General features: G+C 42.7%; 1 protein-coding gene, 1 non-coding gene and 1 pseudogene across 5 annotated transcripts; 1 reads left to right on the forward strand and 2 right to left on the reverse strand.

The window, feature by feature from the left end:
- Positions 1 to 5,279: 5,279 nt before the first annotated feature.
- Positions 5,280 to 91,781, reverse strand: LOC144238423 (uncharacterized). Of its 4 annotated transcripts, none has more exons than XM_077772223.1 (5): positions 91,736 to 91,781; positions 87,618 to 87,778; positions 50,783 to 50,867; positions 6,055 to 6,125; positions 5,280 to 5,406 (listed from the first exon to the last, which is right to left on the reverse strand). In XM_077772223.1, the coding sequence occupies exons 1-5, from the start codon at positions 91,747 to 91,749 to the stop codon at positions 5,348 to 5,350; spliced, it is 390 nt and encodes a 129-aa protein (XP_077628349.1). In that variant the 5' UTR covers positions 91,750 to 91,781; the 3' UTR covers positions 5,280 to 5,347. The 4 variants fall into 4 exon arrangements, 3 of the variants coding, with proteins under 3 accessions (XP_077628349.1, XP_077628351.1, XP_077628350.1); XM_077772225.1 differs by lacking the exon at positions 91,736 to 91,781 and adding an exon at positions 89,198 to 89,291 and having other exon boundaries at positions 87,618 to 87,662; XM_077772224.1 differs by lacking the exon at positions 91,736 to 91,781 and adding an exon at positions 89,198 to 89,291.
- LOC144238487 (U4 spliceosomal RNA) lies at positions 32,906 to 32,971 on the forward strand (annotated as a pseudogene).
- A 12,939-nt stretch (positions 91,782 to 104,720) lies between the features above and the next one.
- TRNAQ-UUG (transfer RNA glutamine (anticodon UUG)) lies at positions 104,721 to 104,804 on the reverse strand. The gene has a single exon. It is a non-coding gene; the product is annotated as a tRNA-Gln (tRNA).
- Positions 104,805 to 128,174: the final 23,370 nt, after the last annotated feature.

The raw sequence follows: 128,174 nt of genomic DNA on the forward strand, positions 1-128,174 counted from the left end.
GTGTGTGTGTGTGTGTGTGTGTGTGTGTGTGTGTGTGTGTGTGTGTGTGTGTGTGTGTGTGTGTGTGTGTGTGTGTGTGTGTATTGCTTGAAATGAAGGCTAAGGGGGCAGTATCTTTCCTGCATTTGATTTCTCAGATTAAAATGTTCCCACATCAAATGGCTCTGGGTTTACCCTGAGTATTAGCTCTGAGGTTGGGCATAAATAACTGTATTTCTGCCTTCTGATTCATGCCTGGAGCTCTCCGATCCCCTGGCCTGAAGGTCTCAAAACAGATAAAACTGAAATGTATGTCTGAAATTCCTAGGGGCTCTCACCAGCTATTTTGGAAATAAATATAGCATCATGCAGGCGAGCTTCCATTTGTCCAGAATTACCTAGCTGAATGGAAGCTGCCCACACAATTACACTCTAGTTAAAGTATTTTGAGCTCCACCCACCCTCTGCCCGTTTTTAGCATGGTGTGATGGAGGCAAGCAGGCCATGAGAACCCATGCAGAAATGTCACCGACTGATTGAATCCTTGGCCCGTTTGCAGGTGGGGCCTGACCGCTGGCCACCAGGTCCCCATTACCGCAAATACACAGATTACTTGTCAAAATTCTTCCGTACAAACTCTCGCGCTGAAAACTAATCAAAGTAGGGCAGACCTCATCTCTCTCCTTTTACAGAACAGGAAACAGGCCTGGGGAGGCTCGCGCGTGGGAAACGTGAGTGTCCTGATTCCTGGTCCAGTGTTCTAGGAGTCTCAGCCCTCAGTGTTGGGATCATCTGGGGGAACTTTGAGACACTGCAGCTTCCAGGCCCTCCCCCCACCCCCCGTTTCTCAAGGGATTAAACCCGGAATTATTATTTTTTAAAAAGTACCACAAATTCAGATACATAGCCGAGGTTGTGAATCCTTCGCCTAACATGTGCTTAAGTGAAACACCCAAGAAAAATAATGTGAAAATGAATTTAACTGAAGCAGAAGGAAAGAAACCTAGTTTGCTCGTTCAGGAATAAAGTCATCCATTAGAGCAACACCACTGTGCTGCATCGCGTATGGTAAAGGAAGGCACCCTGTGGAGTTGTGCAAAGGGCAGAGAACCTGCTAGGAAGTGATTTGCTAATAAGATCCCTGAGAAAACAGTAAGAATGCAAGAGGGATCAAGATGGCTCCCTGGAGGCCCCGGAGGGCGGATGCCCACTTAAATTCTGACTCATGTGGGCTTCTCTTCCACTACAGAACGAAACAGTATACAATATATCCAGTCTGACTCTCTGCAGGTCTAAAAGGACAAAGACCCATTGAAGACGCTGTCCATCCGTTGGGGCGATATGCTTTTCTCTCTTCTTCCACGTGTGTTCCTTCTCTAATTGGGACTGATTCAAATATCCCAGGGGTGAGAAGTGAGGGGTCAAAACACCTGGTTCTGGTCCCCGCTCTATCATTCCCTGCTGTGTGTTCCCATCAGCGGAACTGGCCTTCAGTTTTCTCCTCCTTGAAACGGGGAGTCTAATTCTTGCTCTACTTGCCTCACATGCAGGATGCACTGTGATGATGTATTTATATTCACACGTATATACATTTACTATAAATAGCACCACTAGATTCATTAGTGCCAAATAGTATATATCTTTAAATATCCTATTTCCTGGAGGCCTAATCTCTTATCTGTCTCTGCAGCGAGAGTGTTTGAAAAGCACTGGGTTCTTTCTTTCCTTTTCACAGCCCAACCCAGAACACTCCAGAGAGCTGAAGTAAGGAGAGAGAGCCAGGTCACTCAGCTCATGATAAGAGATTGGGAGAAAGAGGCTGGCAGTAAGATCAGACTGGTTCAGGCTGGACACAAGCTACTGAGGGCTGGGGAGAGAGCTCCAGGCTATGCTTTCCAATAAGGTAGCCACTGGCCACATGTGGCTATTTAATGAATCACAATGAAACAAAATTTGAAATTCAGTTCTTCAGCCACACTAGTCACATTTCTAATGCTTAACGGCTGTGTGTGGAGAGTGGCTGCCATATTGGATAGTGCTGATAGAGAACATGCTCATCGATGTGGAAAGTTCTATTGGACAGTACTGCTCTAGAACTTCTGAGAGGTCGACAGATGTTAACCTTTTCTGTGATGTGGCCAGATTTCAGTCAGAGAACAGCATTCTAATGGTAGTGCACCAGGCCTGGGAAAGCTAGAATATATCTGTATTCTTTCTGGCCTGCCTCGACTCCTCCCTCTGACTCAGCCTGGAGGTAGATTGGGAGACACTGATGGGAGTCACTCTCTAGGTAAAACTAGAGTACGGAAGTCCTGGATGGGACTTCGTAGTGGTAGCAAGGAGAGTGAGGATCTTTCTTGAACCCTTGGGAACAGCCAGGAGGAAATGGAAAGCTTTCTAAAACCAGATGAAAACCAGAGAGAGAGCTTTCCTTCAATGCCAGTCTCCTGGAGACACCAGCCAACTGCTGGCACACCCGTGAGCCTTTCAGGACCCACCTATTGGGGTTGGGTGGGAAGAGAAGCACCAGAAGATCTGAGAGGTCATCTGGGCAGGGCCCTGGAGCCCATGGAGCCCCAGCCCTTCTTGGGAACAGACCTAGACCAGTGTGGTCAGGCTCAGCACTTAGGTCTTCTCTGGATGTTAACAGCGGCCATGAGAGAGCCTCAGGTGGTGATGCTGGGTCTTCCCCCAAATCTCATGTGCTGGCTGAACTGAGGCAAGTTTCAAGCCAAATTCTGCCATGTTTCCACTTTTAGACAGAATTTCTTTAGCCACAATGGCATGAAACCTTGATGAAACAATCCTGATAAAGTACCAGCTCTCCGTCCTTTTTAGTTTCTGAGGCAGGACACTGTTCCCAGCAGGCTTCGTGCCATCAGAAATCCCCTAAGCCAGCGGCCAGAGACTGACTAGGGGTCAAGCCTCAGGCGCAGCCCCAGGACTTAGGGCCTGGCTGGATTCTTATTCCCTAATCATTCCAGGTGTGTGTGTGGAGGGGGCGGAATGGGGGGGTTGGGGGTGGAGCTGTCTCGGAACCATTTTAGCCCAATCACACGCCTTGACTGTCTTTGATGAAAGTTGTTTCTAACATGCCTTATGCAAATTAACAAGTCACCAATTTCAGCAACAACAAAAATTCTGATATTCAATATGTTAATTAACAAATCACTGGTTGTTGATTGAGATATCAATTGCAGAAGGACTTGCAGCTGCCTCTGGAGTTGGCCAGCTCTGCCCCACCCCAGACTGTGCATTCTTTACGGGGCGACCACCTAGCAGATGCATGTCACCCTGAGTCTCATAAAGGACTTCAATACAAATGAGAAAAGATGTAACACGCTTCCATTATAATGGGGATACTGAGGTAGAGGGAGTTCAGTTAATTTTAAATCACACAAAGAAACAGAACTAGATGGATCTGCTCTGAATCTGGATCTAGTCCCCTCACAGTCCCAAGCCCAGCCCTTGTGTGTGTGTGTGTGTGTGTGTGTGTGTGTGTGTGTCCCACACACTATTAGTCATCTTCCTGTGATTGCCTCTACTAATCTCTTCTGGTCATAAGTTCAGGTAGTAGGAGTATCTTCAAGATGCCAATTTGTCTCTTAAGTCTTCGGGAGACCGCATCTAGAATAATTCAATTCTTTGTTCTCCGTGAGCCTCCTGCTTATTTAAATAATTACCATATGATATTTGCTTAATTGAACCTTATAATTATTTAAACAATTGTCCTATGATATTTATTTAGTCTAACCTTAGATTCCAAATCAACTAAGGATAGAAAGCTTTTTCAAAGGTGAAGACGCTTTCTTATTTTTTTGTGTTTCTAATGCTCAGTGTAGTGCCTGGCACTTCTGTGACAGCAATCAGGCAGTGCTGGATAAAGAAATATGGCTAATAGTATCATGTCTAGGGTACAGAGAGCTCATCCCAATGGCAGTTCACAGAATGGAAGACTATTACTCATAAAATACGTCCACATGTTTACCACCCTTATTGTGTTCCGGGCTCTATTTTAAGCACTTTATTCCATCATTTAATCTTTTTTAATAAGTGTTTATTTTTGAGAGAGAGTGCAGGTGCACTCATGTGGGGGAGGGGAAGAGGCAGAGAGAAGGAGAGAGAATCCCAAGCTGACAGCACAGAGCCCAACCCGTGGCTTGATTTCACAAACTGAGATCATGACCTGAGCCAAAACCAAGAGTCAGACACTTAACAGACTGAGCCACTCACAGGCCCCCATTCATTTAATCTTTGTACCAATCCTGTGCAATAGATGCTACTATCCCCATTTTACAGTCGAGGTACGGAGAAGATAAATGACTTTCCTAAGATCACATAGCCAGCAAATGACAGAATCAGGATTTGAACTAGACAACCTGTCTCCAAATCGTGTGTCCTTTTCCTTATGCCATAGAAGTGGAAGAAAATGGGATTTTTACCCCCACCACATGTCCGACACAAAAATAACATATAAGGCAGTTTCAAGTGATCTTGTGCCAATCATATGGCTAAAAGGCAATGAGTCATCAAGCTGGGAATTATCAGTGAATCTGGGCCATCATTCAGGCAAGGATGGCCAGGGGAATCAGTGGGAGAAGACAGAAGTTTTATCCTTACAGCCATTTCCTGGAGGTGTATTTATGAGTGTGTGTATGGGTGGATTGGATTGCTAGGGAGGAGAAGAGAGAGAAGAAAGAGAAGGCTGAGAAGCAACAGAAAAGAAACCTTGCAGAAGGGGACCCTCTTCTTCCCCTTTGTCCTGGGGCAGCCCCAGTAACAGAAGTGCACCAAAAGGACCTTGTGTCTTAGAACAGTGATGCCTGAGGCCTGTGGTCACCTGATTACCGCCATGCAGGGACATAGACCCAGTGTGCCAGAACGTATAATTCTTAAAGAGGACAATACACTTGCATTTTTGCTTGAGATGTCCTGATTTTTAAAACAAAATACCTTTCCCTGATGGGGACAAAGTCTACCGGCTTGAGAACTCAGATCTTAGACCTCAGGAGGTTCTGGGATTCAGAACTGTAAATGTTTATCCAGGATCCAGAATTAGTGCAAATGTCTGCATCTGACTTACTGTATGTAACAAACCAGGAGATGCCTTGGATTTGCTGCAGAATTCCCCTCGTGTTTTCCAACGGTCACACATGCTTGCACTACTTCACCGATTTTACCACATTTGCATGCCCCACGCATCACAATTTATTTAACATTTTTTTCTCTTTATTGGCTCTATATGAACTTACTTTTTAAAACAGGCTGCTATAGTCTGGAATAAAATCCTAGCTTTGATGCGCCAGACACGGTTTTCCCTACGTGTGTTACAATAGATGACCAGTGGAATTAATGTTGCTCGTTTTGTCTACCACTGAAACCCATTCACAGGTGATACACTTCTCATCATTAGGGAGCCCCGCCGTTCTGAAACAGACAATTTCAGGCAAGGCTAAGATGGAATGTTATAGAAGCAGGAAGAAAAAAGACTACTGGGCTGGAAGAGAAACAAGAGAACCAGAGGAGAGAGAAATTCTATCCCACCTGACAAGAAATATGGGAACTTGAGAGCGTAACTGTTCGAAGATGTGTTACGGTCTCAGTAAAGAACTCGCCACCCCTACCACTGGTTTAGGAAAATCTCTGCCTAATGCCCATCTTGCATTTGGCTCCTATCTCCCTACTGCTAAAAACAATCTGCATGAAAACAATCAGACTCTTAGCTCGCTGGAGTCTGTGGGCTCCTACTGTCTTCTTGCTCGCTCCGGCTCATGCTTCTGCTGCCGTCTGATCACAAGCCCCTGCTTTGGGTATGGTTAGGAAGTGGCAGGTAGTGGAACCAGGCTTCAGAAGCGTGGGGAGGAGGCATTTTCATCTAGAATCTTTGAGGAAAATCCCTGGAAATGTATCCACAGGACGGCTGGAATAAAGTGACTGCAAGCACCCAGGGAAGGGGGAATAAATTTTATAAGGTATGGGCGCAGGTGTTTCCACTGCGGAGTAACAGGTGCCGACAGGAAGAAGTCCTCAGTCCCAGAGTACTGCCTCAGGCACTAATGACAAATGGACACTCACCAAGGTTCAGTCCTCGGCACCCTTGGCTGGGAGTATAAACACGCTGCTGGATGGAGGCTCCCCACTGGCACCTACAGGAGAAAGCATTTTTGAGTAGTTTTCTCAGGGTGATGTCTTTAAGCCATCTTATTTTCAAAATATTTTTAATGTATAAAAGCAATTCTTTCTTTTTTAAGTTTTTAAATGTTGTATTTATTTTCGAGAGAGAGACAGAGACAGAGAACAAGCAGGGGAGGGGCCGAGAGAGAGGGAGACACCGAATCTGAAATAGGCTCCAGGCTGACAGCTCAGAGCCCGATGCTGGTCTCAAACTCATGAACTGTGAGATCATGACCTGAGCTGAAGTCGGACGTTTAACTGACTGAGCCGCCCAGGCACCCCTATAAAAGCAATTCTTTAGGACAGAGACCATGTTTGTGTTCTTCCCATCATTGAATTGGTAATGCCACCTAGCATCAGCCAAGTAATAAGTACTTGACTATTAGTTCAATTAAGTTCAATTATTTAAATTATTTATGAATCCAATTAATTAACCCATTTGAGGGAAAGATGGAGCAGTATGAAAATGGAAATGAAAACCACCAATAATTCTAGCTGCAGAGATACCCTATCAATATGTTGATGAATTGGTTTCCAATATTTTTCTTTGCCTATGTATTCTTTTCCACAGAAATTGAGATCATGTTTTAGGATTAATTTTATATTCTGCTCTAAAGTCATGTTATAGCATGAGAAATTTCCAAGGTCATTAGTGTTCCAAAACATCACTTCTAATGACTGCGTGACCCTCTAGTGCGGGGGTCTAACAGTTTAACCACTCCTGTGTCGGGTATGCAAGATGCTTTCAAAGTCTCAGCTGGGACTCAGAACAAGAAGTGGTCATCACAGTCACTGGGCTCCTTCTAGATAAGAGGAACTGCATCTGACACCAGGGCACAGAGGGGTGGGAAAGTTCTAAGTTAGCGCCCACAGGGAAGAGGCAATAGTGGATAAGGGGTGCCTGGGTGGCTCAGTCTGTTAAGTATCCGACTCTTGGTTTCAGCTCAGGCTGTGGTCTCACGGGTTTGACATTGAGCCCCGCATCACGCTCTGCGCTGACAGCCCACTAGGATTCTCTCTCTCCCTCTTTCTCTGCCCCTCACCTGCTCGTGCTCTCTGTGTCACTCAAAATAAGTAAATGAGCATTAAAAAGAAAAAAAAAAAGAGGCAATAGTGGATGAACATGGGAGGGTAGGAACAGTCAGGAAGGGGAGAAAAGCCAGACTGAGCAATTCTTGGACTTCAAAGGAGAGGGAGACTGTTGGGAAGGAGAAAGTGGATAAGATGTCAAAGGCAGCAGAGAATTGCTGGCTCTTATTTGCAAACTGTGTTGTGGCCCCCAGGTCACCCTCTCCTTTAATGGGGGCCCCTCCCCCTCTTGCTTCAGGGACTTTGCACATGCTGTCTCTGCTGCCTGGACTATATCCACTGACTTAAGGTCCCTGTCTTTCAGCACTTAGCTCAGTCTTACATCCGTCACTGCCTTCCCTGACTCGGCTACTTCCCTCTATTATACACCCACAATGGATGCTCTCCTTTATACATATTTTCTATTTATTTCTATAATCCTTGATTACTGTATGCCTCCTCCTCTAGAGACACGCAGATAATAAAAATATGTTGAATGAGTGAATGAGTGAAGGGGCAGGGTTGAAAGATGTGTCTTTTCTTTGTGACGATATGATAGATGCGAGCACAGAGAAATATAGACAAAAACTAGCAGGCAGAGGCTGTCCTCAGCTCTCACCCGTGCCCCAGGAGAAGCGTTTCCCCAGCAGGCGTCTGGGCACAGACAGAGCAAGGGCGGCTGGGAATCAAACCCATGAACTTGGCATCAGTGGTACCTCTGCTGTTCCTCTGACACGGAGCAAAAATGAGAAGGAAGGAAGGTGGTGGGCACCCCTTCTTGTCTCCCCCTGCCTCAGTTTCCTTACTCTTGAGGTTAGAGGGAAAGACAGGGTGTCTTTAGAAGGTTCTCCAGGCATGGCAGGCAGCCTGGAAGGAGATTTGTGGGTGTTGCACATGAAGTGACTGAGGATTCAGGGACCTGTCTGGTGGCGATACTGTCAGCCATGGAAGAATCCATTTCTAACAGCTCCTTCTTATACATTATTCATGAAAACAGGAAGACACAGCCGATAACATCAGAATGATGCCGCTGTCCAGCAAATCTAATGACTGTAGCTTAAGGGCATTTTAACTAGCATGGGCAAAAATTACTGTTGCCAATTTGGGGTCCTGGAGGCTCGGAAAGCTAACTCAGGCCGGAAGAGCTGGTGTGAGCTTCATATTTGGAAAAAGGTGTGGCCTTCCACTGGCAACATCTGTTTCTTTGTGGTGTCTGGGGCTCCCCACCCTCTCATTTCTTAGTTTCTAGTGGAGAAATTAATGCTGCTCTAGCTAAATAGCCTTAGGTTTTCAAATCAGTCTCTATTTTCATATCTGTCAGTCAAAAGGCAAGGACCAGCAATAGGACTTTATGGAGGGCTTTGCAAGATTTCAACATAAATTATTAGCCTCTAATCTGTTCCAGCCCAAGGGACGAGTGCTTTTCAAACAGTGAGAGCATTCTGCTGCGGCTAAGATCTGATTTCTGTGCCCTGCTTCTGATTCATTACAACTGCAAGATTCATCCCATCCTAAACCCCATCCAACTTGCTGTCAAATAAGCCAGGAGGCTTGCTTATTGACAGGGGAGAGAGAAAATTGGGAGGGCAGGTCAGTTCAGTTATTCCAGAGGCAGAGGCGAGGAGAAGCAGAAGGCACTTCACTGCAATTCTTAATTTGCCTATTATTTTCTGTTCTTTGCATGGAATGTTCTGGCTTCCTGAACATCAGATGATACATTGTTACATTCATTCATTCATTCATTCATTCATTCATTCTTCCCAAAACAATTATTGAGGGTGTACTACTTGTCAAGGGTACTTGCAAACTATCTACAAACTAAAAAATAAACCAGGTTTTGATGCCTGGCTGCATGCAGTTTAAAACCTGCAGGCAGATGGAATGTGATCGAAGCCCCGCATAAAGCAATGTTTCTCCATGTGTGCTGGGAGAGGAGATGACTGTGTCAGGTCTTCAGACGATCAGGTTTTATTTGAATAATTACATATTTTATTTTCATGTGTATCATATAAGCATAGCTAGCCCTTCCAGCCTGTAACTTCACAGACACTTGCTCAGGAGCCTGGTGAAGCTGATTTAAAGAAATAATTATTAATAGACCATGTGGTATTGTGATAGGCAAAAATCACAAAGTTGGTTCCTAATAGTTGTAGTAGTAGCAGCCACCAAGACCTAGAGTGCTTAGTATGGGCCAGGTACTTTTGGTAAATGTTTTCCAAATATGTTTATTATATAATCTCCACTCCTGATTCCCAGTGAAAAACTGTAGTGGTTTGAGTGCATGTTCATCTGTATGCAAGATTATAAGCTGCATGAAGGCAGGCACCAAAGCCTGGTTCATTATTTAGTTTGCAAATGGTTTGCAAGTACCCTTAACAACTCAGAACACTCTCAATAATTACTTATGGGATAAACAAACAAATGAATGTGATTGAATGCATCGACCCATGTTTAAGAAGCCAGAACATTCTACATGAAGGATAGAAAAAAACAGGCATCTCATTGGCTGCTGTCTTTCCTGCTCCCCAAATGGTATGTGTGAGGCAGCACACCCTCCCTGGGACATTTTTGGGTATTTCTGCAGATCCTCCCTCCCCACAGCCAGGTCCCAGGGTGAGGAGGGCAGATGAAGGGAGCCCAATTTCAGCCCAAGTGCCACCTTATTAACTAATCCAGCTGTACTGATAACAAGCCAGTTGCTGCATTTCAATCTCCATCTGGTTCCTGGTCTGGTTTGGTTAAGATTCTGGAGGGGATTAATTCACAGCAATAACATTCATCTTCACCATAACCTCATGCGTCCTTATCACCTCCACTTGGACAGGGGGATCAGGCCCAAAGAGCTCAAAGAACTTGCTGGAAGTCACAGCCAGTCAATGGCAAAGCCAGGATTCAAACAATGTTTTCTCTCACATCTTAAAAAAAATTCCTATTTCAGGTAGCCGAGCTGGTCTTCTGCAAAAATCTCTAACGTGCTAGTATAATATAACTGCCAGAAATCACAAAGTTTAAGGAAATATTCTCTCTGCAAAGTTTCTGATGTGTAACTAAAGTCTTACAAAATGAAATAGTCCTGTGAATGATTACATTATAATTATGACAGAGGAGTGGCTGCCCATTTGGAAAGACTTAAACATTTTATAGAAACTCACTGTTAACTCTGGCCAGTTTTCCCCCTTGATTCTTCTCTGAATTCCAATGAATTTTCATCAGCTTATTAATTAGTACAAATCATGAATTGTGCTATGTAATTAAGGTCTTATGTGTTCCTCCAGATCTTATATTTGAGTTAAATGTTAATTTTTCACAGAGAAAAATTAGGAATTTGACAATTGCCTTCCTTCCTGGCAAAAGAATATACATGCTGCCTATCAAAAAAGATTGAGTGCCTGAGTTTCCAAGATATGGAGTGATAGATTATTCAGCATGAAATTGCAAACTCATTTGCCCAATATCACAATCAATTGCTGACAGCAGTTTTTTTCTCCCCAGAAACCCATTTGTGAAGTGCATTTGGTAGTCTAGTCACTCAACATTAACTCATATGCCAAGACTTGCCATCAGTCTTTGCAACTTTTCTTTAGTCCCTGTCTTGGTTTGCTTTGTTATAGTTTCTGTCTCTCTCAGAGTCACAAAAAAACAAAAAACAAAACAAACAAAAAAAAAACCCCCAAAAACAAAAAATGAAGTTCTATTGTATCGGTACACTCTCCATAGTATAATTACTGTTAATAATAATAGTTCTCAGCATGTGCTCTTGGGAGATAATTCTCACGGGTCTCTTCTATTTCTGTACATCCCATAAGCAGGGGTGTGGACTCTCTTTGTTCCAGATTATCTTTTCAAAGATGTTTATTAGCAAAGGGCTTTGGAAGAGATAGTCTCCCACTGAAGCAAAGAACAATGCTTACTGCCCATTATGAAATATTTGGTTCCCCCTGGGTGGCTCAGTCGGTTGGACGTCCACCTTCAGCTCAGGTCATGATCCCGCGGCTCTTGAGTTCGAGCCCCGCGTTGGGCTCTGTGCTGACAGTTCAGAGCCTGGAACCTGCTTTGGATTCTGTATCTCCCTCTCTCTCTCTCTGCCTCTCCCCACTCATACTCTGTCTCTCTCTCCTTCAAGTATAAATAAACATTGAAAACAATTAAAATATTTGGCTCCTTAAACTCAGGCTTCCACTCGTATAATGCAACGCCTTGCAAGTGCAGGTAACGTTTTTGCACGACGCCCCGCGGATCAGGCATGGGGTGCTGGCACATGTGCTGACACTCTGGCTATGGCTATGAGCTTACAAGTTGGGTAAATTTGCAAAGCTTTTATAGTTCTTGGCATAATCCCAGGAACTGTTGAAAAAAAAAAAGTGTGTGTGTGTATTTAGTAAATATATATGCATATGTATATTATACATCTGCTCACAGAACAACACTAAGAGGTAGTTATTACTATTATCCTTATCTGTAAGATAAGGAAACTGAGGTACAAGAGGTTATCCAAGTGGGTAGTGGATCTAGGGTTTGGACCAGGCAATATGGTTCTGGTATCTTTTTTTTTTTTTTTGAGAGAGAGAGAGAGAGAGAGAGAGAGAGAGAGAGAATGAGCAGGGGAGAGGGGCAGAAGGGCAGAAGGAGAGGGTGGGGGCGGAGAAAGAAAGGAAGGATCTTAAGCAGGCTCCATGCTGAGCATGGACCCCCAACGCAGGCTTGATCCCACAATCCTGGGATCACACGACCTGGGCCGATTTCAAGAGTCAGATGCTCGACCGACTGAGCCACCCAGGCGCCCCTGCTCTCTGTTTCTTTGCTGTCCTCTTTTGAGTGGAAGACCCCAGAGTTTGCCTTAGCAACTGACTTTCACTCTGAAAGTGGAGTGCTGCTTGGTACATGTCCAGGAACAGACTGACCAAATGTTGGTGTTAGTGCTGTGCCTTCTAAAGTTCCAGGAAGTTCCTGTGCACTCACTTCACAAGTATTTATAGAGCACCAGGGTGTCCTGTTCCAGATACTTCCGGAGAAGAGAAAAGAAAACTCTCCGGGAACTGCTTGTGGTGTAGTCCATGCTTTTGGTGCCCAGGGTGCCGGGGCTAGGGATCAGTCCAGGCTGGGGGTGGGGGGGAGGATCCTTGTTCCCTCCTGCAGTTTCCACTGGTCAGTGCATTTCGGATGTCCCACCTGAAGACCTTCCTCCTGCCCTAGTCTACTCTCCACGGGGCAATTACTCCTTACCTTCTGCCTTTCAATACCACCATTAGTGATGATAGTAAAAACTAATGATAACACAGTCACTCACTAAATGTGTATCACATGCTTACTTTGTACGCGGTACTGTTTTTGTTATAGGCATTTGGGATGTATCGTGAACTAAACAACATCCTTGCCCTCCAGGGCATCTAGCTGCGGAGATGAACAGTAAGCAAATAAACAAATACATAATACCAGCTGCGGATAAGCTTGTTGAAGAAAAGGAGAGTCAGGACAGACAGGGATAGCAGGAGAGCCGGCAGTGGGCTCCCTGAAGAGGTGGCATTTGATCCAAGACCTTAGTGAAGGCATCACTCATGCCTGCAGGACAAATGGTGGCTGAGTGCCAGCTAGATGCCAGGCACTGCTGTAGGCTCCGAGGGGCACGGCGTGAGCACAAAGATAGGCGTTCTACTGAGGAGAGATGGGCGATAGACAGAAAAGTAAAACCTGGAGCCTGGCCACGGCGGAAAGCGCTATGCGGCCAAATAGAGCAGAGAAGCTGGTGGGGAGGTCGGGGGCTCGCACAGGGGCCTTGCAAGCTGCAGCTGGGCTGCTCAAGGCAGGTCGTGCGGAGGTGACGTTTGAGCAAAGTTCTGAAGGAGGGAGGGAAGGAGCCGCGCGGATGACTGGAACAGGAGAGCCCCCCGGAGAAGGGAGTGAGGCGTGGAGGTGGGAGCGAGCCTGCCACTCGGTCAGCAGCACCAAGACCCATGTGGCTGGGGCAGGGAGGACCGGGGGAGACAGAGGAAGGCTCCGCTCCTGCTTTAGGACTTGGGCTCTCACTCTGCGTGAGGTGGGAAGCAGTCAGAGGGTTCTGGACAGAGACGGGCCATTACGTGGCTTATAAAACAAGGATAATGGTAGCCCTGGGACAGCGGCCGCTCATGAGGGCTTTCTGTGCCGCTCACTACAGGCGCCGCCCCAGGTACGCGTCACGAGCACAGACTCCGGTCCTTCCATCCCAGCTGGGCTCTCAACAGAGCCCAGAGACCTTCAGCCTGTGGGCCGTCAGCTTTCCACGTCTTGTTCTCCAGAGAGTGAAGCCCGTGTCCACCCCGCTCCTCCTCCCTGCCTCACGGGCCAGCCCCACACTCAGGCCTCAACCGCTGGCATCTAGCCACCCTTCTGTGAGGACCTCTCAGCCCGGGTTCAGCGAGTACAGGGCTGCCCAGCTTACTGCCACGTTGTGGGCTCTGCGTCTGGGTTCACAGCAGTGGACGTGGGGGAAGGCAGTGTCCTCCTCAAGGTGGCATCCGCTGTCTCTCCTGTTCCTTACAGTCACGATTCTGAAGAACAGTCCCCACTTCCTGCCTGAGGAGGGCTGGCCTCCTCTTTCCTCACCAATCCTGCCAGTGAGCTGCTAGTGGCTAGGTCTTGCGGTACGTTCACACTTTATCTGGACTGCTCCAGGACCAGGGACACTGGTCACGGCCACCCTTCTGGACCCTTCCAGACACTGCGTGCATGTGACTTTGTTGAGGGCAGGGACCAAGGTTTAGCTATCTTTGTAGCCCCGGCACCTAGAACAGCAGCCAGCTTATTACCTACTTGTGCCTGAGAGTGAGTGATGTGCCCAAGTCAGCTTGACAAAGAAGAGCATTTGAATTAGAGTTGCATAAGCACTCTCAACAGTAGCCAAAACACGGAAAGAGCCTAAGTGTCCATCAACGGACGAATGGATCAAGAAGATGTGGTTTATCTATACCATGGAATACTACATGGCAATGAGAAACAATGAAATCTGGCCATGTGTAGCAACATGGATGGACCTTGAGGGTGTTATGCTGAGCGAAATAAGTCAGGCAGAGAAGGAAAATACCATATGTTTGCACATATAGGAGGATTAGAAAGAACTTAACGGAGGCCCATGGGAGAGAAGAAGGGGGGAAATAGTGGGGGAGAGGGAGGGAGGCAAACCATGAGAGACTCTTGAATGCTGAGAACACACTGAGGACTGATGGGTGTGGGGGGGAGGGGGGAGATGGGCACGGAGGAGGGAAAAAATAAATAAATTAGAGTCGCATACGCTGCAAGAAAAGGCTGTTTGTTGATAGGAGCCGGGAAGTCCCAGGAAGCGTCAGCAGTAGCTAGCGGTGCTTCCAAAGCTTTCAGCCTTGATTACCCCTGGCAAGGGCTCCGGAGAGAACCGGCACCGCAGAGACGGTGAGGCGGATAAGCCACTAGGTGTCACTCCCGATTCAATAAAGAGACACCGGTTCCTTAGAGGACCCTCTATGCCTTCCTTGTGAAAGAAGCTGATTAGTGGGTCCCGCCCATTGTTTTCTTCTAGTTCACACTCCAACCACCCCCACCCCCTGACGGTCTGGGTCTAAAAGAGCACAACAGATCAGGAGTTACCAGGGCTGGGACCACCATCCAGTTCAGCCTGCGGACTGTGCAGGCGAGCAACCAGAGTGGGGGGCTTGCGAGGCAAGGAACAGAGCCGGGCTTCAGCCCCGACAAGGGCCCTGCGCGCCCCTCCCTACATTCGGGAGGCGCAGGGGTCCCGACTCTCAGCCTCAGGGTGTCCTGGACGACCCAGGGGGCTGCCCCACCGTGGGCCCCCAGGACCAGAGCCAGGCGTTCAGGCCGCACTCAGTCCCTCTGCCTACCCGGAGATCCAGCCCAAGGGATCCTGCTCCAGCACTTCAGAGCTCAGGAAGGGCAAGGTGTCCAAAGAGGGTCCTGCCATTTCGGATCGTCTCCAGAGACCTCTTCTTTCTTTGGACTCGAGGGATGGGAAGTGGGGAGCGCCCCAGCTTTCTGGGACCCGGATGATCAGTATCGGCAATTAACCGCAGTCCTTCCCCTTGAGCCGGGGGAAGTTTGGGGCTGTGAGGTCCAGGGTCGGAAAAGACTTGTGAAGAACACCCCTTCCGCAGGAGATGGAGTCGGTTTTTCGTCCCCTCTGCCTTTCCTCGCTGGAAGAGGTTGGCGTTTACTCCAGAGGTTCTGGACGGAGGGGGCATTGGGGCATTGCCGCGTCGCGGGTGCGGATGCCTTTTCCTTCACCGCTGGCAGGGGGCGCTCTCCCCGTACCCGCTCCCCTGGGGCAGACCCGCTCTTCTCCCCCACCCACCTCAGCCTGGGCCCTGCCTCCTCCAGGCAGGCCCCCAACCACAGGCCGGGCGAAAATTTCCAAGTCATTTCTGTCTGACTTTGGGCACAGCCTTTGATTGTCCTCTTCCCTTGCTCCCAGCGGACTTACTGTTCATTTTTATTTTAAGCAAATATTGAAAATCATTTGTATTTCCTAGAGCACTTAGGTAAGAGAAGTTACTCGGGTGGATGGGGCTTGAGCTAAAGAAGCTGGCTCAGGATTCAGACTCCTATCAGGGCTCATCCACAGAGTGAATAATCTTATCTATCAATCCAGTAATTTCCTTTAAAAGTTGCAAAGGGGTTTTCCCATGTACAGCTTGACTGATTCTATTTGTTAAGCTCCTTCCTCTTTGCCTGAAAAGGTTGATTCATTTATTTATTTAACAGTATTAAAAAAATTTTTTTTTGTTTATTTATTTTTGGAACACAGAGTGCAAGGGACAGAGAGAGAGGGAGACACAAAATCCGAAGCAGACTCCAGGCTCTGAGCTGTCAGCACAGAACGTGTCATGGGGCCTGAACCCATGGACTGGGAAATCATGACATGAGCCGAAGTTGGACACTCAACTGACAGAGCCACCCAAGTGCCCCTCTTCAACCAGTATCTTACTGAGCACCTCTGTGCTTCAGGTATGGGGATGAAGAAAGCAGGCTTGGTTTCTGATTTTGGTGGAGCTAGTGCATGCAGGAAACATTAATTTGTCATAACTGAGATGTTTACTACAAAGAAGCAGCAGAGGCTGTAGGGAGAAGCCAGCATGGAGTTAGCTGAAGTTCTCTCCTGAATCTCAGCCACAAGTGTTTTCCATGTTTACCCTGATACTGTCTTCCCTCCTCTTCCTGCTGCAAACTGATAGAAATCAGGAACCCCCAGGAGCAGATGAGTCAGTGTTTTCAAGGATGCATGTCCCCAGGTGAGGTAACCAGAGTCAGAGTCTTCCTGGGGTCTCCTCCTGACTCATTTACACTCCTGGGGAGAGTGCAGCTTGGCAAGGCATTAACTATTTTGCATGATGAAATTTACATTGCAAATTTCTTCTGATCCGATGATTAACAAGATCTGAAAACAAGAAGACAGTTCTGGACATTGCATCCTCCTCCTCCTTTTCAGTGTTTATTGAGCACCTACTAGGTATGGGGCTGTGTGTTCAGTGCCAAGGATCAAGAAAGACACCAGAGGGGCTCCTGGGTGGCTCAGTCAGTTGAGTGACTGACTCTTGGTTTTAGCTCGGGTCATGATCTCACGATTTGTGGGACTGAGCCCCACATCAGGCTCTGTGCTAGCAGAGGGAAGCCTGCCTAGGATTCTCTCTCTCTCTCTCTCTGCCCTTTCTCCCACTCAATTAATAAAACTTAGAAAAAAGACACTAAAGGACAAAAGGAGGGATATGCTAAAAGCTGAGGGGTGGTACCTAATAATGGCTCCCAGAGTTTGGGATTTTATGAACAGCTAAAAATGAGAGATTTGTTCGTTAAAAGAAGGCTAACATAATAGTGTCTTAAATAGGATTTTCAAAAGTTTTTCTCTACCATGAAGGGTAGGTGCTGCAGGTGGGTGCTCCCAGGCCAATAGGGGTGCTCTGCTCCAAGAAGCCCTCAGGGACCCAGAGACTCCTTCTGTCTTGTTTCTCTGCTATGTTTGACCTCTAGTCTTAAGGTCATGGTCTTCTCAAGGTCCAAGATGGTTGCCCCGGTTCCAGTCATCACTTTCGGTAGGAAGGAGGGAAGGATAATGAAGAGGGGCCGAGGGTGGGTAGTAGGTAATACACAGAGAAGGCTCCCAGATTAAGACTCATGCACTTCAGGGTGTGTAAGTAAGCCTGGGTGGCTTACTCGGTTAAGCATCCGACTTTCGCTTAGGTCATGATCTCGCAGCTTGTGGGTTCGAGCCCCGCGTCGGGCTCTGTGCTGACTGCCAGCTCAGAGCCTGGAGCCTGTTTCAGAGTCTGTATCTCCCTCTCTCTCTGACCCTCCCCTGCTCACGCTGTCTCTTTCTCTCTCCTAGAAATAAATAAAAAAATATATTAAAAACAAAAAAAAAGACTCATGCACTTCTAAGTTATTGGACAGAACTTAGTCACATGACCCTTAAAGTTACAGGGAAAGTAGGATATGCAGGTTTTATTTTGGTGAGCCGCGTGCCCAGCCAATAACTGGAAATTTTGTTATTAGCAGTCTTTGTCATTGACCCTGACTTAGGGTGTCAATGTCTAATTTTGCCAGTAAATATAAAATGCCCTGACAATTCTTCCTCCCCAATATATCACAAATGCACCCTAACTGCCGCAGGCTTTTGTAATTTCTCACCTTGCATTAATGCAACAGCCTCTGTCTGTTGCCAGGGTGATCAGTCCAAGATGTAAATTTAATCATAACAGCCCTTTGCTTAAAATGTCTTGGTGGATCCCTGTTGCCTTGAAAGAAAATGTAAACTCTTTAATAAGACTGAAAATCCTGTTGTCATCTCACACTGCTGTCTTCTGCAGCCTTATCTCTCATGACTTGCCCACATGCACCCAGCAGTCCAGGCATGCTAGCTGATAGACAGTTGCAAGGATGTTCCCCTTCTATCTCCTCTGTCTGGAATATTTTCTCCTCCAATATCTTGGCAACTGGCCCATGTCTACAGAACTTTGCTGAGGTTAATCTTCATTGGAAAACCTTTGCCAATTCTGTGTCCTATACCTCTGACACCTCTCTCTCCCTCCTCCTCACCCCCTTACCTCCACACACACAAAGCCAGATCTATTCAAAGAACAGGATGCTGTTGCCTGGGTAACGGTGAGTACCAGCCAATGGTTGAACCACCAGTCACATTTGCAGTGGGGCTTCTGGAGGTGGATTTCTGGTTGGCACTGTTGGCCACACCCTTTCTTGAAAGACTTTCCCTCTCCTTGGTCGTGCCTATTCCCCTGACCCTCTCTGCCCTTTTTCTGTGTTTCTTCTTACTCTGCTCCTTCTGAAATGTTGATGTCTCTGAGATCAGGTTTTGGTCTTCTCTTGTTATTCCACATAAATGCCCCAAGATTCTTCCTTCCCTTTTATGACTTCAGGTGCCACACATAGAGCTCTAATTCTCTATTTCCAAATTAGATTTCTCTTCTGAGCTTTGGATATGAGTGTCATCTACTGAATACATGGAATAGGGAGGAGCAAGTTTCAAAAAGGAAATAATGAAGTTTCACCCTCCCCTCCCACCCCTGACTCTACACTCACCTCAAAGCATCATTGCCTACTGCAGGCCAGGAGTCTGGAAAATGACTCTCTGCCTTTGCTTGCTAACTTGGTGCAAGGTGTGCAGTCATCTAGAAAGGGCCACCAGCCAAGATTTTCCCTCTCAGCGTATCTAGTCTCAGGCCTTCATGTAATTTCCCTCAGGAGCTCTCTCAGAGACAAAATCCTTCCTACCTATTTTTACCCAGAGGAAGTGTGAAACAACAGAATACTCAAGACAGAAGACCCAATAGCCAGTCAGGGCAGCTCCTGATAAAGGCATCCCGATATCTCCCCAGGCTACCACCTCCAGAGGGACTCAGGCCACAATAGCTAGAGCATATGGCTTGAGGCTTTGAACAAAGAAAGTTCCTGTGGGGTGAAAGAGAGGTGAGGCTGAACTCTCTGCAACCTGTGATCTTTTCAGAAGAAAGAAGGGAGAAAACGGTGACTCACATGCTGCCTTCTCCACTCGGCATCTTCAATATGAACACTCCTTTAAATAAGTCATCCGGGTCATTTTCCTGCTCATCATCTACCTCCAGCTTCCCTTAGTTCGTCAGAATCCTTCCCTACGCCTGCACGGTCTTCCTTCCTCCACCATCATGTCCTGCCATACTTGTCTGCCCTCTTTCCACTCCTTGGGCACACCAAACTCTTTGTAGATGTGGACCTTCCCATTTGCAATTTCCTTTGCCTGGAAAGCCTTCCCTGCAGCTCCTTCTGTGGCTTGCTCCTGTTAGCCTTGGGTCTCGGCTCCAGGCTTGCCTCCTAAAGGCAGCCTTCCCTGATGCCCTGGTCAACAGTGACTCTCCTTCCCCATAGCCACTCCTTGTCACATGTCCCGAAGTATGTCCCTAGTAGGAATTACACACTCTGAAGTCATCATATTTATTTGCTTGCTTATTGTTTAAAAGTATACAAACTCCTTCCCTTCTTGTTCACGTCTTCAGTGACTGGAAGTATTCCTGGCACACGTATAGTAGGTGCTCTACAAATATGTGATAAATGAAAGGAAACAGAAAAGAAGGAGAGCTATCACCAAACTCCAGCAGACATTATTATTCAATGTTTGGCTTGTTTCTTGGTTTGTTGAGGCCTTTTATTGATTTGGGTAAATCTAATAGGGTAACAAGGTTGCACATTCCATAATAGATAGGCCATAGATGAGAGGATTTTCATTAACTCTTGCAATCTATACCCCATCCCGCATATATCACAAGCTCCAGGTATGAAAAATCAACTTGCCTAGATGAGAGAGAGGCTCCATATCTCACTTGCCTGAGTCAGCTTCAAGGCAAACCTGATTCTATGATTTGGGACTCATTTTGGGTTATGTGGAAATGACGTCCAGGGATGTAAGACTTGATGAATGCATCTGTGCCCTTCTTATAAGGCTCATGTTCCTTCTGGGTGTATGGGTCTTTGATGGACATTCTGGTTTTTTATTAATATAATTTATTGTCAAATTGCCTAACATATAGTGTGTACAGTGTGCTCTTGGTTTTTGGGGGTAGATTCCTATTGTTTATCACTTATGTACAACATAGATGGACATTCTGAGATAATGCTGATAAGCCCAGGTTTGACCTAAAGTTTATCTCCAGAGAGGTTACCTTTTCTTCTTTCTTTCTAGTAGCTTTTTTTTTTTTTTTAATCATAGAAGATCTCCCAGGCTGTGTGGGAAAGAAGGGCCACTAGCTCATTGGTGTTGAGAGAAATTGGCTACCACCATCATCAAAGCTTTATGTTGCATGTTGTAAAATTTAAAAACTCTCAGGGAATATTATGACTTTTTCTTTTAAAATTATATCTGAAACAGCCCAAACTTCCCTTGAGAGATGAATGCATAAAAAAAATGTGGTATGTAATGCTAGTGGAATATTACACAGCCTTTAAAAAGAGTGAAATTTGGGCGCACCTGGGTGGCTCAGTTGGTTAAGCCTCCGACTTCGGCTTAGGTTATGATCCCACAGTTCATGAGTTTGGGCTCTGTGCTGACAGCTCAAAGCCTGGAGCCTGCTTTGGATTCTGTTTCCCTCTCTCTCTGCCCCTCCCCACCTCTCACTCACTCACTCTCTCTCTCTCTCTCTCTCAAAGATAAATAAAGTGTGAAAAAATTTTTAAAAAGAATGAAATTTTGACATGTGCTACTACGTGGGTAAACTTTGAGGACATTATACAATACAAATATTGCACAATTCTACTTATGTGAGGTACTCAGAATGGTCAGATTCATAGAGATGGATAATAGATTGTGGTTGCCAGGGGCTGGGGGGCAGTGGGGAGTGGGAGGTTATTGTTGGATGTTGAGTTGAGGGTGATGGAAAGGCCTGGAGTTGGATGGCGGTGCTGGTAGCATAACAGTGTGGATGTACTTAATGCTACTAAGCTGTAGCTTTAAAATGGTTAACATGATCAATTTATGTTACGTATATTTTGCCGCAACAAAAAAATGTATGTCAGAATGTATTTTCAAATGTATCTTTTACTTGTCTGTTTTTCCAACAGATTTCAGAAATTGTATTTGAATTGCTTTTTAAATATGTGCTATAAATTCATTTACTTCAGAGTGCCAGTTGTTCCCAAAGCAATCTCAGGAAAAGACGTGTGCGTGCACATGAGTGTGTGTGTGTGTGTGTGTGTGTGTGTGTGTGTTGGAGTGTGAGGGATCTAGGTCATAACCACGTGTATAAAAAGCTGAGGTGTTGACAGCTGAGGTGGAGAAGTCACCCGGCTGCTGGCTTTTCTCTTTGCTTCTTTGGCATGGCGATTTTGTAGAAAATTATAAATGTCCTATTGACAAAATTCAAAGTCCAAGGCACAGACGTACCTAACTTTGTAAGTTCCAAGTGTAAAACTTTAGGTAAAAGCAGATGTACGAACATTTGTCACCCATATGACTGTGGAACTGAAATTCATTCATTTCAGAAATATTTATGAGCACATGATGTGTCAGGCTCTGGGGACAGAAAATGAATTCAGCATAATCCCTCAAATTCCTATAAGCAGGGCTGGCTACATAATTTGTGGGGCCCAGCACAAAATGCAGATGCGGAGCCTGCTAGAATCGTATGAAGAGTTCCAAGGTGATGAGGGCAGAGCACTAAGCCAAGCACAGGGTACTGCAAAGTGCAGGAGTTGGGGCGTGAAGGCTTAGGCCCCTGCAGAGGCAGGGACCATCCAGCCACAGGCGACAGAAATGGTGCAGTCTGTGGACAGCGTCAGGATAGCGGGCCCTGAGCAACAGGGGCTTCTCATTGTCACATTATGTTGTGTCTCACTTCGGTTTAAGGAAATCCTTTACCTGTCAACATGTATTTGAACACCCGTCCATACCACAGCTCAATAAACCTTCTTATGCTGACACTGTCCATTCAAACAGATCACAGTCTTGTCATGTGTGGTTTTTGGATCTCCATCTCTACTCGTTCCCACAGTCAGTAGCATGCTGGGGAAATGTATAGTACTCAAGATATACTCGTTGAAAGATTCAGTGATTGATTCTGGAGTAAAATATGGGTAGTGTAGGATGATTATGGAAATTTATTTTCTACTAGGATAAGGATGATTACAAGAATTATGATTTACACCTGTTATTTACTAGGCACTGAATTAGTGCTTGATAGCAACTTTCTAATTTAATATTCTCACAAATAAACATAAAATAGGTAGTTTTGTCTCCATTTAGAGGTGAGAAGCTGAGATTCAGAGAGATGAGGAACTTCCTCAAGGTTACATGAACGCTCAGCGATGGAACCAGGATTCAAACCTAACTCCAAAGCCCTTGAAATTCCCACTAAGTTGCTAGGCTCTGTTCCCCACACCCCACCTCCATCCCACACATGTCCCTATGCCTCCCTAAAATCTGATTTAAAAAAAAAAACCAAGAAGCTATTCTAAAAATTTAAGAGCACGGGGTGCCTGGGTGGCTCAGTCAGCTGAGTGTCCGACTTTGGCTCAGGTCATGATCTCATAGTCTGTGGATTTGAGCCCCATGTCAGACTCTGTGCTGACAGCTCAGAGCCTAGAGCCTGCTTCAGATTCTGTGTCTCCTTCTTTCTCTCTGCTCCTCCCCCATTGACTTTGTCTCGATCTCTCTCTAAAAAATAAGCATTAAAAAATAAAAATAAAAAATAAAAATTGAAGAGCAGAACCTTCCTACCTTGATGCCATTTTGAATGGATATTATCATTTCCGAACATAGGATACAAAATATTTGGGAAGATAGTGTGTCAGTGCACATAATTACTCAAGTGACGATTCCAACTAATAAATTACTATTTATTGAGCCATTACTAAGTGTAAGACACTGTGCTAGAGGATGAAGGGAATACAGGACAAACAGAGAAACTGCCCTCAAAGAGAAGGCTGAGACAAGGACACAAATGGACAGAGAACAGAACGGAAAATGGTATTTCCCCGTCAATGCCCAAAGAAAGTGTGCCTGCCTAGGACACTGTCGGTTTTTGGAAGAAGGTAGCATTTAGGGTTGGCTTAGAATGGAGAGAAGGGTTCTGAGAGAAGAAGGTGCTGGAGCTGCCCAGGCACAGGAGAGGTGTGTTTGGAGAAGAGATGCAGCGTGAGCTCTGTGCTGAGGGTGAGTCAGCACTACTTCATGGCAGGTCTTGGGCCAGCCCTGGGGCACTTGCACTCCACTCAGTAAGGTGAGCCTCTGACAAGTTATAACCAGGAGACAAACGTGATTAAAACCAGGCACTAGGAGGCTGAAGCTGGCAGCTGCGGGAGGGAGGGCTGGAGGTCAAGAACCAAGAGGGAAGGCCTGAGGCCAGTCTAGGTGAGAGAGGGCGATGGTCAAACTTGGGTGGGCTAAGGGGGTGTCATAGAGACTCTTTACAGGATATTTCCTCATTAAAATGAAGAAAAAAGAAAAATAATCTGTGAAGCAGAGATTACATATATGTAAAATCCCCCTTTGTTTTATGGAGTTTCTGGAAGCGAGACAAATTCAAGATAACCATCACAGTTATTCAGCCTGAGGATATTTGCCTACAATTCTTGTTGGCTCCTGTACCATCTGGCCCTCCCTGACTCCCCGGCAGCAGCTGTTGCACAACAAGGCAGAACCCACTGCATTAAACCTCTGCACTTATGTGGCTTCTTCTGGCACCTTCCACTCTGCCTGGGCAACTGTTCAGTTTGAAATGCACAAGTATTTTAAGTAAAAGATCATTTATGGTGGGTAGAAAATCAAGTCAACTAAACTGGTGAGTCAAGCCTGTTTTAGAAGTCTTTGACACTTCAGGCACCCAAACAAGCTCACCAGGGCAACGCTAGGCCAGCACCAGTTTCTTAAGGTCCCGAGGTCCGGGGAGTGGCACCAGAAAGGCCCTATCCTTGGCCTTCTATGGAGCTCCCTGTAACTGGAAGTGTGTCATTACAGGAGATAGTGCAGTGACCAGGCACAGAGGTTTGGGGGCCATGGAAGAGAAATGGCAGAGAAAAATATGACCCATGAGTATAGCCAAAAGTAATTAAAATAATGTTTTGTTTGTGAAATGCTAGCAGATTGGAAAACACCATGCCAATCAGAAAAGCATGTGGAGCCCAGGATGCTGTAATTTTCACCCTGCCTAATCTGCTAATGCATTCTGGAGCTCTGGCGACCACAGAGCTGTGTCTACAGCAAAGGAAAGCAAAGCAGCCCATCTATTACCCCAAGAGGGGAAAAGGCAGCAAATTCAGGAAAAGCAATACTTCAGAATGTCAGCCTCTACTTAAAGGTTGCATAATGCTTTCAGGAGAGGGGGACATGGAAAAACAGCCTTGGGGAACAGGCTGGAAGACTCTGACAGAGACAATTTGGATCAGTAGATGCTGATGTGTCCCAGCTATTCAGCCAAGAGTTACAAAGCTAGTCAGCTTCTTGGTGTAAAAAAAGGAGACCAGGGGCAGCTGACAGATGGAGATGGTGTGGGTGATTCAGAGGTCCAGATTGGCTTTCATTCTCAGGGGCTTCCAGCCTTTCTAAACCGCCTCCCAAATTAGAAGATCCTTTCTCTTTGTCTTCAGCAATCTGTTGGGAGGGAAGCTTGTGTGCCCCATTCCTTCCAATCCCTACAGAATAGAGGACCCCTCCCTAAAAGGCTGGAACCCTTCTTTCTTGTCCTCCTTGGGGAAAATGGGGAGAGTGCATGAAGCGGATCATGCTGAGTACCACCCATTCTCCTCCCCACCCCCTCCACCCTCTGTCCAGCTCTGCCATGAGTCCTGCGTGCGATGGCCCCACTGTGGCCTGCCCTGGGACCAGTGCATAATTTCAATCCTGGGGGAAGAAAAACTCTTCTGTTGGCATTGGATCCCAGCCGAGTCTTCAAACCAGCTTTCTCGGCAAGAACACCATTCATGCTGTCTTTGAGTCTCGTGTATTGTTTCTTCATTGGTTTAGAATCCAGAGGCAAGAAGAAATGTGATTCAATAACACCCTCAAATATCCCAGTGCCATGGAGAAATCCATGAGGTGAAATGCCAAGTGTGAGTGTCAATAACATTTTCCTTGTTTCCCTTGCCTTGACTTACTACTAAGGAGCAAGATCAGATTCTAGCATTGAGAGCACCTGTTCTTGACACAAAGTTGTGCATAAAGCAGGGCCAGGGAGGCATAAAGGCATGAACATAGGAATAGGAAAGCCTGGAGGACTTAAGGCATGTCCCGTCGGCTCTGGGGAGAACAGTGACCCTGGTTCTTTAGGAAGAGACAGTGCTTCAGGCTGCTACCTCCACCTCCAAATCCCCTATCACATACTGTTAGCAGTGGCCGAATCGCATCTTCCCCTGTCTATTACACTGGGCCACCTTGTGGCAGGTAAACTCATGGTCTGAGACAGCCTTTACCTTTGCCAGGGTGACATGGAGCACTGTCTTCATCTGGGGTTTATGGGGCTGGCCCACGGGCCTGTCTGGGTCACCCTCCTGTGTAGAGATGTCTGGCATCAGAACCCTCAGCTCTGAAGGGTGATGCTGAAAATCATAGAAAGCCAAGAGCTCAGAGGGGAAGTTAGAGGGGGCCTCTGAGGGCAGTGTCTTTAATCTTGGGGCAAAAATCACTCATCCCTCCTAGCTCTCCCCTTATAAGATTTCTGGTTCTTTTCTTCCATGATATGCCAATTTATGGGCAGGGGTTGAAATTAAGCAGGGTTGAAAACTGTCACAGTAAGGTGACCTATAAAATTATGGCTTAAAAAAAACTTTCCATCTTGGATGGCCTATTGACTTTAGAGGGATTTTTAAAATCTACAAGGAATAGGGATCTGGCTATGGTTTTGTAGGGACTAGATTATCTTCAGTGACTGGAATGCTTGGCCTCGCAACAAGTTATGTAGCATAGAGGAAGGGACACAGGCCTTGGGGCTGAACAGACCTGGATTCAAATCCAGTTTTGCCACTTACTAACTCAGCAAATTACACTTTTTGAGTTTAATCAGTTTTCTTGCCCATAAAATGGAGATAATAATATCCATACCTCAACCATTTTACAGTTAGAATCAAATGAATACCATACCCAAGTTCTTAGTACATTATTTAGTACACAATGATCATTCAATTAACTGTTTCTTTTTTCTATTGTTTCCATAAAAATTATATCCTTTCTCCATTGATTCTCATAACGGATGATTGTAAGTGCTGATTATCTGCCAGGTTGCTAAGCAACAGTGACCCAGAGTTTCTGTATATCAGACTTTAAGAGGGGCTAGAGGGTTTGTCTTTCAGCCCCATTTGCATATTCTGTAACCAAATATTGAGAAACATCAGCACCTTGCCCTTACCCAGACTCTATGTTCATTTTGGGGTACTTTGTGAGAGAAGAGGATGGTGATTATTGAGGGGCCTAAAATTCTTTTTAAAAAAAATGTTTTATTTATTTTTGAGAGAGAGATAGAGACAGCATGAGCAGGGGAGGGTCAGAGAGACAGAGGGAGACACAGAATCTGAAACAGGCTCCAGGCTCTGAGCTAGCTGTCATCACAGAGCCCGATGCGGGCCTCGAACCCACGAACTGAGAGATCATGACCTGAGTCAAAGTCAGATGCTTAACCGACTGAGCCACCCAGGTGCCCCGTGGGAGACCTGAAATTCTTAACAGGTATCTCAATTACTGTGCTTTAATGTAACAAAATTGATTTCTCTCTCACTTCAGTCTATTCTGAGTAATCCTGAGTAGACAGCCTTCTGTTAGTATAGGAACTGAGGTTCCTCCCACCTAAGCCTCAGCCCTCCTCTAAGGGCTTCAGAATTCTCTCCTTTCAGCTGTTGGTTGGAAAAAGAGGTGGTGAGGGAGCCATCTATTCCTTAACCACTCTGACCAGAGACAGTCACTCCAACTCACATTCCACCAGTGAGCATAAGACACATGTGGCCGCACAGAGGACTGAATATGTAGTCGGCCATGGGCTACCATTGTGGATGGGTGTCCGTCAGCCGCCTCTGCCACAAGAATTGTCCCTATTTATAGCTGGAGAAACTGAGGCTTAGGAAACTTAATTTACTAGTTCAAGAGCAGAACCAACAAGGGGTTGACTATGGAGGTTGCCATGTTAATGGTCATTCCAAACTGCCTCTGATAGCAGGCACTGGTTATAGGGGAAAGAAGAAGGAATTAGGAGAAAATGTTTCCCTGGCTCATCTCTCTCCTCTATTTGTGGTCGTTCACCCGAAGGAGCTCTTGAGTCCACCCATTCTCATTGCTGCCAGATTTGCAGGTGAATTCCCAGGATGCAGAAAACAGATGTGCAGCTCTCCATGATCTGCTGTGAAGGTGTCTTGTCCACCCATCTCTTCATGGCAAGCCCATTTATTGTGACTCTGCCAGACAGGTGAGTTGGTTCTATTTTTTTTTTTAATTTTTAAAATCTTTATTTGAGAGAGAGAGAGAGAACTAGAGAGAGAGAGGAACACAGAGAGAGGGAGTCACAGAAACTGAAACAGGCTCCAGGCCCTGAGCTGTCAGCACAGAGCCTGATGCAGGGCTTGAACCCACAAATGTGAGTTCGTGACTTGAGCTGAAGTTGGATGCCTAACCGACTGAGCCACCCAGGTGCCCTGAGTTGGTTCTATTTTTAAGTGTCTCTAGAGAAAGAGTCAGATGCTTCTTCCATAACCCACTCTAGTGTTTCAGTGTTCTGTTCCTATAGTAGATCCTGGGGTGCACTACCGGCTCTCCTTCTTTGGGCCAGTACATCCATCCCTCAGCTGCTGTTAAGTGTTGGCCACTATCCAATGTCAGCTGCTCTGTTTCTCAAGAATTGTTCCTGGCCAGTGGGGGCCCTCTTCATTGAGAGATTATACTTCCTTCTCCCTCTTGGGGGTGGTCTGCACCAGCGACCAACTGATACTAGGGTATACAAGCCTGGGCCCCTTGCCTTGAAGCAGCACAGGTCTTTGGTGATATTCAGGCTCCAGAGCTTTCTCTTCAGGCTGAGGCTAGACTTGCTCTGGGCCAAATCTTTGTCTTCTTCCCTGGCGCTTACCTGCTTCCCTAACTCCCTTACATCCTTCTCCTGAAATCTCTCACATAAGAATATCAACCTCTGCTTCTAGGGAACCAGCTCCAAAACAGTACCCAACTAGGAAATTCTTATTCTCGTAATCACAGGCTACACTTGGGGTTATATAAAACAGCCAATCATTCTTCGCAACTTCCTCTCTATTTGAAGACTTTTTCAATGCCTGATTCTCCCTCAACTTCTATTCTCCAGTTCAACAATTCTAGTTCTGTTAACCGCCCTGGTTTCATTTTAATGTCAACACCACTGCCTAGGATACGGGAGTCTCGAATTGAACCCATTTGGCAGGAAATGAGATAATGGAAGGATTGTTCCATAAAGCATCCCTACTACAACTAACTATAAATAAAGATAAATGGTTTCACCAGCTCAAAGGACTTTCCCATGTGTATGTCATTCAGCCATCATAGCTCTGTGGGAGGAAGTTCTATTTTTTTTTAAATGAGGAAATGAGCAAATGGAGGTTAAGTGGGTTACTTAAATTCATGAAGCAAGCTAAAGGCACAACTATTATAGCAAAGAGCAGAAAGAGTCTTTCTGACCTTCAGGCCTGGAATTGTTTGATGACCTTCATCCCTGCCTTGATCTATGACCTTGTATGGATCATTTTATGATGCTATTTCAGTGAAGAGCTATGTTTGGTTAGACAGTACGAGAGACACCAACATGGCGGTTTGAACACCCAAGCGTTTATTCTTCCACAAAAAGAGAGGACTGGGAGGAAAGCAGCCTAGGGATGTAGGGCAGCTTCTTAAAGTCACCAGAGGTTTGGATCCTTCCAACTTTGTTTCCCACTCTCTGAACTAGGACTTTCATTTTCTTGTTCCAAGATGGTTGATGGAGCCTTAACCACCTTAGGTGAGTTCTAGGCAGCAGGATGAAGGAAGGAAAGAAGAGAGGCCTACCTTTCCCATTTAAAGAGATTTCTGGGAAGTGTCACACAGCACTTCTGTTCACTTCTTATTGGCTAGAATAAGAAGCAAACATGACCCCACCTAGAGGCAAAAGCTTAAACCTCAGAACCATTCATTTCTAGGGTCTCTTCCAAATGTTAATGTCTAAGTTTGTATTCCTAACTTTATATTATTTTCAATCATCTCCAAGTATAATTTTTTAAGCCATGACTCTATGTAAGTCACTATCCCAGGCTTAGTTTGATGACCAAAAGCAGGCATGGAGGTGGGTTAGAAGCATGAGGAGCCCTTGACACTGCCCTCAGGACTCTGATGTGCTCCTCTAGGCAAATATGTTGTGCTCCCTCTTCCCTTGGCCCTCATGCTGGTTCATGGTAGGTGGCATTAATGAGGTGGCATTGTCAAGAGGCTATTGCACATGTGCAGATGCAAAAAGAAAAATTGAGAATCACATATCTAAGAGGGCAGTTCAGCCATAACTTGTGTATTCTAGAAAACATCCATATTCTGTCTGTTTAGTTATGCCCCACTTCTGGAAAGAAGAAAGCAGCACCATGTTCACTATGATCAAACAAGGGTAAAGGTGGTGAATGGAAGTTCAGAAGAGAGAGCCTAGGTTGAAGAAGACTATTATAACTTAGCACAAACTTAGTTCTGAGCCACTTGGCTAGTTTCCCCAAAAAGTAAGGTTACAAGATTCCATGGCCATGGCTATCCAGCAAGAGAGGCATGGCGGTTCCATAGGAGATACAAGTGTTTTCTGTAGCATTGAACTCTGAGATTTGTTGTGGCAGATTTGTGTTACAGGCATCAAATCCTAAAACATATGATGCATAATAATAATTCTGCAGAAGGTACGGAGGTGGTATTCAAATACTTCTTATATGGGACCTGGAAAATACAGATCCAACAAAGAATATATTATATATGTTATAAATATATTTATATTATATATTTATATATAAATTATATATTAAATATTTATTATTTATATATAAATAAAATAATNATAGCTATACCACTTTTTTATGTATCACTATGAAAGGGAAAATGACAAATAATGACTTCCCATGGACTCTAAGATGTATTCTAATTTAAAAGATGTTAAACTGTGAAGAAAAGTACATCTTAATAGCAGTGATATACATCGGTACCCATTTAATGAATAGATTTCTGTGAGGAGATGAAGTAATATAATAAAGAATATAAGCTGTCTTGTGATGCAAGTTAGCAAAGAGGTAGAATTTAAAGAATGTTCATTTGAGACGTGCAGCCATCTGGAAGAGATATTTAGAATCATAGAGAAAAAAACCTAGGAATACCATACCTAGTTTGGGATCAAACTGTCTGAAGAAGCTTTCTGGAGGTCTGAGTTAACATGATTTCACCAGCTCTGATTCTTGGGTGCAGAGGATTAGAGGGAAGGTACCTATTAGACACAGGTTAGCCACAGGACTAGGTGTGGGGCTCAGAGTCATTGTCCTGGGGGATAATGGAGACATTCCCCTTAATTTGTGTCAGATGTTAGGTTACTTAACGTATTTTTCTGGAAAAAAAAAATCTATTGCATCTCATAGTGTACTGAGAAGATCAAGTAAATCAGTCACATAAAAAAAAAAACTTGCCAAAAGGAAGGAATAGGAAGGAAAATCAAACTGCTCGTATACAAAATTATACTTCTTATCACAACATCATCCAACATCAATGAATGTTTTTCTCTGTGTCAAGCAGGCTTTAAGGGTACACACACACACACACATTGTGTGTGTGTGTGTGTATATATGATATGTGTGTATATATGTATGTGTATGCTATGTGTACATGTGTGTGTATATATATATGATATGTATGTATATATGTATGTGTATGCTATATATACATGTATTATGTGTGGAGATATATAGATATATAGATATATAGATATATGTATATTTGGGAATAAGATCTTTGCAGAGGTAGTTAATTACATAAAATGAAGTCACATTGAATTAGGGTGGGCCTTAACTCCAATGACTGGTGTCCTAAAGATAAGGGAGAGGAAAAGGAGGCAGAGACCATAGCAGTACAGTGACAAGCTGAGATACACAAGGATTTCCAGGGGACACCAGAAGCTAGGAGGAGACATGGATAGGTTCTCCCTGAGAGATTTCAAAGGGAGCACCACCCTGTTGGCATCTTGAGGTCACAATTGTAGCTCTCAGAACTGTGACAGAATGGATTTCTGTTGTACTAAACCACCTGGTTTATGGCATTCGATTATGGTAGCCCTAGGAAATGAGTCCAGAATCTGAAACAGAATCTTCATGGTCATCAAGATTAGGATAATAGGCTGTCAGAGAATCTGAAGCCTAGAACCAGAGGAGGGAAAAAACCCACCAACACACTTCTGGTCTTTGAGTCCAAGCTTAACGTGCTTTTCATAATGGAAAGGATGGACCTGCTTTCTGTACCTCCCCTGGAAAGGTGAGAAGCCTGGAAAGCTCTTCCTTGGGAGATTGGGAGGCTGGTTCTGCTTTTAGTTATGCTTCTTGGTTCCATTTCTGTTGGGTCACTGAGCTTTTTCTCTTCTTTCTTTCTTTCTTTTTTTTTTTTCTTTTAAAAGAGAAAATAAGAGTATGTAGGGGGAAGGCAGAGGGAGAGAGAGAGAATCTCAAGCAGGCCCCATGCCCAGTATGCAGCCCAACACGGGCCTCAGTACCATGACCCTGGAATCATGACCCCACCAGGACTGAAATCAAGAGTCTGACGCTCAGCTGACTGAGCCACGCAGGTGCCCTAGGCCCTTGGGCTTTAAGCAAACATCTTCACCATCTATTACTTTAGTTTTCTCATCTGCTACATAGGAGGGTTGGACCAGTTGAACTGTAAGGTGTCATCTAGCTCTAGAACTATATTATTTTCACTGGCTTATTTACAGTGAGGAAAATGTTCTGGATAGGAGAGAGAGAGGTTCTAATGTTCTAGTGGATTGTCAAGTAATATGGATTTTCTTCTTTGGAATTACGTGACTAGCGTCAATCAAGCTGCAGTTCATGGAGTCAAGTGCGGGCTGTGTAATATCCCTTTAAACATGATTTGCCAGGCCCCTGGGTGGCTCAGTCAGTTGAGTTCAAGCCCCACATTGGGCTCTGTGCTGACATCTCAGAGCCTGAAGCCTGCTTCAGATTCTGTGTCTTCCTCTCTCTCTGTCCCTCCCCTGCCTACGCTCTGTCTCTCTCTCTCTCTCAAAAATAAAAATAAACATCAAACAATTTTTAAAAATAAAATAAAATATGACTTGCCAAATTCAAATGTCTTCAGGTCTTCAGGAACCAGGGAGTAACATAAGTAAGTCAAACAGACCAGGTATAATAAAATGGGAGTGGTAGGGACTGTGGCAAAGATTGGGTGTGATAAAATGGGGGGGGGGGCTATGGGAAGCTGAGGGCTCTGGTACCCTTACCTGGAGACTGTCATCTCTTGGCTCTGGCATAGTTGCCAAACAGCAAAGTGGACCTGGGGGTGCCAAGTCTCTAGATTTTTCAAAGGAAGCTAGAATTTTAATGTGAAGTCTCTCAAAGTTTAAACATTTTAGTTACTGAATTCCAATTTAAAAAGTAACACTGCTGGGCAAAGAAAACACTGCTTTGACTCGATACAGTCCTCCAAGTTACCAGTTTGTAATCTTTGCTTTAGGACCTTGGAGTCAATAGCTTTGCGCAGTGGCAGTATCGTAGCCAATGAGGTTTATCCAAGGCGCGATTATTGCTAATAGGACCTTGGAGTTAATGTTTACTAAAACTGATGGACAGCTTCATGAAATACCTAAGCATTTTAACATCCCTTGTTTGCTCACTTATATGGGGAAAAGATCACTTTAGGGTGTGTCCTAAGAATACATGATATTACTTCCCGCTTGTTGTTAATGAACCAAAAGGAAGCAGATTTCCATTCCTTGAAAGAGCTGCACACACAACTTAGATTTAGAGCTTGGATTTCCTCACTGTTTGGCTGGTGCTTCCTCCTTCATCTCCTTCTGCCATTTGCACTGATGAGAACATCCCAGGCCAAAGCTATTCACATCGACATGTCCATGCGCCCATGGATTTCAGTGCTGGAAGCAGCCCAAGGGTGTAAATATTATCTTAATAGAAATAGTAGGTTGTGTCTGAACCCTGTTATGTAGCAGGAAAAGAAAGTGGTTGGGAAATTTGGTGTTAGTTCACGTTATCCTGTAATTACAGGATGTGGTTGAAATTGTAAGGACCAGCACATCATAAGAGGTAGAAGAGATCGTATGAAATAGTAATTGGAAAACCACCAGAAAAGTAAAAGGGAAAATATCAAAAGGGACTCCAGAGACAATTATTTATGGTTCTTATTACTCACGGATGACGGCATCCAATTGGGATGGTTAATCTTATGTGTCAACTTAGCTGAACTAAGGGATGCCCAGATAGCTGATAAAACATTTCTTGGCGAGTCTGTGAGGGTGTTTGTGGAAGAGACTGGCATGTGAATCAGTAAACTGGGTAAAGAAGATTACCCATACCAATGCAGGTAGGCACCTTCCAGTCTGTTGGAGGCCTGAATAGAGGAGAAAGGTGGAGAAAGGGCAAATTTGCTCTCTCCCTGAGCTGAGAAGTCCATCTTCTCCTGCTCTACCCCAGCTTTCAGGCCTTTGGACTGGCTTGGGACTTACATCACTGTTTCCCCTGGTTCTCTGGCTTTCAGGTTTGAGCTGGAACTACATCACCAGCTTTCCTGGGCTCCAGTCTCTCTCTAGATGGCAGGTCATGGGACTTCCCAGCCTCCATAATCACATGAATCAATCCTCTTAATATAATCTCTCTCTCCTCTTTCTCTCTCTCTCTCTCTTCCCGTGTGTGTGTGTGTGTGTGTATTTGCTTAATAACTGCTGTTTGGGCACTATTATGTTCCAGGTAAATATAGGAGCAAGACAGGCATGGTTCCAGGGGAGCCTGGGTGGCTCAGCTGGTTAAACATCTGACTCTTGGGGCGCCTGGGTGGCTTAGTCGGTTAAGCGTCCGACTTTCGCTTAGGTCATGATCTCGCGGTTCGTGGGTTCGAGCCCCGCATCGGGCTCTGTGCTGACTGCCAGCTCAGAGCCTGGAGCCTGTTTCCGTCTGTGACTCCCTCTCTCTCTGACCCTCCCCTGCTCACGCTGTCTCTCTCTCTTTCTCTCTCTCCTAGAAATAAATAAAACATTAAAAAAAAAAAACAAAAAAACATCTGACTCTTGATTTCTGCTCAGGTAATGATCTCAGTTTGTGAGATCAAGCCCATAGCAGGTTCCGAGCCTGCTTGGGATTCTCTGTCCCTCTCTCTCTGCCCCTCCATCTCTCCTGTATTTCTATTTCTCTCTTAAAATAACTAAATAAACATTTAAAAGAAAATGTAGTTTCTTTTCTCACAAAGCTTCCTATAAAGTGGAGGAAACAGACACATAAATTATCAGGAAGCACAGACCCTAAATACATAAGCCCAAAAGATGAATTAGCACTTGTGTGTGCTCACCTGCCAAGCATTTGACTAAGCTTCATATTGTTCACTTTGTCACAGTTTGCTTCTCAGTGGAAATCCTAGCACTGTGCATTGTAATCCTCTGCTTAGAAATGTAAACTTGGATTTGAGAAAGACACGAGGCTAAGAATGGCATCTTAAACATTAGCATTAGCATAACTGAAAAAGAAGTAAGAAGACCTGGGTTCTTATCTTGTCTCCCCTACTTAATAACTGTGTGAACTTCAGCAGGTCACTCATCTCTCTAAACCTCAGCTCCTTTTTTTTTAGGTTTTAAAAAAGTTTTGCTTATTTATTTTGAGACAGAGAGGGAGAAGGAGAGAGAGACACAGAGAGAGAGAGAGAGAGAGAGAGAGAACACATGGAAGGGGCAGAGAGAGAAAGAGAGAGAGAGAGAGAGAGAGAGAATCCCACACAGGCTCCACACTGCCAGCGCAGAGCCAGATGTGGGGCTCAAACCCATGGAACATGAAATCATGACCTGAGCCTAAATCAAGAGTGAGACATTTAACCTTCTGAGCCACCCAGGCGCCCCTCAGCTCCTTTTCTTTAAGAGTCTTAGGCTACCTTTCAGGACTGTTAGGATGAATTAATGATGCATGCAATAGTGCATTGTGACTCTGAAATGCCTCTATAAATGGTTAGCTTTATTATTATGACTTCCATGCTTCTAAAAACATATTAAAAGGATATTTTGCATACAAAGAGTGAGTCCATGTAAACTATAGACCAGAGTTAATAATAATGTGTCAATATTAGTTTATCAATTGTAACAACTGTAACGTATTTGGATATTCAAGATGCTAATAATGGGAGAAATTGTGTGTGAGGAGAGGGAGAAGGGAAATATAGGAACTCTCGGTACAACTGCTCAAGTTTTCTATAAACCTAAAAGTGCTTTAAAAATAAAAGCTATTCATTAAAAAAAATCAAAAAGCTCTTTAGTATTAACCAATCTGTTAAATTTATAATCTGCTAAGAAAAGGCATATTTTGTTAGATACTAAACTGAACGAATTTACCCTGTGGGTCTGTTAAGAGAAGCTTTTTTCCCCCCAGATAGAACAAAAATGAGCTTTGGTCCAGCCTCCCTGATCAATCATAAATCACACGTCACTAGGGTCAGGTAAGTGTGGTTCCCTATACTTGCCAACAGAAGGCACCCAATTTTTGTGACCTGACATGGAAATATATCAGGTGTCAGTTTCCCCCACTATCAGAACTTCGCTGGTAACTTCACCTAGACCAGCAAGGTTTGGTCAATATATGAGAACTTGGCTTTGTCCCATGTGAAGTCCCCCTTCCATCCTCACAATGTGCACAGCACCACGAAAACAAAGTAGCTTTCCCCCTATGTTTGAACTCACTTTGGGAGTGGAGAAGATTTGCTTGCTAATACAGGATAAGGGTAGGAAAATGTTCTTAAGTGTTTCCTGCAGAATACATGTTTGGTTGCAAAGGGTTTGTTTGTTTGTTTGTTTTTGTTTGCGATGTTTTTATAATGTTTTTCAACAATCTCAGCTTTTTAACTGCTGAGATGAGTTAACAAAAAAAAAAAAAAAGGAGATTACTGTGTAAAGTCAAGTCTCAGTTATCTGGAATTAACTTGTGCTTTGATCCAGGTATGGACAAAGTAAAGATTAAACTGCACTGTTTTGTTTTATTTAAAATTTTTGTTTATATTTTATTTATTTTTGAGAGAGAGTGAAATCATGAGTGGGAGAAGAGCAGAGAGGCAGGGGTGGGGGGAGACACAGAATGGAAAGGAGGCTCCAGGCTCTGAGCTGTCAGCACAGAGCCTGATGCGGGGCTCGAACCCATGAACTATGAGATCATGACCTGAGCCGAAGTCAGACGCTTAACCGACTGAGCCACCAGGTGCCCCTAAACTGCACTGTCTTAGAATAGGGGTCAAAACAAAGTTTGACCTAGAAGAGGCAGGAAAGTAAAAACTGAGACTCCCTGGTAAATCCTCAAAAATGCCTCCCCCCAACTTGATAGATTGCACCATGTAGAAAGACCGCAACAAAATGAGACCTTCTCTCTTTCCCCACATATTAGTTTCAATGTCTTCTGATTGATCTCACTTCCTTCTCACTACCCATCTTGAGTTGAGTCCACTCCCATTATTCATAATAGTTATGTTCTATGAAGTCACTGTGGACACTGAATTAGTGAATCCTGAACCAGTCCTTCTAAGGGAAATATAGGGTTAGGTTCCTGGGAGCGTCTGTCTACAATATCAATATATAATCATTATATAATCTATTTTCACACGAGTTTCTGTTCAAAGACACCTTATTTAATATATACTGTTGATTCATTAACATTGAACTCACTACCAACAGCATCATAACTCAAGCCTGAACAAAGTTTATCTAACACGCATTTTCTCCAGAGGGCACATCACAGCTGTCTCCCATGCAGGAACCCTAGACGCCACTTTAGCATCACATGTGGAGCAATTTTAAACAGTGCCATCAAAAAGCACAAAAATTGTGAAAAACATGGCAGTCTGCACATACAGTATGGGAGTGGGGGCAGGAAGGCTGAGCACTGTCTTGCTCAACCTCAGCTGAGAACATGTACATTGGGAGAGTCAAACTTTTCACTGCTCTGAGCATGAGCATGTCCAGGAATGACCATAACAGCACTGCAAGTATTGCTTCTGGAATTATGAATAAATTTGGTTGAGCAGGAGAATTTGCAAATATGGAATCTGATAATAATGGAGCTCCACATGCTTCCTTTATCCCCTTCTTCCACATCAGCAGCAGTTCAATATTCTCACTTTTCATATGTTAAAAACCTTGTTTCCTGCTTCCCTCCTGTTACTGCCTTATCTCTCTGCTCTTCTTCTCAGATAACGTTTTTGCAAGAGAATGTCAAGTCTCAGCTTGAAAGAGAGGCCCCCATTTGCTCTCTCCACCTGTCGTCTGCTGCTTCTTACCCATGTCCTTTGGGCTTTTTCATTCCCAACACTTTAGAGAAACTGCTCTTGCCAAAGTTGGTAATGGCTTTCATTTTGTCAAGGGCCTGTCCTTGTCTCCTGGGACCTCAGTGAAGCATTCAGCACCAGGGTGAACAGTCCTGCTCATGAAGCACTCACTTCCTGGACTTCCAAGCACCACCTTCCCTTGGTCCTTCTCCTCATGGGGTGTTCAGCTTTGGTCTCCCTTTTTGACTATCCTGTCTTCCTCTCTCTGACCTTAGGTCATTGACCACCTTCTCCCCCTGCTCTTTACTTTCCCTAGGTGGTCCCATCACTTGCATGGTTTCAAGTAGACCACTCACGGGCTGAGGATTCTCAAATCTGCGTCTCCACCCCAAATCTCTCTCCTGGTCTAACTGCCAACTGCATGTTACAGCTGAAGGCTCCTGCAAGACTGCAATGTGTTCAGGTCAATGTGTCTAAAGTTGAGCACATCACTTGCCACTCAAAACTGCTGGTTCCTAAATTTCATGGAAGTCAGACACCTGAAAGGCAACTTTTCTCTCCCCTTCTCTTATTTCACCACACAACCTGCAGCTCTATCGTCCCGATATCTCTAAACCTAGCCACCCCTGATCACTCCACTGCCAATACCTTGGCTCCGTCAGCCGTGATCTTCCATGATAATTATTGCAATAACCTCCCTGTTTGTCTTTTGATTCTCATCTTGCCTCTCTTCAACTACTCCCCTGGCAGTGATCTTTCTAAAGTTTAAATGTTATCACAAAATTGTCCTGCTTAAAGACTTTCAAGAGGTCCTCGCTGACCCAGTCTAACATTCTAACTCCTTATCATGGCTCTTAAGTTGCTCTCTGATCCAAATGGCACTTAGTTCTCCAGCCAAATATCTCACCATCCTTCCCTTCCAGGTCTGGCCCTACATATCATGCTTATATTGACTTTCCATAGTTCCCTAAAAACACTACTTGCTCTTGACTTCAAGCCTTTAGAAGAGCTGGTGCCCCCTAAAAATCTCCATATCCCTATTCCTTCATCTGGGAAACAACCACTTAGCCACTTATAGGTCACTTTTTCCAGGAAGCCCTCCCTGTTGCCCCCTCCCCTAGATCTACAGTAGGGTCTCTCCTCTGTATATCTTCATCACACCCTACCTACCCCGATTGTAGTATCTTTTTGTCTTTAATAGAAATCTACCATATCTTTTTTACCCCTCTAGACTTAGACTGGACATTCCCTGAGGCTAGGGAACAGATCCTGTTTATCATTAGGTTCCTGGTTCCTAGAAAAGTGCCTGATATGTAATAGACAATAAATGTTGGCTAAGTGAATAAGTGACTATATCTGGCTCTTGTTTTAGGCTATTTTCTCTTGTAGCATCTTAAGAGAAACTGCATAAAACAATGAAAGCATATTAAAAATTACTGTCTTTCATGTCCAGTCTTCTAAGTGGGGAGTTTCCTCCACCTATCCTCACTTTTTTCCCATCAAATAAAAATAACCATGATGAGAATGTTTATGGTTGACTTGCTAAGCACTTGACAGCATACCAGGTACTTTACTATGCTCTTTGCATGTATGAAGCATTTATTGCTTACAATAACCCTACAGGGAGGTGTTATCTCTGTCCCCATTTAAAGATGAGGAAGAAGAATGAGTCCTTTGCCCAAGATCACAAGCCTAATGAGTGGTAGAGTGCATATTATTTATTATAACTCAACAGGAACAAAATAGATAGGAACCATGTTTTATTCTTGGGAAGATTTAAGAACTTGAAATTGTCTTTAAGCTCAGAAATTGACCTGGTAGCTATATTGGGACTGTAAATGAAATGCTGGGGAACCTGTATTTCCTCGCCTTTTAGGTGACTTGATGCTTCTTATCCCTTTTCTGTTTCCCTGGGGGAATTCTTACAATGAGGGAGCTGATTTTGGGGGTGGGTGGTAGACCCAATTGTGCTGGGAATGTGACCAGATGTTCAGAACAGACAGGTGCGAGCACCCTCCAAAGGTCAGCTGGTTGGGGAGGCCTGCTGCCTTTGCTACTTTACTTTCCCTTCACCTCAGTCCCCCTGTCCTGTATAAATGTATCTGAGTGCAGTTAGATGTGTCTCTCTTTTCCTTTTGTGATTTAACTCTGCCCCATGAGACCACCAGCCATGATCATAATAGCCCTATTTATTGAGCACTTACTGTGTGCCAGCCATGTACCAAGCATTTGGCCATTAATTAATGCATTTCATTCTCACAACTACTCTATACAAGTAAGATAATCCCATTTTAGAGATGGGGAAACCAAGCCTCAGAGAAGCAAAGCTGTATTAGTTCCTATCGGTATTGTAACAAATGACCATAAACCAATGACTTAAAATATGTGTATTTATTCTTATAGGGCTGGAAGTCAGAAGTCCAAACTTAGTCTCACTGGGGCTAAAGTCAAGGTATTTGCAGAGATGTTTCTTCTGGAGGGTCTAGGGGGAGAATCTATGTCCTTTGCCTTCTTCAGCTTCTAGAGGCTGCCACATCCTTGGATCCCTTTCTCACACCATTCCAGCCTCTGCTTCTGTCATTACATCCTCTGAGTTTCCTGCCTTGCTTTTAGGACACTAGTGATTACCTCAGGCCCACCTCGATAATTCAGGTTAATCTCCCCATCACAAGATCTTTAACTTAATCACAACTGCAATGTCCCTTTTTCCATGTCAGGTAAGCTATTTATAGGATCCAGAGATTCGAATGTGGAGCTGTTTTGTTTTTTTTTTTGAATATTTTTATTTATTTCTAGGAGGGGGGGGGGNGGGGGCTATTATTCACCCTACCACAATGTCACAAAGCGTAACTGTAACTTTCCACTACTAAGCCTACATCCTTCAAGAGTGATTTTTCTTTAGTAAGGCCAAACTTATTCTCTGTTCAATAGTGCATCCTAGTTTCGAGGGACCAACTGTTTCTGCCCCCAACTCTTCAGCTCGAGTGGGAATTTTCAGTGCTGGCTATGTATTAGAATCACCTGGAGAACTTTTAAAACCCACCTAAGCCAGGATCCACCCCATATCAATTAAAATCAGAATTTCTAAAGGTGAGGCTTGAGCACTTGGCAGGCTAGAGCTTGTCTCCAGATGATTCTAATATGTAGCTAGCTCTGAGAACCACCACACTAGAGAGAAGCACTGGCCAACTCTCTGAGCAGGAAGCGGAGTCCAAGGTGAAAAGATTATCTATAGTGATAAATGGCAAGAAAATGAACTTTGAAGTCGTTTATCCCTGGGTTAGCATCCTTGCTTGTGCTGTGTCTTAGCTGTTTGGCCTTGGGCAGATTACTTGATGTATCTGATCTCAGTTGTTTGTTTCAGATAATAACGGTTCCCATGGGTTGTGCAATAACAACTGAGATCATAAATTAAAGTCCTTAGCTGAATGCTGACAGGCCCCCAGTAGAGGGTAGTGTAGCCTTCTTTGCAACCCACCTCCATCCTGCCTTGAAGAAGAGGTTACCATGCCTCTCCCAATAATAGAATTCCCTTGGCTCCAATTTTCCAGCTCAGGGAAGGCTGAATTTGCCTACGTTGGTTATGTCTGACTTCCATTTCCTTCTTGGCGTTGTCTTCCATCTTCAGTCCTGGGGTCTTTTTGCATCTCTTGATCATGCTCAGTCCCAGGGACAGCAAGGGAAGCCTTCTCTGATCTTCCAGTCTTTCAAAAGGTCAGGATGTTACTGGGTCTCTTGGTTGATGTCAAGCAATCAAGCTGTACACTGAAAAGAATGCCTTCCACCCTTAGACGGGAATCGCTCACAGTAAGTGGTTGGGAGTGGACAGCTGAGAATTTCCTTTTGGGTTGAGGGTACAATGAGAAGTTGAAAACATGACTTCATTGGATAATTTTTTTTTTTTTTTGAGAAATGTTTTTAATGGAAAGAGTTCACAGGGGTGGAAGGAATGGGCCAGACTGCTTGCTACTGAGGGTTTGCTAAAGTGGATTCTGCCTGGTGCTCCTCTCCCCTTTTCTGCTACTTCTCCTTCTTGAAGATATTAGAAAGGGCAGATTAGATGGAGATGATTCAGCAGTTGGGGCCAAGCATGTTTGGCAGGCCTGCAATGCTCCTCACTGCTGTGTTGGGTTAACAGCGTTAATGGAAAACGTTCCGGGACTGAATGAGGGAGCATGGCCCTGGCAGGGTCACTTTCCACTAGGGACTGCCAAAACTGATGTCACCAGGGACTTTCATTTGCTCTTAACCTCTCATTCTTTTGGGTGCAGAATAATACAATAATCCGACCGTGCTCCTTTTGCCAAAGTTTGTTTCTCATCATTCATTCAGGTAGTATCTTATTTTCCTAAAGCCTATTATATTACCCAACTCAGGTTTTAAAGATTATTTCCACGTCGCAGCCCTTGTTAATGAGACAGCAGGCATTGAGCAAGCACCTGCTGTGACTGAACATCGTGCTAGCTGGTGAGGGAGATGGCCAAGGACACCCAGACATGATGCCGGCCATGGAATCTAATTGGGAACTTAAGAGTTGCATGCACAGAATAACATGAGGAAGATGACTGTTGGTAGCTTGTGGAGCTGGGGGACAGGGTCACTGAGATATCCGGTGGCCCTGGGAAGACAGCATAGAGGAGGTGAGCCCTGAGGAGCATGGGTACAACTTAGGGAGAAGAAGGCATTCCGGATTAGGTCCAGGGCAATTATGAAGATAATAATACCCAAAACGATAATGTAAGCCAGCTATCTGTTGGAGTCTCCTGGCCCCCAGATATTGAGACACCCTGAATATAGGCACACATTTGGCACCTTTCTCAAGGTTTCTGTGTCTCCTAAGTGAAGAGGCGTTAGCTTCTAAGGTCACCCCAGGCTCTGGGCTCTGCTTTGGTGTGCAGTGTGTCTGCTCCACCTCACTTCTAACGGCTGGTCCTCAGGGCAGCAGGGTGTTGCCCCTGCGCCTCTCTGTGTGCATGTGCGCATGCATGCGTGGCGCCCTTGGAGAGAAGTCCCCGGTCACTCCTCTAGACCACAGGATCGGAGCAGCAAAGGAGCCTGGTTACCATGTGAGGAAGAACCCCCTGCCCCCAGTGCAGCTGGCCATTCCCGCAGCCCCTCTGCCCTCTCTACTGCATGCTCAATTTACTCCAAATAGATTCTGCAGCATCTGTGCATCCGCAAAGCGTATTGTCTCCTGAGGAGATGGAGTGGTGCCCAGCTGCAAACTTTGGGACTGGCGGCTGAATTGATGGGCCTATTATCTGGTTAAAAGATTGCAGGCTGAGGGTTTAGAAACTCCCAGTGCCCATCTGGCTTGAGGAAGCATCTGGGTCCTGCCACATCCGTGTGCCCCAGACCTTCTGGGCCTGCTCCCCACCAGCACAGGCCATCCTCTGGGCTCTCGCCCAGGTCCGTAGTGCAGGTGTGATTGCTAATTTGGCCACAGTGATGGACTGGCTGCGGGCTAAGGGCCCAGTTCTGAGGTGCTGGCAAAAAAGCAGCGAGTCCTTGATCTTGTGCTACTTAGCAAAGTACCAAGAAAAGCCAAGGCTGAGGGTTGTGGGGGCATAAGAAACACATGGAAAGAAATTGGAAATTTATCCTTAAAAAAAAAAACAAGATTCTACATGAAAAATTTCCCTTCAGAAGGGAAGTTCAGAATTCACAACGCCTATTTAAAATTCTGACAAGTGGCCCTATCCAGCTGTTTTTAATGAAACTCTATGTACCACCCATTGGGAAGATTCAAATATGATGAATAAGGCCCATCATTTATATTATAGGTTAGCACCTATCTGAATGGCAAGGATCTGTGAGCACTTAATTATCCTTTATCCCTTTTTCTATTCCATCAAAGTTATTTCCTGGACTGGTAGATCTAAGCTTTATTGTATTTAAGAATTGCTTGCTGGAGGGGTTAGGGGGAGGCTTGGGTTGGACCAGCCTCCAGAATTCAGCATTTTATTAAGCAACCCCAGACAATTCTAATGAAGGAAGTCCACATACCATGATTTGGGATATAGCAGAAGACAGTTGGAATTCTGGCTAACACACTTGAATTTAATAAATATTGTATATCACAACCTATGACATCTTACATTCACCTGCTTTCTCTAATCTGATTCTCTGCGAGGTGCAGGGGCAGATGTTACTCTTATTTTATGGCCAAAGACTCTAACGCTCAGAGACATTATGATTTGGGATTCACAGCTGAGAAGCACCCAACGGTTGAGACTCCTTGTATGGTGCTCTTTCTTCTTGCCTCCGCCACCCCACCTTTTGCCCACATGGCCCACTGTGCGATGGCGTCAGCACTTCTTCCCATCTCTTTGTCTAGGTTCTAAGTTATGAAAAGAGAGAGAGGAAAAGTTTCTCCACACAGCCTTGTTAGAACTAAATCTTTGGTTGGGGGAGGCTGTGCTTGATAAATGTTCAATTGTCTGGTCATTTGAACTCAGTACCTTAAGCCAAGGGAGAAGGGTCTAAGTATGCTGTTCCTACCTGGATGGCAGCAATACCCAAAAAAAAGTCACTCAAAGAGCTGAGTCACCAAGCACACATAACCATGTCCCCACTCCAGAACTCCCTGTGACCCTTAGGAAAGAGCCTGATAGTTGAAAAAAGCTTTTCTTCAGTGAGATCGAGTATATTTAAAATGTTTGAAAATGGAATGCTATTCCCAAGAGTGATCAATGGACAAAAGCTGTCCAGAAAGAGGAAAGGAACTCAGGGGAAGAACAAAGGATTGGGGGCCACTTTCCAACTCCAGTTGTGTTGAAAAAAATATAACAGCTACCATTACTGACCAATTCCGGTGTACTGGGTGCTGCAGTCCTCACAATAAGCGATGCATTGAGCATCAGCATCCCCATTTTATAGACAGAGACACTGAGGCTCAAAGACGTCAAGGGCTTTGGCCTAGGCCACACTGCTAATGAGTATCAGAGGTGGGACTCCAGGCCTAAGCCCTGGAATTGTGACCCCTAAAAGACCTTGACTGTGAGATGGGAATGAGATTGTTAACATGAACGTGTCACGTAAGCCAGGTTAACTGGCTTTGGCTCAGGCCCCAAACCTGGGAGCAGGCCTCCATTCTTCTCTTCCTCTCACACCCCACGTCCAATCCTTCAGCAAATTCTGTTGACTCTAACCTTAATCCCACCAATTCTCTCCTTGCCATCACTCTCAGCCTCTCCTCCATCGTCTCTGGCCTGAATGATTCTAGTACCACCTGTCTGGGTTTCCAGCCTCCACACTTGGTCTCTGTGGTCTTCCCTCAACAAAGTGGCCACAGGGATTCTGTTCAAATATAGCTCAGCTCTTGTATCTCCTCTGCTCAAAACTCTACAGTGAATCACCATTTCCTCTGGTGGCGCTTGAGTCCTGTGCACCTGTCCCCCCACCACGGCAACCCCCCCAACTCTCCTCCTCTTGAATTTCATCTTCCCCTAATTGCTCTGCTCCAGTGTATGCTTGGGGGAAAGGGAGGTGCAGATGCCCCTGGCACACTCCCACCTCAGAGCCTTTGCACTTAGCTATGCCTGCTCCCTAGAGCACCCTCTCACCCTCCAAACCCATGCAGTCTCCTCTCTCCCTCCTTCTCAGGGAGGGCTTGTTTAAAACTGCACCCCCCAAAACTCTCTGCTCCCCTCATTTTAATTTTCCGTATCTGAGATATGTGTCTGTGTTTTTAAAACTGTGATAAAATACACATGCCACCTTTTTTAAAAAAAAATAGTGCTCAGTGGGGGCGCCTGGGTGGCTCAGTCAGTTGAGCGTCCGACTTCGGCTCAGNAAAAACTGTGATAAAATACACATGCCACCTTTTTTAAAAAAAATACTGCTCAGTGGGGGCGCTTGGGTGGCTCAGTCAGTTGAGCGTCCGACTTCGGCTTAGGTCATGATCTCACGGTTTGTGGGTTCGAGCCCCGTGGCGGGCTCTGTGCTGACAGCTAGCTCAGAGCCTGGAGCCTGCTTCAGATTCTGTGTCTCCCTCTCTCTCTGACCCTCCCCTCCTCACACTGTCTCTCTCCCTCAGAAATAAATAAAAACATTAAAAAATTTTTTAAATAGTGCTCAGTGGCATTAAGTACCTTTACACTGTTGCACAACCATTGTCACAACTCTTTTCATCTTTCACAAGTAAAACTCTGTCTTCATTAAACAAACGTTCTTTCTCCTGCCCCAGCCTCTGGAAATCACCATAGTATTTTTTTTTTTTTTTTTNATATAGTAGTTGCCTTTCAGTGACAGGTGTATTTCACTTAGCGTAATGTCCTATGTCCTTCAAAGTTCATCTGTGTGGTAGCATGGGTCTGAGTGTCCTTCCTTTTAAATGCTGAATAATATTCCATTGTGTTGTATGTATCGATTAAAACAGACTTGGGATGATTCAGGAAATAGCAGGACCGGCCACCACGTATGGACTGAACCCCACTATGTGCCAGGCTGCGTAATAAAGCACCACAATCAACAAGACAGTGTATTTTCATTTGATAGATGATGAAAGTGAGGCTTTAAAAGTTTAGTTTGCCCATCCCTTATCATATAGGGAGTAGTGGCAAACCCAGGACTCATGTCTCAGTGCTCTGAGATGGGTCAGCAAACTATAGCCTGTGAGCCGAATATTGTCTGTTTCTGTATATCCCTTGAACTAATAATAGTTTCTAAGGGGTTTGAACAGCCTCTGGAAAAGGAAGAACAATTTGCAACAAAGACCATATGCACAGTGCAGTGCCTAAAATTCTTCCTGTCTGGCCCTTTACATAACACAATTCGTCTGTCAGCGACCCGTCCTTTATCAGGGAGGGAGAACATTTACTATCTCACATTCCTTGACTCATTCTAACCCTCAGATCTCTGTTTCTACATATCCCACAAGAGACTTGATGCTTGTTTTGATCTAGCTGACAACACACAAGTGTGGGAGTTCTCCAGAAAACCCCGGGGTGGGGAAAACTCCTCGCCTGAGGATGAAGAATATGGAGTCTTTAGCTTTTGGTCACCTCTCTTTTCACTGGCTTCCAGGGCGTGTGGAAAATGTTCAGGTGCTGAAGATTTCTGGAAGCCTAATCGCTTAAGGGGAGTGTGGTTTATAACATTATTCTTCTGACTTGAGTATCATAGTTTTTCTAAATAGGTAAACAGATAGGCATTTGAATAATTCCCTGCTTTCCCAGGACCATATTTCTAGGAATGCCAAACACCCAGCACCTAGAACTTGACTTTGAAGTCAGGGGAAAGGGTCTCTAGGGGCATCGTTGTAGTTTACTCGAAGCATGGACAGACAAGGACACATTCTTGGACCTTGATCTAAGCAATGAGTATTCATTAGGGAGCAAATTAGCAGCAAGGAGAAATGACAGCAGACAGCAGCGGGGAATGAGCAGTGCTGCCAGAGAGACAGACTGACAGACTTCACGGCACAGCGGGCTGAGGCCACACAGTGTGGAGCCTGTGTCCCCACACATCCCCAGGGCACCCAAGGGAGTGGATCACACAGAATGACTGATGCCTTCCATGAACTGGGTACGTGAAGGAAAAAAGAATAATTCATGTTTTAACTTTGCAAAATTAAAATTAAAATACTTTTGTAGTTCTCAGTTTGAGTTCCAACTTAAAAATGGAAGCATGATGACATGATGAATTTAATTCCATGCACATGGTCATTGGATACCATTGAATAGAATAAAAAGGCTGATGAAGGTATTAAAATAAATAAGGAAACTGGTGTCAACAGACCTCAGATATCAGGTAATTTGTTCAAGGCCATCAATTTTGTTACTGAGAAAACCACAGTTCTCTGAACTTTGAGGTTAGCATTGCTCACTGTTCCCGGCCCCACGCCCCTCCGCCCCACCGCCCCCAAAGTCAGTAAACTCCCACCTGCAGGCCAGATTCAGCCTACCACCTGATTTGTAAATAAAGTTTTATTAGAACCTGGCCCCGCCCATTGGTTTACTCTCGTCCCTGCTGCTTTTGTGCTACAGTGATACAGGGGAGTAGTTGCCACAAAGACTCGTCCTTGCTCTTCTATGTACGTCACATTTCTGAGTATTATTTTCTCATCTGTAAGGTAGACCTGGTGATATCCTTGATCATTTTAGGGGTCCATTTGGAAATGTATCTAAAACGTCCATTGTAGCTTCTGGTGTATAGCTGAGGCTCAAAGGATGATGCAAGTGACGGAACCCAAACTTAACTCTAATGAAGAGGAGAATTCACTGGCTCATGCAGGTGGGAAGGAGAGTTAGGGTGGCCCAGAAGACTGAAGGGGAAGAATGGGCACCTGGGCTTCTGGGACCAGAGCTGGAAGGTGAGATCACCAGGACTCACTCACTTTCTCTCTTTCTCTGTGTGTGTGTCTCTTGATCTCTGTCTCTCTCCCTCTCTGTCTGGCTTCATTTGCAAATACCTTCACCTCATGGCAGAGAATATGGCTGCAGATATTCTCCCTGACCCCTCAAGACAAAAGAAATCTGTCTTCTCTCCTAGCTTTCAAATATCAATCCCACAGGAGTTCTTTGGTTGGTTCAGTTTGGGTCATGTCATGGGTCTAACCCTTTAACCAAACTCTGATGGCTGAATGGTCCATCAAGATTTGTGCTTGGGTACGTGAAGGAAAAAAGAATGATTCATGTTTTAACTTTGCAAAGTTAAAATACTTTTGTAGTTCTCAGTTTGACTTCCAGCTTAAAAATGGAACCATGATAATCTGATGGAGCTCTGTCTGGGAAGCAGCCACCCACACAGGGACTTCATCTCCCAGCCCCAGTTGCATCCAGATGAGGCCATTACTTACATGGCCTCATCTAAACTAATTCTTATCAGAATTAGTATTAATTAATATGTGTAACTCTCAGGCCATGGAGGTTATGAAACAATGTATCTTTTCCATCCCCTTGGTCTTCTTCTACCAGTGGATCTTAATGCCCAGGGATATCTTGGGAATATTTGTTGAAGGACAGTTGATCTCTGAATGACTGTGTGGAGCAAAACCACCTCCTTTCCCAATCAGATCTTGATGGCCTAACACTGTTTATGTGAGCAGGAAACAAACTTGTACTGTAATTGAGCCATGATACCTTTGGAGGCCTGTTGTTATAGCAATTGACCTACTCTAACTAAAACACACACTGTGATGCGACTGTCTTGGTCTCATGCTCATCCTTGTGACAGGGGAATGGAAGACTGGCAGAATCTATTACCAGAAGAAAGGGGAGAGAAGAAACATGTAGGAAACACCAGAAAGGAGCAAGGAAATAACTAGTATCACCTACAAAAATTAATAACTATTTTGTGATTTATTACCATTAATAAAATGTTCACAATGTTCCATCATCATAAACATGGGCTTACTTTGAGCCCATGATCTGAAAGAAACTGGTTCATTAGTCTTTTAAGCTTTCTCAAGTTCCCTCTTAATGGAAGGATTTTGTCTTACAATAAACAGAGCTCCAAGGGGTCAGAGGTGATGCTGTAGGGGGTGCTTCACTGCCATGCCCTATTGACCCCTTTGCTGGCGGAGCAGTGAGGGGTTGCTGATGGCCCTTATTAGGACCCCAAATATCCTTTCATGGTCTTTATTCCACAGACAGGATCAGGAGCTCTGAAGGCCTAGGGGCCTTTAGATGGTATTCTGACATCAACTGGTGTCATGAAATTTAATTCTGCCACTACCCCCTGGAGTTAGCATTAGACTCCATTAAGGTTCAAGGGCACAGTCCCCAACAAGACTGCCCCCACTTCAGTTCCCAGGCCACCAGCACATCTTTTTCTTCTTTAAAAAATTTTTTTAAAATGTATTTATTTTTGAGAGAGAGAGACAGGGTGCAAGAAGAGACGGACAGAGAGTGAGACACAGAATCCAAAGCAGACTCCAGAGTACAGAGCCTGACATGGGGCTCAAACCCACAAACCATGAGATCACGACCCGAGCCAAAGTCGGACGCTTAACCAACTGAGCCAGCCAGACACCCCAGGCCACCAACACTTCTGATCAATAAACTACAAATATGGGAGGAGCGGTTCTCAGAACCCCTCACATTTGATAATTTGCTGGAATGAGTCACAGAACTCAGGAAAGTGCTTTTCTTATTATTTTAGTTTTATTATAAAGGATGCAAGTCAGGACCCATCAAAGGAACAGATATATAAGGCGAGATCTAAGAGGGTCCTGAATTCAGATCTTTTGTGCCCTTTTCCTGACATCAGGGCACGTCACCCATCTGGCACATCAATGCATTTGTCAAGCATACTGGAAGTTCCACCAAACATCTGTGTCCAGAGTTTTTATTGGGGTTTCCTTATATAAGCATAATCGATTGAATCATTGGCTATGTAATTAAACTCAACCTCTAACCTTCTTCCTCCCTCCAGAGGTGAGGCTCGTTCACAGCCCCAACCTTCTAATCACATGGTGGATCTTTCTCGTGATCAGCTCCCATTCTTAGTCGTCTCAACTTTCAGTTCAAACTCAGGTGTGATCCAGTAGGCTCATGAGTAACAAAGCTATTCTTATTACATGGGGAATTCCAAGGACTTTGAGTCTTCCTCCCAGGAACCAGGGACAAACGCAAGTCAAACTCTCTATTGTACAACAGATGGGTTATCTATACAAAGGTTTATTTTGTTTGTTTTTTATAACTAGACGTAGGTAAATTAAAGCCTATTGTCTATTTAATCAGGTGAATTAATGCCAAGAAATAAAACTAGGGATTATAGTGAGGGTATTGCTGTTGGAAAGTTGTCAGTGGAGTTAACACACTATTTTCTATCAAAGATCAAGCTATTCCAGTGAAACAAGAACAGATTCTCCTGTACTCTTCCTGTATATAAACACAAAGCCTTCCACTAAGCAGTCTTCCATCTAATTAGGAGAACCATATGAGCATTTTGATTTTTATAAGGAAATGTGAACTCTACCACTCACCCGTATATATACATACCTATGAACCAAGAATATGCTACTACTAACTGCCAACATTACTGAATGCTTACCATCTGCCAAGGACTGTACTAAGAGCTTCATGAACATTATTTAATCCTTACCACAAACATGTAAAATCAACATTATAATCATCCTCATTTTATACATAAGTAATTTACCTTACGTCACACAGTTCAGAAGTGGTAGAGTCCGAATTCAACCTCAGATGTCTGGCTCCTTTCACCGCTACACTTGAGCCCATTCCTGCAAAGACCCCGGTGGAACAGAAATGGGATTTAGGGAAGAGGATTTAAGGGATGTGGTATTTATTTATTCATCTATATATTCTAAGTGCTCTTGGGTGGAAGTTTTCATATCTACACCACACACCTCAAAAACTACCTTCACTAAATCATGTTTTTTAAATTATTTATTTATTTATTTATTTACATACAAGCTAGTTAGAATATAGTGCGATAATGATTTCAGGAGTAGATTCTAGTGATCCATCCCCCATGTGTAACACCCAGTGCGCACCCCAACAAGTGTCCTGCCTGATGCCCCTTGCCCATTTAGCCCATCCCCCCTCCCACAACCCCTCCAGCAACTTCAGTGTTTTCTCTGTATTTAAGAGTCTCTTACACTTTGTCTCCCTCCTTGTTTTTATATTATTTTTGCTTCCCTTCCCCTATGTTCATCTGCTTTGTATCATGTTTTAATGTTGTTGCTTGACTATGTAATGCTGGGTGCAAGTAACAGCCTAAATTCCTTGTCTGAATTCTTGGTGAAACTTCTGTGGAAGACACTGAAGGATCCAAGGACAGCTGTGCCCTACTGATTAAGCCCTATAGAAATTTCTCTGAGTTTTCTACAAGGTAAAAATCTTTTGCCTCCTGAAAAAACTGCTATAAATCTGCCTCTTGGATTCCATTGTTTCACACAAACTCATTGTTTATATCTGCAGCTATGTTGCCCAAAATTTTTAATATAATTTTATATACTGGTAGAGCAATTATGGTGGCTCCAATGGTCAGAACATTAGCTTTTTAATTTTTTTTATTTTTGCTTAATCCAGCTTTATCTGTTTTTATTCTCATTTTATTAAAATCCTATTTTGGCCACATTATTTAAACCCTCCAGTAATTTTAGACCAGAGTAAAAACAAACATTCTTGATATTTGGTGATTATTATAAATCCCATCTATGAATGACCAAATTTTATATTAATAAAATAAAATCAACATTAAAATTATACTGAGCTGAGTGTAATCTTTGCCAATTATTTGAATTGCATTTTGGGATCTTTCCATAATTCTACATTATTATTAATATGAATTATTAACTATCAGGTAAATGTCAATATCAACTGTATAGAAGTACAGAATTGCCAGTTAAATATTTCTACTTGATAATGATAATGATGTCAATATAATAATAATCATGAATATTTGCATATTGTTTGATTCAGTAAAGATTGAATACTTCTGTGTATCAGATAAAGGAAGTTTATATTCTAAGGAGTGGAGTTATTAACAGTCCAAATTATGTTCCCCACCCCCCAAACTCACAGATTGAAGTCTTAAGCCCTAGTACTTATTTGGAGAGAGACAGTCTTTCCAGAGTTATTTAAGTAAAAATGAGGTCGTTAGAGTAGGCCCTAAAACAATATGATCGGTGTCCTTCTGAACAGGAAATCTGAGCAGAGGCACACATAGAGGGAGGCCAATATGAAGAGGCTCAGGGAGAAGATGGCCGTCTACAAGGCGAGGAGAGGGCCTAGAACAGATTTGCGCTCACAGCCCCAGAAGAAATAACTCTGTCAACGCCTTCATTGTGGACGTCCAGCCTCCAGAACTGTGAGACAATATATTTCTGTTGTTTAAGCCACCCAGCCTCTGGTCCTTTGTTACAGCAGCCCCAGCAGATGAATACAGGGGTACAGAGCTCTGAGATGAGGAAGAAATTAATGAGTTCAAGCAACAGAAAAGCATCCAGTTCATCTGGAGCCCAGTGGGTTAAGGAGGAGAACGTGATTAAGGAGATGTGTGTAAACATTTGCTGGAGTCCAAAGCTGGGCCTGTGAACGTGGCCTTGGATAAGCTACTAGAAGAAAAGGACCTCAAGATATCATGGCTCAAGTAGGATAAAAGTTTGTTTTCCTTCCATCCAATGGAGCAAAGGAAGATGAGAGGTCTAGAGCTGGTAGAATGGAATGCCGCCGGACAGATCTGCCATTTAAAAAAAAGTGTTTATTTTTGAGAGAGAGAGAACAAGACTGAGAGATAGACAGAGAGAGCCAGACACAGGGCTTGAACTCATGAACCACAATATCATGACCTGAGCTGAAATTGGACGCTTAACTGTCTGAGACACCCAAGTGCCCCAGATCTGCCATTTTTAAGTATGCGTCTTCCTTCTCTGAGTCCCAGGCAATTGCTCCAATTGGTGCCGTGCTACAGCCAGTGACAGGAGGAGGAAGAAAAAATGGAGGCAGGGAGCTTCCGTACAGAAGGAAAGAGAGAGAGAGAGAGAGAGAGAGAGAGAGAAAGCCTGAAGTTGCACACAGGGTGTTTGCTCTCAACCCACTGGCCAGACCTCAGCCAGGCCTCTACACCTGTTGCCATGAAGTCTAGGATGGGCGGTCGCTACCTACCGCTGGAGGAGATCTATTTCCAAGAATTCCTTGCTAATTTGGAAAGTTGTGCTTCTAAAAGTAAGAAAGAAGGAGTAGCCTCTGGGGAACCATTAGCAATGTCTGCTCCAGCCCCATCTCATTTAGCTGGAAGGCTGGACACATCTTAACCTCTTCCTTCGAGGAGAGGTGGTCGAGGTGACAATGTGGACTATCTCTTGTCTTCTACCATCTCTCCAGTGATTTTCCAAGAATGGCTCTTCAAATGAGATGAGTGGCCAGAGAGTGGGGGCCCAGCCTTGTCTCTTGCATTTTCAGCACAGCCCTGGAAGATCTCTCTGCTTCACCTGTAATAATCCTCTCCAGTCACCATGTTTTCTGCCATTCGAGCCTTGTCTTGAATCCTTCGTGCTTGTGAGCCGCCAGAGGCAGGCAGTTTATGTGCTTGGCGTGCTCTGCAACTCTCCAGCACTCTGAACCTTTGCTGCATGTCAGAAACATTTATTAATATCAATGCTAAGAATAGTACCTTGCAGGGGTGAGCTGGCTCAAACGTGCAAGATGGCAGCATTTCCCATTACTGTGCTTTCATTGTTCACCAGCACATGACAGGCAGGGATAAATTCAGACTTGCCTTTTCAGTACTCTTACTTAGGTTACTGATCCCATTACTAGAAGTCCTTCTTTGCTGGCATCTGTAGAAACATGCAGCAAATACAGGCTGTAGGGTATTCTCATGGTCCATTTATATAGAATGAAATGGAAAGGTCTGATTTCTGTGAAAGATAAAGTTTCCGACTCTGTAGCCCGAGGTTGTCTTGAAATGGAGTGGGCATAAAGGCTGAGTACAGGTTGGATCTTGCCTGCCTTCTTGGTTGCACGATGGAAAAGGATGAGCAGAGAAAGCAAAATTACCTGCCTATAAGATCTGTACCCCCATCTCTCATTCTTTGACTTTAAAAACTCCCTCTGTGTGGAACTGTATATACATTGATGTAAATTGCTGACCTGATCGAACCCAGGTTTATGTCAAGAACTATGCAGAAAGCGTTCCAAGCCTTATCCCTTATGAACCTCACAGCAAGTGGTTGCTGTAGGTGCTATTGTTATCCCCATTTCATAGATGAGGAAACTGAGGCTCAGAGAAGTCAACGCTGTGTATTCAAGGCAGCACAGCTGGTAAGGGGCAGAGCCAGCATTCGAACCCAGACCCCAGCCTGTGACCCCAAACCCTACTGCCTGTTAAGATGGACACTGGAGAGTTTGCATGCAGCCTGCAGCTGCTTCTCCTCACCAGGTCTGGCAGCTTATGGCCATCCGTGCTGTGGAAACCAAAGGGGACCCTGCTGGGGAAAACCCCGCTGCTCCCCTGAAATAAGCTGATCTAGACTTGTTCCCTCACTCTCCTCCCCTTCACGGGTCTCTGTTACCCCACTGGATTCCTGACACACTGGGTTGCTAGTTTTGTGTCTGGGGAGTTCCTGGGTTCTGCAAGGTGCTGTCTCCACATCTTCTCCACCACGGCTTCAGCTGCAGTGCCAGGTCAGCCCCTCCTCCATCGGCTGGCCCCAGGCCCCAGATAAAGCAGACGGTGCTCTGAGCTCAGAAACAGGGATTCATAATGAACAATCAGCACCCCACTGTCGGGGTTTCCCGTAATCCTCTCATGAGAAACCGAGTCTGCAGAAACACCGTCTTGCAAAGCCTGTCTGTTGCGAATGATGTACCTGTCACATGTGAAGGGACTCATGGCCACAGGAACGTAGTGGAAATGAAGGGCACCAGCCTGCGATTCCAGAAAAGCTGTTTCCAAACACCTCCTGTCAGGTACCGTGTTAGACCCCAGCGCCTGCCTGATCTTGTGCAAACCTCAAACTGACTCTGGGAGGTGAGCTGTTTTCACAAATGAGAACACCGAGGCAAGGTAGCCCGAAGAGCTTCTCAAAGGCTATTTGGCTTGTACATGGACTATTCAGTCACTAATTCCCATGTTCTTTCCTTATCTCTGTTACTAATTTACTTTGCAGTTTAGAGGGGAAAATTCTTGTCCTTATTTTCATGTTTAAAATGCAAGGGTTAGATCAGACCAATGTTTTCTTTTTTCTTTTTCTTTTCTCTTATTTTTTATTTTCAGACCAGTGTTTTCTAATTGTGCTTTAAGGGGGTTTATAGCCACAGGCTATTGAGTTACTCAAACTTGGATTTTGGCCTCAATTTATTTTTTTTTTATTTTTTAATGTTTATTTATTTTTGAGAGAAAGAGGGAGAGAGAGGGAGGGAGGGAGGGAGGGCAAGCATGAGTGGGGGAGGGGCAGAGAGGGAGACAAAGAATCTGAAGCAAGCTCCAGACTCTGAGCTGTCAGCACAGAGCCCAACATGGGACTCAAACTCATGAACTGTGAGATCATGACCTGAGATGAAGTCAGACACTTAAACGACTGAGCCACCCAGCAGCCCCTGACTTCAACTTTTAAAACTTCTTGAGCATTTTTCAAATTTATTGAGCAACTACTATGTCTTGGGCATTGTTCTAGCCAAAAGGGAGTAAATCAAAAATAAAGTCTCTGATCTAGGGAGGCTTAGACAGGGTTTTAAGGAGAGACACAAACAAGTAAGATAATGCCAGTGTTAAACCCAATGAGGGAAATAATTAAGGTGCTCTTACAGAAAATAAGACAGGCACTTTACTTAGACTGGCTAGAGAAAGCTTCTTTGGGTTAAAACTTGACAAGAGAGCAGCTGGGCTAAGAGCATTCCAGGCAAAAGAAACAGCAAGTGCAAAGGTCCTGAGGCAGGAAAAGCAAGGCAGGACAGTCAAGAAATGAAAATAATGTCTTTATTGCAGATGCATAGTTGGCTGAGGGGGAAAGTGGACAAAAGGAAAGAGAAAAGAAATCACACAGGCTCTGTAAGGACTTGGGCGTAAGGAAGCAAGTGATAACTTTAATAACAATACAAATAACAAATTTACTAATAAAATTACCAATAAGTCACAAAACCTATATTATTCCCTTCACTTGCATTAACTAAGGAGTTCAGAGATTTAGTGACCTTGAGCAAGTTACCAAAATTTGCTAAAATTCGGTTTCTTCATCTGTTAAATGGTGTTAACTACGGTGCTCACTGCATAGAGATGCTGGGCAGATTAAATGAGCTAACTCAGAGTCCCCCACCTGGAGATCACTGACTTCTTGTCAGATTCAGGAGGACAAGTTCCAGCTAAATAAAGCCTTAGGAGCCAAGGGCATCAGGAAATCCATCAGGAATGAAAACAAAGCATTCCTGAAAGGACTATGGCATTCAATAGGGTATTTCTCAGGATCTCGTCAAGTGTATTAGTTCATTGTCTGCTTTGGAACTTTCTCTGTGTCCTGGAGAGCCCTGATTAAGATTATATTCTAGGCAGGCCCCGTGAGGCTTGGTGCAGGGACTAGGGGAAGGGTGGTGGCCCACCAAGCAGCCATTTTCTCACCCTTTCTCCAGGCCAGCAGAATTCATGGCTCACCACAGAGGCAGAAAATACAAGTTCTTACTTTTACGGCCTCCCTTGCAGTGCTAGTCATTGTTATGTGACCCAATATCAGTAAATTAAACCAGAGGGAAACTCTGCTATAAACTCTGTGACAAAAGAAAGAGCTAAGAGGAAAAGCTGCATCTATTTCTTCCTACGTTTGAATGTGCTTTTGTCAAGACATCATGTACGGAGCCTTGGCAGCCATCTTGCAATAATGAGGGAGAGGATCAAGAGATTCTCAGAGAAACCCTGACATAGTTGAGTCACTGATTCTGCTTGGAATCACCTCCCTCTGGACCCCTTGTTATGTGATTTATGTGAGAAAAGTAAATCTCTTTAATTTAAGCCAACATAGCTGGATACTTTGTTCTGTGCCATTAGGAGCATTCTAACACATCTCTACTCCCTTCTGCTTCTTTCCATTACCCTCGCCTTTGGGAAAAAAATCAGAGACCTGTCTCCAGCTGCTCAGTGATGTCCACAATTCCTCAAAAAGAAGACAAGGCTTGGCATTTCTAGGATGAGCTTAGGTCTAGTTAGCCCAGGATTCTTCTGGGACAATTCTAGTTTATCCCTATTATTCTGAGGGTAATTTTAAAGAGTGCTAAAAATATTCCTGGATGGATGATAAATTATACGGCCACTCTATTCCTTTTTCAAAGAGAAAAGGCTTAACTCTAAACACAGCTGCAAGTGCACACACGTGCCAGAGAGAGAACCTAGCTTTCAGATCACAACAAGGCATAAATGGTTAAGAACAGGGTTTCCGAGTGGGGAGAAGAGAAGGTACGCGGTGTGAGAGGGCTTCCCCGGAGGAGGGAGAAGGCCCAGAAACAAAAAACTGGGAGCTCTAAAGGCGAACTTCACCCACTTTCTAGATGTTCCAGTGATCCACTCTGCCCCTAAGAACACACAAAGCCTTTGCTGCTGTGTTACTGTTCTTTCCTTATTTTCTCTCCATACACCTAGTTCACCTTCCATCGGTGCCCAGGGGCTTATTGGAGCCAAAGGAGTCTCAAACTCTCGCCTGTGTGTTTTTGTCCAAACCCAGTTACTCCCTGTATTTCTGAAAAATTTTCAAGGTCTCTGCAAGATTGACACAGGTGTTATGTAAAGTGATATCGTCACTCTCACTCATGCTATTTCAAGTCCGTTTCTTCCAGACCTCTTTGGACCCCTCAAACCTTGAAGGTGTTCAGTGTGCACGCCACCCCTGCTCCCTCCTTTTCATGTGCATTTCCTGACCCCAACTAACTGAAAGTGAGGCCTGCCTCCTCCCCTCCCCCATTGGGTTGGCGATGTTTACCTGCTTCCTGTGCTAATACAAACAAGCCACAAACAGGGCAGTTTATCCCTGCTGGCAACAAGTATTTAAGTGCATAAATTAGCCTTGATTTAGATGATGCAGGCTCATTATCTGTGAGAAAGCTGGGCTGCCCCCATCCACCTTTTAGAAGAATGCACTTTGTGCCTGCAGCCCTGCTAGCTGTCCCTGGGAAGTGGACTCCAAGAATAGAATCAGCCTGTGTGCTCTCAAGAGCAGCACAAAGAAAGGAGGCAGCCAGCTAGAGAGGCTGTGGTGTCCAGCCAACCTGCTGGGACAGGGGACAGGCAGGGGGGCCGGGTGGGGAACCACCTGATTCGCCTTGATTCTGAAATGGAGACAGAAGAGGCTTCCCTTCATCTAGCGTTCTGCGTCTGGCCATCCAACTGACAGTTAGGGCTCATGCAGTGGTAGGAAGTGGGAGAAATGCGTCAGGGGCTCGGGCCGCTGGGGGGCAGGGACGTTGGCTGGGGTTAGAGGGGTACCTGGGCTGGGATCTGTGATCACTGTAACCTGATCTACGTGGGGAACGATAAGCTCCTTGGAGGAGGCACTTTAATCTTCAAAGAGAAAATCTTTTAATTCACTCAACAATAATTATCTGCGCCTACTACATATACTAGGCACTGAACTAGGATCAGAGACTACAAGAGTGAACAAAAAACATTCCTGGCCTCTGAGAAGCTTTCCATTTGCTGAGAATTTTAGACAAGATAACAAGTAGTTATAGTGGAGAGTATTAATGCTACTGTTTAAAAAAAAAGAAAGAAAGAAAAAGAATGATCCAGAAAGATGACTATGTGCCCTTTCAATGTCAAACTAAAGCACTGTCTAATAGGCCAGCCCAAAGGCCACCTGACACCATTAATTTGGCTAACGATTACTACTAGTTAGGGTCTAGACTTTGAAAAATTAGATCTTAATTTGCAGGAAATCGATAGGTTGTAAATGATTTTTGTCTGGTAGAAATGTAGATGATTTTCTGTCCATGGGAAAAGACATCTCCTAAGGACTATGATTTTATTGCCTACAGGACATTATATTATATGTAGTTTAGTATCAAATTACCAATCTGACGCCAGCATTCTTTCTTCTACTGGCTACATATTAATCAATTTCTTAATGTCCCTTTGATCCAGCCTTATCACCCTGCTGGCTCCCTCGTTAATGAGTTAAATAAATCTTTGGCATAGGCTCATGATGTGTTTTATGAGAGTTGTGCCTTTAACTTTCTGGAGATCATAATTTGCCCCTACCTTAGAGGTAAGACGCTAAGGGGTCACAGCTGAGGGACACCAAACTCAGTCTTGCTGGCTTGGAGATTTCTCAGAGAGGTCATCTAAAGTCAGATATGAAGGGTCGAAGGAGTTGGTTAAGCAAAGATGGAAGGGGGAGTGGTATACTAGAAAGAAGGAAATAGATTAGGCAAAGGCTGGAGAGGAGACGCCTATATTAACACATCATGAAGCCCAAGAATGTGAGTGGTGAGAGGCAAGGCTGGAGAAATAAATAACAGCCAGATCATAGAGGACCTCAGTGCTGCACCAAAGAGCTTGGTCCTTTATACAGAGGGCATTGAGGAGTCACTAAGGAGTTTTTAAACAGGGACACAGCATAGCTGGATTTGACTCCTGGTTAACCCAGGTGGAAATCACGTGTAGACTAATCACAGCGTGCTGAGGCTGCTAATAAAATTGTACACAATTCTGTCTCACTCTAGTTTGCTCTACGACCAGAATTAAAAGACATATCAGTGAATAGATTCATTTAGAGATTTCTATACTTAAGCTGGAATGCCCAACAATGGATATTTACCACTTGTAAGGTTTTCTTTCTGTATTCTAGTCAAAAGTAAAAATAGGAAAAACAGATGTGCCAAAAAAGCAAGGCCCACATATTTCAAAATAAAACTCAAAGCAATGGGCAAATCAGAGCTGATCCAGAGCTAATCCAGAGACCAGCGATTAGACGAAATTGCTCTGGTCAGAAAGGTTGCTGCTGCCTTCAAGTTTCCTTAGCCAGATGTTTCCATTTCAGCAATAAATTATAAAACAATTTTGCATTTTAGCACAAGGTAGCATTTATCTAGCTGTGATGTAACTTGCGAAGGACTTTTCAGCAAGCATAGCACTTCTGTTTCTTGTCTCGCTTCATCTTCACAAAAGCCTGTGAGGCAGGGAGGATGAGTGCCATCAGACCCATTTTGCAGATGGAGAAGCCAAGGTCCAGAAGATTCAGTGATTTGCCTGGTTATCACTTCAAGTCAAAGCCAGAGGCTGAAAAAGGAAGACTGTGTTGCCAGTGTCCTATCTCACACTACCGTGGGGATTTTACTGTAGGTGTTTAATAAATACAGTAAAGGAACAATTCTGATCTTTCCATCTTAATACATATTATATATGTAATTATACCTCCATGTGTGTGTTTACTTACTAAGGTTGCTCATTTATAAATTCTGTTGGGTCAGTTTCCTGTTCCTGTATAATAAACAGTCCTTAAATTCAGGGGCTTGAAACCAAGAATTGTTATTTCTCATGATTCTGTGAATTAGGAATTTGAGCAGGACTCAGCTGGTTGATTCTTATGTTCCACGTGGCATCAGCAAGGTTCACTCAACTGCATTATGCTGGTGGTTGGGTTGGACTCTGTGATAGTTAACTTTTATTTGTCGACTTGGCTGAACTACGGTACCCAGATATTTGGTGAAACTTTATTCTGCTGTTTCTATGAAGGTGTTTTTGGATGAGATCAACGTTTCAGATGAAACTGGGCATGTTCAGAGTGGTAGGGCTGTAGATGAGAGCAACATTTCAATCAGCGGACTTTGAGTAAAGCAGATTGCCCTCTATAGTGTGAGTGGGCCTCATCGAATCAGTTGAAAGTCTGAATGGACCCAAACCCTGACCTCCCTCAAGCAAGAAGGAATTGCAGGCACACCATATAACATTTGAACTTTATAACATCTGCACTTCCTTTGGTCTCTAGTCTGATGGCAACCTGCAGATTTGGACTTTCCAGGCTCCATAATCATGTGAACCAATTCCTTAAATCAATGTCTTTTTAGTATATCTTTCTGTATATATACATCTGTCTACACACACACACACACACACACACACACACACACAGAGCTTTGGTTCTGTTTCTCTGGAGAACCCTCATACAGGTTGAAAGACCCGCAAAACTTTCCCCATGTGTCTGGTGCCTTGGCACTCCTGCATGCGGCCACTCTCCCCCACATGGCTATCTCTGGCTTCCTTGCAGCATGGCCGCCTCAGAGTGGTCAGACTAATTAAATGGCCTCTGAGATATAAGAAACATGAAAGCTGTCAGTCCTCTTAAACCTTGCCTGGGCTTTGAAGTCTCAGAGTATCCCCACTACTGTATTGTGCTGAGCAGAGCAAGCATCACTGACAGCCCGGATTCAAGGTGAGGGTAAATAGATTCCACCTGTATATGAAAGGGTTGCTAGAATCCCATTGCAAAAGATGTGAGGGATGAAAGATATTCTTTCAGCCATTTTTGGAAACAATCTGCCATAGATAGGAACCATGTTTTGTTCCTAATAACCTTGAGTTGTTAGCAATATTAAATACAACAATGTATACAAAGAGCAGAGCACAATAAATATTCCTTGAAAAAATGTATATGTTTATATACAAATGGATGGGTGGATGAATGGATGGGCGGATGGATAGAAGGACAACATGCCCAGTATGTATGATAGTTGCTCCAAAGGCCCATTGTGGCTTCATATCCTTAATATCTATTTGGTCATTTTAGAAGCAAAATGGGACTACAGTCAAGAGCTTGGGTTTCAGAGTCAGACTGTAGGTCTCCATATCCAGGCTCCACTACTTATAAGCTGTGTGAACTTGGGGACATTATCTACCTTCTCTGTGCTTCAATGTCCTCACCTCTAAGAAGTTTAAATTAGTAACACTCACCTCCTAGAACTGTTGTTTGGGCCTTCATAATGTGAGTGAGACAAAATGAGTCAAGAGCAAGTTTAGCAACTTTTAATAATAAATTATTAAATGTATTATAATTATTAGCATTATTAGATTTGTGCCTGTGTTTGTGTGCCGCCTCCTGCAGAATATAGCTCGTCCTCACTGTCCATGCACAATCTTTCTCTTTCCCTCTCTCTGAATACTGCTATTCCATCTGTGGCTACAGCCCCTCAGCAAGCCACCACCATGCCACGCTCTTTGGAGTTGTGTATCAGAGGGCTTGGGCACTGGAGAGACACAAATGGCAGTTGCTGGTGCTCCCTGTCATCGTTTCCTCCGACAGATGCTTGGGTGCCTCACACAACATCTCACCCACCCCCACCCCTTGCCCCCCTGTGGCCTGCTTTCAGACAGACGTTGTTTGGTGGTGGTGGCTGGTTGTCGGCCAGGACCACAGTGGGGTCACCTCACAAAGCCTGTGTCCTAGATGGCCCCATCAACTACCCAAGAAGCAGATGTGCTGCTGGAAGCTGGTGGGGCTCCATGGTAAGCAGCTTGCCCACCGTCCTGAGCTGCAAACCTTCAGTTCTTTGTTGGTGCCATGTTCTTTCAGGACTCCAAGGGCACTCTGGCTTGCTGGAATCTAGATGAATGAGCTCAGCTTTGAACTATGGCTTTGGTTTGGCTTTCATATGCCTGGGTTTGGTTGGCTTCTTTGTCCCATTATGTCAGACAAAGCCTCCCATCAGTCATTTGTTGCTGGCTCCCATGGTTGTTTCTTTCATCTGGAGTATAAAGAGCTATGAGCTTTTGACAATCCATGATTTGATTTCTGGTAAGCAGCTCCCTCATCACCAAGATTCCCATATTCACCAGGGTTAGACTCTAATATATAGAGAGTTACCAACTCCTCTGGAATGCAAGGTGCTTGGTAGTTGGGCTACCATATATGACTGTTCAGGTTGGGCACTGCATAATGGTGCCCAGCCAAGGGCACTATTCAGCCGATGTGGGAGGTAATCAAGCCCATGCTGAGGCCCAGACTGAAGGATCAACTTTTTCTAATTTGCCTAAGTTGTGATCCTGGTGTTCAGTAGCCCTGCGTGGTAAGGTGTGCTGAGGGGTTGACTGCACAGGAGGTGGAAAATGGTGGCAGTTAGAAACTGATCTTCCGCACATTTACTCTCAAAAGGAGACATCTGATATAAAATAGCTCAATTCAGAGCTATTAAGACGTCTTCCTTTTGACTTCACTGCCGGTACATTCTCGCATACTTGGACAGCATGCATTTTCCCAAGTCTGTACCAGAGTAAGTCTCTCTTTCCTTTCTCCACCATACATACTTCCTGATGGGCTTGGAACCTCAGGACTGGTGTCCATCTGATTTTCAAAATCCAAGCCTATGAAGCTGTCTATGTCCTTCGCTAGGAAGTGAGGTTTTGTGATGAGTCGTGACGTTGCTCAGGTAGCAAGGCAGCTCCGTTCCCGGTTCTTCGTGCAACGGCTGTTCAGTTGCACGGATGGTGGAGCGAGCCCTGTCTCAGCAGCCTTTTTCCCACCCATCCTTCCTCCTTATCTCCTCCTTTTCAGAGTTGTGAGTCCATTCGTTTATGCAGCAGCTATTCATTGCAAGAGGCAGGAAGTCTAGTTTGGCATCCTGCAACCTGAGTTTGAATACAAATTATTGAACTCTTCTGAGCCTTAGTTTTCTCTTCTGTAAAATGGCAGCAATGAGAGACCCTACCACATGGGGTTGTTATGATGATTGAGTGGATTAATTTGTGTCACCAGCACCTGACACTGCGCAAGCCTTCCATAGTTGTTAGCTCTTATTTACAAAGAGCTACAATGTCACTGAAGGGGAAGCAGACAGGCATGTGACGTGGTACAGACCTGCTATGAGCTTACTGTCCAGTAGGGGGCATCTATCACTATGCTGCAGGGCAGTATATCAAAGGTTTACAAACTTTAGTGAATGTAAGCAGCACCAGCCATCAGGGAAATGCAAATCAAAATGAAAATGAATGAGGTACTGCTTCACACTCACTAGGACGGCTAGAATAAAAAAAAAAAAAAAGGCAGGTAATTACAAGCGTGGGTGAGGATGTGGAGAGATCTGAGCCCCACACGCCCACACCCTACGGGTGGGAATGTAAAATGGTGCCGCTGCTGTGTAAAAAGGTCTGACATTTTCTCAGGAAGTTAGACATAGAGTTACCTGTGACCCAGCAATTACATTTCTAGGCCTATAGCCAGGAGAAATGAAGACATGTGTCTACCCAAAACCTTATACCTAATGTTCACAACAGTATTGTTTATAATAGGCAATATTATAAATTGTGGGATAACCCAAATATCCATTATTTGTTGAATACGGAAAATAAAATGTGCTATGTTCCTGTCATGGGATATTACTTGGGCATAAAGAGAAATGCAGTGCTACTAAGTGAAAGAAGCCAGTCTCAAAGGACCACATATTGCATGATTCCATTTATATGCAATGTCCAGAGAGGGCAAGTCTACAAAAACAGAGATAGATGAGTGACTGCACAGGGCTGGGCTGGGGTGGTGGGAATAGATGGCTGTTAACTAAGGGACAGGGTTTCTTTTTGGAATGACAAAGATGTTCTGAAATTGATGGTGGTGATGGTCACACAAACCTGTGAATATGCTAAAAACCATCAAATCATACACTTGAAATGGGTGAATTTGGCATGTGACTTCTATATTGATAGAACTTTTTTTCTTTATGTACCCAAAATGTCTGTTAAAGATGCATTTCTCTGGCACCCTCCTTTCTAGTCTGGAGTAAGGTTATATAATAAACCTTCCTTCTTCCAATCTGTCATACTGGCAGTTGAGACAAATGATGTGGTCAGTGTGAATCGTGAACAGCTTCCTGGATGAGGCTGTGCTTGCATTGGACCTCACAGGTTAAGGCTAATGGAGGAGGAGAGGTTTTCCAGGAGCAGAGGACAGCACAAATCACATTAATGGGTCAGAGTCTCAGACAGAACTTACACGGGTGTCTCCACGGTCTGCATTTCACTGAGGGAAGGAATCAGGCAAAAGAATAACATTTGTCTTCTTACTGAATGGCTCCTTTTTCTTCTGTAACCCTCTGGGCCGCTGCTGTCAAGGTATTTTTAGACAGTTCACATAAACTAATAAGCCAGGGCAGGAATATGTCAGGGAGAGGATGGAAGGGGCATGGTAGTCAGCAGGCGAGTGGCAGTCCCTTCTCCACAACTGAGCTCCACAATAGCTTCCGTGTTTGAAACTGTCACTATTGAGTTAGAAACGGGCCAAGAGGTAGCTATTAACAATCCACTGAAGGTCTTAGTTTAATGTCTAAGGGAGTTTTTTGGAGCTGGCCCTCGTAGTTTGCCCTGCAGAAGTCTTTTATGTGGCTCACTCTTTGTATGACCTCAGGATCAATACTTTTACCTTGAAAAGGGGGTGAAATACCAGAAACTCAAACAGTTCCCCTAGTTGGGTGGGAAAGGGGAAAGGTGATCTGAAGATGTACATCTCATAAATACTAGGTAGAGCCAATGAACTTTGCAGAATTCATAGGATGAGGGAGAGAAAGGGACAGGAGTGTGGGGACCAAGAAAGCTTCTAGAAAGAGAGGAGGAAATATAATACCTGAATCTAACTTTGGTGGTAAAAGTGAAATCCTCATCAGGATTAATATTAGCTCCAGAATTAAAGTAAATTTTGAGATACAAAGACTGGTGTTTTTTTTTTTTTCCCACAGCCCTTGGTAGCCTGTGGCTCTTTGTAACCAAGGTGATCACAGTTGTCCTGGCTTGTCTGAGACTTTCCTCATTTTCAAGCTGAAAGTTTGATATTCTAGGGATCCTCCTAGTCCTGGCAAACTTAAGCAGTTGGTGACTCTATTGGTAACAAAGTCATCTCAACCTCTGTGACTCAGAGAAGAGATGACCCCAAAGAAGACAGAGACCAAGAGTGAGTTCTTGGCTTTGGGTTTCAAAGCCTAGGCCTAGACACAAGGCAGGATGGTTCTAAGACTGAAAGATCATGTCAGAGCAAAGCCCCTCCACTGGGCCAGTAGAGACTCTGAGATGAGGTTGGGAAGGTTGATAGAACTTTCTGGGATGGTGGAAGTGTTCTATAATAAAAACTGCACTCTCCAATTAGGCACCCATTCGGTACATATGGCTCCTGGGCACTTGAGATGTGGCTGGTATAATTAATTTAGCATACCTTACCAATTTAAATTTGATTGGCCAAATGTGGCTAGTGGATACTATATTGGACAGCTTAGTCATAGAGACTACTGGGAACTTTCTTCTGAATAGAGTCATGGGGAGAAGGGACTTGGTCGATGTTGAATGATGGAATTTCCAGACAGGATTGGAGAACCAAGCACAGAAAGGACCTGAGGTTTATTGCCAGGGGGTGGGAAGACCCCAGAAGTCCCTAAGCCAATAAGGCATGAGGAAAGAAGGTGCAGCGAGTCAAGACAGACTGGTCCAAGGCAACCTCATAGAGGTTTCTGGGGTCCTAGGGTGACCTGAGCAATGGTGTTTCTTGTGCACAGTGGAGTAACCCAGACATGACACATGGAGTTGGCAGATCTGCAGATGCTTGGTGGTTGGGAACAGGAGAGAACACAGCTGTGACCCAAATAGAACAAAGACTAAATTATATGCAGAGTCAACTCAGTGGATGCCACCCTAGACAAGGAACAATGTGGAAGGGCAGATGCCTACCCTCCCACCTCTGCCATTTTGGAGCCACATTAGCTCCCTGGAACTTACAAAGATCCTGGGAAAACCTATAAATTGATGGAGGTTAACTTTCTGTTATCAGAAGGAAAGGGGGATTTAACAAGATGTTAAGTTCAGATAAAGGAAATAAAGTTAAATTTCACACACTGAGTGCCCTGACAGAGACACTTGTACCTTACACTGCTGTTTCCTTTTGCAAGATACTGTGCTAAGTATGTGACAAAAATCTAAGTTTACAACAATCTTGAAGGAAGTGCTGTTGTTATCTCCATTTTGCAGATGAGGCAACTGAGGGCCAGAGAGCCTTTTTAACTTTCTGATAGACACCCAAGGCTGGTAAATGTTGAAGCCAAGATTTAATTGTAGGTTGACCTGCCCTCCATAAATACTTAATCTCTATCCAGGTTGGAATCCAGTTTTTTTTGTCTAGTTTGAATCATGTTTTCTTCTAGAAATAATACCCCTCTTCTTTGGAGATGCTTTACTTTACTCCAAATATATGCTTTGAGGGGTGGCTGCCAACCAGGATGACTATCTCCCAGGCAAGATGAGGAAGAAATATTGATAAGGATTTAAATCCCATTTCTGTTTCTTTTTGGACACACAGTGAGATCCTATTTTTCAGCCTCCATTGCAGTTAAGTGGACTGTGTGAATGAGTTCTGGCCAGTGGAATGTGGGAAGATGTGATTGGTGTCCTTCTCTAAGGGGATCAGGAGCAAGAGAGTGAGAGACAGACAGACCGATTGGGAGGGGTGAGGTAGCAAAGACAAATCAGTTCTGGGAGTTATGTCTAGGAATGGATGTGGAGGTAGTCTCCGACTCACAGTACTTACTAAATGCAAACAGAACAGAGATCTACTACATTTAAGCCAAAGAAGTTACAAATTCTGAATTTAAAAGAAAAAAAGTTGTTGACTGTTGAATTTGTAAAGCAGTCTCAGCCTCTAAACTTGCTCCAGAAGGACTCAGGGTCCCAAGGCCGAGGAGCCTCCAAGAAGAGCGTACTTGTCAGCTTGTGGTTCAGACATGCCAGCGAGAGGGACAGACAAGGCAGTGTTCCCACAGACCAGAATTAGATCAAATCAAGAAACCTCACAATGGCTGTGAGCGAGGACCACTTTGTCCATTCTTCCCTTTATTGAATGGGAGACTGAATTTTGGATATCCTGTCTTCACTCTACTGATGTGTAGGGAGTAGTGCAAGAAGACAACTTGTCCTCTAGTTCACAGGTCCCCTGATTACAGGGATGAAGAGGATTGCACGACATCCCCAAGATCCTAGCCCTGGAGCTGGCTGCAGTCATTGGATGGGCTTCAGGTTGTCTCACTTGGGACGAGGTCTGTGTTTTCTATGTGAGGGACATAATGTGACATGGATGAACAGAGGGGGAACAGACAGGTGGACTGAGGCAGAGATGGTGGTATGTGCTCAAGAAACACACTTTACTTTTCTTTCTGGTCACCCAGCAAGACTACATTTCCCAGCTTTCTTTGTAATTTGGTGGAGCTACATGACTGGGTTCTTGCCACTGGAATGTGTGTTGGCAGTGAAGAAGAGTACAATAGAGAGACCCTAAAGGTGGAGTTGAGACACCATTTGCATAAACCAAAGGGACAAGTTGGTAGATAGAATGAGGCAGGTCCTCTGTTCCTAGTCTTTGGCCAGCTCTTGGTGAGAGTCACCCTATGGAGTTTTCTAGACAACGCTGCCACTGGGGTTGTACAGATTATTACGAAGGGGCCTGAGTGACAGGGTAAGTGAAGGCCAAATTCTAGCCCAAGCTCCACTTACCTAGCCGTGTGTCCTGACACTAGGCTTCCTCTACCCATGGCAAGGTTCCTCGTGTCTGCGCAAAGCACTTTCTCCTCACTCAGCCATGTACCTGTAGTGCTTTGCCTGCTAGAGAGACACATAACTTTCCTCTTCTCCTGGGAGATGCCTTTTTCTAATTTGCACAGAGGAGCCATACGGGCTAGAGTGGTGGCTCTGTCTCTGTAGTTTATGAATCAGCTGGTGACTGCCATGTCAGACTTTCTGACCACATACCCACAGTGACTTTGCTTTTGCAGGTGTTGGAAACATAATACTTTGGCTCTTCGAATAGCTGTTATTTGAAACCAAAAAAAGCACAGTCTTCTTTTCAAAGTATTGAGTGACATTATCTACTCCCTTCCCAAGCTTCTTCCTACCATTTATGGTAGGCCAACAGGAAGTCTGTGGTGCTCTTTGAATGTTCCGACAGCTTTCAGGACTACCAGGAACTGCTGAACACTTGGGCTCGTCTGTTAGGATCATTTTTCTTCTTGCCTCCTTGATTTGGTATTTCTAGTAAATCTCCTCATTAAAGCAATATTAAGCAAACTCATAAATATGTATCTAGTCTTCTTAATTATCTGTTGATAGATACGGACTCTGATGCATTTACATAATGAGCTTTTTAAAACATGCAGATGCATTTTACAATTAGACCCAGGCAGGGGCTGGGTGAGGGGGAGCTTGGAAGGAAAATCAAGCTTACTCCTGGCAATATCAAAGGCGCCTGTTTAGAGAAAGCTTGAAGTTTAAAAAAGCAAATTGGTACTGTTGAGGAACTTAGTTCCTCCCCAGAGGTTTCAGATAATATCATGAATGTTATTAAGTTAAAAGCAAAGCCAAGTGAAACAGAATTACATCCTGTTCCAAATGCTGATGGAGAAGCTAGAAAATTAGAACAAAGGTGGTAAAGCAGTGTGGGCTTGGAAGCCATAACTGGTGTGGTAAAGCATTACTGTGTTCGCTTCCTCTGTTCTGGACACATGAGAGGGGAACATTCCCCACCGTGAAATTAGGTTTGTCCATGAAAGGTGAGCAGAGGTGATGTCAGTCACTTTGGGTCAAAAATATTTAATAGCCGCTTTGTGAGTTTCCATCTTCTCCTCACTGTGCTTTGAGTCTGGAGGCGCTCCAAGTGGTGGTGCTTCTGTCAGCCTGCATCCTCGAGTGCGGATGCCCTGGAGCAGAGACCACTGTCAATATGTGTGGGACATGCAGCGTGGACTAGAAATAAATCTTTATGGTTTAAGGCGCTGCAGTGTGGGAGGGCTGTTTGTTACAGCAACAGAAAACCCAATCTGACTGATACGACTGGGACCAGGGTCTTGGAAGACTATGCTAGGAACAACCTTCGTTGGAAACTTGAATCTCACAGCTGAAATCTGAAAAAGGAGTTTTGTGGTTCAGAAGCAGATTAAGGAAGCTAAAACAAGCTCCTTTTCCCTTCCCCCAAAGGGATCAGTCATACGGGATCCCTCACCTTACACGTACAAAATAGCATGGTCTTTCCACTTCGACTGTGCTAACTGATGTTTTTCCTCAGCTTGAGTGGAGGCTCCTGGGGGCTGCTACAATTTGCTGTTGCAAATAAGTAAACTCAGTAAATGCATCTGATCCATCTGAAGGGCAATCATCAAGGTGAGTGCTGACTTGATAAATTCATTCTTAAAAAAAAATTGAGTTCCCTCAGACAAAAATTGTGATATAAATCCTTCCTTGATAATAATATTCTGACAGAGGAGAAAATGAGAAAGCAGTGATACCAAGAGTCCTAAATTAGAATTTGGTTTTCATTAACAGAAGCAACAGAGAAGTTGGCTATGGTTTTAGGATCTGTAAGATATCCCAGAGTGAGAGACATTATCTCTGTCCTTGTGATGTAAAGGTGATAAAAGTAACAGACATTTGTTTTCATATGTTCCACACATTTTTCTAAATGCTTCGTTTTAATGTTTGTTTTTATTTTTGAGAGAGAGACAGAGTGTGAGGAGTAGCAGAGAGAGAGAGAGAGAGAGAGAGAGAGAGAGAATCTGAGCCCGATGAGGGGCCCGACAAGGGGCTCAAAACCACGAACCATGAGATCATGACCTGAGCTGAAGTCAGACACTTAACCGACTGAGCCACCCAGACACTCCCCTAAATGCTTTGTTTATGCAACTCATTTGCATCCTCAGTTTACGAGGAAACTGAGGCACAGGAAGGTCAAGTAGCTTGACTAAGGTTCTGGGTTTTGAGTGTAGGGAGCTCAGCTCCTGAGTTCACACTGATAAAAGCATTGGAATCACAAGAGAGAGCTTCCGTATCTACAAAGTGTGGGCAGAATGAAAGGAATGCAGGTTAAAAAGCCAAAATATTGGTAGAGAGATGGGTAAGTTAAAAGAAAAATTAGTGTTAAAGGGTCATTTTCAAAATAAGATACAATTATGACTCCATTGAAATAAAAAATAAACGTGTCAAAGATTTTATTTAACTCATGAATTAATGAGGGAACCATCAAGGTGTCACAACCTTTCTTTCAAAGTTCCACATATATATGGACCAGTGAGGCATTTGGGAAATGCATTTATAAATGTATGTAAGTCTAGCAGAAGGGCTGATATAGAGAGTGATACCAACTGCGTCCCCCCAGACACAACTTGCATCTCTGACAAGGACTGCCTACGTTACTATCAGTACTCTACAGTGTGTCTGCAGGGCTCTAAAGCACCTAGTCAAAGACAAACAATGATGCACATACTTATAGAATCTGATGATCCCACTATACTCCATGGGAAGGACATCCAGTAATTTCTTTTTTCCACTTCAAAATCTCCCACAATTTTTCTAAAAATTGTTTTGGGGAGGGCACTTTGTAGGTGTGTTAGATTTTTTCACCTCTTTGAGCAAGGATCTGGGGAAAAAAAAGAGATGGGATCTTTATCTCTCCTGTCATTTGAGAAGGTCATTTCTAATGTATGGTCCTTTTTGATAAACATTTTTAAAAAACCCAAACCTTCATGTTCTCCTTTAATATTATTTAAGGTTTGAAATCAAATGTCTTCACCAACAGCAAACTGAACAATGCCTCCATTCAATCTGTTTATACTCCCTTGTGTCATACCTTCTTCTCTTACATTAAAAAGCCCAGTTTTTCAAAGGTAGACATTGGAGGAAAAAATTGAGGACATGATAGCTAATTTTTAATACCTTCAAGGGATGCTTGATTTCTTTTGGAGTTCCAAAAAGTAACGTTAACTAAGAGGTAGAATCTACAGAGATGCAATTTTTGCTCAACAAAGGAAATGCAGTTTTGCTTCCAGGGATCTTTCCATCAAAGAGTTGGGCTACCTTTTTAGATAAGGACATCCCTCCCCATCACTTGAGTGGCTAGCAGAGGCTGTACATCTTCTGTTGGGATGCAGTTGGGGTTAGCACTGCCTTGGATGCTTAGAAAGGAAAGATGGACTCTGCCCTGGGACCCAAACTTTAAGACAATGGCTTTCAGGCTTTAGCATGCATAAGAATCTTGGGAAAGCTTGGAAAACACCCAGACATTTGCCACCCTACCCTCTTCTTCCAAAGATTCAAATTCAGTTGGTCTGGGTAGGACCTGGCATTCCACATTTCTAAGAAGCTCCCAGTGATGCTGATATAGCCCTTCCAGGCCTATACCTTGGGTGGTCCTTCTCAGGACTTCCCCTCTTCTGTATTCATCCTTACAAGGTACAGTGTCTATAGGCTAAGAGGATGTGCCTATTGAGAGCCTCGACTCCTCCCCCTCTAAAGCACTCTTTGGGAACTTCCCAGAATTCCCTGACTAAAGACCTTTAGCTTCCTTCCTAGGCCTGCATTGGCTTCTTCTCTTGATTCAGTCACCTGAGGAGACTCTGTTTTTAACTCAGTGTTGGGGATATGGAGACTATGAGGGTTGAACTGCATCCCCCAAAACATATGTTGAACTTCTAAACCTTGCTACTTGTGAATGTGACCTTATTTGAAAATAGGGTCTTTGCAGATGTAATCTTGTAAGACATAAAGTTAAGATGAGGTCTTTAGGGTGTGCCCTAATCCAATATGACTGATGTCCTTACAAGAAGAGGGACATTTGGACACAGACACACGCAGAGAGGAGAACGTCACATGAAGACACAGACACACAGAGAGAACACCAGATGATGACAGAGGCAGAGAATGGAATAATGCAGCTGCAAACCAAGGGACATCAGGACTGATGGCCATCACCAAAAGCTGGAAGAGGCAAGAAAGGATTCTCCCTTATAGGTTTCAGGGAGCACAGTCTTGCCAACACCTCAGTTTGGGAGTTCTAGCCTCCAGACTATGAGACAGTATGTGTGATTTTAAGCCACCCAGTTGTGTACTTAGGTACAGCAGGCACAGGAGGTAAATATAGGACTCTGGGTCCACAGAGTAGGTTTTCTAGAAGGCAGAGCTGGTTGACTGAAGAATATATTCCCTTTGGAGAGGACCAGGAAGTGGGTGGGTAAGGGTTTTTCATGCCCCGAAATGTGATGAAAAGGAACAGAGACTAGAAGTGAGTGAAAACCATGGTCGAAAGGAAAGTTTGGATCTGCCTTGAAGTAGAGGAGACATGCAGGTTAAAAGCATATGAGAAGATAGAGGAAAAATGGGAAACCAATCCCATGACAGCAGGAAACAGAAACAGCAGCTAGTTAGCTAGGTGACTAGGAGCTAGTTACCCTGTCCCTGAGGCTGCGTTAGGTTTCCTTAGTTCATGGGGATCTCTCTCTCTCTCTCTCTCACACACACACGCACACACCAAACCTGTTTTGTTTTTGTTCTCTACTGTTTACTTTATGGTCTCAGGTTTATAGTCACACAAGCATCTGGATACTTGTTGGGACCAGACCAGAAGACCAAGCATCCAATGTCTAACTTAGATTGTGCTTCTTGATTATATTGTAAAAGATTGGTTCTCTCCTTCTACCACAAGGGGCCTAGTCTATGTTGGATGGAGTGGTTAGGGGCATTAGGAATTAACTTCTAAATGAATAGTTACCCGGATTGTTTTGGTTTTTCTCATCTATTTTAGAAGAGCTCATGAGCCCTTCTGTCCCTCACCTCTGGACATGTCATCACAGCAATAGATACAAGTCCCCAACAGCTGCACGTCCAACTTCCTCCCAAATCCAGAAAATTCTACTCTCATTCCCCAAACCTCTACACTCTTACAAAAGTCCAGAGGGAGCCCAGGAATCAATGCTGCTTACAAGGGAAGGTCTGACTTGACAGTCACAGTTTGGGCAATAAAGGGATTTGTGGTTAAGGAGTTAAAAGAGAAGTTGGAGGAACCAAAATGTTTTCTCTCTCCGTCCCTTGCATCAAGTAGAAGAGACAAGCAGAGGGTGAACTTAAATGATTTTTCATGGATTTGATTCTTTCTGGCACTCTACAGATGGAGTGGAACAGAATGCACAGAAGACAAATGAGGAGTACTCAGGGAAGGGGTGTGGTGGAGACAACTCTGTGGGGAACCAGAGCCAGAACAACAGTGGAAAGAACCAGAGGAGACAGGGTGTTTGGGGCTGAGCCTGGGGAGATTCTGTTTCTTGAGTCATCTTGTATCACCCACAATTCTCAAGAATAGAATTCCTACCCAGAACACCAACCTTTCTCAAATGCTCTCTCTCCAAGGAAGAGGAGAGATGGAATTTTTTGAAGGAACCAAGTTGAAAGAATGAAATCTATATTTCAAATCTCTCTCCTGCCCAGAAGCAGATGTTAAATCTCCATTAACTGAGGACTTTTCCCCAATCCCTAGGTGTGTCTAAGTGTAGGGGGTTCCAAAGTGCTGAAATACTGATGGAGGGTCAAGGGAGGAGAAGTGGAGTTCTTCCATCTGTCTGTACTGGCATCTACTAACATACCCTCCTTCCCATGTGGCCCCCTATTAATAGTCTACTCAGATGGCCACCTGTCTGTCTGCCTTATGCACCTCTCTCAACTGAGTCTCTGCTGTTCATAGGCAAGGCTCAGGGCCAGGGAACTCTGCCAGGCTTGCCCTGTGTCTGCGTCCTCCCCCAGCCCTGGAATAGGTGCACATTTCTGTGCATTCTGATCCTCCAAACCCACCTGGAGTTTTCATTGTTCTTCTCCCCAGGACTGGGGTAGGGACAGCAAATCAGGAAGCAGAGCCCCTTCTCAAGGACACAAGTATTTTAGGTCTATGCTTTCCTTCTTTGTCAGCCTCAAACTCAGGGTGATGATTCTGACAGTGAGTTGACTTGCCCCCACCCCACTGAGAGCACAAGTGAGAAATGAATCTTTATGGATAATTCATTAGGATTTGGGGATGGATGTTACTGCAGCAAAATCTAGCCTATCCTGACCAATTTTCCAAGATGGGTCCACACTCTTTGAATTTATTGTCAATTCCTTTACCTTGGATGGTGTACTGCATTTTAAGGTCTCCACCAACTGGTTTTCATACTGGCTTTGTTTCTTAACACTGTCACTTGGTGCCACAGAAACAAAACAGATCTTTTCCTGCATTATTGTTTGCCCAAAGGTCCAATTTGGGTTGTGGTAAGAGAGGGTGTCTCAGATGAAGGCTGTCATTTCCCGGCCTTTGAGGGATACTGCTCCAGTGGGCTGAGTAATTTGTTAGAGACTAAAGTGGTAAGGAGGGGATGAAATGTCACCAGCAAGCAGGAAACATGCTCACATGGTTTCTTCTTAGTATCTGGCAAGACTTTTAATTGTTTCTAAAGAAATCATCCGACTGATGCTAACCATATGGAACTGTTAATACACGGGGTAACAGAATAGTACAGTTAGATCGTGGATCATGTTTCTTTAGTTGTCTGTAAAATGGCATGTAATTTGTAAACCAAAAATGGTGCTTAAAGCAGCAATCACAGTAGACTTCTTCATTTGGCATGTCTCAAATTTTCCCCCAAATGATTCCAAATGCATTGCACTTTTAAAAATATGTCCTTTTAATGGCATTCCTTTAAAACCATTGTAATTGTAATTATTTTTTTATAAATATAATCCTCTGCTTAATCCTATTGATTATAGGTCCCTATTCCCCTCCCACACTCCATAGTATGTAACTTTTTTTTTCCCTGTTAGTGCTGCAGGGGTTCCTACTTGGGCACCATTTCAGTAGATGTGACATGTACCTGCTATGGACAATAGGACAGATTCTCATGTCTCTGTATAAACGTTCTAGGAGGTATTCTTTTAGCTTGGGTTTTATGAAGACTTAATTTAAGGATAAGGATTAAATCCACATAATGGGAGGAAATATATAGTTAAGTAACGGTTAAACCAAATACACTGTATACAATAGACAGCAAATAACACAAGGCTTTATATACACTGTGATTGTAGCACTAGTGACCAGCCCCTTCCTGACTGATTACACTGGGGACAGATTCTCTCCAGGACAGCCTGGAGTGAGGTTTCAGTCTTGCTTTTGCTCTAGCAGTTCATCTTTTATAGTCCTGAGTCTGTTTCTCTGACTCTTGTTAAGCGCTTTTAATTCTATAGTGGTCCAAGTGTGTCATCACGAGAGTCTGGATGGACGTGTATTTGGATCAAGTCTGCTGAATAAGTACAGAGGGCTTTCTGTCTGTTTGTCTGTGTCTGTAATGTCTCTCTGTAATGGTTCAAATTTTTGGTTTTAATGCAACAGAGATTTAGAGACTTTCAACCTCAAGGACCCAAACAGATTTTCTACTGCTTGGCTCTTTCTATTCCCACAGTATGAATCAGTGGGGTCTCTCAAATTACAGCCACATGCTCTTTTAAAGGCAAGCACACTACATGTCAGGACCTCTCCCACTGCAGTGTACTTAAGAGTCACCAGGGACGCTTGTTAAAAATACAGTTTTCCAGATTCTACCTCAGACCCCTGAATCAGCATACCCGAGAGTGGAGCTCAGAACTCTACATTTTCAAACACATTTTTGAGATAATTCCGAGGCTATTGGTCATATGACTCCCTGTGTGAAAAACACTACTTATAAGATACCTTCCCGGCGATGTAAAGATTATAGAAGATTTCTCAACTTCGGTTGGGGAATGAGCATGTCCTGGTTTGAGTAATACCCAAAAGTCTCTCTTCTATTATTCAAAAAGATTTTTTGTTCCTTAGATGGTTTTCTTGCTCCAACTTTTAAATGTACCTCACTAAGCTCTTGCTGCTCAGCTGGGTATTGTATCCACTTAACCCAAACAGCAGTGACAACGTCTATGCCTGCAGGGATGGGGTTTGGAAGAGCAGTGAAACATGACTTGTTGGCCCCACCTGAATAGAGTCTGGGAGAGTCAAGCTTTTAAAGATTTTTCTTCATGTCTTTCTAAAGATATTTCCAAATAAACTCCCAACAAGACTGTAAACTCATTAAACAGAATTTTAAAATGCCTATATTTCTCTGGTAGCATTATTAACCACCATTATCTGCAGTATGGTGGTAATCTGAAACCTCTCCCACTACAACACACTTGGAAAAGTTGGATAAAGTATAATAAATGTATTCTCAAATGCAAAGGTGAGAATGAAAAAAAAGTAAGAGAAATCCTTGGGGTTCCAACACAAGAAGTTGAAATCCCAAGCTTATGAAGTATTTGCCAACTTTACAACTGAGAAACAGTTTCAGTGGCTCTGGGGGGACAAAACAAGAGCTTAGCTCTGTAAAAGTCAGGAATGGGACTGAAAACGTGATATAAATCTGAAACCCTTAGAGGTACACATTCGGTAAAAGAGTAGGCTAGGAAACATTTCCCCCATAATGTGTCTGCCTTGGCAAAAGTTCTGAGTGAATAAAAACATCCCCTCAGAATCAGTGACCATAGACGTCTTAGCACATGGGTTTGGATTTACATTTATACTACCTAGTCCTCGGAATTCCAAAGATGAAAATTGATATAAAGTGACCCCAGGCATATAATATTCTTAGGCATTTAGTAAAGGAGAAAAAAAGTCCTTCCTAGAGAGATAAGCTTTCAATCCAAGATTCAGAGGATTTCCACAGATAAAGCTCAATTAAGTTTGCGTTTGGAATCCAAAATTGCTAGCATTTTATATCTGCCACGATCATCAGAAACAAGGAGGAGGAGGAGGACCACGCCCCCTTCCTAAGAACTTCAGGGAATGGAATTACTGGATATAGGATATAGAAATTAACCTAAAATATTTAAAGAAAATAGGGGTGCCTGGATGGCTCAGTAGGTTAAGTGTCTGAGCCTTGGTTTCAGCTCAGGTCATGATCTCACAATTGGTGAGGTAGAGCCCCACATTGGGATCTATGCTGATAGCATGGAGTCTGCTTGGGATTTTCTCCCTCTCTTCCTGTCTCTTTGCCCCTCCTCTGCTCATGCATGCTCGCTCTCACTCGCTGTCTCTCTCTCAAAATAAATAAACCTTAAAATACAATATTTAAAGAAAATAAGAAGTGGAATTGAAAGCACAAGAAAGTAACATAACACTACCAAAAAGACTGGAAGCATTTAGAAAAGAGCCATATAGAATTTCTGGAATAGAAAGACAAAATTACTGAAATAAACCCACAGTGGATGAGATACTGGCAGAGAAGACACAGCTGGCATGAGAATTAGTAATCTAGAAGATGGGGCTGAAGAAATTACTCAATATGAAACAGAAAAACAGAGGGAAAGCACAGATGAGAGCCAGTTCTTCCCTGATGGTTCTAGACTTCCATTTTCCCCACCTTGAGTGGACGTTGAGGGAATGCTGTGGCTTCAGTAGACAAGAAAACAACTAGGTCTTTGTATGAAAAGGGCTATATTTGTAAGATATGTAAAAGGACCAAGTAAGGAATGTGAGTGGAGTATTATTTTTTGCTGTTGTTCTCAGCTGAATCCCAGTACCTAGAACAATGATTCAGAACTCAATTTCCTCCCACAAAATTCCTGATGAAGCTATACTAACAAAGAGCAATGTGCTAATAAAAAAATGATAATTAAGGTGCTTTTGGTGGGATAGTGCTGATACTCTGGCTTGACAGCCCTGGTCAAAGCACAGTAGGGGCAACCTGATTAGGGTGAAAGCTAAGTGTGTATCTCTATTTCTCTAAACCTGAACCCTAATTTTGAGTGATGAGAAAGGAAAAGACACATACGCAATGAAATAGAAGCTCACACCATACATGAATAATGTAATATACAATTTTATGAGGTAGAAATTTTGTTTTGCCTATTTTATGATGAGAAAACTGAAGTTTAATAGAACAAATAACTCACCCAAGGTCACCTGACATGTAAATGGCATAAGCGAGCTAGAGACCCAAGTTATATGACTCCATTATGCTATTTATTCCCAGGCATATGACCTTTTCTGGCAAACACTCACTGGTGCTTACTGGTGAATCTGACCCAATCAAGGTCCTGAAATCTAACCAGTCAGATTACTGTCCTCTCACCTTGAGGAAAGAATGGGGAGAAACACAGGCAGAAAGAAGATGTTCCCTTCCACCTGGGAAGCAGAGGGATTTCTGCATTTGGGAGCACAGGGTAAGAGTGAGTGGGAAACATTCATAGAGGAGGTGGCATTTAGGTGGATTGGCTTCTCTAAGGATGAGCAGGACTTTGTTGGGAAAGAGTCCTAGAAAGAGCCCTAGAGATAGAAACAGCAGCATATGCACTGGCACAGGTCTGGATTGGGCTTTAGTGGTGACTCTGATGTGGCCAGGATACGAGGTATGTGAGCAGGAAAATGGGAGGTTAGATTAGAAGGGCCAGCTGGCACTGGACTGTGGCAGACCCTACAAGCCACAGGAGTTTGAGTTGCTTGGGGCTAGTTGCATTGGAGTTGACGCTTTGGATGCCTAGTGGCGCAGGCAGAGTGGAAACCACTAGAACTGCTGGTCCTTCTCATAAACATGTTCTCTGTCATGAAGTCATAGCCCCAGAAGCCCTGCTGGAAACACTAGAAAGTGGCATCTCAGACTGTGGTTGCTTTGGGCATCAAATCACCCCGATTCTGGATGGATTGTATCTGAAACCAGATTTCTGTGAAGGGCAACAAATAGTAGTGCCCTATATTCTCATAGTCTCCAGCCAGAATTATATGCTCAAGCGGCCAGTGTCCTAGCCTGGAATTCTATCATTTGTATGCCTTTTGTTCTTAGGAACTTATCCTGGTTAAAATGCAAATACATCCTGAATGGTGGTTCTCGACTTCTGCTTGCACTTCTGGCATCACCTGGAGAACATTACAAAACACTGATGCCTGGGTATCACTGCCAGAGTCTGATTTAACTGGTCAGAGCTATACCCTTGGCATTAGAACTTTTTAAAGTTCCCCAGTCAATTCTAATGTAAAGCCACGGTTGAGAAGCAGAGCCCTTGAAAGGAGAGCACATTCTGCCATGAGGGTAGTTAGGGACACAGAGGGATGAGGAACAGCAAAACAGCTTTACTTTTTGCGGGGAACTTCCCCTGGCTATGGGGACTTGGGAGAAGTCCTGTCAGTACAGTTTTTTCTGAGATTGGATAAAGCACATTCATCTTCATCGTTGCTAGCCAAAAGCTGTAAGAACCTGAAGGGAGTGATGCTTGTAGAGAAAAACACAACGTTCTGGGAACAATTGTTCTCACCTTTAGTTTAATCCCTAAAACACAACCACAAGATTCCATTTTTAATTTTCACTGGGTCACTGCTTTGGAAGTGAGCAGAGAAGGTTAGAGCTGGGCAGTGAATTAGGATGCCATATTAACAATCATTTATAAATCATAAAATGTCATCAAGCATATTGGCACTCTGATGCCCACGATAACCATTAAGACAAACATCACGTTTGCCATTTTACCAATGAGGGTACTGAAGTGTGGAGAGCATAAGTGATATGTCTAAAGTCACACAGCTCACAAGTGAGTAACCTCAAGTTAAGCCAGTCTAGATCTCAGCACTATTGTAATGCCCAGAGTTCAAGGACAGAAGATGGACATCTATTACATCTGACTGGGAATTCCAACTTACACTTTCATGAATCCCCATCAATGATCCAAACTCATTCAATGAATACTCATTCTTTGCCTGGACAGGGAGTGGAGAATGTAAAGAATACATTGAGTTTTGATGTGTTATCCCTTGGCTAATCACCCTAATCTTCCCTGGTTTTTCCCCTAGGGTCCTTATCTCAGTCACCAGCAACATCGTCTTTCCCAGTCGTCCTGGATGGACACCTCCTTTTATGCCTTAGCCCCTCACATCCAATCACTTCATCACCAGTATATTGTCTTTTTGCCTTCTTTTTCTCAGCTGTATCTACTCCTCATTTCTGGTCCCAACACTATGCATGTTGAAGTGACCATCATGTCATAGCTAAACTTCAACAGTCATCTGCTATCTGGTCTACCCTAGGAGAGGGGAGATTCTGCCCTCTCTGCTGCAGATCTATTATAACCATAGCCTAACAGACCTCCAATTCAACCTAATGAGAGACAGAAAATCTTGGGTCCTCGGATTTCTACCTCTCCAAAAACATTTGCTTACAGATTTCCCCTCCATTCTTCCTCACTACTTGGAAGAGTAATGGATTTGACACCAAAATAATTGGGCCATGTCTTTGATCATGTCACTTAAAGAATTTTCTTTGATACTTATCAAATACCTACCACATTCCAGTTCTTGTACAGGCAAATAAAATACTTAACTTTATATATTTTTTGTTTTGTTCTGCTTCACTATTAAGAATCACTATAAGGACACCTGGGTAGCTCAGTTGGTTGAACATCTGATGACTCTTGATTTCAGCTCACGTCATGATCCCATGGACATGAGATTGAGCCCCACATTGGGGCTTAGCATGGAGCCCAGTTCCCCCCACTCTCTCTATATATATTAAATTAAAAAGAAATCGCTATAGTAAAGGTTTCTAAAAGCACATGTACATAGGGTTGTGAGAGCTCAGAGAGAGAATCTCCCTTTGTCCCAGAGAAATTGGGGAGACTTGAAAGAAGATGTGACATTCACAGCTGATTGTAAACATTGCTAGAGAGGAGGAAGGATGGTCGTTCTAAACAGAATGAGGCCAGCCTAGGAAGAGGGCTCTGCAGGCTTCAGGGAGCTGTCATCAGAACTGGGTTGTAGAACATGAATCCTGGAAGCCATTTGGAATAAGGCTTGGAAGAAGGAACAAGTGGTGGCAGAGTGAAGGATTAGGAGAAGAGGGGAGTTGACTGCGAGAGAGAAGGAAATTAGGTGCCTTGGTGCTTACAGAGTAAAGCAGGACGGAGGTGGAGACAGGAGTGAGGAGATGGGTGAGAAGGGAGAGGCAAGGGTGATGTGAAACATAACATGGGAGAGGGAATACATCCATAAAAGGGACCTAATCGTGAGAATTAGTTGCACAGTTAAAGAAACTGGGGTACGGAGATAGGGATTACAGACCTCAGGCCACCTAGCTATTTTAGGGTTGACTCCTTCTTTATTGTGTATTTACCAGTACCAGTGAGAAGAAAAAAATTCTGGAGTGCCCAGGTGGCTCAGTTGGCTAAGCATCTAACTCTTGATTTCAGCTCAGGTCATGATCCGAAGGTTGTGGGATCAAGCCTCATGTGGGGCTCCTGCTAAACATGGAGCCTGCTTAAGATAATCTCTCTCTCTCCCTCTACCCCTCTCACCTGCCTGTGCCCTCTTTCTCTAAACTAAAAAAAATTTTAAAATAAAAAATTTCTCAGTATATCAATAATACCAGCTAACATTTATTGGGCACTTAATATGCGCCCAGCACCATGTGGTAGGTGCTACATATATATTACCCTGCTCAACCTTCTGAGCAATCCTAGGAGGTAGACTGAGTGCTATCTTCAGATGACAGGTCAGGGAACTGAGTTGAGAGAGTGAACTTTAAGTAACTTGCCTAAAGCTCCAGTGAGTGAGTGAGTAATTAACTCACCAATCTGTGTGACACCAAAGCCCCATGTAGTTAATCATTAGGTCATCAGTGATTCATTTTGGATTACACATGTAATCCTGAGCAACCCTGATGGAGTAGAGCCCATTGCTATGGGCATTTTTAGCTCTTAATACTTCTGTATAGCTATTTGTTTTAACTTTAGGAGCCCTGAGTTTTGAATTAGAAGATGGCCATAGCTGGATTTTCTGTAGGATCTTAGGGCTTTTCAGCCATCCACCTTCTCCTTGAATGTGTCAAAAACACCTGATGCAAAAAAAATAGGTATTGTCTAGGAAAATTGTTAGGCACAGTCTAATTGCTAACTGTTCTTTCCCCCTATCTTTAAAATGTTCTCCATTCTTCAGCTAGAACTTCTGTTCATTTCCTGAGCATGTTTGTGATCATATATATACCTTTCCTGTTTGGATTCTATGTGAATGAAGTAAATTTACATCATACCTGGACTCAAGGTATTTGTGATAGTACTAGAGCTTTTCAACAAGTATTTCAGATGTATAAAAAAAAAAAAAGGAAGTCATATAGTAAACATGTGTAGTTCATAACTGGCTCAATGATTCATATTGTCTTAGATCTGATAAAATATGGTGGCAAGAGTGTAATTGCATATTTGTTGAATAAATGAATGGATTTACCATCTATTTGCATCTTTAGGATGATGCCTGTCCACTTTTGTCTTTTGCAACTCAAGGACAACATTTAGCCAATACTTTGGTCTCATACAACAGGATCCATATCTATCCTTATAAAAGTTCACTGCATGTTTAGACCACCCAACAATGGACAAACGTGTCTCCAGAGACTTCTGCCCTTCCCCTAATCTTATCTGAGAGAACTTTATTTCTTTCAGCCAAGCCAGGTGGCATCTACACGCTCACACACACAGATGCATGTGCACACACATGTGCATGCACACACATGTATGGCCCTTGTCTCCCAATGCTTCTGATTGATGTGTTCCATATATATAACTTTTATTGTAGTAAAATATACATAACACAAAATATACCATTTTAACCACTTTAAGTGTAGAGTTCAATGACATTAAGTATAATCACCTAAAAATGCCATCATCACCACCTTCCACTTAAAGAATTTGGGCTGGTCTATATTTTACAATTAATTTGGCTACAGTCAACAGCAGTGGCCTTTATGACACAGAGGACAACACTTTACTAACAGCCTTAGTTGAGGCTTAGAATTGAGTGAGTACTTGGATGTCTTGGTGGCTGCTACACCTTGGTGACCATGGGAGGAGAAAATTTTGCAACAAATCTTAAACTTCTTGACAGAAAGCAAATAATAGAAATTAATAGTTGACCCTTAGCTTAAAAGATTTTAGAAGTGAAACTCCTTAATTTTCAGTGAGTTTGTTAACCTGGCAAATGATAAAGAGATGGATAGAGCCAAATGATTTAGGTGGAAGAGAACTATAAAGAACCATAGAAGAGATCTATGTTGCTAGGTGATGGGGCAGCAGTATCACTTTTAGTACACTCAGTGTCAGACAAGGTATATTAGCTCTGAAAAGAAATTTGGGATGTATGTCAAGTATGAGAACTGCAAAAAAAATTTAAATGACAATTGGAGTTTGATCTAAAGCATTTCCTGCCCTTGGCTCTGTTCCAGCAGGCTAGCTACTGATGCCTGATGCTCAGTGTAGCATCACATGTGACCATGCTGACCAGCCTTATAGAGGATCATGCCATCTGTCACTTCTCAAGGGCAATGATCTAGTGTTTGGAGCTCAGGTGATGATTACAAAGTATATTTCTTTTTTAATAAATGTGATTTTTGTAGTAGTTACACTCTCTGATTGCAAAAGAAATGTAGCTGAAATTTATCAAAGTTGCAAAACCATTACTCCCATAGAATGAGTGAATCATCATACCCCTTAAAAATCATGATTTCTTTCACACTTTTTTTCAGTTGAATTCACTCTACCAAAGCTCTAGGAACAAGAGGCCCAGCTGTCACAGACATATTAGAACAGCAGCTGGCACTGTCTCTAGAGTTTTTAGCTTGGGAGTGGTAGATTGTTTCTGTGTTATAGGGTGGCTGTACAAGTTATTCAAATGGCACTTTTGAGAGTGAAAGAGGGCATTGTTAATAATTATGTGGGGGTAACAGTCATAAGCTGGGACTGTCCTGGGTAAATCATGGTGTCTAAACATGCAGGAAAAGCATCTGGTGATGTGTTCAATTAGAGCTCAGATCCATTTAAAGACTGTGCAACCAGTACTGTGGAAACTGTTGATTAGGCATCGAGGTAAGAATCCATTACACATTTGTCATTAGTATCACTCCTTCACCTCCTGGGGAGGAGGATTCCTTCATCGGTACGCTGACCTGCTGAAGGCTGCAGCCAAGGAAGTCGGATCTGAGGATCTAGGTCTTACAGGGCTTAGATTTGAGAATTCTCAAAATAAATGACTGCTATTAAACAGAATCCCACAATCCGACCTCACAGCAGGGTGATTCTGCTCCATGTCTCAGCAGTATTAGAAATTGCCGTACATCATGGACTTTTAGGGATCCCTTCCCACAGCCAAACCCAAGAACTAGAAATCAGATGCTGAAGATCAACTGGGTCTACCAAACATAGTCTGGGGATTACAAATGCTCAAAATGAATGATTTATCCCCAAAGTGTGATGTGACAACAGAAAATCATGTCATATTGTCAGCCTTTATTGTGTCTACTGTTGGTGGTACACAGTATGGTACTTTGAAGCCAACCTGCCTGAGTTCAGATGCTGGCTCACCATTTACTAGCTGTGTCCTTCGGTAAGCTACTTAACTTTTCTGGGCTTCAGTTTCTCTCATCTGTACAATAAGGTTGATACCTGTCAGTTAATGAACCTAAAGAACTTAGTGCAGTGCCGGCTCCATAGTGGATGCTTCATGAACACCAATGCTTATGTTAAAGGTGCTGAGCTGGGCATGGAGTTACAGAGATGAAGAACACACAGTTCTCATTCTCATCTGAGGCCAGTCCACTTCAGTAAGTCCAGGCCCCCAGTGGAGTTTGGTGCCTCACATCCCTCCCAAATTTCCACTTTGGTGCCAAATTCAATGATGGCAAACACTGGGCTTTGTATACCTCATTAGCCATTCCCATCTCTCCCTTGTTTTTATTAATAGAGTTTATTTATAGAAGTTTTACATTAACAAAAAAAGTGAGCAGATAGTACAGAGATTTACCAGCTGGCATGCATTTTCCCTATTATTAATGTCTCACAATAGTGTGGTACATTCCTTACAATGAATGAATACCAATGCATCATTATGGACTGAAGTCCATTGTTTCCTCAGGTTTCCTTAGTTTTTTACCTAATGGACTTTTTCTGCCCCATGATACCACATTACATTTAGTCATCATGTTATCTCAGGCTCCTCTGGCTATGACAGTTTTTGAGACTCCCTGTTTTAGATGACCTTGATGGTGCTGAAGAGTACTGGTTAGGCTTATCATGGGATGCTCCAGTATTGGGATTTATCTGATGTTTTTCTCATGACTGCATAGGATTACAGGCTTTGGGGAGGAAGACCACAGAGGTGCCATTTTTCATCACATTACATCAAAAGTATGTACTCCTGGGGTGCCTGGGTGGTTCAGTCCATTGAGTATCAGACTTTAGCTTGGGTCATGATTCATGTGTAAGTTTAAGCTCCATATCAGTCTCTGAGCTGGTAGTGTGGAGGGGCCTGCTTGGGATTCATTCTCTCTCTCTCTCTCTCTCCCCCCCTTCCCCACTCACTCTTGCTCTCTCTCTCTCAAAATAAATAAACTTTAAAAAAAAAAGTATGTACTATTAATGTGATTTATGATTATTGATGTTGACCTTGATTACCTGGCTTGAAGTAGAATTCATCAGCTCTCTCCACCATAAAGTTACTCTCTTGTCCCCACATTCAATACTATGCTTTTGGAAAGAAAGCCACTATATACAATCCACTCTTCAGGAGTGGGCTCCTCCTTCCTTTTTAAGGGCACAAGAGACATTACCTTTTACTGTATTTATATACATTTATTAAGAGTTGGATATCTGTGATTGTAAGTAAGGGCTGTCAAGGAAGGAAGTGATTATTTCAGTGGAAGGCTGAGCTCACAGCCTGAGGACAAATGCCCAAGTGGAGATGAGCTGGCTTCCTCCCACAGAAGTCAATGCTATCAGATGAGGCAAAACAACAGGACAAGAGGAAGGCAGAGAAATGAGTGGTGGCTATGGTAGGGACATCTATCAGCAGTACCATGAATAGAGTACTCCTCTTCTATATGATTTAAAATCCTCTCTTTAACTAAGGCGAGTGATGATTCTTTGAGTTCCAATGTAGTTGTTATGCATTCACTATTTAAGGGGATTAAAAAAAAAAAGCTGTCAGTTTGATTGAGGAGGATTAGAAAAGAAGAACATTTTTAGACATTTTTAAAGAACTCATTTAAGCTGCTTCCTAATTAATCAGTCCATTTTGTGAGAGCAAACTGCTGTATAATTACTAGGGGAAAATTACTCTTAAGGAGAGACCCCGAACTGTCGACAGGAAAATGTGATTTCCTCAGTGTTGCTCAGAAAGATTTAACCTGTTTAACATGGATGAACAATTTTATTAACAGAGTGATTTCCCATCATCTGGTCATTAAGGGTCAATCTTATTTTAGAGCTACTTCTTTACACAAGTGTTGATGAGGAAAGAGAAAAAACAGTCCAGCCAATAGGCATGGAGTCCAAAATTCTGAGATGTCTACCAGACAATATTAATTCTTTTCTCCCCATTGTGAGCACTGTACTTGAAATCTTAGGTAGTTTTTATAGTATGTCTTGAGATAAAATCTCCCATGTGATAAATGCTAAGTTTTATTTAACAAGCAAGCAAGTCAGCATCTGGAAGTGTCTACAGGCAGATCTTTAACTTCCAGGAATTCTGTTGGGGATTTAGTGTTTCTATAGCAACATTTTATTGTGGCATAAACTAAGTTTGAAGAATGCTGAGGGATTTACTTCTATAATGTTGTATTTCTTTCATCCTCATACCATACATTACAGACAGTCTCATGATCTTACATATTATATGTACCTCTATTTTAATTGTATTTTCTAACATTTTTCTCACCTGAAAAAATCATGTAACAACAGAAACTCCCATCAGTTGAATGATCTGGAAAGAAAACACGGTAACAAAATGGCTGCCCCCTGTTCAAAGCTGAAAATTTTATGCAAGGCGTTTTACTTCTCCAACAGTAATGTGCTTCCATTATAGGAAAATTGTCTAAGCTTGAAAGAAAAATGAGGACATCATTAAAACTATTAGTAAGGCTGGAAACAATGCAGTAATTTTAAACCTGATGGTGCTCCAAGAATGGCATGAATATTCTTGATTATCCAGATTTTGTTGATGGATGCAGGTCTTTTTGGTCCATTTTAATAACTAAGATTAGTTTGCTTCAAGAAAAGGTTTGAGATATGGGGAAAAAATTTCCCATCTACAGGTTCCTGAGAACTTATTTTGTAACCTTGAATGTTAAGTTGCCTGCAGCTTCATTTTTATAGAAAATTAGTTTTCACCAGGTAGAACTGGAAATTACTATCAGGCAAGAATAAGTAGAGTTAGAATTAGTACTCATTTTATGTTTTTACTGTTTACACATACTTCTTCCACTTCTTATGACTTGAAGTCATAATCTTTCCATGGTGATATCACAGACATTGCACAATAACTAATAGAAGATTTGAATCCTAGTCATATAAAAGGGAAAAACTGGACTATTGCCTGTTGCTTCTCATTTATTAAAGCAAAGATGGAAGCAGCATAAGATACAAAATTTCATGTGCAGGAGGACCATGGGGGAGGAGAAGGGGAAAAATAGTTGGGGAGATGGAGGGAGGCAAACCATTAGGGATTCTTGAATGCTGAGAACAAATTGAGGGCCAATGGGAATAGGGGAGAGGGGAAGGGGGGTGATGGGCATGGAGGAGGGCACTTGTTGGGATGAGCACTGGGTGTTATATGGAAACTAACTTGACAATAAAAAAATTTAAGAAAAATAAATAAATAAAAATACTTTGGATGGAAAGCCTCCCCCCCCCAATTCATGTGCAGATTTTCCTTCCTTAGGAATTCTTTGTTGAAATGGACCTGTTCCTAAGGTATTTAAATTTTTTTCTTTGATATATTAGAGAAGGCTTAACCTTCATTACTAATTAAGTTACAAGCTTTTCATTAGACCAAGTGAAATGTCCAAAAGTTGGGATGACTGTGTCCAAATCCTTATTCACAACTAACTGATGAAATTTGACAAATATTCTCAGCTGAAGAGCAAGAAGGCTACAGAAAGCATGCTATACAGGTTTAAATACTTTGAATGTGATTTTTTTTTAAAGTACAATACTGCAGAGGCTAATCTAAGACATTAATAGTTCCTTTTACAAAGGGAACAGTTTACATGTGGCTTCTTCAAAGAGTCAGGAGGGTGGTTTCATCTTTGGAACATTCTAGGGTGGTTCTATCCAATGCCTGAGAACATGCTGTGGTGTGATTTTGGGAAAGCAGCAGGTACCAAGCAATGTCCCTTAATCATGTCTAAATATGTGAAATTTTACTGTTAGAGTATACGGAGAGATGGCACTAGTGTAGAGAAGACAGTACCGACTTTGGAAACAAAACTCAATTCGCAATCGAGAAGCCACACTTACCATCAGTAGGACTTGAGCAACCTTCACCTCTATAAATCGGAGACCAATGGGATGTGTGGAGCCACTATCCTGGGCCCATCTTCCCTAAATTACATACTCTCTCATCTCCCTTGTAGATAGGGGTAACCGGGTGACCAGTTGTGAGCAATAGAATGTTAATAGAAACCCTCTGGGGGCCTCTGGGAGGAGTTTTGCTTCCTTTTAAAGGGGCTATGCTCAAAAAAATTGCTCACTGGTGTCCCCTTTTTCCTGTTTTCTGTGAAACCTTGGGCTTCCTTATCCATCTTGCATTTAAGAGGAAAAAAGAGAAGGAAGAAAAGCCAGCATGCTAGATATGGCAGGATGGAAAAATGGGAAGAGTCTAGGAATCTTTGATGGCATCATCTAGCTGGAAACACCAACTTCTAGATTTAATATAATATGAGAAAATTAACTGCTTTTGTAGCTCAATCTTCCATCAGTGAGATATTCTAATTCCTGAAGCTGGAAGCATTTCTAACTGTCCCTCTCACCAAGTATGTTATAGTGGTTAAAAGAGATGATAAAACCTTGGCATAAGATTTGGTTCACAGTAGGAAGAGAATAAGTGTTAGCCCTTTTCTCTACCCAGTGCCCTCCATATCTCTTTAAATACAAAGGCACATTAATACAATAACTCATTACATGGTTCATACTAAGTTATTAGAGTTGTTAGTTGCAATTCTCTTTAGGCAGGGATATGAAGGGACTTATACTCTATGTTGAGTTTGTGTTAGAAGTGAGGAGCACTGAAGGATATTTAAGTGAGGACACCATATGGTGAGATTCACAGCTTAGATAAATCAATCTAGGGTTTTTGTAGGGTATGCTTGGGGTGGGAACGGGCTGACAGCAGAGAGAAGGAAGGAAAGTCATGCACCTTAGTGATAATCTGCTGGAGATGACAAGGATTAAAACTGGGGCAGCAACATCAGGGATGGAGAAGGTGGGATTAAAGTAAACTACTTAGGAGGTAAAATAATCAGGATTTGGTGTTGGACTGGATATGGGTATGAGGAGTAGGGAGGAGTCAAGGATGAATCCTAACTTGTGAATAACTACATGGATGGTGGTAAAAATATAACTATTGTTGAGCATAACACCCTCAAGGTCCATCCATGTTGCTACACATGGCCAGATTTCATTGTTTCTCATTGCCATGTAGTATTCCATGGTATAGATAAACCACATCTTCTTGATCCATTCATCCGTTAATGGACACTTAGGCTCTTTCCATGTTTTAGCTATTGTTGAGAAAAATATAGTTATTATTGATTTAAAGAAATGTCGACAAGGTCAAGCAGACTGAACTGGTCATATCCCTGAGGCATGTTAGATATCTGATCCTGTAGCTTCTGGGAGATTTGGAAGCCATTAGTTTAAAAGTAGTAGCTTATATCATGGGAGTAGACAAGATGAACTATAAAGAGAATATTTAAGTTTAATTAATGAGTCTGGAGATAAAAAGTGTGGATAAAATTAATGTAACAAACTACCAAGAGAGTAATGAAAATGAGTCTATTTATAACCTAAGAAATAAGAGATTGCTAAATAAGAATTTATAGTTGCCATCGTCTGTTATTTAAGAAGATAAAACATTTGCAAAAAGGAGGTGTTTTCTTAAGAAATTAGGAAATAAACCAAAAATGAATAAGGAAAAAAGCTGAAGTTACTTAATCAGAAAGTAAAATAATAGTAAAAGGAAAACTATATTAAAGAGCTACTTTTATCAATAAAATAGATACATAACTCATAAGTATGATTATTAAAAAAAGTGTGAAAATGTACAAGTTTGGAATGAATAGAGATATAATCACAGATACAAAATAAATAAGATTATAATAAAACATACATGTAACTCTTTGACAAAAGATCTGAGAACCTACAGTAAATAATAGATTTTCTTGTAAATTCTGAGTTCCCAAAACTTACCAAAGAAGAAATTGAAAACTTTGATAAATTATCACAGAAATGTCTAGATAGATGGTTAATAAATAATGATTTTATAAGTCACCAGAATCAGATAATTTCAAGCCTGAGTTCCAGACAGATTTAAAGTATAGATAATTCCAATAAGTTATTGTAATCCATAAAAATAAGGGTTAAAAACTTCCCAACTCGCATTATGAAGCTAGCATAATTTAACAACCAAGCCTGAAATTGAACAAGAAAAGATGATCAACTAATCACATTAATGACTACAGATGCAAACACTGTACATTTTATTAAATAGGATTCATTGGATTATCAAGAGAATAGTCCACAATTACCAAGTCCGGTCTATTCTAGAAATTTAAAGATAGTTAAATATGGGAAAATTTGTAAATATTACATCAACAAATTAAAAGAGGAAGAGCATTTCATCATATCAATAGATGCTTGAAAGGCTTTGGATAAATTCAGAAACTACTTCTTAAAATACACACACACATACACACACATATAGTAAAATAGGAATAGAAGGAAAGTACTCATATTATGACAAAGATTATGCATAGAAAATTAGCAGCAAATATATACCTAAATGGTGACATGCTGTGGTAGATTGCACTCTTGTTCTTAATTATCTGTTGCCTTCCCTTAAAGAGGATTATTCTACCCTGACCTCACTGACATTATGACATCATGAGGCCATAATTTGGCCTTTTTATTTGCTCTGACCAATGAATATGAGAGGAAGTGATGTATGTCGTTGTGGAGCTGATGCATTAGGACCACTGTATGAATTGCCCATTACTATTTTCCCTGTGACAAGAATGATGAATGTCAGTGGAAAGCTGGATCCTTAGCCTGGACTCTAGCATCAGAAGACAAAAGAACAGAGCCACAGTACATCCACAGCCTGTACGTTAGGAAGTAAAAGATGAAACTCTGCTGTTTGTTGTAAGCCCCTGAGATTTTGGGGTTTATTATCATAATAAACATAGCAAAAGCTAAATAACATGAAAGTCACAACCAGAGTAGAATGATGCCAAAAACAGACAAACAAAACAAAAAGGAACCAACAATGAAAACTTAAAATATAGGGTGTTGGCTCTCAGGGCCAGGCAGTTATGGCAAGGGAATTATCCTCAGAGGCTGGAAAAATGATGGTCTGAATAATGTAGTGGCTAAACATCAGAATTATTGCCAGTGGTGTCTCCACAGGCAGAGAATGGACCAAATGAACTTATGAATTTATATTAAAAGTTTGGGAATAAATGCTACTGCTACTAGTATGTACTCCTTGCTATTGTCTAGACTTGACAACTTATTACAAGGAGGAGATCAACTCAAGAAAGAATTGGCTGGTTTGCAGGCATGATTGGAAAATTGAACTGTTCATTATCTCCAACAAGTATAAAATCAAATTGGGAAGCGCCCTGAGCAACAGGGCCAATTGAGATAACTGTGTGACAAGAACCAAATCAAGACTAGGGCCATCAAGCCTTCCATGAAAGCTTTTGAACTGGTGAAGGTAGCACATAGTTGGAAAGGATGGCTCAGTGGAGAATGACTATTTCATGACTTTCCTATAGAAGTTCATAAGCTCAAATTACTCCAAATTAAATTAAGAGAAAATTGAGCAACATTTTTGGGAGAGCTGTATTGTTAAAAGAGCCACCAACCTACGGTGGCCATTGGCTATTCAAGACTTGAAACAATTTTTGGATCTCTAAGCTTCTATAGGCAGAGAGCAAGATGAGGAAAGTAAGGTGCTGAGCCCCAAGGGAGGACATAATCTCTAATATCCTTTAAAAATGACCAAGAGAAATCATGGAAATAGAGCTCTGAGAGGACAGCACCTCTCTAATGGCGAGCACTGGGACCCTACTTGTCAGGAGCAGAGATTAGGACTAATCAAGAAATTCCCCTTTATACACGATTTGAGGTCCTTGCAGCATTTCCTCTGTGGAATTTTAGACATGCTATAGATTGGTGACTGCTGTGTACCTTACATTCTTCCCGCTTTCCAAGGCGAGTGTGATTAGAGGTTGTCCTATCTCTGTTTTCTACCACCGTACATTGGGACTACTAGAGGGTTCATTCATTCTTGTCATTTTTTCATCTCAAGATCAAGAGGAGCCACATCCAAATATGATATGGGGGCTATTACAAAATCTTGAATGGTCTCGCCCCTCACAATTGGCTAGGACTTCTTAAAGCATTTTCTNGAAGTGATGTATGTCGTTGTGGAGCTGATGCATTAGGACCACTGTATGAATTGCCCATTACTATTTTCCCTGTGACAAGAATGATGAATGTCAGTGGAAAGCTGGATCCTTAGCCTGGACTCTAGCATCAGAAGACAAAAGAACAGAGCCACAGTACATCCACAGCCTGTACGTTAGGAAGTAAAAGATGAAACTCTGCTGTTTGTTGTAAGCCCCTGAGATTTTGGGGTTTATTATCACAACATAGCAAAAGCTAAATAACATGAAAGTCACAACCAGAGTAGAATGATGCCAAAAACAGACAAACAAAACAAAAAGGAACCAACAATGAAAACTTAAAATATAGGGTGTTGGCTCTCAGGGCCAGGCAGTTATGGCAAGGGAATTATCCTCAGAGGCTGGAAAAATGATGGTCTGAACAATGTAGTGGCTAAACATTATCAGAATTATTGCCAGTGGTGTCTCCACAGGCAGAGAATGGACCAAATGAACTTATGAATTTATATTAAAAGTTTGGGAATAAATGCTACTGCTACTAGTATGTACTCCTTGCTATTGTCTAGACTTGACAACTTATTACAAGGAGGAGATCAACTCAAGAAAGAATTGGCTGGTTTGCAGGCATGATTGGAAAATTGAACTGTTCATTATCTCCAACAAGTATAAAATCAAATTGGGAAGCGCCCTGAGCAACAGGGCCAATTGAGATAACTGTGTGACAAGAACCAAATCAAGACTAGGGCCATCAAGCCTTCCATGAAAGCTTTTGAACTGGTGAAGGTAGCACATAGTTGGAAAGGATGGCTCAGTGGAGAATGACTATTTCATGACTTTCCTATAGAAGTTCATAAGCTCAAATTACTCCAAATTAAATTAAGAGAAAATTGAGCAACATTTTTGGGAGAGCTGTATTGTTAAAAGAGCCACCAACCTACGGTGGCCATTGGCTATTCAAGACTTGAAACAATTTTTGGATCTCTAAGCTTCTATAGGCAGAGAGCAAGATGAGGAAAGTAAGGTGCTGAGCCCCAAGGGAGGACATAATCTCTAATATCCTTTAAAAATGACCAAGAGAAATCATGGAAATAGAGCTCTGAGAGGACAGCACCTCTCTAATGGCGAGCACTGGGACCCTACTTGTCAGGAGCAGAGATTAGGACTAATCAAGAAATTCCCCTTTATACACGATTTGAGGTCCTTGCAGCATTTCCTCTGTGGAATTTTAGACATGCTATAGATTGGTGACTGCTGTGTACCTTACATTCTTCCCGCTTTCCAAGGCGAGTGTGATTAGAGGTTGTCCTATCTCTGTTTTCTACCACCGTACATTGGGACTACTAGAGGGTTCATTCATTCTTGTCATTTTTTCATCTCAAGATCAAGAGGAGCCACATCCAAATATGATATGGGGGCTATTACAAAATCTTGAATGGTCTCGCCCCTCACAATTGGCTAGGACTTCTTAAAGCATTTTCTTGGGGAAAAACCGATGTGTTTTATTTTGTGAACAAAAGAAGGAAAGACTCCCGGGGGCAGTCTGTGGTAGATTGTATTATTATTTCCAGTTATTTGCTGTGCTCCCTGTTTGGTTCTTCTTCTCCACAACACTGACATTAGGCTTGGCCTTGTGACTTGGTGTGGCCCGTGAATGTGAGTGGAAACGGTGTGTATCACTTCTTGGCAGAAGCATTAAGGATCTCATGATGGGGCCATCGCTCTGTTTTTTCTATCTCAGCATGGCAGATCCCAGACAGATATTCTGCCTTTAGTTTAGATCCAGAAAGGAAGACTTGTGGAGGAGAACCACAACCTATTAGCAGCCAGTACGTAACATGGGCTAAAAATAAACTTGTGTTGCTCAAGGCCCCGATAATTTTGAGTTGCTTTGCTGCAGCATAAGCTAACTAGGAAGATGTGACTAATATATTTGTATTCATGTGGCTAAGGCTGTTTCCATTAAAATCAAGAGCAAGACAGGAATGCTTACTATCGCCATTATTATTTAATACTGTCTGGAGAGTCTGCTAAATGCAATAAGCATAAAATGCATTATATAAATATTGAAAGAAAGAGGTAAAGTTTTTTGCTGGTAATATCATTTCCTGTCTGTTATCACCAAGAAACTCCAGTAAAACACAAATAGAATAAAAGAATTTGATAAACTCAGATGAAAGAATTTGATAAAGATATAAAATTATTAGCTTTTTCTATATGAGCAGCACAACATATGAAAATGAGGAAAATATTCCACTCATAATACTGATAAAAACTGAGTTTGGAATGAATTATACAAGAAAGGAATAGGATTTATATTTAAAATATCCTACTAGAGGGCAAAAATATGATCTGAACAAATAGAAATCTATACTATGTTCTTGAAAAGAAACTTTTTTTTTNCTTTCGCTCAGCATAACACCCTCAGGTTCCATCCACATTGCTACAAATGGCCAGATTTCATTCTTTCTCATTGTCATGTAGGAATACTCTTTATTATAAAAAAATTCTTCTCTCCTAAAGATAGTATATAAACTTAGTGCAATGCCAGTAGAATCCCAATGGTACTGTTAATGGGATAAAATACTCTTAAACTGATGAATAAAGAAGGGCAGTATTAAAATACTCTATTAAAACTACTTAAAAGCCACTATAATAAAAAAGTACAGTAGTGGTATAGTACTGTACCAAAAAATCAGAAAAAATAATAGATAACTCAGAATGAGGTATCAGTGTGTGTGTGTGTGTGTGTGTGTGTGTGTGTGTGTACTGGTGTGTGTTTTATGTTTGTGGATTTATGTGTGTGGATAAATTTAATTAACAGTCTCATCACAGCTGGATATACTCCTAGAAGAAAATAAATTTGAGGCCCCTAGTTTACATTAATTCCAAAAATAAATTCCCAATAAAGAGTAGAAAGTAAAAATGAATATTAATCGTTTTAGAAAAACATTAGTATACTTTCAGTATATGTACTTTGAATTGGAGAAGTATTTAAAGACTGTGTATGTGTGTGTGTATATATATATATGTATATATATACACACACACATATACATATACAGATATATATATTACATATACACATAAAATGTTAAGATAATAAAGCTTTATGGTGTTATTTATAGTGCAAGAGATACAAAATCAAAGTCACTAGACAAACAAGTTAGGGAAAATATTTTAAATTCAACTGATAGATAAAAATTACTATCTATACTATATGAAAAGCTCCCTTACAATTTATAAGATACAGACAATCAACCCAATAGCAAAATGGGTTGGGGATATGAATAAGCAATTGACAGAAGAACAAGTATGATAAAATGTTCAACCTTCCCCCAGTAGGCAGGGAAATGGAAATTAAAATTGCCATAATAATACCCATCAGGGTAGCAAAAATAAAAGTGTAATAGCACCTATTCTTAGCAGATGGGAGCAGGGCAAGGGCACTCTCAGACATCACTGGTGGAAATGGGAAAAGGCAATTCATGATCTCTATTAAAAATTTTACATGCATATACAATTCTACCATGCAATCCCACTCCTGAGATTCTGTAGTATAAAAATAAATGGTCTAGTACATAAGCATATATATATTCAAGGATGATTATTGCAGTACTATTTCTAATAATAAAAAGCTGATAGCTAATCAAAAGTCCATTAATAAAAGAATAGCTGAATGAATTACAATAATTCTTACAGTAGAATATTATACAAGAATTAAAACTTAATGATCTCTATATACTGCTTGCCTTAGAGGAATTTCCATCCATTATATGTATTGCTAAGATACAGAGAATTATATATCACTAATCCTTTTAAAATGCCTTCTTACACCTTGTGTGTACGTGTGTGCATGTATATGCATATTTACTTAAGTTATATCTACGCGAACATAATGCATAAAGAATTATAGGAAAGGATGGTCACTGAAATGTTAATAATGCTCTTTCAGAAAGGTGGATTTCAGGTGACTTCTAGTCTTTTCCTCNAGGAGGAGTAAAAAGCAATTGACTTTTCTTCATTGTGGGGAGGAAGAAATTGGACAAATGCTTAGCAGTGTATAAAAAGGGATACCTCGTATTTTATTCATAAACAGTAAATACCTATAAAAAATGTAAACATCCAAGATTAGGATTTGGTTAAATAAATTATCATCTGTCTCTGAAAATACTGGGGAGTAACCATCTACAATTATACTGACATGTAAAATATTCATGTTTTATTGTTAATAGAAAGCAAAACTATTCCATCTGGGAGTATGTGTGTATTTTTTATGTATGTGTATGTATGTGTGTATATGTGTATATATATAAGTATGTATTTATATATACTATGATGTGTAAACATTTTGTATATGTGTGCATATGTATATATACATAAGTATATTTTATATATATTATGATATATAAACATCTTGAAAGAAATACATCAAGATATGTTAACGGGATTTATTTCTTAGCGCCAGTTTTAATTTTTTTTAATCTCTGCTTTCTAATTCTTTCCTTTTACATCGTGTGTGACTGTTGGCAACCAAGAAAGTTCTAAATTTTCCTTTTCTTTTTCCATTGTCCTTCCTCCAGTTTGGGTTGGTTATTCTTCAATATTGAGGAGGAAGAGGAATTAACAAGAGAAGGAAACACAGTTGGGAGACCTTTCTGGTTCTCAGTTTGAGAATTTGGAGTTGTGCTAGAATTTAGCTTTCATTAGAGGAAGTAGAATTGCATTCCTTTAGGGTACCTGGGTGGCTCAGTCGGTTGAGAGTCTTAATTTTGGCTTAAGATCATGGTCCCAAGGTCATGGGATCAAGCCCAGTGTTGGGGTCTGAACTCAGTATAGAGCCTGCTTGGGATTCTCTCTCTCTCCCTCTGCCTCTCTCCCCTGTTCACTCTCTCACATGCGTGCATGCTCTCTCTCTTGCTCTCTAAAATAACAGTTAACAAAATGTGTTCCTTACTTTCATTTTTCCCTTGTTGATAAACCTTAAAGTCAAACACAGAAAGGTGATGTTAACCTTATTAGTTCTAATCATGGCTGTGTGCCATAAAGATTAATGCTTTCCTTGGTTATTCCCTCCCCCTCTCCCTAGACCATTTTCCTTGTACCTTAATGAACCAGTGTGTTCATTCCTATAAGGTCTGTTTATGAGCTAGACAGGAAAGACAGACTGTCACTTCAAAGTCATAGCTTGTTTTAACACACTTGACCTGATTCACTCTATCTGACTCCAACTGACGTCTGACCATTTCAAAACACTAAACCCACCCTCAAAGAATAAAGGTTACCACCTCCAAAGAAATCTCAGAGACTGTGGTGTAGGCACCAGATGAATGTACAAATGAGGAGTTCCGGAAGTGGGTTGTGAAGGAACCCGGGTCACCTCCCAGCCCAATTCCTGGGGGCACAGCCTAAGCCTGAAACAGCTTGGTGTTTATCCCTTTAGAACGCAGTGATTTAGCCAACTTTTCCCCTGCCCACCTCCAACCTGTGCCCAGATTTCTCCCAGAACTTAAGTAACATTTCTCAATGTATTCAATAATTAGATTCCTATACATGCAGGGAAATTTTTAAATGTTATATAAAAATCAATTTTTTTCTAAAAAATAAATAAAAAACAAGGAATAGATTCTGGAAGTTAATTTTTTTGTTCCTGTTTGGGGTACCTGGGTGGCTCATTCAGTTAAGCATCCGACTCTGGGTTTTAGCTCAGGTCATGATCTCACTGTGGGTTTGAGCTCTGCATGGGGTTCTGTGCTGACAGCATGGAACCTGCTTGGGATTCTCTGTCTCCCTCTCTCTCTGCCCCTTCCCCTTTCTTTCTCTCTCTCAAAAATAAAAAAAATAGGGGCACCTGGGTGGCTCAGTCGGTTAAGCGTCTGACTTTGGCTCAGGTCATGATATCACGGTTCATGGGTTCAAGCCCCGCATTGGACTATGTACTGACAACTAGCTCAGAGCCTGGAGCCTGTTTCAGATTCTGTGTCTCCCTCTCTCTCTGACCCTCCCCTGCTCANGTCATATTAATAAAGGAATAAATAGTTAAGGGGAGAAAGTTAATTATATATTAATGACCAACAGGAAATCACTAGATAATGGTTAACTGAATTACAGACAACACGGGCTTACAAAAAGTAGCTATGTTTCAAATGCCTCCATTATGGGAAGTCTTGCATGTGAAGTCTTTGTCATGCCTAGTGATGTCCAGGTTTGGTACTTTCTTTAATGTTCGGAGGATTTTAATAACTATTCTGAATCTGCTAATGTCTGCATTTTATTATCTTTTACAAGATGGGCTAATAACCTACAATTTTACATAAGCCTTCACCGCTTTTTCTTAAGGGGCCTGATATTAACAGCAACTGTTTTGCCTAAAAGATAAAACCAAATTCGGCTTGAATAGTACAGCCTCATGTGACCTTAGAAAGGAAGGAGGAGATAGCCATTGCCATGCCCTGTGTCTTGAGAAGCCTAGCTTTATACTATTTGCACTTGGCTTTGTTCTATGTTCCAGTGAAAGAGTCTTCCACAATTTAGGCAGGCATTTTAATCTCAGGTTATTTTGAATTTTGCATGTGCACGTTTTATTTTTATATAAAAATTTTTTTTATGTTTTTTGAATTTATTCCTGAGGCAGGGACAGGGCAGAGAGAGAGAGGGACACAGAATTGAAAGTAGGCTCCAGGCTCTGAGTTGTCAGCACAGAGTCTGACACAGGGCTCAAACTCACAAGCTGTGAGATCATGACCTGAGCCAAAGTCGGATGCTTTACCAACTGAGCCACCCAGGTGCTCCAGCATGTGCACATTTTAAAACAATCTGGGGACTGATAGAGACTTAATACTTGTCACTGGTCACTTTTAAATATAAATGAGACCAGGCCTATTCTTGCATAGCTGTGTTACCTGCTTCTATTCTGAGAGATAGTTCTTGGTTTGGGATCCACTCCTGCCCAACCCTCGGTCTGAATGTTACATCAAGTGGTTCAGACTCAGGCCCCCAGTGGGTTTCGGTTAATATCACTCCTGAGGAGTGTGGCTTCTCCATATCTTTCTTATGTATATTTCAATAACATTCATACAAACAAAAATGAGGGCGTCTCTGCCTCCCAAGGTGACCAAGCATCCTGTGTGGAGGTCCCGGGCTCTGTGGATCAACAAGAGGTGGCCCCATCCTGGGGAAGGCTGGGTTTAGATAAGTGGGACATCAGAAGGGGCGTGGGGGTGAGGGGCCAGAACTAGATGTGAAGCAGAGAGGCCAAGCCAAGGAGAGGCAGAATCAGCCCCAGGATGGGGTAGGGGGCAGCGAGTCTCCTCAAGGCAAAGAGATGCAGAAACGGGGACTATTTTATAGGGGTCTTAAAATGTGTCCGAGTCCCTGTGCTTTCCAAAAGCTGCACTCAAGTGGGAAAAGGGGCTCTTAGTTGTCAATAGAAACCACATGATTTTAAACTGACACCACATAGTCACTCCGGCCAGTGTCTAATCACATCTAGAGTGGCTTTCGAACTGCTGAACAGAGACCCACAGAGAGAAACACATCAGAATGCATTACACCCATCCATTCACTCTTAACTGAAACCCATGTTTCATAAAACAATGCTTATTGTTCTTACACGTGGCCCTCTGAGAGTTGCCTGCCTTGTGGTCGTTCACTCCCCTTCCCTCCCTTGCATTTCTAACGACGCCGGCTGTGGCCCCCAAACTGACCCCACAACTTACTGATGGGTTGCGATCCTCAGAATGAAAGCCTGTGTTAGCTCCTGACAGTGCGGCCGCTGGGTCACGCAGCACAGGCCATGGCCACCTCCTGGAGCGAAGTCTCTGCCCCACCTTCCCCTCCCCCATCCCGTCTCCAGGGCCTGTAATGACCACTCCCTCAGTTCATTCTTCCCTTTTGCTTTTACCTCATCCTTTGGTTTTAAAGAGGAGAAAAATGCATTTCTCCAAATATCGAAAACACCTCTATCCTGGGGCCAAGATAAGTTTAGGGATAGGCTAGTGAACATATTATTTTACTAGCTTTATCCTTTTTTTTCTGATTGCATTCTCTTCATAACAAGTGCTGCTGGCTTTCTCTTTATAATAATTAAAGCTAACAGCTGAATTGTATTGAACTCTTCTGTGTCAGGCACTATTTTAAGAACTTTACCTGTATGAACTTGTTTAATCCCCATCATGATCCTATGAAGCTGTTACTATTAGTAACACCATTTGACAGATGAAAAAATGGGGGCACAGAGAGGTTAAGAACTTGCCCAAGGTCACACAGCTAGTAAGTGGAGGAATCAGGAGACTATTACAAGAAAGTCAACTCTAGAAACAGCCTGGATTAAAGGATTAAAGTCCTCATTCTACCGCTTTTTAGCTGTATGATTGTAGGTGAGTTATTTAACTTGGCCAGACCTCAGCTTCCTCACTGAATCTAACATACCACCAATTTATGTGCCACTAAGACAGAATTAAAAGTATAAATCAAATCATGACTTTTATGCTTTCTTATCAGTCACATGGTGCATTCAGATAACAGAGAAAGTTAAAATATGAAAGAAAAAAGTAACACCTTAGAACCAATGAAATATACAAATATTACCAACTAACAAATGAATTAAATGTGTATTCTGCTTCCTGGCATATAGGCAGTTCTTCCTAAATGCTAACTATTCTGATTGTTACAATGATTGTGCCCACTTATTAAATACAGGAAGCGAGGCTCAGAGAGATTAAACTACCATTTTCAGTTTGCCCAGGTAGGAACATTGGCAGCACCCTGATCTAGGAGAGGTTCTGCTGACTCTGGCTGCCTCTCCCCCTGCGGGTGAGCCCCAGACTCTATGGGGACACGAGGTCATTGCGTTTTTCCCTTTGCTTTCGGTGCCGAAACCAGGAACTCCTAGGACCATTACCTTCAGAGTCTCCCAGATGGACTGTCCTCTTTCAAGAGTGCTGAAGGTCATAGCAAAGTGCTACCTCCCCTCCCGTTCCCAGGAGGATGTCTAGACTCTCTGCTCAAGGCAAATTACCAAATGCATAAAATGCCCATTCCATTTAACGACGTTACTTCCACTTTTCACAAGACACTCAGATGTAGCCAGAAATAGTCCAAACCGTATAATCTTTCAGAGAGCTGCAATAAGTTAAGTGGGTGGTGTTACTCCATAATTCCTCTCCCAGGCACTTAACATTGACATATGTCCCTCCTCCTTTTGCTCACAGAATAGATGTTTGAAAAAATGTCACTTGTCTGTGAAGAAGGAAAAAAAAATATCACTGAAATGTGGATTCCCACTCCCACCTCCATATGTAAGTTCTCAGAGCCGCTGTCAGTGCTCTCTTGAATGGATATTTCTCTATGAAACACACACACCACCCCTCCTGGCCTACACGTGTGTGCACATGCATACATCAATGAGTGCACATGCATGAATACTCCGCACCTTCGCATGAACATCTCAGTCACACGGGTTCTCCAACTTGTATTTTAAATATTTTTGCTCCATAGTCTCAGGTTTGAGGTAATCATTTTCCATTTGGTTAATGTGTCCCGGAGCTGGCAATAGGTTCTTTGGGAAGCAGGACAGAAAGGGCTAACTTGCTAATAGCTAGAAGACAAAACCGCAAGACCCCTGCTTAATATTGGTGTCGTTGGCAGGCTGCCTTGGAAGGAGCGCCGTCCCCTGGGGAGGCAGGCACTGGATGCCATGAGCCCTGACTTCCACACCTAAGCACAAACCTTTCTCGCAGAAAGAGCATTAGGTCTTGGATGACATCTTAGGGCAGACATTCTCCTACTGGAACAAAGGTTAAATCTGACACTATTAATTACAGCTTTTCCAGGTAATTCTTTTCTCTTTTACCCTGTTGGGACTGCTTCCGTTCGCAGAGAAAAGCTTCCTGGGGTGAGCTTTGCTTAACTTGTCCCCCTCTTTGGTCTTCAGGGAGAGCTTGAGAGTAAGATGGTGCCGCCCGGTCGTGCACGTCCATTTCCCTGCCATATCATCATGACACCATATCACCATTTTGTGAGCTGAGGATTGTCCTCTAGAGGGAAGAATGAGAACACACCTATGGGAAGGTAGATGGTGAGTGTCCCCTGTACCTCCTTGAGAGGTCTGAATTTTAACGCTTTCACCCATGACCGCAAGCTGAGGACTTTCTGTTGCTTCTCTCTCAGGCTGCACCCTCCCTCGTGGCCCTGTTACAGTCAGCTGTCCTTTGTTGTTTACTGACACTCATAGGTCCAAAGGGAGCCTGAGGAAGGGGCACACTGTTTCCTTAGCTATGTCCTTCAAACTGCATGACAGGCCCTCCAGCAACTAGGTCAAGTGGCCAGTAGGGTCTCAACTTGGGGCCTACGGCAAGCTTGTGTGGCCGGGGCAAGCTTGTTCCCCACCACAGGGAACCATCAGACTTCCTCACCTCTTGGAAGAGCAGGTCCAGTCCTTGTCTCCAGCCCTCAACAAAGGAATTTCTTTTTCAAGGAAAAAGAATATTTAGTTGCCTTACAGATCTGAATCTAAAAGTGTCTCCCAAAGGCAGTTAAACCTAAAGGTCAACTTTTAGTCTCTACCCACAAAGGTATCAATTTAATGGATGTTTTCCAATTTCAAAATTCCAAAGATCCAATCTACCCTAGGAACCCTCATTTCATATACATTTGGCAATGACTGAACACAAGTTTGTTAAAACTTGCTTTTTTCTTTACTTACTATGTATATATCCTCTCATTATTTAATATTTTTCTATTCTGTGATTTTCATGAACTGTCTAGAGTTTCATTGTGTGGTATAGCAGCCAAAATAGGCTGGGTTAAGCTGCAGTAATAAACACTCTCCAAATCTCAGTGACTTAAAAACATTTTCCATTTCTTGCTCACTATATGTGTCTATCGTGGGTCAGCTAAGAGCTCTGTTCTGTATTGTACCCACTCCAGGATCCAGGCAAAAGGAAAAATGACCATAGAAAATTATACACTAGTCCTAAAAGTTTCTGCTTGGAAGTGACATGTTGTTTGCTTTTATATTTTCTTGCTAAAGCTAGTCATGTGGACTCACTTAGCAAAGAGTAGACAAAGAGATGTAATCTTATCATGTTTCCAGAAGGAGATTTGGAAGCATTTTGTAGATAGCACTAATGACTACCATATATGGACATAATATAATAACCAATAGCGTATTTTGCATATACTTTTTTTTGGCCAAATTTTGTATAAATCAAATAACTTTTTAGATGCATATTTTTTTTTAATGTTTTATTTATTTCTGAGAGAGAGAGAGACAGCGCGAGCAGGGGAGGGTCAGAGAGAGAGAAAGATACAGAATCTGAAACAGGCTCCAGGCTCTGAGCTAGCTGTCAGCACAGAGCCTGACGCGGGGCTCGAACCCATGACCATGAGATCATGACCTGAGCCAAAGTCAGACGCTTAACCGACTGAGCCACCCAGGCGCCCCTAGATGCATATTTCTTAAATATGTCCAATGACTCCCAGTGAATTTCAGGTGGAAATGTTAGTGAATGCAATCGTTTATACTGACTTGGTGCAAATCTTTTTTTATTTTTTTTTATTTTTTTAATGTTTGTTTATTTTTGAGAGAAAGAGAGAGAGACAGAGCACAAGCAGGGGAGGGGCAGAGAGAGGGACACACACACAGAATCTGAAACAGGCTCCAGGGTCTGAACTGTCAGCACAGAGNGTTGGTGCAAATCTTTTTTTATTTTTTTTTATTTTTTTAATGTTTATTTATTTTTGAGAGAAAGAGAGAGAGACAGAGCACAAGCAGGGGAGGGGCAGAGAGAGGGACACACACACAGAATCTGAAACAGGCTCCAGGGTCTGAACTGTCAGCACAGAGCCTGACGTGGGGCCTGAACCCACAGACCATGATATCATGACCTGAGCGGGAGTTGGATGCTCAACGGACTGAGCCACCCAGGCACCAGGCACCCCAGACTTGGTGCAGATCTTAAACAAATTACAAGGACTTGTGTCTTAGCCTCCAGCATTGCTCTAGATGACAACGGTTCAAAGTAAAGTAGGCAATAAAAGAATCATAATATTCAAATCTGCTTCCTCAATTGCCTAAGAATTGTTTCTCTATTGTCTTTGTAAAGTTCATGATGAATCTTCTACACCTTTGTATAGAACAATCTTCAACATTATCAGATCCAGCTAAAACTTCACCAGTTTGCAAAGCACCCATCGGCCATTGCCTCTCCTTCTGAATCTATACAATGCTTTGGATGTCTAAGTGAACATGTGTGGCTTCAGGTGCTATTTTCCAATCTTCTCCAAATGATGTCACAAGGAAACTTGCTCAGACACCCAGGTACATATTACCTCTAGCTATGGACAAATCCATCTACAATCTAATCATACTCTCCATACCCAATGACATTAAATTTATGTAACAGCTAATGAGCTAAATGGCTAGTATCCAACATTAGCTTCAGGAGCTAGCTGATGTCCAAGGTAAATCAAGATATCCAGGGAGGTAATAACACAAAACATCTTGGCAAAATCAAATTCAAGGACAACTATTGTTCAGGATTGGATCTGCAATTGGTATCTGTGTAAATATTGGCCAGAGAGACTCAGCTGGTGACTATTCTCGCTGAGTTGTCTTGTCACAACTGCAATATAAAAGGCAACGTGACACTACTTTCCATGTTTTGTGAAAAGTGCAGATCACATTCAAACTATTGCTGTCCTCATTGAAATATCCATCCTACCATTCTATGTATGGTATATATTATAAATGTACTTCAACACTTAAAATTGGTTATATATTTCATATTTTTTAATAATTTAAGGCTATTTAACCAAAATGGCATTCTTGGGTACTTATTTGTGTATGTGGAAGGTGGTGGAGGAGAGAAAGAAGATTTTTAAGTACATTTCAGAAAGACTGGATAAAACAAAGATAAATAGGCTTCTTTACTATAAGACTTTGCTGTATCTTTAATATGCTAATGTGATTGTAAATCTTCAAGAGGTACCTAATGTTTACCAACATAAATGACCACAGTACATTAAAAAAATTTTTTTTAAAAAACCCAAAATATCATTACCATAGAAGAAAATGTACTGCCTCGTTCCTGACCTGCATGCTCTATGAAAACTTCTTACAAACTGTATTTAGTATCTCTTCTTTAATGTGATATTCATCTCATGGCCCTTCCTACACAAACCCATCCATTCAGAGGGTAGAAAACTCTTAGGGCCCAAAACAGTGATGGCATCAGAGGGGACTGGGGCTTACTTGCTTTCTCTTTTTTCTCTCTTTCTTTCTTTCCTTCCTTCTTTCTTTCTTTTAAGTTGATTCCTTTTTTTGAGAGATGGAGTGGGAAGGGGCAGAGAAAGAGAGGGAGAGAAAGAAAGAATCCCAAGAAAGCTCCACACTGTCAGTGTGGAACACAACACAGGGCTCAATCGCATGAACCCTGAGATCATGACCTAAGTCAAAATCAAAAGTCAGACACTTAATTTTTTTTTTTAATGTTTTATTTATTTCTAGGAGAGAGAGAGAGAGACAGCTTGAGCAGGGGAGGGTCAGAGAGAGAGGGAGGCACAGACTGAAACAGCCCCCAGGCTCTGAGCCAGCAGTCAGCACAGAGCCCGACGCGGGGCTCGAACCCACGAACCGCGAGATCATGACCTAAGCGAAAGTCGGACGCTTAACCGACTAAGCCACCCAGGCGCCCCAAAAGTCAGACACTTAACTGAGTCACCAGGCACCCTGGGGCTGGGACTTTCTTAAAAGAAGTTGTAAATGATGGAAAGAAAGGAAGAGGGGAAGAAAAGAGAAGATCCTATAAGTGTAGGGGGGGTGCACAGAATAGTTTTGGGGGGAACTGAATATGAGAAAAGGAGGATGAAGAGTCTTCAGGAAGCCTTGAGATGCGTGACAATTTTAGAAGGAGAAGAATGAGAAATGCAAGAAAGGGAAAGATAGTGATCATGCCTTGTTATTGGACTGTGTTCCTTGGAATGTTCACCATGTTGAGACTGGCCCCCTGTGCCCTGGGATTTTTTTCAGGTTATAACATCTCCACACTGGTACTCCGCAAAATATCTTTAAAGAATTGCTGAGTAACACTGCTTTTCAGTTCTACACAACCAGGACTAGAGACAGGGAATTAAACAAAATATTTACTGCTTTTGGCCCAAGGGCCTTTTAAGCTTCAAGGAACAAGGATTAGCAACAATGGCATAATTTTTTTAATTCTAAAGACTGAAACAAAACTAAAAAGGAATTTTTGAGCATGAGATAAGACTACATCTTAGAAATTAATCTCATAAAGAAAACATCAAAGCAATACTTTCCCACATAATTTTAATTGTTGCTTTATTAAAACACAAATTTGTCAATTCGAGTAAAAGCATTAATAATTCCATTTTCAATTTACACTAAGCCTAAGCCATCTGTTTGGCTAACTACGGGTATTAGTTGTGTTAACATATCATATATCTCATCAGATTGCTAACGATTAAATGAATTAATATATGTGAAACACTTAGAATAGAGCTATCATGTAGTTGATTACATACATTTAGTTGTCATTTTCATTACCAAAAGTTATCACTTTAAACTTTTTGTTTTGCATTTCTTGTAATGTCTCTGATGTGAGGATGGGGTGCCATAAGTTGGTAAGATTTTTTTTTTTACTTAGTGTTTATAAGAGTGTTTCTGAGAATTGACAGTATCTTTGAGTCAATAAAATATATTATTTTTATTTCCATTTTTCCATTATTTTTGGATGTTTTGCTGTGTTTTTCTCTTCCACAAGGATTGCCTTTCTTTTCACATTCTGATAGTCAAACACATACCTCATATATTATAAGAAAACAAAGTAATACTGCCCCCCACCCCTACTCCTATATGACTTGTCAGGGTGGAAGATATTTGGAGATAATCAAGGTATCAGCCCATTTATTATACTTTGGGAAATATTTGATAAAGGATTTGAAATAAACAACAAATTAATTAGAAGAGAAACTTCAAGACATGGCTGACAGGGAAGAGAAGACTTGGTGTTGAGAAATGAGCCTTGTAAAATACACAGACATTTTCTTAACCAACATCCATGTGATCAGTGTTCTGGGTTTACTAATAATCTCCATTTCCTTGAATATTTGTAGTAGAAACTGTGGGTACATGACTCTGTATCATTTAGAGGGTTTTGGTTACAAGTGGCAGAAACCGATTCTTGCCAACTTAAACAGGATTGAAGATCTGGGGAAGGATATGGAACAGTGAAAAGAATAGACTAAGCTACTACTCCCAGTAATGATCCATTTGGGACCTTTCTTTCTTGGGTGCTACTGCTGGAAAAAACAGGTCTACTGTTTTCTGAGCTGTTTGTCATCCTGGCCAAGATCAAAAGTCTGGGAAGGAGCCCATGAATGGCAGGGGTCATGTGCCCATTACAGAGCAGGGCACCTTGATTATAATCTTACAAAGCTGTCTCCAAGGAGAAGGAATCCATCTTCAAGGAACCAGGTACTGTTATCAAGGGAATGTAGAATAGATTCTGGACTGCCAAAACCCAACAAATGTCTACTACCAATTTGAATGACAACAACCAGCAGTTGGTCACTCTAGCATGCTAAATGCCACAATCAGCTATGAAATCCATTGCAAACTAGAAAGAACCATAAGCATATCTTATTAATTAACTAAGCATATCTTAGTCCTCGTATTCCAGAGGACACTATAGCATGTAAATAAAGGAGGACTTGAGGACAGCATGGGTGGGGCATATACCATCCAGCCCAACCCACTGTCAATGTTCACACCCTACATGGCGCACCATACCAGTGAGATTGCAGGCCCACAAGGAAAAGCACTTCCAAAGGCACCCCCAGATTCCTCCATGTCCTTGACATGCTTACCCAGCTCTGAGTGCTGCATGATCATACAGGTCAATCTCATTAGCTCATGTTCAAAATAGCCAAATTTGTTTTAATGCACAAGATTAATTATAGCTGGTGGCTTGACTTATACATCAGATGATTCATCATGCACATGCAAACAATCTTCACTGTTCCCAGGGTTGCATGAATCAACTTGCTCTCATTAACATGGGTGAATGCTAGCTGGCCTTGTTTCTATCCCCTGGCTTTTTGGTGCCATATTCTGCTCCCAGGTGCTACTTTTTCCTTCCTGACTCACCTTCATCTCCTTGTCTTTGCTTTTGCAGTCCTACTGATGACACAAACAAATGCAGACTCAGGGGGGCACATGTTCCTGCCATGGAGAAAACCAGACCAAAGGAGAGCTGCTGAGCTTGTCACCTGCTTTCTTGGCAGGAGCAAGACATTAATTTTTGCCAAGGCAGCTGCAGCAAGAAGTCTGTCCCTCAGGCTTGGCAGGAGCAGAGGGGCAACAAAGGCTTCATGGGGATCTAATCTGCAAAAGTCCCTGGGGCGGGGTCTTTCTTGTTTCCATCTGCCACTTTTTACAAGGTCTGCTTTATTATTAGTGCGTGTATTGAGAACTACCTTTTCAACTCTGGCTTAAATACAATATTAAAGACGTCTAAGGAGATACCAATAATTTAAAGTCGTCAAATCAATATTTTTGTATAAGCCGGGATAGGAGACTGAGAGAAACTATGGATATTTCTTGTTCAACATAGCATTTCAACAGAAAATCAGACAGCATTATTTTGATTTCTGGTTTTGCCTATCTATGCATTAGTGCACATTACATGCATGGTTCTATTAATGACCGGTCCTTTACAGAGGCTGGTCTGACAATTCCAAGAAGCATTTTCACAAGCTTACTTGTGAATCATTTGTCCCAATTTGCACTCTGCAACCTGACTTGCTTCCTATCCTTCTGGCTCCTGAGCTCTGGCTTTTCCATTGGTGACCTTGCCATGTTCCTTAGATCTCATACTTGGCACCAGTTTTTTAATTATAGCTTTCTACTGCCTTTTTTGAAGACAGTTTAGATTTCCTTCTGGCTTCATTTCCTTCATCCATCAGCTCAGACTTCAGCACCTTCAACATCTCTTTTTACCTGAAAATGCCTATGAATACTATCTGCCTCAACTCTGTGAGCAGAACCCAGAAATATAACGAAAAAAAAAAAACGAATGAGGAGTTTATGGTCTACTTGAGGAAATAGGGTTTACATACATTGAACAGCAAGATTTTGGTGCACACAGTAAATATTCAGAGATGTAGCACACTTAACACTCAACTTTTGAAAATAATTTTTGAGGACTAGGGGTGATAAATAAGATTTATCTCCCATACAGGTTCCAATCAGCTGGTAGTACCAACTATAGAAAAGGATTCTACAGCTTCATCTAGGTAGAGCATCTTGATTAGTGAGGTTGGCCTTGAACAAGGCAACACACATTTGCTATCCCTGCTGTGATAAACGACCCACCATTTAGAAATTTTAAAGTAGAAGAGGTTTTTTAATTTTTTTTAATGACATCAGTGTTTTAAGGAGATTAATTTGGCTCTGTGTAGAATGGATTAGAGGAAGATAGGGTATTTTCAGAAAAACATGTTAAAAGGCTCTTACAGTTTGATCAAGAATTGACAAAATGGCAAAACATAGCTCCCCAAAGGCGGCGAAACAAATGATATAAACTGGTGGACCACAGTTCTCTGGGAAGGAAGAGGGCTGAGCCAGGGTCCCTGAGATTTGGCTGGATGTGGGCAGAAAGTCAAAGTGACAGGATCAATGATTCCTTATGCCCTCCTGAGGAGGGACCAAAGGTCAGAATATTTATTCCAGTGGGCATCTGTATTGAGGGCAACAGAAAACCATGTTCAATGCCATTTGCCAATGGAGAGAGCTGGACTATGACCTTTCCTAAAGGACATGAAAGATCATCAGTTTGGACCTCTGGATGGGAATGATGAGAATAAAAGCAAGGGCTGATGAAAGTCTGTATTTGGATGGCAACAGGAGATAGAAAGAAACTTACACAAAATATCTTAAGATGTAAAATAGCATAGACTAAAATATCAAATGAATGGCATTTTGTGAGTGACTGTGACAGAAGCGGAAAAAGTAGAAATGACTCTCTACTTTCAGATCTGAGAGATTGGAGGGTCCCTTAAGAGATAGAGAGGAAGCTGTGTTGGCATATAGCAGAGACTGCTACATTTGCCCTAACATCTGTCTTCTCTTCTCCTAAAGAGCTGGAGCTGCACATTTTTAGCTGGGTATGTTACAGCTAATGGAAAAACTGCATTTCGCAGCCTCTTTGCTGCTGGATGCCCAAGGCTACAAGTATTTGCCAATGGGATATAAATAGAAATGACATCTGTGAGTGCAGGTTTGTACTTTTAAGAAGGACGTGACTTCCTCCTCCATTTTTTTCTCCTTCCTGCTCCTAGATGGAGTCAGAGGTGATGTGATGAGCCATCTGAACCATGTGGGCAAGGACGACTCTCTAGAGATGAAAAAGTGGCATGATGGGATTCTGGTCCTTGACCCTGCCACATGGGCCCAGCACTGCTAACTCCTGGGGTGTTACAGAGGTGAGGGGGTGGAGACCTACCTTTTCTAATTCACTATTATTTTGGTGTGACATCTGCACCAATAAACCTCTAATGGAGTGGCTTCTACAAAGAATGTATTAAAAGGTACCTGCCAGATAATCAGGCATTTTGCAATGAGATGACTGAACTGCTTGGTGTAATCTTCCCAAAGATCAGAAAAATAGAGGAGATGCCAGACAACTAGAGACAACCAAAGGAAGGGAAAGAGGAAGCAGGTGCGTCCTGCAATGAGAGCCTAGTGAGCACAGAGCTGATCCAGGTCTAGAACAGGAACATCCAAGAGCATTCAGAACAGGAGCAGATGCACTGCAGGAACAACACAAACTCATAAAGAACAAACACCAATTCTCATTTTGTTGTGACTGCAGCCACCGTGCTCAGTGCTTTATGTGAATCATCTCACTTCGTCCCACAATCATCTTATAAACTAGTTACTATTATTTTTCCCACTTTACAGGTGAGGAAACAGAAGGCCAGGGGGTCTAAACTACTTGCTTAGCATCACGAGCTGTGAATAGTGAAGCCCAGAGCCAAATCCAGGCTGCCTGATGCTGGAACCTGAGCTCTTAGTCAGGACACCAGACAGCTCCCTACAGTAGCACAGATTTCTCCCTCCTAGACTAAGCACAGATCCCAGGAGGGACTCCTGGCCATCTGAATACAGCCAGATACCACAGGGGAAAGCACAAGGGGCTGTGGACACATGGCAGGGTCAAGGGAAACGTGGCATTCCCCAAAAAGAGCTGAGGAAGCTGGAAGAAGCCGAGTGCTCTCCAGACAGAAGACGCAGCAGACACTCAGAAGTAAGCAACAGCGGGGAGCGCCTGGCTTATTGTATAAATGCAAGTGTTGCTAGGATGACTGAGGGACCTGAGAAATGAGGCTGGGAAGATAGATGGTCCATAGCACAAAGGGCTTTGTATGCACATATATAAAAATTTTGGACTTTTGCATGAAAGTAGTGAGAGCCATTGAAGGGTTTTAAGCGGGAAATGGTAAAACCAGATTTATGCAATAGAAAAAGTGCTCCATTTTCTCTGTAGAAAATGGACATAGCAGCCTCCTTCCTCCCTCCTAACAGAACTCCCAGCTTGTTCTGAGCGGTCATGTACATTAGGGGACTCTCCTCGGGGGGTTCTAGAAAGGTTTCCTCGTGCCTAACTGGAGCACAAGAGAAAAGATTGCCCTTTCTATCTCTGAACATTTTGGGGACAAGCTATGACACCAGAAATGGATATAGTTATTAACCTAGTAGGCTGAGAGTGAAGCTACCACATGGGGGAGTTTGAGGCTAAAAGATGCAGAGGGAAATGGCACCAGAGCACTCTAATTTGCCAGGTTGGGGCTCCCTTTTGCCATTGCTGCTACAGGGAAGCCTGGAGAGAAGGCTTGCTGCCGCCACACAAAAGCTCACTATTGTCCGTGGGTGGGAGATGTCCCTCCTGCCTTTCCAGATTCATTCTCCATCCTTTTCCTCCCAAGCGCTGGATGCGTGAAGCTGCCACGTCTAGGGACTGCACCAACAGGCTTACCTTCCCTGCAGCCGTCCACCAAAGCGGGGTGATGGAGCACCAGCAAGAGGCTGAGTAATGGCTCCCCTTCTTCCTCCTTTGGGCCTGAGCTGGGGGATAGTGCCTCACTAGCCCTGAGCAGCTACACTCCCCCGTGTGGTTTCTCTATACCCTTTGAAAATAATTCCCTTATTAAACTCTATCCAGAGTGTTCCACTATGAGTGTGTCATCACTTTCTTATCAGGATCCTGACTGTGTCCATGCCACACTGTGTTCGGCTAAGGCATTTGAGAAACAGAAACAGATACCAAGACAAAACTCTAATGTGTAAGGAGCATGATGGAAACCTGACCCTGAGAGAAGAGTGGGGAAGAACTTTGGATGGAAGCATTTGAGACTGCCATCCAACCTAAGAAAGTTTTGTCAAGGCTGTCCGGGGTTTCTCATGCCAAAGTCAGCCATCAGAGGGGTCCCCTTGTTCCCAGGAAGAGGCCTGCCTTAGTATTCCTGTGTGCTTAGTCACTGGCAGAGAGCAATCCATGGGAACTGGGGCCTCTATGTAAATACCACATGGATTTGAGAGCAAAGCTATGTCCTGGTGGTTGGAGGTCTGTGAGGCACATTCTTGTGGCCATCACACTCATCCTATGAACATTTTTAGCATCACCTTAAGGCTTGTGTGCTCTTCCTACCTTCTATGACCAAAACCCTATTTTTACCTTGCTGTATCTATTTCCCCCTCAAAAAGTGCTGAAATTTAAAATGTGCTTTCTTAGCCAAATAACAATGCCAGGGTACTCCACCATAAAAAAAACTAGCTGGCTTCTCCCAAATGGCCTTAGAGGGTGTCATTTTTTACCTTACAAATTTATAATCATCAGCATGTTGATAATTAGTCTGGTAAGCTCAAAACTTGATAATGTCAGCACACCATGCAGTTAGTCTCCCAGGGCAAGCTCATGTTCAAGAGGCTGATGTAAAAAATCAGAATGCCAAGTTATTCTCTTCATGAGAAACCACCTATCAGGAAAACCAAAACTATCTGAAATCTCTAGGATCAATACATCCCTTCCCTATAAAAGCTAGAGAATAATCAGAAGATTGCTTTTTGGATGTGACACTAACTCACTGGGAATTAGAAGAGCCAAAGGTTTACAGCTGATGACAAGCTAGCCTAGTACATCATTCGCCTCGCTCAGGGATGGTCTTAGAGACAGGATGTGAAGACACAGAACACAATGGCTAGATACATCTACCATTAGAAATGGTATTGCATACTCAGCATGCTCCACTGGATCGGGTTTGAACGTTACTAACATTGATCTCTGTATCTTTTTTCTGTTTCCATGGTTGACTGTCACAACCACCACTTCCCTTTGCACCTGCTCACCTCCAGCTCCCAGCTGGCCCAAAGGCCTTGGAAGCCATTCTGTCTTTTTCCATTGACTTTTTACATCGTATTCAGAATATATTGGTATTAGAGTTTAGCACTCAGAAGGCAGTCCCATTTCTCCCATTTCCAAATTTTGGGGGCCCCATAGTCAAATACTATTAATAAAGCTTTTTCTTTTTTCCTTCTGTCAGGGCTCTGAGCTGACAGGAGCTGAAAGGAGCCTCAGGGTATATTCCTAGCTCTACTTAGTTTTCATCTCTGACAGAAGGTACCCTCCAACTATATCTCCTTGCCCTGCTAATGGAGTCTCAATGATTCCTTTTTCTACGGATGTGGCTGGGAAGAACCATTGGAAAACTGAGCCCTCTCTAATTCCCACCTGTCTGAAGGGGAAATGTAGTTGACCACATCCAACAGTACAGCCAAGTAATTTCTACAGCCAAACTTCTGCCTTCTAGGAGCCTGCCCGGCCCTCCTGGCAAGGAGAAATCCCTTCCCCCAATTTGTAAAATGGTCCCAGTCATGATGTCATCCTCTCTGAGACATATACTGATGGTAGAAACACACTTTTTGCTTTTCCTCTGATCACACTGTCCTCCTCAGCCTTAGCCCACATTATCTTAATCTGTTTCACTCTGAGAATAATGTGCATCTAATTCTCCCATTCCACTTTGTGAGAAAGCAGCAAAATGAGCCTTGCCCACATGCCTCCCTCCCGCCCCCATGCTCTTTGTATGTCCGTTACATCTACCAGCTGAAGAGGCATTTCCCAGGCCCCCTTTCTCTGCTCCCCAGACTCAGAGCCATTGAAAAATCCAAGAGAGTCATTTATTCTCTGTCAAATGTGAGTAGAGCAGGGATACAGTTCTAAGAGTCAAGAAATACAATTTTTAGGTTTTGTCTTGGACTAACTCAGCAGCCTTGAACAAAACACTTAATCCTTCCAGAACGCAGTTGCCTCCTCCTGTTCAAAAAGTGATGGTGACATTTGGCCAAACTCACCTCCAAGAGCTCTTCAGAAGTAAAATAGGATAGTGGATGTAAAGTATAGTAGGAGATATAAAAGATATAAAGAGCTCTGTGGAGGCAAAGGACTGCATTTGATGTAGGCGATTCTTTTTTTTATGTCTGTAACCTTTAGGTGTGTTGTGTTCAACACAAGAAGTGGTCTTCAGCAGATCTGAGCAAATTGTTCAAAACATATATTCCCACTAATGAATTCCTGGGGTCTCCACCAGCCTCATGTAGTGCACCAGTATTTTAAAGCCTTTGGGACTTCCTTCAAGCCCCTAGCATCTCCTGAGAAGCATAGGACTTGACTGACAAACACTTTTAATCACAACACATAGGGTGAGAAGTATATTAGTTAGGACCCTTCTGATTTCCAGGTATAGAAATCCACCTCTAAATACCCAGGTCAAGCCATGGGAATTTGTTAGAGGTAGATAGATTCTCACTACCGTGGAACGGTTAGAAGTGCAGCTAAATCTTGGGAACAACTGAACTGGGGAATTGAGCGTTGCTGGTTTCTCTGTCTCTCATCTGCTACACTACGCTTCATTCTCTTAAGAGGATTTCTTTGAAGAGGTGTCATTTTAATATGAAGTGGTCATTTTAATATGACCACTTTGGGGTGTCAGGCTTCACATTTCATACATTTACATCCGAAATGGGCCAATGATCTTTTCCTCAGTTCCCGCTCAGAAAGTTCTGGGGAATGACTCTGGTTGGTCTGGTTTGGCTCAGATGCTTGCTCCTGGACCAATCAACCAACACCGGAAGGACAAATGACCATGACTGGCTACATTGAATTAGGTCTCACCTTGAACCAGAGGCTGGAACTCTAATGGCACCTTATGGTAGGAGTCAGGGTCAGTGGTCCACAGGGGGACAGCTCTGATTTAGGGTCATTCCCAGAAAAGTGACGTCACTGGAAGTTGCACAGTCAACCTAATTGCAGGGTGTGAAGGGGAGCTGATGTAAATGTCTCCATGTTTGTTCTTTTTATCTAAACAAGAGTCGTACTTGTCTAGGAAAGACAGAGACTGAGTGTTGGTTCTACTTGGCCACGCCGTTCTCAGAAGGCGTAAAAACTCTTGGACCCTTGTCTAGTTCTGTTATACCGGTGTAGGCTCAATGGCTGAATACCCACATGAGGGGGACAGAAAGAGCGGGACAAAAATCTACCCAGATATTTGTCGGTATTTCTCCAAGGATATTGGCTTCACAGTGATAGAGATGTTGTCATCCTTTCTCCTCCCCCTTCTGAGCATCTCAAAGGATAGTTCAAACCACCAGCTTTGTATTAACTCATTTCCATGACAACAAATTACTTCTCTTTCCTTCTTTCCTTTCCTTTATCACTTACAAATGATATGGAAGGGGCAGCAAATGTCAACATATTTTTACACCAAAAATAAGAACTTATGTGAACAGGAAAATGTGCCTCATTAACTATTATCAGGAACTAGAAAAAAAGGAAATATATATATGAAGTTATCTTTTCCCCCTAAGGAATACAAATACATTTAATTCTTCTTCCAAAAAAGCAGTAAAGCAAATATAATTTATTAAAAGATGCAATTGGGGCGCCTGGGTGGCTCAGTTGGTTAAGCGTCCGGCTTCAACTCAGGTCATGATCTCACGGTTTGTGGGTTCGAGCCCCGCATAGGGCTCTGTGCTGACAGCTAGCTCAGAGCCTGGAGCCTGCTTCAGATTCTGTATCTCCCTCTCTCTCTGACCCTCCCCTGTTCATGCTCTCTCTCTCTCTCTCTCAGAAATAAATAAAACATTAAAAAAAATTAAAAAAAAAATAAAAGATGGAATTAATTATAAGTCAAGTCCTTTGGAACTATAATTATTTTTCTTTAACCATAGAGTGAAAAACTTTGTGTTTTGCATACAGAGATTACACAGAGAATTTAACCAAGGACCTCGGTCAACCCAGAGTGATACGGAAAATTTCCATTTTAATCAAAGGCAAAAAAAAAAAATATGACTTTTTTAATACGGAGAACTCCTAGAAACACCAACATAGTTTTTATGAGTAATCTCAGAAAAAGACTTACACCTGATGAAGCATCCATCCCAGAAAAATAAAAAGAGGAGAGGGCACTTTCTTTCATTTCTAACATTATTCTTTCTTAGCTTTCCTGATATGACACTGTGGGCTTACATTGTGCAGTTGCTCAGAGACAAAAAATGTTACAGAGGAAACAAATCTTTTCACTGAATTCTGGGTTTATCTAAAGCACTTGATCACTGAAAGAAAAAGGTTATGCGTAAGATCAACCTCATTCTCAAACCGTAAACAACAACTGAGCTCTGAACTTCGTGATGTTCTAGAGTATTCACTTGGTAACTGTTGTGGGTTGAATGGTGGCCACCCCCATAAGATACGTCCACATCTGATTCCTGAAATCTATGAATGTGGCCTTATTTGAAGAAAGGTTTTTAACAATGTGATTGCTTTAAGGGTCTTGAGATGAGATCATCCTAGATTATCGAGGTGGGCACTAAGTCCAATGACAAGTGTCTTTTTAAGAGACACAGAGGAAACAAACAGAAGAGGAGATGGCGATGGGACCATGTAGGCAAAGGTCGGAGTGATGTGGATGCATGTGAAGGAAACTAACAGCCACCAGAGGCTGGAAGAAACAAGGACCAGATTTTCCCCTAGAAACCCTGGAGAGAGTGTGGCCCTGCCAACATCCTGGTTTTAGGCTTCTGGCCTCTATAACTGTGACAGAATAAATTTCTGTTGTTTTAGGCTACCAAGTTTGCGGTAATTTGCTACGGCTGCCCCAGGAAACAGATACGGTAACCCACCCAGATTATGAAGCCAGGAAACATAAAGAATGATTTAACCAATCAAAAGAGCATGCCCACTGAGAGTGGAGTGTAAAATGGTCAGCACTGAAACTCAACACAGCCTGCAGGGACAGGCTGCACATAAAATTCAGACATCAGTCTGGCACACTCTGCACTTGAGTGTACGCACGAAGAAGAAAGCATTTCTTCAGCACCTACCGCATGTTAGACACAGCACCAGGGGTAGGCCTCTACCTTATCTATGTGACTAATCACCCATATTCCCTGGCCCACATCTGCCAACATTTCAGATGAAGGCTGTTCCACCAGCTGGAGCCCCGAAGTGAAGATAGGCATGTGGTGAGGAAACAGTGTGACTGAGGACAAAACCACAGAGCTCGAGAGGTCATTTATCATCGGAGCACAACCTAGCCTGTCCCAACTGACAGAGCCCAATCTTAATGTCCTAATAGAGTAGTTCCAATCATCTTCATCTTAGAAGTAGGAAAATGGAGACTCCGAGAAATTCAGTACCTTGCTAAGTGGCACATAACGAGTAAAAGGCAGAACCAGCACTGACATCTTGAATGCCAGGGGAATCTGTAAACCCTTTTGAGTTGAGGTGATATATAAAAATATGTTTGAGGACTATTAATCTATTGATTAACCTTTCAATCTATGAAATGTGGAATCGTTTACAAGAAAGGAAGATAGGAAGACCATGGAGGAGATTATGAAGCAGAGAGAATTCCATGAAAAAGCTAGGCACGCTTCTCCAGGTTGGCTGTCACACAGAAACCTAAGAGGAGGGTGAGGCATTGATTCAGGCCAGGTTGAAGTACAAAACAGGAAGAGAAGAATAAAAACTGGGAACCCGCTCAGGAAATTGCCAGAGAGTTCTGGAGTCAGACAGGCCTGCATTAGAATCCTTGCTAAGCCCCATATTCTCCCTTGTAAAGTGGGATAATCACAGCACATTCCTTTTCAGGTTGCTGGCGGATTAAATGAAACAAGGCAGGTAAAATGCTTAGCACAGAGCCTGTACATGGAAGGGCTCATTAAGCACTAGTTGTGACTGTTGTTATTTCTAAATTTGCTTCTGGTATGGTCTGTGCCTGCTTCTTGAGAATGAATTAGGAATTCCAGATGGCAACTTTGTCTAGGAATTTCTCACAGGTATAAGGAGGCTTGAACACTTTTTCAGAGCAATGCTTTTTACAGATGGTTTTAAAAGATCATGAAAACCATCTTTCCTCTATATTCCATGTCCTTTAAAGGAGAGAATTCCTATAGGTATAAAGCCTCTTCACAATCAACGTTCATGAGGAGAAAGGATGGACAGGAAAGAAAATGGTAGTCAGGAGGATTTCATGTGCTTCTTAGTACCAGAAGGAAGGGAAGAAAGAAAGAAAGGAGAAAGGGAGGGAGGGAGGGAGAGGGGAACGATACACACTATATTAAATGCTTTCATATATCTCATTTATCCTTCACAACAATATATTAATCCTCATAAAAGTTTAGAAAGGTATGTTTTCTAATTAATAACTTCTTTTTTAAATTATGTAAATGATCATTCAAATAAGCATTCATTTAACTATTACTTGTCAAGCACCTGCCACTGTTAGCCAGGCTTTGTACTAAGTCTCAGGTACACAGTGGCAGCAAAGTACAGTCTCTTCTCGTGAGGTACGTTTAGTCTGGTGGAGAAAAAAAGCTTATAAACAAGCAACATATAATTAACAACTCATGATGCATTCTCTGATGGAAGCAAATGGTGCGTTTACTGGAGAATAATAAGATGGTATAAATAGAATGTTTGAGGAGGGCCTGGAAGAGGAAATGGACCTAATCATGTAAAGAACAGGGCAAGGGTGATGACAGGAACAAAGGAGGGCCTTCTGGCTGAGTTGGCACATTCAAAGGTCCTGAGGCATGAAAGACATGTAATGCCTGAGAACAGCACTGGAGGCCGGTGTGGTTGAGACACAGTGAGTGAGGAATGGAAAGAAACAGTACAGATGAGGCAAGCACCAGATCCCACATAGCCTTGGGGGCCCTGGTAGGGAGTTTGACTTTTATTTAAAGTGAATTAAATAGCAATGGAGGACTTTTATTCAGGAGAGTGATCTTTTATTCATATTTTATATAAAATATGATTTAAATTTTTTAGAAGTATGCTCTGGAGGTGGTGGGGAGGACAGAACTGGAGGCAAACAGGAGTGTAAGGGGGTGGCAATCTGTCAGAAGTCTTCCGGTAAATTGGGGCGCCTGGGTGGCTTAGTCGGTTAAGCGTCCGACTTTCGCTTAGGTCATGATCTCGCGGTTCGTGGGTTCGAGCCCCGTGTCGGGCCCTGTGCTGACTGCCAGCTCAGAGCCTGGAGCCTGTTTCAGTCTGTGACTCCCTCTCTCTCTGACCCTCCTCTGCTCACACTGTCTCTCTCTCTCTCTCTCCCAGAAATGAATAAAACATTGAAAAAAAAAGAAGTCTTCTGGTAAATGATGATGGTGGCTTGGACATAGAAGGTGACAGTGGAGAGGGAGAGAACTGGATGAATTCCAAGTGCACGTGTGAAGTTGATGTGGTTGGACTGGTGGAGAGGTTGGATGTAAGGGCTGAGAATCAAGGACGTGAGTTCTTCAACTGCCAAGAAATATATGTGGTGTTCATGTCTACATCCCCCAAATTAGCTCGGTGGCCTAGGGATATAAAAATGTCCAATAAATGGTGACCTTAACTAAACTGGATATGTTCCTATGAATCCAAGAGAAATTTCTCAATCCACACCCAAGTTCTTGTCATGACAATCTTCCTTTGTTTGATTCATCCCACAAACAAGCACCTCAGGCAGTTTCTGGAGGTATTTAATGGCCCCACTGTTCTCTGCACTGGACATACTATGCCTGGAGGGTTAAATACCACATAGTCCGCAGGACTTTGATGAAACAGAGAGTGGCTGGAGAAAGGCCACTGAATGATGAAAATTTTGAGTATCCTGTTTTATGGTAACTAACTCCAAATGCTTCAAGGGCTTGTAGCAGCTTCTAATGTGAGCCTTCCCCTGCCTGGCCTCAGGCACTAAAATTCTGCAACTCAGATTCAGCCTGACCCATTCCCTGGGCCAGTTAGAGCCTGACCTGACTCTAATTCTGGTCTGAATTCTACAACTGGGCGCTTTAGGAGGGCTGTAAAGGTCAAGAGATATCTCTCTTTTTCCCCATAGCCACTTGCTCTTCACATTCTAAGGGAGCCAGACTGATACCACTTGTTGCCTTTTTGGTGGCGCCATCTACTCCTCTTAAAAGGATAATGAAACCTTTCCTTTCTTCTCTGGAGCCAAACGCTTACATTGCTGGGTAGAGACCTTTCTGCCCAGATTAGGAAGATTAAATTCCAAGTTCTCTCTCCTTTTCTCTGAAAGGGAGGGAGGATGGTAAATGTTCCAGCTCCCATGTCAGCTTTGAGATTCATAATTTCAGAGTTCATCTGTTGGGGTACAGATCTCCCCCCAACATATGCACAGCCCACTACCTCTCACCTTGTCAACCCAAGGTGGAAACGGGAAAAGCGGGACCATCATTAAAATATTCCAGACTAAACAATCTATCTGCCTCTGCCCAGAAGCCTCATTTTAACTGTCAGGTTAAAATAAATATAGTTATTAAAAAGTTATCAGTGACTTCAGAGATTAGGTCATAAAAGTACCAACGCTTCCTTCTCTCTCTCTCTCTCTCAGTCACTCTCTCCAGAAGAATCCAGCTGCAATGCTGGAGGTGCCATATGGAGAGGTCCACACAGCAAAAACAAAAAACTGAGGGCTCTTGCCATCAGCTATGTGAGGGAGCTTAGAAGCGGATTCCTCGGCCCCAGTCAAGCCTTCAGATGACTTAAGTCCTGCTGACATTTTGACTACAACCCAAAGAGAAACCCTGCCCCAGAATCACCTATAAAATTGCTTCTGAATTCCTCCTGACATACAGAAACTTTGAGATAATAAACATTTATTTTCTTAAGCCACTAAGTTTGCAGATAAGTTATTATGCACTGAAAGAGAACTAAGACAGTCAGCCAGAGCTAATTTCTGTCTAAAGAACCCTGATTATTACAGTGGATGAAATACTTAGTATAGAACCTTGCAAGTACTCAACACATGGTAAAAACTACTTTTATATTAAAAGAGTAAGTTTACTTATTCTGTATCACTCCAGAGAACAGACTTGGAACTAATGGGAGGAAGTTCTACAGAGGCAGAGTTCACTTCGATGAAATTAAAAACTTCCAATAATTAGAAAGGAGCAATTTAGCTAGCCAACTAATGACTTTTACCAACTTGAAAGGATTCAAGAAGAGAAGGGGGTTACAGATGCTGTACTGTGGATTAATTTCTTGCACTGGGAGGTAAGTGAAACTCACCAACCCTGAAGGACCCTTCCAGCTTTAAGATTCTGTCATTCTACAACTCGATATGGCCTAAGGATGCTTGCTTAATGTCATCATATCCAACCTCTCCCATTTCCTGGGGCAACCGGCCCAAACATGACATCAGCTGAGGAGGTCATAGATAGAAGGGGAATTAGAACAGGGAGGATTTATAAGAAATATATCAGAGCACCCAGCCAGAATCTGATTTCTACCTGAAATGTGACAGTCCTGAGAGAGCAAGCTTCCAACAAGTAAGAAGTTTACCAAAAAATAATCTTCAGATGAAAAGAAGCAATGAAGCTGAACAAAAAACAGGTTAACATGAAACTTACAAAGAAACTGAAAAAAAAAAAATCCTTGAAATAAGACAGAGTGCTTTGGCAAGCCAGTCCTGCAGGCAAATGGGAAGGGCAGCCAGGAGTCTCAGAATGGTACAGTCAGGGAATTACTAAAGCATGAGCCAGAACCTTGGCAGCTACTACAATCAAATATCTCGGAATTGTGCAGAGGTTAAAGAAATGATTATGGCAAGATCTCACGAGGACAGCATTAAAATGGAGAGCAAATCAACCTTAATCTGGGAAGTGGTGTGAGCAACCTTGACTCCCTCCAGAAAATAGGAAGATGCTGATTGCCAGAATATCTCTATCAAAACCCAGAAGACTATACAAAAGCAGAGCCAACAGACTAGCAGTCGTCAGCAGAAGCCATTGGCTAGAATCAGGAGGGAATCATAACCCAATTCCACTGTTCAAATTACTGGGAGAGGAAATGTCTACTGTGTAATCCACAAAAAGATCAAAAGTAAGTAACTGTTGTGGAGATTTAAAAAATGGAACTCCTCAAATGGAAATGGAATGAGCTAAAAGGACTAAGGCACATAACCAAGCAGACCTTGTTAGTCGGCTCGTGTTTGCCTTCCCTTAGTTCCCCTGGAAGGTGCCCTGATTCTTTTCTAGGAAGCCAAATTTCTTTTATTCAAAATTTTTGGTTGTGATCATGTGTGGTTATACAGACAGAGCTGGAATATTTGGGATTTATATAAATTTAGGAGTTTGTTCAATGTTGAAGGAGACCCAGAATGTTCTCAATCATGTCCTTGAGGCTGAGATATCTGGAGGCTCAGGATCCACTTGGGGCTTTTCCAGGGCGATGGCTGGAGGCTGTGTGTAGCAAGAGGCTGAGAGAACTTAAGGGGATAACATCATCATATGAGACTTGCCTGATATAGACAAACATCTCTAAATTGGGACAAATATTACACTGCATTCTTGAGGAGGCCATCTCTCCTCTCACAATGGCCTCGGTGCTCACTTTGGAGTGTAAATTATTAAGATGATGAGAGCAGGGCCAGACTGAGGAGAAAATTATGAAAAGACATCTTAATGTGGAGAGGAGACTCCACCTATACAAAACACTGTGAGAATTTATATTTTTAACTTGAGCTTGTGATGTCACATGGTCCACTAGGACAGCTCCGGGTCTATGTCATAGATCACATGTGCCGCACATCACATGATATGGTGCTGCCATGATGGAGCTAATTAAGTCTTCTAAGACTCCACTGGTCAGGCTCTATCCATCTGCTTGGTCTTATGCTGGGAAGGCCATGAATCCTAAGGCAGAAGGTCCTCAGTAATGTTAACAAAAGAGATCAAAGGCTCACAGAGTCCTCACAAAATGCAATTTTAAAATGAGAAGAAATTGCCCTACGTTTTGGAAAAGAAATGCTCCCATGGTTTCTGAGGGCTATAAAATCAACAGATTTACATTGGAATCCTGTTTTCACTTTCTTTACTATGTGACCTAAGCACATACTTAAGTCTCAATCTCCTACTGTATAAAACAAGGAAATATCATATTATTCCTAAGGCTGTAATGAGTATCAAATGAGTTAAAAGTGCTTAACACAGTACTTTGCAAGCTGCAGAGGCTCATTAAGCAACAGCTGTTATTGTTATAGGTACACTACAAAGGCACCTCCTTCAAGCTCAGTGGGGATACAAAGGGACAACCCTCCATTACCCACCGCCTGTGATGGGAAGCCTCAATCCCACAGGTCCCACTGACTGCTGTACCTCCAGGCTTGAGGAGTAGCTACCAGCAATTTAAAGACTGGTATTTAAGGAACATTTTCTCCCACTCTCTATTTATCTTTTTTGATGACTTTCCTAACATCTAGATTCCTAGAACAATGGCAGGGAAGGAAAATTAGTAAATAGTATTCTGGTTTATAATTGTGTGTAGAGTAATAATTTGCTACCTCTAGAGAAATTCTGTGATTTTTGCTTAAAGTCAGCAACTTGTCATGGTAACAGTTTTTCAAAATAGTTAAGCCAACAGCTTTGACTGGTTTCTGACACTAATTAGCTCGTCTGTGTGCTGTGCACTGTTCTAGATACCACCATAAAGAGGAAGTGCTGTAAAGAAAGATAATGCAGAGGATGGAGGCAGATAGTGATAGAAAGGGCAATGGAGTATACTATTTTAAATAAGGCATCCTTGGAGCTGAACAGAGAACTATAGGAGGTGAGGTAGGGAGGCAGAATTATATCTGAGGAGAAGGCTTTGAAACAGGAGGAAAAACATGCACAAAGGCTCTGAGATGAAAGTGCTGGCATGTTTGAGCAAAGGAGAGAGTGACCAAAACGGCATGAGCAATGGGGAGAATGGGAAGAGATGGGGTGAGAAGGTAGCAGGGAGACATTTATATTCAAAATGATCTGTGAAGTCATTACAGGATTTTACGCTGGAGTGACAGGAGCTGATGAATTTCAATTGTATCATTATGCCGGATTATGAACCGATAGAAAGTGGGATCCAAGGGCAACAGTAGTAGAGAAACAGCTATTGCGATTGTATAGACAATAGATAGTTGGATGGGGATGGTAGCGGTAGAGGTGATTAAATATGGTCAAACGCTGGTCATATTTTGAAGGTAGAGCCATTGGGATTTGTTAATTGACTTGACGTAGGATATAAAAGAGAGAAGTCGAGGATGATTCCAAGCGTTTTCTCTGGGAAACTGTGATGACTAATTTTATGTATCAGCTTGACTGGGCCACAGGGTACCCAGACATTTGGTCAAGTATTATTCTGCATTGTCTGTGAGGGTGTTTCTATAGAGGATTAACATTTAAATCAATAGACTGAATAAAGCACATTGTCCCCTCTCACATGGGTGGGCCTCATCCAATCGGTTCAAGACCTGGATAGAAAAAAGTGTTGACTCTGTCTTAAGGAAGAGGAACTCTTCTTGTTAGACTGCTTGAACTGAAACATTGGCTTTTTTTCTAGCAAGTTTGGGTTGCCTTACTGGCTTCCACTGGCTTCGTGGCTCTTCCATCACCTGGGTAACCAATTCCCTGTATTACTTCTGTTTCAAATCCTAAGTTGTTCATGTTTTTCTACAGGACAATGACATAGAGCTTGGGAGGACCTGGTCGAGAATTCCATAAGGAATGAAAATTAAACTCAAGCTCCCTGGAGTGTCCCTGGTAGGTGGTAATATCTAGAGCAGTAACTCTCAACCCTGGATGCACATTACAATCACCTGGGTAGTTAAAAAAAAAAAAAAAGCAATATTTGGTCCAATTGAATCAGTCTCCAGGGTTGTGACCCAGACATTGGTGTTTTCTTAGAAATCACCTACAGATGGCATCAGAGTGTCAGAGGGATTTTTTTTTTACTCTGATGGGATATAAAGAAAATTTTGCTTCCATGTGACCACATAGGCTTGGAAAACCAATGTAGACCAAAGATATATCGAGTAAAGATTTTTTCCCCCTAATTTATTTTATTGAGCTATAATTTGTATGCCATGAAATGCACAGATCTTAAATGTATAGTTTGGTGAGTTTTGACAAATGCATGTACTCTTGTAACCCATACTCCCACACTCCTATCCCGATAGAGAACATTTCATCCAGAAAAGCTCCTCATGCCTTTACTCAGTTAATTCCAACACTCTTGAGAAAACTACTGTTTTGTTTTCTACATAGTTTTGTCTAAGACTTCATATAAACAGAAGAATGTGGTATATACAACTTTGTCTTGTATATTTTTTTAGTTTATTTTTATTTATTTTTAGAGAGAGAGAGAGAGTAAGTGGGAGAAGGGCAGAGAGAGAGGGAGACAGATCCCAAGCAGGCTCTACACTGTCCACACAGAGCCCCATGTGGGGCTTGAACTCACAAACTGTGACATCATAACCTGAACTGAAATCAAGAGTTGGATGCTTAACTGACTGAGCCACCCAGGCACCCCTGTCTCTTACATATTCTAATAATCACAATGTTTTATGACTCATCAGTATTGTTGCATGTATCAGTAATTCATTCTTTTTTATTGCTCACTAGAATTCCATTGTGTGAATGACCACAATTTGTATCGTAATTCTCAAGTCGGTGAATATTAGGGTAGTTTCCAGGTTGGGCTGTTATATATAAAGGCTGCTATGAACGTTCTAACAAATGTAATTCATATTCATGCTGGTTTTCATAAAGGCCTCTATCGTATTTTCTTTCTGCTCATAGTTTGCTGAGAGTTTCTATAATGAATGGATGAATTTTATCAAATGCTTTTTCTGCATTAAGATTATCATTTTCTTTATTCTGTTAAAGTCGTGAATTATATTGATTAGTTTTTAAATGTTAAACTAACCTTGCATATCTGGGGTAAATCCATTTAGTAGGCTATATTATTTTCTGTATTATTAGATACTATTTGCTAATATTTTGTTAAGGATTTTTGCATCTATGGTCATGAAAAATATTGGTCTATATTTTTTTTCTTGTAATGTTCTTATCAGGCTTTTGTGTCAGGGTTATGTTGGTCTCATAAAATGAGTTGTAAAGTATTCATTTTTTTTTTTCTTCTTTCTAAAAGAGTTCATATACGGTAGATACTACTTATTCCTTAAAGATTTGATGAAGTCACGAGTGGAGCAAACTTGGCCTAGAATTTTCTTACTGGGAAGATTTCAACTATAAATTCAATTTCTTTAACAGATATGGAACTACATGGTTTTAATTACTGTATTTTATAAATTATTACATTATTAAAATAAAATATATATTATGACATAAATTATATACTTTATTATATAGATCATCATTTTTAATTAATATATAAATTTTCTATCTTTGGGTT

This window comes from Crocuta crocuta, unplaced genomic scaffold, assembly GCF_008692635.1.
Source record: "Crocuta crocuta isolate KB4526 unplaced genomic scaffold, BGI_CrCroc_1.0 scaffold216, whole genome shotgun sequence".
In the NCBI taxonomy this organism is placed as follows: domain Eukaryota; kingdom Metazoa; phylum Chordata; class Mammalia; order Carnivora; family Hyaenidae; genus Crocuta; species Crocuta crocuta.

Coding starts and splice junctions, on each gene's coding strand:
- LOC144238423 (XM_077772223.1), bottom strand. Junction 50,868..87,617: donor TTGTTACATGATTTTTTCAG/GTGAGAAAAATG, acceptor GGGTCTTTGCAG/GAATGGGCTCAAGTGTAGCG. Junction 5,407..6,054: donor GTGCCGAGGACTGAACCTTG/GTGAGTGTCCAT, acceptor TGTCTGTTTCAG/AACGGCGGGGCTCCCTAATG.